Source organism: Cheilinus undulatus, linkage group 17 (genome assembly GCF_018320785.1).
Source record: "Cheilinus undulatus linkage group 17, ASM1832078v1, whole genome shotgun sequence".
Classification (NCBI taxonomy): Eukaryota; Metazoa; Chordata; class Actinopteri; order Labriformes; family Labridae; genus Cheilinus; species Cheilinus undulatus.
Genome location: NC_054881.1, coordinates 27,645,739 through 27,789,917, shown reverse-complemented (window position 1 = coordinate 27,789,917; position 144,179 = coordinate 27,645,739). Strand labels below are relative to the sequence as shown.

Sequence of the window (144,179 nt, the reverse complement as noted above, 5' to 3'; positions counted from 1 at the left end):
GCGGAGGTCTGCGCTGTTACCAATTTACACTAGGAGATGGCGGACATGAGTAACTTCAATCCCAGCAGCGTGTTTTTAGTGTCTTTCTATTCAAAGTTTTGGAGTTTATAGGGTCTGAAAGATGCACACCCAGACTAGGAGACAAGTCAGAGCGTTACAGAGAGAAAGACAGTGAATTGTAATGAGAATACTTACAATGCTGGGAGGAATAGAGGAATATTCACCCTCTGCCATGACTTTCAGTCATCTGGTGAGACCATGGGTGCCTCCGCCATGACAGTCCACACGTAGCGAAGCCAATGCTTTGCCTCACCATGTCTCCACCCCACCGGGGAGGGAGTAATTAACGAATTAGATTTTGGAAGTGATCTGGATCACCAACTGGAGCCAGGAATGTTTTTAAAGGATTCTTCACTAATGGGAGATAGAGCTGATGGTGGAGGTCTGCGCTCTCTGAGTGCTTTTCTAGTTGAATCTGTGTTGGAACTCAGCAACCCTCTTACAAAAGAACAGGTATCTATTGTCACAAAGAATGAAACTGATTTATTAAACTTTGAACACTCACATGAAAAAAGGTTAATAAAAATCCTTGTCCAATTCAAAGCTAAGGATTCCTTGGGGCTAGACCCGGCTTTCCTTCAAAAATGCAAAGAAGCAGCCCTGTAACTTGTATTATCGACAAATCCTTCGATGACTGCACTTTCCCCTCTTCCCTAAAGAAAGCAATTGTAACACCTATTTTTAAATCTTGAGACCAACAGGTAACCAGCAGCTCACCAGGCACCCACTAGCATTCTTCCTGCCATCTCTGCTGAACAGCTAGTTGCGCACCTGAACAAGTAAAATTTACTACACCCGAGGCAATTTGGTTTTAGAGCACAATATTCAGCAGAAACTGCCTGCTGCTACTTCCTGGAGGTCATCAAAGCAAGTCTTGATAAAGGAGGGGTGGTCGGTGCAGTTTTCTTAGATCTCCATTAGGCCTTTGATACTGTAAACCACTCTATCCTTTTCATCAAAACTGTCTAATTTTAAACTTTCGTACGGCGCTCTTAATTGGTTCCAGTCATACCTCGGCAATCACTCTCAGTGTGTTAGAATAAAGGATAAAATGTCATCAATGAGAACTAGGTCCCTGGGAGTGCCACAAGGGTCTATCTTAGGTCTGCTGCTCTTTAGTATCTACATTAATGACCTCCCTTGTGTATGTGATGGTGTAGAAACTTAAAAATATTAACCGATAAAATCCACTGATAATAAAGGTGTTTGTTTTCTTTCTCACGATACTACACATTCCGAAACAGTAGGTGGCGTCGCAGTACACGACCCACTGTTAACCACCAGAGAAGAAGAGAAGCGGCCTCTGTGCTAAGAGCTAACAACACGGCGAAGTTATTCAGTATTTATTGGGAGAATAACATGACAGTGTGTGTAGAATTTGCCCTGCAAAGGTCCTAAAGAGTGGAAAGAAGTCTTCGACTGGTCTTTAAAGTCACTGAAAGTCATCATCCTAACGTCGTTAAAACTAAGCAGCAGTAGCCGCTAGTGTTAGCTGCGGGCATTAGGACCTAGACAAAGGTTAAGACGAGGCAGAGTGCTGCTTGAGCAGACCCTGGAAACTGCAGAAAGTTCGTCAGAGCCAAAAGGCAATGCTAATAATGACAAATCATTCTGACAGTCTCCTGATCCACCACTGCTTTCATAGACGTATACCTGCCTGCTCTATTTGATGTGCTTTCATTCAGTCTCATCAACGTTAGGAACAGAAGTTACAGACCACGGTGGACTTTACATTCTTAACCTATCTCTGATATGACATATGTCAGTGCATATTTTTAATCTTTATGTAAAACAACAGCTCTACTTCTGACTTATGCAGCAAAAACACAAAAAGAGACACCCAAACATCTCCATTTGTTAAGCATGACAGCCTGTTATCATTTGTTTTCATGTCTGATTTGACATGAGTCAGCTGAAACCTTGTTTAGTTAATTGAAATGTCAAATTTGACCACTTGTCAAGAATTTATTCCAAGGGAAAAAGGGATAATGTCGGTTAGAATAAGTTTTAAACATCTTTGCTCCCAACATATTAACCCCTTCTTACCCCCATGTGCATAAATACATGGAATAAACTAATTTTTTTAAATCACAGAATTAAAAAAAATTATTGGTTATTATCTGTTATCGGCCATCAGGAGTTGGAAATTATCGGTTATTGGTATTGGTTAAAAAAATACTTATTGTGCATCACTAATTAGATTAGTACATAAAATAATCCATAACGCTGCTGCTCCACCCTTAAAAACTTTTGAGCAGCCTCGCTCTGAGTCACTGGGCAGAGCCTTACGCTCTGCCTCTAGAGGTGACTGTAATATCCCAAAATGTAGTTCTGCCCTCTATCAGTCAGCCTTTTCTCATAAGGCGGTTAAAGAATGGAATAAATTCCACACGACGTGGACAAGCATTCAAAGTTTCACCCACAGCGTTAAAAACTGGATTCTGAGTAATCAGTTTTGTCAGCACTGATCCAGCAAGTTTCTCTTAGCTTAGAGTTGGGAATCTGCATTAGTATCTTAGTCACTTTATAATGTAGTTGTCATCTCCTGTTTACTAGGTCATGCAGTTATTATAGCTTAATGACGTCATAATGCTGCTACTGTATCTTGGTCATTTTGTAATGTAGCTCATAAATCTTAGTAGCTCATAATGCAACGGATGAATTTGGGTAACTCTTTCATTTAACTGTCATATTTTAGGCACTATTTAATGCTGCCATCGTGTATTGATCATGGCATATCTGTTGCCTTTTTGTATTTTTATATTGCTGGTTTTGCATCTTGGTTATTTTATAATATAGCTTCTAAAGCTTGGTAGCTCATAATGCTACTGATGAATTTTGGTTACTCTTTTACTTCAATGTGGCATTTTAGGCACTACTTAATGTTGCTAATGTGTAATGGCCATGACATATCAATTACCTTCCTGTATTTCTATATTGATAATATTGTACCATGGGCATTTTATGATAATGCTCTGCACTTCATCTCAAGAACAGGGTCTTTTTATAGTTTTACTTATCTAGTGTGTTAGGACTTGGCCTATAAAATAATATGTGAAAATTTGAGACTACTTTCTTACCTTTATACAATTTGCACATAGTAGGACTTATTTATCATCCTCTATAATAATCACTAGTGTATTTTTTGTACTTTGTCTTGTCAGCTGTGGTCTTGTCAGGTGTCTGCCCTTGTTATTGGTACTTTTATGTTTGTTTTGTGTCAGTTTTATGTGGGACAACAGATGGAAATTAACAACTCACTAAATCTGGTGCAACTATGTTTTCATTTACTTTGTATGAATGATCAGTGTCATTGCACACTGTCCCTTGATACACAGATAAACTAAACTAAATGTACTATAATCTTTTATATGTCATTTTATGTTTCATCAGCTCTTTTGCCATTTACATAGTAAGTTTTTTGTGGAGGGAGGCTGTGGGTGAAAAGTTGATTCTCATGTCCAGCTTTAAAGCAGCACTATGTAGTTTTTCCACCTTATTTTGAGAATCATTGTGATGGTACATCACCTTACAACAGGTTGAATGAAACCTCTGTCATGGTCTGAGGGGGTCTGTATCACCTTCACTGGCACAATGTAACTTCAAGGTGGATGGTAGGAACCCTTCCACACTAAAAAACTACTACACACTAAAAAAAATTTCTACTGCTTTAACTGCTTTACAGCATACATCACTTCCCCGTTCGTTTAAATTTTAAAATTCGAATTTTAAAATTCTTTTAAAATTCGAATTTTAAAATTCTTTTAAAATTCATTTAAAAGATGGAAGTCGAGGCGAAAGCTAAATGTAGAGTTGTTATCATGGCAGAAGCAGCGAAAAACCCAAAGAAAAGAAAAGTTTTATCAGAGGAGACCAAAAAAAAAACGGGAGAGTAACAAGCTGAATGCCCGGACAAGAATAAACATTGGCCCGGCGTTCACTCACTGGCGTGAGCTGAAAGACGAGCAGGGATGTCAGACCGATGCTGATTTGGCCCTGTTATTGTTGGACTTGTGAGTATATGTTGATTGCTTACCATCTATATACAGTATTCTTGAGTTTGTAATGTGTCTTTTCGTATCACTAAGGGCCATCTCGTCATCAGTTTATTCACTATCTCACTGAAACAGGACGGGGGGTCAGGGGGTGACTTCACCGTAATAAAACCAAGTTGAACTTAGTGATTTTCAACATCGTCATTTAGCCAAAAATAAATACATTACCTCTTCACTATCCGTCCTGCAAACAGCCGCTGAAGACAGAAGAGTAGTTTTGAAAGTAAGTCCCGTCTTCTTTCATTTGCTTTCAAAACAAATGCACGCGACTGCGAGATCAGGATCTTTACGGCAGTATGCGCTGGTGCTCATGGGTAATTGAATGTTCCTTCTGGTGAAGCACTACCACTTTTTCCACCGGCGCCGCAAAACTAAAAAAAAAGTGAAAGTTCCGTTGTGCTGCTTTAAGGACTGCAGGACTGTGTTGTGGGAGGGCGTGATGTGACAGGCCAGTGTTTTTATCCTATTATGGAAGCCTTCATTCTTAAAAATACTAAGACGGCACAGGTCCTTACAAATTCAACAATGTATTGACTGTGTATTTATGGTTGCACAAGTAGAGACCAGCATTAGCTTCAACAGGCTTGTTTCACGTCAGCCGCGTTAGCTGCAATGTTAACGCTATGATAGCTCTCAGATTTATTGTGTTGTCTGATTATTTCACTCTGGCGTGGTATATCTTGCAATCAGCTTGACTCCTGTCTAAGTTTATACTGTCTTTTATGTTTCGGAAGCCAAAATTAGTCAGCATTCTCCTGAATGCAGCAGGAGCCATTCTGCTGGGTAGGCACGAGCGACCGTCTCGCTCACACCTGAAGGCTCACAGAGGAGAAGAGGGAAGATTCCAATACCTGCCACCAACTAGCGGTCAGGGGGTGAAATTACACCACAAACTACCACACCAAAAAGTAAAATTTTAATTAATAAAATATCAATACAGCATTTTAAAATACTGATACAGTATTGTGCCGCAAAATATCGCAATATTTTAGTGTATCTGTATTTTCTAACACCCCTGCTAGCTGCGTTGTGGTCATTTGTAAATACTAATGGGTAAAAACATGAATTATGATTGGAATTTAAATAAAGCGCAGTGCATGAAGCCAAGATGTGGTGCAAGTGCTAATTGGATAAACCTGCTTAATCCTTGGCATTAAATAAAGACAGTTCTAAAACAAATTAATCCAAATTTTCCTTGGATTCTTAATAAATCCTGTAAAGTGAAGTGCCTCAAACCAGTGCATGTGTCCAAGAAAAGTAAGTGAATGAAAGAAGAAATTGTAATTAGTGAAAGGATTCTATGTTGTTAAAACTACATTAAAAATAACAGAACAAATACGGGAGGTGCAGGTCAAAGTTTACTTTTCTACATTTCTAGACGACTAAAGCAGCCTCTGTAATGGGACAAAAGCTACACTACTCAACTTCCTCTCCATCTATCTATCACTAAGTCTTCTGGCGCTATCCCATCTTATCCAAGCAGAAATCAATACCTGGCCCCCAAGACAGATCCTCAATAAACAGTTGAGGGAGAAACATGGACCAGCCTCTAAAGCTAAAGCTCCCACTCAACTCCTGTCCCCTGCACAACGCAAAGTAAATGAACTTGCTTCTTTTCCTCGAACTTCATCCAACCAACAGCAGAGGCCTTCATCCGATGTTTCGGTCCTCAAGGTTGCAGTGACATTCCAATCTCAGCAGTGATTTACTGAAATGCACTTTTATACCTGCCTACTTGTGGCAAAGGCTTACTGCCAAGACAAATTCATTGTTGTCTGTATGCTGCAACACTGCCCACAGTTAAAGATGCTCAATGAACATTTTGTGTTCTGATCAGTCAGTTTTCTTGTAAGTCTATTTTGGTCATGCCCCTGAAATTTTTTTGTTTTTCAGTGTGCCCCAGTGTTAGTCATGTTTTGAGCCCTCAAAGTTGCAGTGATGTCCCAATCAGTTATTTATTCAAAAGCCTCATTGTACTTGTATGATACATTTCTAGGCCAACAGGATCATCTATTGATGTGTGCAACATGATGACCATGAGATCAATGTAAAGGTCAAACAATGTAATCACAAGAATGATATTTCTTATTTCTTTCTTCCCCAGTCCATCAAACATGAAACAGTAAGGAGTAATTTGTAACATTAAGAGGTTTGATAATGAATTAAAGTAGTCATGGTTAAAAAAAAAATTAGTTTCTGTATATTGAAAATTTATTTAGCAGTTACAGTAAAGGTAGATTCCAAGAGTTACCTTGTGACGATTACTATTTGCTGTTATTTAGGAAAAAAAATCCCTAAATTATAGATGCCATGTGGCTTCCATACAACGCCTTTCTCTACTTTGTTCCCAAAAGTATATTTTTTTCATTGCCTAAAGAGTCCAAGTGATAGCACAAAGCCAACACAGCTCAAACAGACAATGCAGAAAAACCAGTCCAAACATTTGCACTTCAATGATACATGGTGGAGCAGTTGAGAAAAGATGTAGAGAAGGGATTAGGGAGGACTGATAAATCAGGGCTCTCAGGAAGGTTGAAGTTATGGTGTTTGCAGTTTGGGCTATTTCCTAGACTGATGTGGCCCATGTCAGTTGATGAGATCCCAGTATCGAAGGTAGAGAAGCTGTTATCAGGAAGCAAAGATAGAATAATTAGCAATTTAGTTCCAAATCCAACTAGAGGAAGGAAATGGAACCCAAGACAGGCAGTAGAGGCAGCTCTTAGGCATGCTAAAATTGTAGGCAATGTCCAGATAGGCCGGGGAGGCCTCAGGCTTGGCTCAGGCCGACCGGTGTGGAACAAAGCAGGTCCTAAAGATAGGAGACTGGTACTGGATCAGCTATGTAGACAGGAGGAAGTTGTAAGGTGTACTAAGGCTGTTGCTAGGGCTAAGCAGGGAGAGTGGATGGACTGGGAGAGTGTAGAGAAGAGTATGGAAGATAGTCCTGTTAGGGTACACCTATGACATCCTATGATGGGGATTATCCAGAATCTATTGAAAATTCCAGTTATTAGTCAGCCTCTAAAGAACTTTCATCTGAACTGAAATGCAGCTGCCCATGCCATGACTGTCAGTAGGAATTAAAGCATATTTATTGCATATCAGTTTCTCTGTTAAATTCATGAAAAAATTTTAAAACATCTCATGTTTCAATTGTTATGCTCCATCATATCTAAAAGTGACCATAGTGGCCAGTGGTCTAGAACATTACATTTTCAGCAGGCCCATACAGAGACCTTTAAAGGGACAGGTGCTCAAGGTTAGAAACAGGGCCAGATGGATGGATAAAAAGTAAATAATAACATACATAGCACAAAGCATGGTATACCACACACAACAATGACCATAAAGTTTGCTCTCTACCGAGATGAGATTCTGGCTGACTTGCAGCAAATGCTGGTGAACAGGTTGGTGACCAGCATGAGGAGGAGGTGCCAGGCTGTTGTGGCTGTGTATGGTTCTTCCACACGGTAGTGAAGCTTCTGTTTGTTAAAAGCTTAAAATGTTAAATTGCCAATAAGTTTCTTCAGACTTCAGCCATCCAATCCACCAAACGACAACAACAACAGCCAACGGCAGAATAAGCTGTTTAGCATTTGCAGAGAAGATTTGGCAAATTTTTCATGGGAGCACCCCACATACTCAGCTCTGCTGCTCTTCCCACAAATGCATGCTCCTTACAAATGTGGCACAATTTACAACAGGCTTACTAAATGGTATAAGATTTATTGTCACAAAGCACTATTAAAACACAGGAATAATGTACCAAAAACAAATTTCTAATATTAGTTCCACAATTGCTGAAATTCACTGATGAGAGAATGAAGGTGCAGAGTGCAGCAGAGTGGCAGAGACTTCAGCTGTGCTATCTACCACTCACTCCCTTTTCCCCTTCTCTCTCTCTTTGCATTTTGCTTTCTCTTTCCCTTCTTAGCTTCCTTTGTCTCCAAATGGAAGAAAAGCAGGAAAGCAGAAAAGCTCCTAAATTGAAACAAGGTCAGAGTTAATTTTCTAGGCAGTTTAATGTGCTTTTAGGTGCCTGTTTGGCCATTTAAAACAATAGTTTTTTAAACCTGTTCATCGAACTGTCTTAACACCCACATTCTGATTACACTTTGAGTTTGGAGCATCTGATGAGGAAACCTACTGCTTTTCTGAAGCCCTTTTGGTAAGTGCCAAAACCATTGAGTTAGGTTCATGTTGTGTTGGACACAATGCATGTTAAATAAAAGTTATTAATGGTGCTTCAAATCTTTAATCAAAACAATCAAAGTCTCCTTTCTGATTTTTTTTTCTCATATGAGCTTTGACAGTGTTGGACACACATCATTCATTTTGCAGATGATTGTGTTTGGTTTGTGTGGTTATGCTTTTGTTTTTGTTCTGTCAGTTACAGCATGTATGAGACAGCCAACAAACAGGGCACATTTGTTTGGAACAATATCCCCAGTTTGTGGGGCATACAAAGGACTCTATAATGGAGTTTGTTTGCTAATTTTACAGCTATAGTGTGCAATGGGCTGTTATGTTACTTGAGTTTCAAACAAATTTTACATGCAGCTGACAGGTGATACACGTGTGACAAACAGCACAGTAAGATGAAACAGACTTCATATGTTATCTCTATCTTAGAGTTTGTGGGCGGTCAGTCACAGATCAGCTGTGATATGTTTCTTTAATGCCACACAAACAATTAAAAAGTGTCAGGGCCATCTTTTTACCTGTAATTTCAAGTTCAGGTTTGGATTATGTCATGGCAGGTTCACCCATCATCTTCATCTTCAATCAGATGTGTATTTTTCTACTCATAACAATTCCAGTCTAAGGAAAACAAAATAAAAATTTGCTTTCTCTGGGTTTTAAACTAACATGATCCTTGTGTTACTTGTTAAGTTATCATCTTCTCACTTATGTGGCTCAGTGTTTTTCTTAAACGTAAATTTAAATTTATGGGTTTCCTCTTTTCTTCAGTGGATGTGACTGTGATTTCCTTGTTTTTCTTTTCCTATAGGTGAGAAAACATGAGAGTTGAAGAAAAAAAAAGTAGCAGCGGGATTTACTTGAGAGTCAGAGCTCATGTAAGCTGAGCTGCACTATGCAATTTCACTGCCGCATTGCCACTTTCAGGCCTATTCATCCCTCCCTGCTGAGCTCCATTAGAGAAGACAGGCAGGTGAACAAGTGCACATGGAAAACAAGTTCCTCCAGGCGTTGTGAAGCTCCAGCACAACCCCCCCAACACACACACACATACATCTCCTACCATTCACACTGAGCACAGTCCTCCTTAGCCGGATGTAAATTGGAATAGACATCAATAAATAATTTAGAGGTCTTTAGACTTTTAAGTAGGAATCTATGCAGTGTGAAATGCTGTTTAATCGAGCACCTTCTGATGTGGTATCAATCAAAGCGAGTTTAAAGCTGCAAACGTAAGCAAAAAAAGAGAAGCAGGATTCTTTTCTTTTTTATTGCTTCATTCCACCACCCTCTGCCACTGTCTGTCTTTATCACCTTTGTCTCGTTGGTAAAACGTAAGATGATATTTGTATTCGTAGTCATTTGATTGTAAACCACTGGGTCACCAGAGAAATAACAGAGAAGAAAAAAAAGGTGGACAAAAAATTCTGCAACAATGCAGCATATGCTTAAAACTGGTTAATCAACAGGATCTGATATTGGATATGAATTTCTGTAAGCCCGTCATTTTAACTTAACAGACACCTGGGTTCAGAAAATTACTTAATAAAGGGAAAAGTGTATGAACTTTGAGATGTTTCACAAAAAATTATTACAATGCAATGCATTTTAATAATGTGCATTTCAATTCTAAACATAAGAAAGCAGAACTGTGTGTCCGATAAGCAGTACTGTTGTACTAGGTACAGGTGGAGTTATATGATAATACTATTATATTATTATATATAATTATTATTATATATATCCATCCATCCATTTTCTTCCGCTTATCTGAGTTTGGGTCGCGGGGGCAGCAGCCTAAGCAGGGAGACCCAGACTTCCCTCTCCCCTGCCACTACATCCAGCACTTCCCGGGGGATCCCAAGGCGTTCCCAGGCCAGCCGAGCGACATAGTCTCTCCAGCGTGTCCTAGGTCTTCCCCGGGGTCTCCTCCCAGAGGGACTTGCCCGGAACACCTCACTCGGGAGGCGTCCAGGAGGCATCCGGACCAGATGCCCGAGCCACCTCATCTGGCTCCTCTCAACGCAGAGGAGCAGCGGCTCTACTCTGAGTCTCTCCCGAATGGCCGAGCTTCTCACCCTATCTCTAAGGGAGCGCCCAGACACCCTGCGGAGGAAACTCATTTCAGCTGCCTGTATCCGTGATCTCGTTCTTTCGGTCACAACCCACAGCTCATGACCATAGGTGAGGGTGGGAACGTAGATCGACCGGTAAATCGAGAGCTTTGCCTTTTGCTTCAGCTCTTTCTTCACCATGACGGACCGGTGCACAGAACGCATCACTGCAGACGCCACGCCGATCCGCCTGTCGATCACTCGCTCCATTCCTCCCTCACTCGTGAACAAGACCCCGAGATACTTGAACTCCTCCACTTGGGGTAGGGTCTCATTCCCAACCCGGAGAGGGCATTCCACCCTTTTCCGACTGAGGACCATGGCCTCAGATCTGGAGGTGCTGATTCTCATCCCAGCTGCTTCACACTCGGTTGCAAACCGTTCGAGAGAGAGCTGAAGGTCGCGGCCTGATGAAGCCAACAGAACCACATCATCTGCAAAAAGCAGAGACCCAATCCTGAGGCCACCAAACCGGACGCCCTCAACACCCTGGCTGCACCTAGAAATTCTGTCCATGAAAGTTATGAACAGAACCGGTGATAAAGGGCAGCCCTGGTGGAGTCCAACCTGCACCGGAAATGAGTCCGACTTACTTCCAGCGATGCGGACCAAGCTCTGACACTGGTCGTACAGGGACCGAACCGCCCTTGTCAGGGGGTCCGGTACCCCATATTCCCAGAGCATCCTTCACAGGATTCCCTGCGGGACAAGGTCGAATGCCTTCTCCAGGTCTACAAAACACATGTAGACTGGTTGGGCAAACTCCCATGCACCCTCTAGGACCCTGCCGAGAGTGTAGAGCTGGTCCACTGTTCCACGACCAGGACGAAATCCACATTGCTCCTCCTGGATCTGAGGATCGACTACCTGACGGACCCTCCTCTCCAGGACCCCTGAATAGACCTTACCGGTGAGGCTGAGAAGTGTGATCCCCCTATGATTGGAACACACCCTCCGGTCCCCCTTCTTAAAGAGGGGGACCACCACCCCAGTCTGCCAGTCCAGGGGCACTGTCCCTGATGTCCACGCGATGTTGCAAAGGCATGTCAACCAACCCTACAACATCCAGGGCCTTGAGGAACTCAGGGCGGATCTCATCCACCCCCGGGGCCCTGCCACCGAGGAGCTTTTTGACCACCTCGGCGACCTCAGTCCCAGAGATAGAAGAACCCACACCCGAGTCCCCAGGCTCTGCTTCCCCATGGGAAGGCATGTCAATGGGATTGAGGAGGTCTTCGAAGTATTCCTTCCACCGACCCACAACGTCCCAAGTTGAGGTCAACAGCGTGCCATCTCCACCATACAAGGTGTTGACAGCGGACTGCTTCCCCGGATGGTGGTCCAGAATCTTCTTGAAGTCGTACGGAAGTCGTTCTCCATGGCCTCCCAGAACTCCTCCCACGTCCAGGTTTTTGCCTTGGCAACTTCTGAAGCCACAAACCTCTTGGCCTGCTGGTACCTGTCAGCTGCCTCTGGAGTCCCACAGGCCAAAAAGGCCCGATAAGACTCCTTCTTCTGCTTGATGGCATCCCTCAATGCTGGTGTCCACCAGCGGGTTTGGGGGTTGCCGCCACGACAGGCACCGACCACCTTACGGCCGCAGCTCCTATCAGCCACCTCGACAATAGAGGTACAGAACACGGCCCACTCGGACTCAATGTCCCCCGCCTCCCCCGAAACATGGTTGAAGCTCTGTTGGAGGTGAGAGTTAAGGCGCCTTCTGACAGGGGACTCTGCCAGACTTTCCCAGCAGACCCTCACAATATGTTTGGGCCTGCCAGGTCTGACCAGCATCCTCCCCCACCAGCAGAGCCAACTCACCACCAGGTGGTGATCAGTTGACAGCTCCGCCCCTCATTTTACCCGAGTGTCCAGGACATGTGGCCGCAGGTCCGATGATACAACTACAAAATCGATCATCGAACTGCGACCTAGTGTGCCCTGGTGCCAAGTGCACATGTGGACACCCTTATGCCTGAACATGGTGTTTGTTATAGGCATTCCATGACGAGCACAAAAGTCTGGCAACAGAACACCACTCGGGTTCAGATCAGGGGGGCCGTTCCTCCCAATCACCCCCTTCCAAGTCTCACTGTCATTGCCCACGTGAGCATTGAAGTCCCCCAGCAGAACGAAGGAGTCCCCAGAGGGAACGCTCTCCAGCACGCTGTCCAGTGACTCCAAAAAGGGTGGGTACTCTGAACTGCTATTTGGTGCATACGCACAAACAACAGTCAGGACCTGTACCCCCACGCGAAGGCGGAGGGAGGCTACCCTCTCGTCCACCTGGGTAAACCCCAATGTACAGGCTGCCAGCCCGGGGGCAATCAATATGCCCACACCTGCTCAACGCCTCTCACCAAGGGCAACTCCAGAGTGTAAAAGAGTTCAACCCCTCTCAAGAGGACTGGTTCCAGTGCCCAAGCTGTGTGTCGAGGTGAGACCAACTATATCTAGCTGGTACCGCTCAGCCTCACGCACAAGCTCAGGCTCTTTTCCCACCAGAGAGGGGACGTTCCACGTCCCCAGAGCCAACTTCTGCAGCCGAGAGTCAGACCGCCAGGGTCCCCGCCTTCAGCCGCCGCCCGGCACACAACGCACCCGACCTCTATGGTCCCTCCTACGGGTGGTGAGTCCATTGGAGGGGGGGCCCATGTTACTTCTTCAGGCTGTGCCCAGCTGAGCCCCATGGGTGCAGGCCCAGCCACCAGGTGCTCGCCATCAAGCCCCACTCCCAGGCCTGGCTCCAGGAGGGGGCCCCGGTGACCCATGTCCGGGCAAGGGAGATCAATTTCTATCCTGCCGCTCTGCCATATGAGGTCTGTGAGCTGCACTTTGTCTGGTCCCTCACCTAGGACCTGTTTGCCTTGGGAGACCCTACCAGCGGCACGAAGCCCCCAACAACATAGCTCCTAGGGTCATTGAAACACGCAAACCCCTCCACCACGTTAAGGTGGCAGCTCAGGGATGGGTATCATATATATATATATATATATATATTATATATATATTACTATTATAATATATATATATATATATATATGTATATGTATATAACTATTATAATACTTCATTTTTCAACTCTTGATGCTGTATTTGACAAATGTGTTTGTAATTATGATTCAGATATATATATATATATATGTATATATAGTGCTTAACAAATTTATTTGACCACCACCCAAAGTAAGGTTTATGCCACAGCTGCCCTAAATTAACAGCATTAGTAATTACCAAAATCACTTTTTATGTTTCTACAATGGTTAATACACCATTCGCTCTGTAACCCAAATGATATTTTTAATGCTAAAATTTAAGTATTATTGTTATCCATGGATTTTCAAATTTACTAATTTACAAAAAACCTGAAAAAATAGTAAAGCACATTATTATTTCTTGTTTAATATGTCAAATTATAGTTATTTACTTGCATTCCTGAACAAAAAAAAATAGGTTTAGTGGTTGAATGTTATGCTTGATTAATTTCTAACTTCTCACAGAAGTCCAGTGAGCTGGCCCAAATTTGGATATAAAAAGGTGAATTCAGTTTGAAATTCCTTATTCCTGTTCAAAATGGTAAAATGTGAAGAGCTCATTGAAAATGAAAGAGTCTGCATTAAAGCACTTAATGACACTGGATGGTCTCTGAGACAACTATGACAGGTGGTCTAATAAATTTGTTAAGCACTGTATATATTTAGATGCGATGACAGAGTTAAGGTTTGACCCTCAACTGCTATATAATGTAAGAAATACAACTGAAATATTTTGTTTGGCAAGAGGGTTGCATGGTGGTGCAGGGGTTAGCGCTGTTTCCTTACAGCAGGAAGATTCCTGGTTCACTTCCCAGTCAGGGCCTTTCTGTGCATGTGTGGGTTTCCCCCAGAGATTCTGCTAAACATGTTCAATGGGTTAATTGGTGACCCTTAATTGGCTGTGCCATTACCAGGTGAGCCCAATTAAAGGAAAGCTACTTAAGGAGGACGTTCCACATTATTAAGCCGGTCACAGGATTCAAGCAATATAGAAAAGTAACAGAATCTCTCTGCTGCTGAAAAGCATCAAATAGTGCAATGTCTTGGACAAGGTATGAAAACATCCGGTATTTCATGAAAACTTAAGCTTGTTAATCGTACTGTTTTGTGGCTGATTCAGAGCACAGTTGGGTTTGTACAGACAAAGGCATAAAGTGGAAGGTTTCTGTCTGACAAATTCAACAGATTAAGAAAGCACCTGCGACATGCCATTTTAAACAGGTGGTAGAAACTGCTGGTGCCTCTGGAGTCCCACGAACCTCAAAGTCTAGGCCTTGTAAGCCTCCAGAGGCTTGCATTTGTGCATAAACCAACTATTCAGCCATCCCTAACCAATGCTCACAAGCAGAAACAGTTGCAGTTGGACCAGAAATACATGAAGACTAATTTTGAAACAGTCTTGTTCACTGATGATTACTGTGCAACCCCGGATGGTCCAGATGGATGGAGTAGTGGATGGTTGGTGGATGGCCACCATGTCCCAACAAGGCTGCAACGTCAGCAAGGAGGTAGCGGAGTCATGTTTTGGGCCAGGATCATGGGAAGAGGGCTGGTAGGTCCATTCAGGGTCCCGGAAGGTGTGAAAATGACCTCGGCAAAGTACATAGATTGTCTGACTGACCAGTAACTTCCATGGTACAAAAAGAAGAACTGTGCCTTCCATAGCAAAATTATCTTCATGCATGTCACCAGCTTATGCTGCAAAGAATACCTCTGTGTCATTGGCTGCTATGGGCATAAAAGGAGAGAAACTCATGGTGTGGGCCCCCATCCTCCCCTGACCTCAAACCTTTGGAGGATCCTCAAGCAAAAGATCTATGAGGGTGAGTAGCAGTTCACATCAAAACAGCAGCTCTGGGAGGCTACTCTGACATCTTGCAAAGAAATTCAAGCAGAAACTATCCAAAATCTCATAAGTTCAATGGATGCAAGAATTGTTAAGGTGAAATAAAAGAAGAGGTCCTATGTTAACATGTAAATTGGCCTGTTAAGCTGTTTTAAGATAAGATAAGATAATCCTTTATTAGTCCCACAAGGGGAAATTCCAATTTACAGCAGCAAAAAAGTATCTTAGACAAAGTTGGGCAAAACAGGCCATTGGCAACAGAAACACAAGAGCAATAGAGTACAAATAAAAGTAGTATTGCAAGAGCACTAATAAATTAAAAAAAGTATGGAATATAAAAATGTTATCTTACAAATTATAAATAGTATTTACAAACAGTTATGTACAGGTTGGGTATATTACAGATTGATTGTGGTGGAAATATTAATATGTACACCTATATTCACATATATATACATAAATACATATATATATATATATATATATATATGTGTGTGTGTGTGTGTGGGGGGGGGGTGGGTGTGTGTGTGTGTGTGTGTGTACAGATTATACATATAAATATCAGTTATCGCACAGATTATTTTGAGCAGTTTCTGTTGTGGAGCCTAACAGCAGCAGGAAGGAAAGACCTGCGATACCTCTCCTTCACACATTTCGGGTGTAGCATCCTGTCACTAATGGAGCTCCTTAGTGCAGGGCGTGTGTGTTGGAAGGGATTGGACTTGTTGTCCATCATGGAGGACAGCTTGGTTATCATCCTCCTCTCCCCCACCTCCTCCACAGGTTCTAGAGGGCATCCCAGGACAGAGCTGTTCTTCTTTATAAGTTTGTCCAGCCTCTTCCTGCCAGCTGCTGTGATGCTGCTTCCCCAGCAGACCACGCCGTAGAAGATGGCTGAGGCCACAACGGAGTCATAGAAGGTCTTCAGGAGTGCCCCCTGCACCCCAGAAGACCTCAGCCTCCTGAGCAGATAGAGTCTGCTCTGACCTTTTTTGTAAAGTGCAGTGGTGTTATCAGTCCAGTCCAGTTTATGGTTCAGATGAACACCCAGGTACTTATAAGATATCACTATCCCAATGTCCCTTCCCTGGATGTTCACTGGTGATGGGGGGGAGTGGGGGTGCCGACAAAAGTCCACAGCCAGCTCCTTGGTCTAACTAGCGTTAATCTGGAGGTGGTTCTACTGGCACCAGTCCACAAAGTCCTGGATGAGTCCTCAGTATGACTGGTCGTCCCCATCTGTGATAAGGCCGACAATGGCAGAGTCGTCAGAGAACTTCTGCAGGTGGCAGGTGGGTGACAGGTGGAAAAAGTCAGCAGTGTAGAGGGCGAAGAGGAACGGCGCCAGCACCGTTCCCTGGGGTGCCCCTACACTGCAGAGGACAGTCTTCGATACCCAGTCCCGGGTCCTCACATACTGTGGGCGGTTGGTGAGATAGTCTACAATCCAACATGTGAGGTCTAGGTCCACTCCAGACAGCTCCAGCTTGTCCCTCAGGATGCCCAGCCTGATGGTATTGAAAGCACTGCTGAGGTCCAGGAAGAGGACCTGAACAGAGCTCCCAGGCGACTCCAGGTGAGACAGAGCTCGATGGAGGAGGAAGATGATGCATCATCCACCCTGATGCCAGGCTGGTATGCGAACTGCAGCGGGTCCATGGATGAGCTCACCAGGGGGCGCAGGTGGTAAAGGACCAGCCGCTCCATGGCCTTCATGAGGTGGGATGTTAAGGCCACCGGCCTGTAGCAGCAAGGGTCCTTGGGATGCGGGGTCTTTGGCACAGGTACCACGCAGGACATCTTCCAGAGGCTTGGTACCGTTCCCAGTTTCAGGCTCAGGTTGATGTCCAATGATCCCACTCAGCTGGTCTGAGCAGGACCTGAGGAGCCTGGAACTGAACCAGTCCTGCAGCCTTCCTGGTCTTTATCCTCCTCAGCTTGTTCCTCATCTGGAGAGGTGTGAGGGACAGGTTGGAGTGCTGTGTGTCTTGGGGTGTAGATGGGGGCTGGAAGTAGCACTGGGGGGTGGAGGTGGCGGTGGTGAGCTGAATACTGTAGGGGGGGAGGTGAGGGGAGGACTTGGGCAGAGTGCTGGGAGATCAGAGGAGGGGGGCTGCTGCAGGGCTGACACAGCTGGGCTCCCCCAGCAGATATCTCCTCAAACCTACAGAAGTAGGTGTTCAGTTCATTTGCCCACTTTTGATCCCCAGCTGCTTGGGAGTTTGGCTCCTGGTGGCCTGAGATGGTTTTCAGGCCTCTCCAAATTTCCCTGGTGTTGTTCTCCTGCAGCTGTTCCTCCATCTTCTTCCTGTATCTATCCTTCCCCTTCCTAATTTTTCTCCTGAGCTCCTTCTGAACAGTTTTCAGCTCCTCTTTGTTTCCTGACTTAAAGGCCCTCTTCTTCTCCTTTAAAAGAGCCTTAATGTCAGGATTAATTCAGGGTTTTGTTTTGGAGAAACACCGTACAGTCCTGGTGGGTACAGTGATGGCCTGTTAAACTGTCAATATCCTCCTCATGAGAGTCGCTGAATATTTCCCACACTGTTGTTTCCAAGCAATCATTCAGAGCTTCTTCAGCCTCCTCAGACCACTTCTTAACGGTGCGGGACACAGCTGGTAGCATGTTAACAAGGGGCTTGTATACAAGCAGGAGATAAACCAGGTTGTGATCAGCTCTTGATGACGTCACAGGCTGCGTCGGTGTTGGTGGAGGGAGGAATGTACACAGCCACCACAATGGCGTGTGAAAACTCCCGTGGCAGACAGTAAGGCCTCAAACTAACCGCCAACAGCTCAATGTCCGGGCAGCAGTGCTGCTCTTTGATAGTGATTTGCCTGAAGTTACACCACCTATCATTCACAAACACCGCAAGCCCCCCTCCTTTCCTCTTACCGCTCCTCTCTGTCCAGTCCGACCGTAATAGGGAAAAATCCATCCAGCGCTACGGTTGGGTCTGTGTGCTGCGTGCTCAGCCATGTCTCTGTGAACAACAGCATGCTGCACGGCCGGAACTCTTGATCATGCCGGGTCAGCGCTGCCAGCTCCTCCATTTTATTGGGGAGAGATCCTACATTCCCCATGATGACAGACGGGAGAGTCAGTCGATAAGCTCTCCCCCTGTCACAGCGTTTAATCCCGGCACGGCACCCCTGCATCCTCCTTAACTCGCGGGGATATCAGGTCGCTCCTCCGGCTGCACAGCTGTGCTACGCAGGGCCAACAGCTGGTCCCTGCTTTTTGACTGAAATAGCTTTTGATTTAAGTAAATATGACCTCCTTATTCTGCAAATTTAACAAATGACCATCTATACAACTTATAAAATGTTTTGAAACTTTGTGGTGCATAATAATCTGGAACAGTGCATTTTGAGTTTATATTTTCAGAAAAAAATAGTCATCATTGGAAGGTTTGTTCAATAAAATTTAATTTAAGCTCTAACAGTTGATGACTTGAAAATGATACTGTCATTTGCATTGACTCTTTAGGAAAATCAGAGAAAAATATCATTTGCATGATAATTTGGAATGTGTTGTACAAACATTTGCTACTTCTGTTTTGTAATCTACAAAATGACCCCACCCCTCTTGATTGGATACTACATACCTCTTTGGCTCTCTCATTCCTCAAGCTTCTGTTCATTGCTGTTACTGCTTACCTCGTGGACAAGGAACACAATGATTGCAGGTGAAGCGTTAATAAACTTGTCCAATTTATTGGTCAAACAGCTTGCTGTCAGTTGTGGTCATGTAGTTGCAACTGAGCCTGTTCCCCAGGGGCATTTTGTTAACCATCCAAAGGATTATTTGCATAAAACACACACAAACACACCAATGCACACACATATCTCAGGACAATCATGAATAAATGAGTCTATGTAAGGGACTACAACATAACTAAATGAGCTATCACTACAAGTAATCAATTCTGTCATTTCATTCTAAAGGAAAGTATAGGTGCTTTTTATTGAAGAAAGGTAAGAGGTTGGAAGACAAGCACGTTTCATCTATGTGCATTATTCAAAGGCTTAAAATGAGTTTAACATTTTCAGCCTACCTCTTCCTCAATTTTTTACTCAGCAAGAATGCCATAATAAATGAGTCCCACTGTATTCCTTCTTGATCCACTCACCAGCATCCTCATCTATAAGCCAGATATACACACATAGATAAGATTTGTCTTATGTGACGATAAGAGCTTCTTCTTCATCTTTCTTTCATTGTATTGTATTATATCAAACTCCCAGAGGACAGTTGGGTACTATTCCTCAATCTTACATTCTTCACCAGCAATATGAGGTTCGTGTTGACAAAGGGGTAAACGGGCAGTTTAAGAGATACACCCAAGTATACAATTTAAAAAATTCCCCAGAGGGTCCAGGAGGGGGTTGCTGAAAATCAACAATATCAATTCAGAAGCAGACTAAATAGAGACAGCATCCCCCCTGTGATATATTCTGGTACTCTGACAACGGTAAATTACAGGCAATTTCCCACTTTCCACTTTCAGTTCTTTGCCTACCTTTTTATTTTCGTTTTACACTTTATTTTTTAACCCCTCTGTCTTACATCTGATTGTTGTATTTAACAATCATTTTTACAAGATATGTAGGGAACACTTTGTGTTTCCGTTTGTGTTTGTGCTGTGAACTTGTTCCATTATCTTTAATAAGTTCACCCCTCACACACAACGATGTACACACACTAAGAAAAAAATTTAAATAGACAATATGCAAACAAAAAAAAATATATTCTGAGCATGGAAAAGGTTCCTATGAGACAGGGACACTCACATTCATGCAAACCTAAGCCTGCTCCTTGAGGTGTAATGCTCTACTTGATTATCTCATTGTTGTCTGTAAGTACAAGCCCAGATTGAATCAGCCTGTGCTCCATTGTCTCTTTGCAGCTGGTGTGTATTTGTGTATCTCTGTGCAGGGCTGGTAATAAATGGCCAATCTAGTCTATCTAGAGAAAACCTTCTCATCACAGGGCTCCCATAATTACTAGCTCTCTGTGAAAACTGCACACTGCTTTATTACTTTACATCGCTTTGCAGTCAAGGATTGGGACTTGTGGGACAAGATAAACACACAAAGTGCTCATTTTATATTTCAGTCATTTATTGCAACTGATTTTCCCAACCAGTGAAAGCTCAGTGATTTACAAAGATTGTAAAGACAGATTGCTTGGAGCATCAACAGAAACAACAAATATACAGGGGTACACAATGTTCTACTGCCAAAAATGATACACTGGCAATGAGTGCATACTTGCAATTGCTGCCTTCATCACTTTCAAGAAAACGATTCAAATAATCTGGATGTAAATATTTTTGGAATATTTTGTTAACAGTTGTAGGATCTGTTTAGTTTTTCAATGTTTTTGAACATACACACACACACACACACATATATATACACACACACATATATATATATATATATATATATATTTGAACACATATATATGTGAGTTTTCTGTTTTACTCCGTGCTTTCTCATATTTCAGGCCTTTGAGTTATGTCCACTTTTTGTTGTTATTATTATTATTATTATTGTCATTATTATTGTTGTTGTTATTATTGCTGTTATTATAACTTTTTTTGTTATTATTATTATTATTATTATTATTTTGTTATTTTTATTATAATAGTAAATAATGTCTTTGTAATAAAAACATAAATGTAGATTTTGGTGCAGTCCTAGCCTATTATTTAGTACAAAGTGTGTTTCAAATCTAATGCCTCCAGGGCCCTATCTCATGCTAGGAGCCATTAGAACAAGGGACCAGCCAGAGGGCCTTTGGCAGTCATGAGTGAATAGAAAGAAAAAAAAGGGGGGGGGGCTAATTGGCCTGAGATGTACCTTTTCTTCTGCTATTTGTTTTCTGATAGCAGAGTCTTTATAAAGATATACTGTTTATTGAGGGACAATTCAAAATGTTCACACTGATATCAACCTAAAACCCTGGTCCTGATTTATCAGATATTCACACACCCACTCCCATGCCCACACACACACACGGTCATCATACATTATAATCCAAGTGAAACTCTCCTCTGATATGGAATGCTTTATTAAGAAACATAAAATGTTACACACCCACCCACACACACCCACACACACACATAAAAGACTAAAACAATTATCCTTTTTTAAAAATTCTGCAATTAGGTGGAAATTTGAGGGAAAAAAATAACTAATGAGCCTTAAATTCCAGAATGATTCCTTAAGGGGCTGCCTAAGTGTTCTGATATGGCTGTTGTAGTGATTAGAGCAAACTCAGTCAGCCATGCAGGATGACAAATGGCACATGAGACGAAGCATGATTACAAGCGCTTATTTGGACAGAGACAGGATCTGCAGTGAGTATGATGGATGACCCCCGGAGCGCAGTAAGGGCTGGTATATTTTTAGACATTGATGACATTTGTTGCATTTCCTAGTGAATATGTCATTGTAAATGTTTAAGAGTTGTTAAAAAGGGACAAATTGACATTTTTGACATTCATTAATTTTTGGTAGTTTTTTTTTTTTGTGCATAGGCCACTTTCAAAGCATGGGATAAAGCTTTTAGCTTTAAATAAATTGATTTAGGAGGTTGGTAAGAGTTCTGAAGAATTCGAACAAAAACTAAACCGTGACTTCTAGCACTAAGAAACTGTTACTGATGCCCCACACTTGACCCTGAGTTCCTTTTCCACTGCCAACAAAATACTTTAATTAAAATCTGACTATGACCTATGACCAGGAATGTATCTGGGCTACTGCAGATTTAGTCTTCATCTGAGGCCTTAATGTGAGCATGTAATGCTGAGGTAATTACTGAGAAAGGTTACACTGTCTGAAGGTAAGGTAACAGTATGGAAGGTAATAGTGAAAGGCAATAGTGTGTACTTGAGGTGGCTCAGGTAATGTTTTTTGGTGTGCATTTCACCTTACCGTACAAAGCCAATTGATTAGCCAGATTTTGTGTCTGTCATCAGGCAGGTCCTTCTTGCAATGTTTCAGTCTGAAATGTTTGTGCCTGGTTTGAAAATGAATGGACCAATCAGTATCATTTTAGGAGAACAAGGCGGTAGCAACATATACACAGATACAATCACACATACCTGTCTTCTCCTGTGACAGAGTTGCTAATTAGTCACTCAGAGGGCTCAGTTCTGGTTCAGTTAGGATCATCTTGCCAGCAAAAGTGTGCACACCAGTAGCAGAGTCAGGTCAGACAGGTCAAATGTATGTTCAAATAACACGCTTCCACTAGTTATTTTAATTGAACCCACTGACTAAAGTTTAACTCACCCCTTCCACCTGCTGGATCTGAATATCCTCTTCTGTCCCTTATCCTGATGATGTTAAATACTACACTGACAGTTGTATTTATAAGCAGCCTAGCTACATGCTTGTAGCGTTAAGAGTGCTTGTTCTCATCATTAGGGTGACCAAACGTCCTGTGGTCCCAGGATATGTCCTGTTTTCACATCCTGTCCTGGCCGTCCTGGTTGTTTTTTATAAAGTGATGAAAATGTCCTGGTTTTCATTGTTTTTCATTGGGCCACTAAATTGACAGCACTAGGGCACTCTTCACCTACTGTGCTGCATGTGACTCGCTAAACTAAAGATATAGGTATTTTTTGTTAGTTAGTTTTTGTAAGTTTGTGAGAGCTATTTTTGTTAAAGTTGGATTGCTAATATAGCAGAGGTATTTTTTAGTTATTATTTATTTATTTATTTAATTCTAATTCAGAAGAGACGTTATTTCGATCATTATTTCGTTCGTTATTTTTGAAACTCCCACCTGACAATAATTAGTTAAAGCAGTGAAAAAATTATTGAAGAAATGCATCACAACATTATGTTTCTTTCTGCCTAATGTATAGAGCAGAGATACTCAACCCATGGCTCTCTAGTCACCTGGGGCTCTTTAGTGCCAAGTCTTAATGAAAACTTTTATTTACTTTTAATCTGTGTATTATGATCGTTGGGTGCGCACAACGAAGGAATGCGCACAAAAGAGAGCAGAGGAAGTCCACTGGTGGTGCGTCTCTTCAGTTAGATCATTCATTGAGTAGTGCTGTCTGGTGTTCAAACTGAAGCTTCTTCTTCCTTCATTTTTAAAAGTTTCTTCAGTCACTTCCTGCCCATGCTCTCCCACACTGGTATTTTATGATGATCATTGCGATACGCGTCGTCTGACATCAGCAATGTTGAGATAATGTAATATCTAGTATAACTTGTCCAAACGTGGGTGTTTTATTTGATCTTTAATGTACTGTTGATAATAAAAACTTTTCAAAAGAGCAGAAACAGGAAACCAGAGCTACAGAATGAGGCAGGGTGGAACGATATGTCTAGGAGAGCTGCAGGTGTGAGGCAGGGCCGGTTTTACTCATTTTGAGGCCCAGGGCAAAGACCAATATGAGGTCCCTCCCCCTTTAGCTAAAAGCATCAATAATGAGTGGATAACAAAATAGAAAACATCTCTTTTATGTTAATAAAGCCACAAAACTACAGTAAATGTCCCAGTGTGAAAGACAAATACTGAAATAACCAACCTTAATTCATCAGCTCTTTGAAAAGCATCTCAGAGCTCAAACTAACATTTTAACATGTCATTAGACCAGGTGGAACTTGCATAAATAAAAAAGAATATATGTTCATTATTAGTAACATATCCTTTCCTCTAACACTATAGACATTTTTATGTGGCCTATTGCATCCTGTTTAACTACACAGTAATCCAACAATTCACCATTTCATTTTATTTCCACCATGGATCAGCTGATCTGTGGATCTTCTTACACCCCTGGTTTTTGAATGTGGCTCTCTCTAAAGTATTTTAAGACAATATCGCTAAAAGGGTATAGACTGTCTTCAGACAGAGAAATATCAGCGGCAGGCAGAAATAAACTAATTTAGTTTAATTTGGAAAGCATGAACAGCCTGAAAGAAGAAAGGGAGGAGTTATAAACTATATATTTCTAGATATTATACACCACATTTATATTTTACTAAATGCATTAATGGATCTGTTTTCCAACATCTTTTCCGTGATCTCACTACAGGATATACTTTAAATAACAACTCATAAACTCACTCAGGCTGTTATTAGAAAAAAGGACGATTTCCTAAGGGCTCAGGAAAGGACAGTCTTCTAAGGAGAAGAGAGTGAGCCAGATCATATGTCCTGATAAATGCTCTACAACTAATAATTAATTAATGAAGTATTTTAAGGTGTGGAGAAAAGAATTTGGTGCAAGCTATATGCCAAGCATTACCTGCAACCCTTGGGGCTGAGCACCCCCCCGTCTTTCAATCCTAGTGACGGCCCTGATGTTGAATAACCACTGAGAAGCCTATCTGAATTTGTGTCTTTGGTTATAGATAGTATTTGGTAATATAACAATTTTCTATCCATACAGAGGAGGCATACTTTAAATGTATTGAAATTGTTAGGCATCTTTGAGTAAACTTTGAGTATCATTTGAGTATCTCATTACTTATCATTGAATACTAAAATTAACCTGTTTTTAGAATTACTCTATTAAAGTTGAATTGACATCCCAGCAGCCAGAATTTGTAGTGCTCTACCACAAATAAAAAAAAAACCCTATTCTGGTCTTTGGCTATGTTATAAATAGCACCTGGTAAGGTTCTTACAACTAAGTCATAAAGATTTAAAGATCTGTTTTAATACTCTTTATAGTTTAATGTCACTCCAAAGAAATCCAATCACAAAATAAACATTTTCACTTGATTCACCAACCACAGCTGAAATCCAGCCTGCAAGGCCCTGGTCATATGCCAGGAGGACTTTGAACAAGATGCTGAACCCCAAATTGCTCCTTCTTCTCCTATGACAGTGTTGTAAGAATGTGTGTAGGTGAAAAAGTATGGATGAAGAGTTGGGCCTTTAAAAAAATTTCCTCTGCCATCAATGTGTAAATGTTCAAGTTGTCAAAAGACTGAAAAATTGCTACATTTGGGCTTTCTTTTTTTACATTCTCATGTATTGAATGATTGATTGATATATTTATTTTTGTTTGTTTTAATAAACAAACCAACAAAAACAAGACTCGGTTAAAACCTAGCATGTGGCTAACCACAACTATCTGGGATGCCTGTTGAAATGCCTGATTGTAATGTGGGTTCTAGCAGAGTGAATTTGTCATGATTGTTAGTAGTTTATTATTTTTAGCCAAGGGTATAGTAAGTGGTTACTGAAATGTAAAAAGCTACATGTTGCCCTCTCTCTCTGCCTGGCTCCTTCTGTGTGTGTGGAGATGAACCCTGAGCAGCAGCATCCCCCCTCCCCTAAACACAGACACACATCGACTCAGGTGACCCTCTCTGTATTCTTTGCTATTACTGCATGAAGGGAAGAAAACACTACAAGAAAAGAGCAAAAATCTCTCCTCTGCAAAAAACAAGCTGTTGGTGTGGCTCTGTGCTCTGGATTTAAAAAGAACAGCGGTTCAGGTTGGAGTAAACAGTAGCAGTCCTACTGCGACGTCCAAGCTAACAGCCATTGGTGGACTAACCGGGACAAGCCCACCGCCATGCTGAAACAGACCGGGAATGGAGAGAGACCTTTTTTTTTGGACACAGAAAGCTTTCAGTGTTGCTCTCTGCGCTTGTGTGGATTTAGACACGTAGTCTGGTTCAGACTGAAGCGCTGCTGTGGCTCAGTCCCAGCTAACGACTCCACTAGCAGGCCTGCTGAAGTCCTTATCTGGGACACAACAACTCATTACCCATATACAACAACTAACCCTTTCCCCTTAACTATCACGTTACCTTGCCAAAGCGGAGCAGCAGAAGAGCACAGTTTGGCTAGCAGCCATAAATACAAGCACAACAAGTAACCCTTTCCCCCTTTGTCTACCACACACTCACGCTGAAGTGGTTTGGCAGAAGAGCAAAAACACCTTTTCTGTTAAAGAAAGCTTTAAGTGTTTCTGTCTTCGGTTGTTTTAATAAGAAATGTCCAGTTTTGAATAAAGTGCTGCTGTGATTAATTCAGAGCTAATTGCTCCTCGAGCAGCCAGCGTACACAAGCATTTAAACAAAAAGTTACCTTTTCCCCCTCAACTATCACAGTCATGCCAAAGCAGGTCAGCAGAGGATTGAAAACATCCTTCCCAACATGAAAAGCTTATAGGGTTGTCTTTATTCTTTGTCATACACAAATGTGGCCCAGTTCTGGTTAAATAGGGGCCATGCTAAAGCTATATCTCAGTATTTACAACAGTGGGGGCACAAGTAAACCTCCGCCCATAATGCAACTCTGTATGTATGGCTGCAGTTAACACAGTGGAGGCAGGCATCACTGACAGCATTTAGTACAAGCAAACGCAACTCTGTATTCTATGGCTCGTACAAATGGATCACTTACTCAGTCAGTTACTTACCGACGGACTTACTTAGTCAAACACAGACATTGCCATGTGTAGGGCTTATCTCAGCGGTCAGCCAAAAGCTCAATTAAGGGGGGGGGGGGGGTATTATGCCAGACTGGTGTTTGTGTTTTTAACTGAGGTTGGAGATTATTTACCTGTAATACAACTGATATTTAGATTATAGTTCTTCATTTTTGTCTTGGATCAGACCGTGCTGCTGTTTTAAATAAGCTTTGAGTAGGTATGAATATGACTTAGACTTTATGAGGTAGTCCAGAATAGTTCCTTTTCTTACATTTTGAATTAAGAGAAGGGAATGGCCATGCTGTACTCTTCAGACAATAATTAGACAGTATTCCAGATGACCTTTTTATACCAGATTTGAGTCCCAGAGCTTTTTTTTTTTAAGAAATGGATGCTAGACTTTACTTCTGTACAGAAGGATTGGCTCAGTGATAAGTTTTTTTCTCATGCTGCGAAAGTTCTTACTGGGTTTGTCAGCCCTTGCATTCACATCCTTTACAAAAAGTTCTGATGCACTGATAGTTAGGCCCAGGTGTTATCCATTTTTGTGATTTGATGTGTCTCCCATATCAAAATGTTTTTTTTTTTTATATGTTAGTATGAGGTTGATAGATAGATAGATAGATAGACAGACAGACAGACAGACAGACAGACATATAGATAGATAGATAGATAGATAGATAGATAGATAGATAAAATGAGTCAGATTGAAAAAAGGATGAAAGGCATAGCCAAAACACCAATGCCCAGCTTTACTCCCTCTCTACTCACTCTCAAACAGATGCAGTGTGAGTGACAGAGGCTTATTGCAGGTGTAAATTGAGGCTGTGAGGTGTGTGTGTGTTGTTCATTAAAGGAGAGTGAATCTCTATTGGTTTTCATTAAGGGGCCTGACCACACCGACTAGATGGATAATCTAGACAGCTATACTCCTCTGCTTGCCCCATCTCCATTTCTCTCTTTAACAACTACACAAAAATGAACACACAAGTTAAATCTCTTCTCCAATACACAAATACACAGAGACAAAACCAGATTCTTATTTATTAAGCAGAGGTGACAGGCACTGAATAAGATGTTCTTTGGAACTTTGTGTGGGTGTGTTCGTGGGTGAGATGGTGTGTGTGTATATGTATGTGTATGTGTATGTGCAAGTTGGTCTAAGAATGTTTATGAGAGGTTTTGTTTGCCTCTGTATTTCAAAATTATAAAGTCTAAGCGTGTACCCATGTTTGAAAATAACAAATTTAAAACATATGTAAACATCCTTGTGGTGATTGTTTTCTGTCTGTTTTTGTATTACTGCAAGTTTGTGCGTGTCTCTAAAAGGACAATTGGCAGCTATAGTTATGAGTTAAGTCTAATTTTCAGAAGGCCTGTCCTGGCTAACCAGAGCTGACACAGTGCTGTTCTAACCAGTTATCTGTCAGTAGGGATTAGATACTAACAAATACCTTGGGAGATGAGTTGGAGGACATACTCTGATACAAAAATTAACAGCAAACGCACACACAGAAACACGCCACATCTGCACACACGTATGAATGCATGAAGAATCTTCTTTGATGCTTGACCTCCCATATAGACATATATATTCATGCAAGCCAAAAATCGGGATGGTGGTGCTGGTGGGGTGGTGCGGGGTCTTACGGGAAAAAATGGGAGGAATTCTGCAATTTTCAGTAATGTTACATATATTCTAAGGTATTATTGCTTTGTTAGTCTGAAAGTCTGAGGAAAACCTCAGTTTAATCTATAAAATATTTCACATTCTACTACCTTAATTTTATATATATAAGTAAGCTCCTCCCAACTTGTCAGATAGAGTTTGACTTGTTTGAGTTTTGGTTGTCAGATTCAATCCTAAATCCTAAAATTGAGGGCATTTTTGTAAATTGTCAGGCAGTATCTTAAATCACCATGACAACATTTGTTTAATGTGCCTTCCCCAAACAAGCATAAATTTGAGTGTAGAAATAACCTTATGGCATGGTCCACTTGGGAATTATAAAGCTTGCCAATTACAGCATACAAATGAGCTGATGTTGGTAAATGGGGTGGCTGAAAACAATCATCATTTAAATCAAATAAACAAGTCAGAGAAGTAACAGAAGTTAAATATTTGTTTCTGACAACCTGTAAAGTATTAAAGGAAACCAGAAAGACGTGTGTGGAAGGAAATCCCTGTTGAGGTTAATGAGGTTCAGATGTTGATTTTCAATGCCATATCAAATATGACACTGCCAGATCTACACTGCATAGAATGCACAATGACTGGAAAATGTGAGAATACAGACCTGGCATGGGATTTGACCGTATCCCCCTCTTTCATCTAGGTTGATAAATGGTGAAGCAATTTTTGTCATACACAGGTTTGATAAATGACTGAGCACATAAATTTTGTGTGATGGTCACGCATTGTAAACACTTCAGTTGCACAGTGTTGGCTGACATTCCTCTTTGACTGATATAAATCTAGAGCAGTACTCCAACAAATTATACTTTAACAACCACTATTATTTTTCATAATCATTATCATCATCAATGTCATTATCACATTGTCATTATTATCAAGTTTGAATGTTAGACTGCTTTGCAGAGATCAGTACCTTACCTTCCTAATGACATCACATCCTTCCTGATGTAAAATGAAATGGTCAAATAACGTCAGTAAACAATAAGCAGATGTTATTTTTATCTAGTAGAAATCCACAAGGTTTATTTATTAGATAGTATAGAAAAGCTGTCTGAGGCACTGCTAGCCTCTTAGCTTGAGGCAAATTCGCCTCAGTTCATTTGTATTGCAAGTGGCCTCACTGAACATAGCAGGGATACCTAGCCATGGGAAATGATGCATGGGCTGTCAGTGAATGCAGGTTGTCAATGGGGATTTGTTGTTAATGTAAAGCACCAACACATGTACTAAAGAGCAATCAACTTGCTATCCAAATGCCCAAATATTAATCTGTGTTAACGCAAGGTATAAATGAGGTGTCAGTTAACAAACAGCTTAAAAGACTGTGATGTATCCTTGAATTAACTCTGTGAATTGAACAGATGAGGTCTTTATTATCAACAGAATATATAAGAATATAAGGACCTTGTTTAAGAAGGATGTTAAGTAACCCCCCCCCACACACACACACACACACACAAACACACCCCCCACACGCACCCACACCCACCCATACACATACACACACACAACCAAACCCCACGTGTGGCTTGTCTACTTAAGGGGACAGTATTCGGTTGAAAAGCAGCTGCTAATGCCAGAACAGGATTTGGTGATTTTTCATTGAATAAAGGAAAATATTAAGCTCATAGGGCTATTTAATACAAATCACACGAATAGTTTTGTAGGAAGCTGAGGTGAACTTTCAAAACCTATCAACACTAACCAGCGGGGAGAAGAACTCTGAAACTGAAACTGTGGGTGCTGCTATGCCAAAAATGGTCTGTGACACAGGCCCTTAAACTGCTGTTTACATCACTTAATGCTGTTAAGTAAATTCATAATCACCTCATTATCTTCTAGAGTATACTGGCTTTGGAGGGTGACAGAGATATCGTGATTTAAAATTTGACACAAAGGAACTTCTATATCTTACATCACAACAGGCACAAAAGCAATAAAGGTGAGTATTAAAGGTAAAATTCTCCTTTTCAGGCAAATAAAGATTTTTTTAATGTATTATGAATTATAAAAGCTTCACACTTGAGGCAAAGTTGCTGCAGTGTAGAAAGAAATCTAAAACTCTGCAACTCTGCAATGCTTTGTGTAAATTTTTTAGTTTTATGTGTAATACTTTAACACTCAATACCTTCAACAAACAGTTTTTCAATCTGTATTAAATATGGATACATTAAGTAAAGAAAGCTCACACATTCTGAGTGAACTGAAAATCACAAATGCAAGTTTACATTTTTATGAAAAGTATTACCAAACATGACACAGAAGATGTAATGTATTAGGGCAAATTTAAGTAAAACTGTGTTAATATATGTTTAGTTAACAACTTGCAAGACAGGAAATATGGTTTATTTCTTCATTTCATGAAACCATCTTCCTTTCTTCTTTTTGTCTCTCATTCACATAGGGGACCTTTTAAAAAAGCAAGGAAGATGGTTTATAGAGTAATCAGAAGTATCTGGCAGTGCAGATGGGATACAGTGTCTGATCTCACAGTCTCATTATACTGGGTTCAGCCTCTCCTCTTCAAGTGGTCTTGGTGCACTTTTAGCCAAGCCTCAATCCAATCATCTCAATCTATTGTGCTCTCAGAGGGGCCATTCTGTCACTCTCTCCAAGCCTTTGAACATGGGCAATGCACATACAGCCTGACAATGGTGGAGAATATAGAATTTTTTAAACAGAAGTCTGTGTCATGTGCTTGAACCCATCTGACTATCTATTTAAAAAATGGTTTTAAAAGGCAAACAGGGATGCTTGCTGAGTGTTGTGAAAAATAGAGATTAAAGTAACAGTTTAAGGTTTGGCATTTAGAGCACAAAAGGACTTGAGTTGCATACTGGCTTTTTTTTTTTTTTTTTTTTTTTTTTTTTAAAGCAACCTTCAGTCACTGGAACAGTAAACCTTAAACATTGTGGATAACTCCTGACAAGCTATATTAAAAATTCCACACTTGTATATTTTTCAAATAATATTGTAGCAAATAGAATATATAATTGTAGACACATTTAGTTATTAAATGTCATGTGCTTTCAATGAAATATTAAATATCAAATATGAACAAGGTATATCCATTATACATTTTCACTGAAGAAGTATGTATGCTAATTTCCAAAATAAAAAGAATATTAAAAGAATACCTTGGCAACTTTAGAAAGCCCTTTAACATCATAGCCTTATCCGAAACATGGATTGATCCAGATCGAGGTGACAGTTTCTTTATGTCAGGCTATGATTTTTACTTTGTAAACAGGGGGAGGGGAAAGGGTGGAGGAGTTGCTTTATATGTGGACGAGTCTCTTTCTCATAAGGTTCTTCATAACTTGTCCTTGGCTATTGACGAAGTTATGGAATGCATAACCATAGAAGTAAGTATACAAGGAGCAAAAATTTAATTGCGAACTGTGTATAAAGGAAACCAGGAAGGAACATTTATACATTTATTGCCACCATGGAGGAAATATTAAGTACAACAAAAATAAGATAAATTATGTATGTGGAGATTTTAATATAGATTTACTGAAAATTAAAAATCATAAGAAAACAGATGAATTTATTAATCTAATGTACAGTATGAGCATGGTACCAGCAATCATGAAACCAAGCAGAATAATGGTAGACAATGCCTCCCTCATTGATAATATATTTACTAATAATACAGGAACTAATATAGATGGCGTATTATTAATAACAGACATCACAGATCATTTATTAGTCTTTGCTATACATAAGTGCTATGTTAAGAAACTAAGGAAAACCGTATGGATTGTGTATAAAAGAAAGAGAAAGGAAGATGATTTGAATGCCTTTAAAGATGAGTTGAATAAAGTTAACTGGAGTAATATATATATAAAGAAAATGATATTGATAGAGCATATAATTCATTTCTAGATATTTATAAAATATTATATGATAAACATTGCCCTATAATAAAACATAGACATAGAAATAAATATTCAGAAAAGCCATGGATGACAGAGGGAATTCAAAATGCTTGCAAAAAAAGAATACATTATATAGGCATTTTATTTATTAAACATATAAAAACAAATTGATAGATATTATAAGAACTAGTAGAAAGAATTATTATAGTAAAATCATAGATGATAATAAAAAAAATATTGAAGGGGTATGGAATGTGTTAAATACAATGATTACAACAAGGAATACTGCACTAGGCCATCCAGACTACTTTATTATAAACAATAAAGAAGTTTATGATAAAAATAAGATAGTGGAAGAATTTCATAAATTTTTTGCTGATGTGGGACCAAAGTTGGCTAGAGAAATAAAAACCACTAAACAGCCTGTGGCTGATGTTAATATAGTAAACTTGAAAGATTCTGTCTTTTTAGGAGGAGTAACTCAAAATGATATTATAAATATCTTAAAATCATGTAAAAACAAATTCTCAACTGATGCAGATGGCAAAGATATGTATTTATTTAAAAGCATTATAGAAGATATTGTTGAGCTTCTCACTTATATATTTAATTTTACATTTAGGACAGGAACGTTTCCAGAAAAATGAAAGTTGCTTAAGTCACTCCGCTTTACAAATCTGGTGACAAACATCTTTTCACAAACTATAGACTGGTTTCCTTATTGTCACAGTTTTCAAAAATTCTGGAAAAGATCTTCAACAAAACACTGGATACATTCATTGAAAAAAACAATATTTTGATGGAAAGTCAGTATGGTTTTAGGACAGCTAGATCCACCTCTCTGGCATTAATGGAACTGATAGAGGACATATCTACAAATCTGGACAAGAAAAGAGTTTGAATGAAACACAAGATACTTATGCCCTGTAAAGAGGATCAACGCTCAGTGAGGAAATCCCGAATTCATTACTATTTGCCTCCACAAGTCAACCGTGCAGACCCATGGGTAGTAAGAAACCACTTCACAGGGGTTGTCAAGTGGGAACCCTCCTTCGTCAGTGTTTTGTCCATTTAGTCCCACGACACCTCCAGAGGGCTGAACAGTGACCTCCAGTGTCCCAGAGCCACCCCCCACCATGCCAACATGCAGACATCATCTTACCTATCTTACCACATGGCCCACACAGCCTCAACAGCATGCCACCTTCAACAGACCCAGGCTCTGTACATCCAAGCTCCAGGTTGTGACGATGCTGATACTACCTTCCTTAACACCACTCAGGATTGCAGTGCAACAACCCATAACTAAGATGTGTAAATAAAAAAGAGGGGAAAATGAGACAGATTAGGAAGAGAAAAAAAGGGAGAGAGAGTGAATGAGTCTATTGAAAGGGTATATGAAAGTAAGTTTTTAGGTATTTTGATTGACCATAAGCTGTGTTGGAAACCGTACATAAAATATCTGTGCTCAAAAATATCTAGGAGTATTGGAATAATCAGTAAAGTAAAGTACTTAATACCACAGAAAATACTACACACCCTCTACTGAACCATGATACTACCATACCTGTCTTACTATGCTGAAGTCTAGGGAAACACTTACAAATCCAACCTACAAAAGATCTGCAGTGTACAAAATTTGATTTGATTTGATTTGAAAACGGGGGGGGGTCAGCTGCCTGATCGTCCGCACAACTCTTGAAAGAATGTGCATTTCTGTTTGTGGTGTAAAGCTCTGGAACAGCCTGGATCTCACATTAAAAATGTGCAAAAACAGGAAACATTTAAGTCACATTACAAACAAGTGTTAATGGAGTTATACAAGTGATACAACAAATTATATTATTCTACTAATAAATGTAGATAATAATGGTCGAAGACATAAGAGTACTGTGGAAACAGTTACAGTATGGACAGGACATTTGTATATATAGTTGTAAGATAGATTGTATGAATATATATTGTAGGTATGTAGGTTTATGTGAATATTACGTTCACACAGAAGGTTTATATGAAAAGAGTGATCGTTTATCCAGGTGTTTGTAGACATTTATTTTGCTAATGGATGTTGACTAATGATTATGAGATGGGGCTATGATAGAGGTTACAGCTTGGTATAGTTTCTATGAAAATGAAAGTTGGATAATGAATTATAGTTTGTTTGTGAATTATATTTTTTGGACAGTGTAAAGAAGGGGCAGAACTAGATAAGCTTTTGCTTCATTCTGTCCCTTCTTAAACTAGATGTGTATTGACATATGTGTGTATGTGCTTTTGTTTGCTTATTTTGAACTACTGGTAATAGTATATGAAACGTTTAATGTGCATGTGCATACGATCTGTCTTGACCTTGATGTTTTTGTTTTTTTTTTTGTTTTGTTTCTATTATTTTCTTTTAAAGATTGAGATAAATAAAGATCAAATCAAATCAAATTAAAATACAGTAAAACTGTTTTTTGTCCTGTGAACTTTTTTTACCTTGGTTGAGGTTAAAGAAATGGAGACATTTATGTATTGACTTTAAAAATCTTTTTCATGTGGCTTTGACCCTTTGTGCTTTTGCCAATGTTTCATTCTTTACACTGATTCTATTCTTTGAATGACTGTGTTTGGAAACACAGGAACAAGGGTGATAAAATATATGTACCTGGATATAATTTCAAAGCTACTGTAAACATCTGAAACATATGAAAGAATTTAATAAGATATTAAATAATAAATACAGGGTTAACACATACATTCAAATGTAGGGATAAAATAAAAGCTTACTTGTTAATCATACAATATAAAAAAAAAACATTGGGACCCTGTTGATTTTTCATACATTGTTTTATTTTTGTATCCAAAAATACTAAATCAGCTATCTTTTTTGTAAATGACAGGCACAGAATGAAATATTAATATTATTTAACATTTATATAAAAAAATCTGCAGGCACAGAAATACATCAGCATTTGCAGCATTACTGTCTTCTTTTTGTCATTTTTTTTACATTCAGTAATGCTTGTCAATGAAAATCTTCCCTCCTATATTTTGTAACAAAAATGTTTCTGAGGCAGGAGTAAATGTAATTTATCCTTACCATTATTTTATAGTTTATTGATCAAGGTAATGGGAGAACAATTTGATACAAAGTTAATACAGTCCTCAAAAGGACAATATTTCTTTGGTGGCTGCTATTTTTTTCATGGTAGTGTGGTGTGTGTGTTCAAAATGGCTTGAAACTTAATTAACAATCTTGCAATACTAGGTCAAGTTTACTACCTAATTTTTGGCTAAGCCCCAGGTATTTTCTTCATCTGGCTCTGCACCTGTTACAAAGTTTCATTCCTGCAAGGGCCTTAAAAGAGGGTCCTTAAGTCTACTGACAAGGGTTTCTAACAGTTATCTGTTAACATTTTAAAGATGCTAATTACCTTTCTGGAACAAAAGTGAAGGGCGAATCAGGATATGTGTTGGGTTAAGGCATCTTGGTATTAAAGGTTTAAGAGTGTGTGTGTGTGTGTGTGTGTTGGGGGGGGGGGTATGCTTCTTTCCTGCTCTATCCTATTGCTTGTTTAGATGCTTCATACCACTTTTCCTCAGGGATTTATAAATATTGATCTTTACAAAGGATGGATAGTTTGATAGCCTGCCAAGGCCCTGGGAGTACACACACCACACACATGCACATGAACACGCACAAAACATGCAATACAGCTAAAAAGAATAAATAAATAAAATAATGGAAAGTGAAAGAAAGAGAAAGGATGAAAATTTGTTTGGAAGGTTGAGAATATTTATCAGAAAATTCTATAACAGAAAGAAGAGGATTGTAATAAGGTTTTAAGAAAAACTCTTTTTTTAATTGCCAGTTAATTGTCTTAATTTTTTCTTTTAGAAATTTTCAATTTTTTGGTCACAGTTTGCTTCCAATACTTCATATATGTTACAGTTTTAAAGAATTAACCATTTTCATGACATTAAATAATACCATGAAATTTTCTGGATGCCTTTAAATTAAGTACTTACATGAAAACACATATTTATAAAATCATAAAATGCAAAAGAAAACTGAAGGCACAAAAATGTAGTGACTCTGAAAGGTCTAAACTCTTCTGTTTAATTGCCCTGTTTTTGTGATATAAAAAAATGAGTTCAAGATATATATAATCTCAGAATGTTTTCCTTCTTTAATATAACCTATACTGTATACAGTTCCATTGAAAACAACAAATATCTTTTAGAAGAAAGTAATAAGTTAAATGAAAAATAACCAAAAAATGGTTGCAGAAATATTAACACCTCTGGACTAAAACTTAATTAAAGCACCTTTTGATTTTATTACAGTATTCAGTCTTCCTGCTTAGGAGTCTATCGCTGTAACCTATAACCTATAACCTATCCCGACATGGAAAAACTGCCCACTCTTACGTGTAAAAGGGCTCAAAATCTGTCAGATTGCAAAGGCACCTCCTGTTCACAGCCCTCTTCTGGTCACCCCACAGATTTTCAGCAGATTTCAGGTCTGGTCTGGTTTGATCAATCTAAAACTTTTATCTTCCTCTGGTGAAGTAATTGTTTTGTAGATTTTAATGTATGATCCATTGTCACATGGTGACAAGGTGGAATAAATCTTTATCTTCAGCTTTCTAGCAGATTCTTGAAAGTTTTTAACCTAACATGCCAGATTTTTTCCACATATGCATTGTATGGGATACGTCCCACATCTGGCTGGGCATATGCCCCTGAGGGTGTCTAGGAAGGGCATAATCTTTGAAAAAAAAAAAACCTGCCTGTCTCAGTAATTACAGGTTAAGAGCTGCAAAGCATATGACATATATGTATATGACATACCGACAAACTCATGCCAGAGGAAGAGTAAAAACAACTTGCTGCCAAGGAAAGCTTTCAGTGTGATTCTTTTCTCTTTTTCAATAAATAAATTTTGTCAAGTTCTGAAAAAACCGCCACTGTAGCTACGTCAGTGCTAAATGTTCCACCAGCAGAGATTGTACACAGGCTTACAGTATACAATTACAACTTAACCCTGTCCGTAACCTCCAAAAACTTGTATCAAGGCCAGTCGGGAGAAGAGCATGAACATCTTTTCCACCAATAAGAGCTTTTGGTGTGGTTCTTTGCTCTTCCAGTAATAAAAGAAATCTGGTCCAGTTCTGATAAAATTGCTACACCGTTTGCCATTGTTTACCCGCTTGCAGTACAATCCCAGCCTGCAGCTACCACCTCCTTCTCCTCAAATGATGCTGATTGGTCCAGTCTGTACCCAGACGGATACAATCATTCTGACTGGAGCTTTACAAGATGGATCTAACTGATGACACACATGGAATCTGGCCAATTCACTGGCTTTGTAAGGTTAGATTACTTTCTTCCTTTTATTTGGCCAAACCTTACTGTTATTTGGAACTGATCATAATTCTTTTCCTTTCACCTTAACTAGAACTCCTATTTCAGCTGAAGAAAGCCCTAAATAATGATGTTGCTCCCACCATGCTTCACCATGAGTATGATGCTCTTTTGGTGATGTGCAGCTATGTTTTTGTGACAAGCATATCTGGTCAAAAATTTGCCTTTTTTCCCTCACCAGACCATAACAAATGGGAAATAATAGTACCATATTTTTTTGTTCTATATTAAACATTACACATTTTTTTCATTTGGAAACAAGATTTTGGGGCAGGGCAGCTCTGCAGCCCAATGTTATACCGATAAACCTCTGCTTTCTCACTCTTCATACCTATAAAATGCCCACAAATACCTTCAAAAAATGTAGTTGCCATTGCACTTGTGCCAAAGGTTTCAGTTGCCTGCAAGTGCACAGTTGTATGAGCCCTCAACCATCAAATTACTGAGGTATAGGAGATGTCTCAGTCACTGTTAGTTGTCTACTGCTGTGTCTAATAGTAGCAAGATTTTATACAAACACATATTACACACCATGACACATGCAGTTTTCTATCACATGCCCAGTGGTCTTATGCGCCTGTACACACAAAACCTCACACAGTACACATTTTCATTCGTGTGATGTATCATGAAAGCAGGTGGAAACATGGTGTGTGATTAACATGTAGTAATCATTGTTTGGGAGTTTGACACCTTTTAATCACTTTGTGAAGATGATCAAATTTAGCCTCAGGACACACACTAACACACATATGTACAAACCATCAGACCACAGAAAGATACAGGAGCATGAAATTGTGCACAAACATTTGGTCATGTACTTGCACCTGGCTGCCCAATCCTCCATACACACGGAAACACACAGCACACACACACAGGGCCTGTTTAATATCATTTACATAATGAGAGAACAGCGACAGTAATAGCTTTTCCTTTCTCTTATTATCATAATTTCACCCTGGGCACAAAATGACAGAGAAAGAGAGAAAAAGAGGAAAGATGGAGACATTCAGCAGCAGTGTCCTGTCCTTGTTACCCTCAAATAACTCTGCCTCAAAGTCGAGGCCAACTCCTTCTACCTTTCTCTGTCCGAGTCTGGTCTTCTCTGTGTTTGTCAAATAAACATTTTTTTTAATACAGCAGATTTTTTCTTGTCACTCACTTCCAAAAATGTTTAGCAAATATTAAACCTTGTCCAAAATACATTTCAAATGAAATAGCCTACGTAATTTAATGGGTTTTAGCTGGGACTGGGTGCTAAAAAGATTTTAAGATTTAAAGGATTCTACTGGACTGAAAACAATTTTAAAGTATGATTTATCACAAGCATTTGTTATAATGAAACAAAGTCACAATAACTTTCAAACAGCATTTACAATATCACTATAAAAAATAAATAAATAAAAAACACAATTACACATTCTGAATTTGATAACCAGTTAGAAGAAGGTAATTGCCAATAAAATTTCAGATGATGGCCACTTCAAGTGATCAAATATTGCACCCCTGCTAAACTGAAGCCACAATGAAATTGGACTCGCTTTGGATAGATGTTATTACTTGTTTTTGACTCATTTATGATGAAAAAAATGTGATAACAGAAATGTGCTCTCTGTTACATATGATACTTGGATATGACTGCAATGACCACATATGCCACATCTCAATACCACTCTTACTACAATCTCAAAAACACAGGTACACGCTTAAAATCAATGAGTAAATGTCCGTGAACTCCAGTGAAGTCCCAGGAGGAATGTGGGATCGTATTCTACTGAAATCTACAGAGTAAAAGACACGCCAGAATCCTGTGTCTTTGTGTGTCTGCAGACTGTCATTGATTTCTGACAATAATTAGATTAAAAAGGGCTGTGTTCATCCATTGAAGAGAGATCAAGTGTCGAAGGATGAAGAGAAAAGGCAGGAGAGGCGGCAGCAGGAAGAGGGGAGAGAATGTTGCCTCAGTATTTAGTGCTGATTTCTTCAGGCCTTTTTGGCCCTTACCCTTTACTTTTAATAGTTTGAAATCAGTCTTTTCTCTACCATGTTTTTCCCCCTATTTTCCTTTCTCAAATTATTTTCTCCCACCTCTCATTTAAAGTCTCATTGCTTTTTACTTTTTCATCTTTATAACCCTCTATTCTCATATTTTGGTCTTCTTTATTCCTTCCCAACACTTCTCACCTCCCTTGGTTCTCATGTTTTCTCATCTAGCACTGTCCGTTTGCTTTAATCTCCCCTAAAAGCTCCTAATTACTAAACATTTTACTTCAAACTTTATCCAGCTAACTTCTAACATATTTATCAAACTCAGTTATCATGCCTTCCAGTATTATCTACATCCCTCTCCCATCTCTTTTTTCTTCTTCTGTCTCTCTTCTTGTCTGCATACCTTCTTTCCTTACTACTGTCATTTCTCTCCTCCTATTTCTTTCTTCTCTTCCTCTGTATCGACAGAGCATGCATTTTGCTAAAACATTGGCTCATGAATCATTGATGTTACTGTTGAGGTTTCAGAGGCGCAGGGGCAGCCGGATGTAAATAAGTGAGGACTGGGTATGGGGTATAGCTTGCTGAAACCCAGCCCTCCTTCTGAAACATTGATGAGAATGGGTGTGTGCGTGCGTTTGGCATACGTGGGTGTGCGTGTGTGAGTTTGGGTATGTGTGTGTTATTGAGAGCATGTGTTTGTATTCAGGCTTAACTGTGAAGGCTATTTAAGAAGGCCAGAGATGGCAGTTGTCTCTGGCCAGACACTGAAGAACTAAGAGATGGCAAAAGATTGATGTACGTTAGAATATTTCGAATGAGCATAGTAAGGCGGGGGTGGGTTGTTGAAAAAGGTGGAGAATGAGAACTACAGATAATGTTACCTGTCTAGGGGACAAACACAATGACATGAAGCAGACAGATATGTCAGGATGAGAGAGGCATACAAAACACATGTCCATACATACCCCATCCCTCTCCCCATGAATGATGCATTGAAATTATTACGAATAAACAAGCTGACCAGCTTTGAAGAGAACGTATGCAAGTTTTTAAATAATTTAAACTTGTTAAAGTTTGGCTCTTAGAGAGCTTTACAAATGTCAACAAAGACATATTGATGCAAAACAGACAATGTTTACCAATGGTGGCATTATAACCACTGAAAACATGTGGTAAAAATAAAATATTGAATGATGTACAGTGCATTTGACTAAATCAGTAACATACATACATACATATATATATATATATATATACACATATATATATACTTGTTACTGATTTGATTTTGTCAAATGCAATGTACATTAGCGCTGGGCTATATTTTGAGACTTTAATTTATATCGATATATTTCTATACGAGATATGACATGGGACAATAACGTTTTTTTCGATATAATTAGTTTTACGTTAAAATACTTAAACGAAAGTCGCCATTTCACCTACTTCTTTTGACTCTGTGTTGCTCTTTGCCCTTCAGCGCCTCCCTCCCCCAACAAAACTTCATGAAACTCAATGACCCACCCCTCTCACCACAACAACAACATGGAGACTAACAACAGCGGTTTGCTGGTGCGGTTTGTTTGAGGTGTGAAAGCAAAGCGGACCAACTTGTGAACCAAAGGCAGGAAGAGGCATAAAGCGTAATGATATACGGACTTATATGTGATTTAATACACTCAAATACGTGTTGGTACCTTGCTTGGTGTCTAGCAACATGTCATACTCTGTGCTGATTTATTCCTATCGTGTAAAGAACAACATGCTGGACAGCTCACCATCTCACTGGCTGCTCACAATGCCCCAGTGCAAAAGCAGAAACCCCAAGACAGCGTAAATTATGTGATTTTTCATTGTTTATGTGGAAAAAAAGACAGGCGGAAGGAACTGAATTTCCTATTTCGTCTTCTTCTGCATCGTCTTTTCTTCCTGGTTGCCATTCATTTGTGACAACAGCGCCCCTAATGGGCACATATTTCCTTTTTTTGTGAGCTTAACACAGAGAGGCATATTTGTTACATTGCCCATGTCAGTTTACATTGTTTATTAAAACAAAATATCTGAATGTTCAGGACTCAGGGGCTGTTCACAAGAGAAAGCACTTTTAATGGAAAGAACTTCCAATCTCAGAGAAAAGCTACTTTGCCAGATGAAGTAAATGTTATTTGTGTTTTGTATTATCTCTTTTTACATTTTGCTTTTTTGCACAGCTGTATGTATTTTGTTTTGCAGAGAAGAAATTTACTTTATATAACTACTTATTACTTTACTTGACTTATTACTTTAATTATTTACTTTATTTCTTGATTTAATTTATTTAATTCTTTATTAATTTATATACAGGTAGTTTCTTTTTATGTAATTAATGTACATGTCAACCTATGCAACTGGTTCAAGTTCAGTATAAAGTTCATGTGGATTTAACTTAAAACTTAATCTGTTTTTATTCCTTCTTCACGGACAAATATATCGAGATATATATCGAATATCGAGATATAGCTAAAATATATCGAGATATACATCTTGGTCCATATTGCCCAGCCCTACTGTACATCATTCAATATTTTTGTATTTAATGAATAGTTATGTAAAATCAGGCATCTTACCTCTGAAAGACAGTCAGTGTGATATGGCCTTGTGAAACTTTGCCTTGATTGGCAGTCCCTGTAAGTGTTCTTACTTTGAAATATTCCTTAATCTTCAAAGGCTTTAGAGAAACAAATGTACACATCAGCCCTATAGCAAATGTTACCATAGTGCCTCCCTCCTGTCCTTCTCTGAGCACCATTAATATAGTCATTTAGTTCACTAATACACCACTGTGGTCAGTACTGTTACATTATTCATCAGTTGAGGTCAGTACACAGTGAACTGTGTTGGTATAACTCCAACCACACATTGTAAAGACATTATCTGTTTCCCACATAAAAATACATCAATGCAATGTTGAGTGACTCAAAGAGACACACATATACGCACCAATTTATACACCCCCCCACATATACAACCACTCTCACACACTTATATACAAACTTACACATTCACTTGGCCCGGCAGTAAGCTGAGTGACAGGCAACATTGGTTCCTGGTGTGTTGAACCCTAGCTGGTGTGGTTTTGAGCATTTAAAATCAGATATTGATTTGCACTGCATTGGATGTGGAACCTATCTCCTGGGGGGGAGCTAGACTTCCTCTGTTTTTTTAGTATTAGAAATTTCAGTTTGAAGATCTAGGGCAGATATACAGTATATATAGATATAAAATTTGGGGGGAATTTAAAGATGTCCAATCACCAAAATGTACATTCAGCAAAGATCCAAACCTGATTTAACCTTAATTGCACCAAATAGCTCACCCTATGTCTGTCAAATAAAACCAATTAAACATTTCCTAAGAAGTTCAAGAATATATATATTTTCAATTTTTCCAGTTACTGGGTATTAATGGCTTACACAAATTACTCTACATTGCAAGTCAAACAAAGTTAGAAAAAAAAAAAAAAAAAGGTCCGAGCTTTGTGGATTCTCTTTGTCCCATTTTTTTTCTATTCCCATTCTTTGCTGACAAAATGAACACAACAGACTGTCCACATTTAAAGCAGAATGGAGAGCAAATTGCCTGCAGTAAAACAAAACAGGCAATGTGGGCCTACATTTCAGATTAAAAAAGGCACTGCAGGCTCAAAATGGCACTTCATATTTATATAAAAAAATGGAACTTAAGGGCTATATTACAGGTACAAAAGTAAAATAAAACAGGGCGGAATCTACTCAGTATTATTATTATTATTATTATTATTATTATTATTATTATTAATCTCTCTTGATACATTTGCTTGGGAATCAGTGAGCTCCAGATCAAGCATGCATAGTAAATTTACCTGAGTAAATTTTTCTCAAATTGAATAAAATTTTACTCTGAAAAAATAACAAGTAGTCCCAGTTATGTGGAGTTTAAAATCATTCTGGTTACAGGATAATGTTTTCAGAGTTGGTTTTTACTCTAAAAAAAAATGTTTTGGGGCCATTCTACTGAATTGGTGCAAATTCAGAGTTGGAATTTGTTGAATATGTGTATGCTATTTCATAAACATTTTACCATATATCTGTTTCACTATATCTAAGGGATGAATATTAAGTAAAGGTACACTCAACATTAATTTTGTTTTTTCAAACTATCTCTTAGTAACTTCACTTTCCCCAAATTTGCCACAACTGCAACATTGACTTCTATTCAGAATAAAAATCAATGTTTTACCTTTGCGAATTTTGCTTCACCCTCCCCTTTACGGACTATTTTTCTAAAATGAATTTATAAGGTTTTCACAGCAAAATAGATTTGAATCCATTTTTTAACAATTTTTTAATGTGGACTTTTAAGATTCATTCAAATCTACATATCATCTACATATCGAATTTCTAAATTTGATTATGCTGGGTTCAGAATTTTTGATAGTTGAAATCAGACATACACCTTAACAGTCATTATCATTAAAATATTGGTTGAGAATGAGAGATGTTTCATTTCTGACAAAATAACCTGTCTTTTGGTAGTGGCTGCACTGTTTTGGTAGTGGCTATTTTGTCGCGGTAGTGACCATAAATTTCTAAATTGAGAGGTTATATTATTGTACCATAATTATTTCAGCTAAATTTGACCTCCCTCATAACATACTTTATGTTTGAAATTCAATTTTTAAAAAGGGGGCCCAATGCCTCCCTGCTTGGCGCTCACCATAAAAGGTTGTAATGGTTGGGTAAGATCACCCTGAGTGCATGACAGGTGCAGCCCACTGCTCCCCAGAGGATGGGTCAAATGCAGACAATCAATTTCACATACATATGTTTAAGACAAGGAATAGGACTTAAACCTTATTATCAATTAAATATATTACATTAACATCAACTTCCGTATCCATTTATTTGGATTGACAAAAAGGTACAAACCTAGAAACATTTAATACAAAAATTTGAGTAGATTCACAAATGACAGTTAAAACTGATAAAGAAGGCGTCAAAGTGTGTGATCTTTCCACAATTAAAGTCACTGGGTCAATCAATCAATCATAAATCAATCAATCAATCAATCAGTCGATTGATTAATCAATCAATAATTCAATCTATTTTTATTTGAATAGCGCCAATTCATAACTTAAATAATTTCAACACACTTTACAAGGAGGGCAGGTCTAGACTGTACCCTCTGATGTGGCCTATTATGATAGACCAGTGTTAATCATTAATATTACTATAGACTGTACATTGTACATTATTATAAGAAGACCAGCATTAAATTATCATAGCAGTGAAGTCATATTTCTCTGGGATTCAATAAAACTGTTTAAGTAAACATTCTAGATCAAAGAATGATGTTAAAAGATGAAGCAATGATCACTGTAATACTAGCATTAGCAAAAATAATGGTGGTGAAGAGAAAGCCATATAAAATATAGAAAGGTGATAACAAAAATGCAGTTTCAGCTGTTTTTAAGTTCACTTTAAGATATGAGTCGCTCTGCTCCACTTTTTTTCTTCAAGCATTTTATGTTTTATCTCTCTCTGGGAAAATACATTCTAAAATAGATATAAGAGCTATCTATATGTATATATCTATATGAAAAAATTCTTTGGTCTAAAATTAATTGAATCAATTAATTTTTTCATTACCAAAACAATCAGGTCAGAGCCATAACTTTACCATATATCAGGGTAGGGACTATTTCGGGAGTGACATTTTTAGCTAATTAGTAACAAAACTCAGCAATACAAGGCTAAAAATGGCCAACAATCACAGATTTGAAAAGTTATTAATGAATTAAAACATTGCATTTATCAATAAAAGCAAAAAAAAAAAAACGTCTTAAAAAAACATTTGATTTTTTAGAGTTTGCAACGCAGTAACTTAAAAACAGTATCATGTCTGTATCACCATTTGGTCTTTATAGAGACGAAGTCTGTCTTTATTGTTGGTAAAGTTTTGGTGTTTGTAGCTGAAAACAGGCACCCCCTACAGACCCTAATTCATCTTGTTTCAGTAGTGACATGAAAACACGGGATAGTTTTTTTTAACGTGTATTTCTTGAATTTACAACAAAACCACAAAATCTATGTGAATATTTTAACTTCCCTTTAAAAGAATTCAAAAAGCTTTATAAATAACCCCATTTAAAAAAAATGAAAGAATCATTTAAATGATATTTTCATTCATTAAAATTTAGGTGTTAGAGTTTGGGACAGCCACTTCCCAATACAAAGTCACATAAAAAGGAGGACATAACATAATATAATTTAATGCTATCTGAAATATTGCATTTTAATTCAACAGATCATAACATGACATTAATAGATATCAAGGCTGTGAATATCTAATTGTCTTTTAAAACGTGTTTTTTAGAATGACGACTGCAATTTGCACGAATTCGGTGGACTGGGCCTCCTATTTCACTCTAAATGATGATTTTGTACTCCATGATGAACAAAATAAAAAACAACTCTACAGAAATTGCACTCAATACTGAGTGATACAGAACAAAGTTTACTTATTAAAGAGATGTTTTTACTCAATATGGCGTTGCATTTAATCCTTAAAGACCAGCAAGTTCATTTTGTCTTCTTATTCTGAATAATCTACTTGGGTTTCTTTTTTTCAATTTATTGTAGGAGATGTTTTTTACCTTGACATGTTTTGACTGTCATCTGCAGTCTTCCTCAGAAGCGTCAGCTGCCGTTGTGACGTGTCCTTATATGCTGTTCTTCCGAGGCGTGGTCAGCCCGACGGACCTGACAGGTCTATCAGGCTGACCACGCCCCCCTCCGCCCGATGGTCTCTGGAGAAGAGAGTCCCAGGTGTGGGAGAGCATGAACGCTCCCTCATCCCGGTTTATGGTGTTGTTTTCCTGTTTCCTGATTTCAATTGTCTCCTTAATCCAGCGTTTGTGTTTGTTGTTCTCTGACCCGATTATTGTTGCGCTGTCCCAGTCCATGACAGGATTTTGCAGACAGCAGGACGACTCACAAGGACAGAAAAGAAAAGGCAGAACAGGAAAATCTCAAATTAGCAATATCAGACCACTGTAAAAGACAAAATTAGGTAAGATGCGCACCCCTACAGAAGGGTACCGAAAAGTGGGCCGGTACGGGTTGTTTTTTGGGACCCTTCTCTATAGAAACGCCAAAAAAAGTGTGCCATACTGCACTGAACTGAGCCGGACCGCTCAGTGGAAACTACCTATTTTTCTATGGAAATGCAAAAAAAAAGTGTGCCGTACCGCACTGAACTGAGCCGGACCGCTCGGTGGAAATGACCTATTTGTTGCCAAGGATTAGCTGCAGCCAGGACACCTGATGAGCTGCAGCCGTGAGTGATGGCAGCTGAATTAAAACTTAAGCTGGTGTGGTTAAAATTTCACTCCAGCAGAATTTCATCTGCGTTATCACTCCAACTATGGTGGTGGCTGATAATAAATACACTCAAGAAAAGAGTAAATTGTACTATTTTTGAGTAGATTATTTGTAACGCTGGAAAAATTACTCCATGAATTTTCAAGTGGGCGTGCCCTGAAGTTATGTGTCGCCTCCAGCTTTTTTTTGGTTCTACCTGACTGTTACCTGGTATAAAGCTTATGGTGAGGAAGCTCCTGTCTGTCTAAGGCTGTGATTTACAGCTAGAAAACATTGGATTTCCTTAAGAGAAGCGTTAAGTATGTCAGGATCGAGATAAAAAGTGAGAGTAGCATTGGTCTTGAGATTGAAAGACAAGTCAGTTGCTGCAGCCAGCAGTAATGTAGTGATGTGCCTAACAATCCCAGTCAGGTCTGATGTGACCCAGGTGCTGATAGGCAGTGCACTGGTCTAATGCACAGGCATAGTAGAAGATCTTTTTTCATTGTAACGTCAAAATTAACAAATATACCCATGTCACACCATCATGTAGCTAATCAACACCAATATTTCCACAGTATCACCATTGCTTATATCATTGTACAAATATCATCATCATGAATATCATGAGGTGCAGAGAAGTCAAATGTCATATTAGTCTCATATATATTTTGCCTCATTCAAGAGCACCTCTCCAGCCACCACTGAATTTCCATACTTTGGTCCTTACAGAACTTAAAGTTCTCAAACCAAGTCTCTTTAAACTGAGCTACTTTGGCCTCCTTAAGAATAATTATTAATTCATTCCTTTCAAGACATGTCACAAGTTTGCAGAAATAAGCTGAGGAACCAGCTTCCTTCTTTAAAAATTGCAATCAGAGATACACTGGATATTGCTGCAGATGCAGGGTGGTTTTCTTTGTTTTCTGACATCAGAAGTTTCAGAATAATTTATCATCCCACAATATTGCAGTTGATATAATGCCTTGAAAAAATCATAAAATAAATCTACTTTCCACTATGAGCATGAATGCAGGCATGCCAGCACCCCCCCCCCCACCCCCACCCCCCCCCCCCACACACACACACACACACACACACACACACACACCTAAACCCCATTATCTTTTAACCACAGAAAACAACAATGCCTTAAGGTTAAAAAATCAAACTCTCTAAAGCCCATTAACTATTCACCACAGACAGAGCACTTTAGACTATTGCTTTAGAGTTAACCACTCTTTCTAAAACCCATTACCTACTTACCTCAGTGTGTTTGCACTTCTTTGTGCTGTCTCTAGAGTTTTACCATATACATTTTCACAGCTGTGTAAATTACTAAGAGTGTAATTGTGATTGTGTTTCTGTTTCATGGTGCTATATCTGTGTGTGTAATGTGACCCTTTAATAAAGGGAAAAGAAAAACTGGTAAAATAGACTGAAGCCAGAGAAAAGAAGGACAACAGTGGAAAAAAATTAAACAATTTAAGAGGGGCAAAACATGCTAAGTATACAAATATACCACTGATACCCACAGCCGAATCACAGTTTCATCAGACATTTAGAAAATATACAGAAATTAAATGAGTGAAAAAATGACTTAAAAATGACTTGATGCTTTTTCGTAAAGTTCTTCATTTTATGAAATAATAAAATGATATTGACAATGGACATTGCAAAAAGAACAAAAAGAGAAAGTGGGATTGAAATTCAAAGGCAGTTCAGATGGGTATAGAGAGAAGGGACAAAAGCAGAGGAAGAGAAAGACAGAAGTAGAAGACAGCGAGTTAGATGTGAAAATGGGAGGGAGAAACTGCAATAAGGCGGAAGCAGTACATCTTGATCAACAGATGACTGATCATATCAGTGCTGGCCATCTTTCACCAGACGCTGTTTGACGACACCACATGACCCCTTGCACGCACACACACTCACACCAAGACACACAAACACACACAAACCTGCTCAACCACACACACATACACATCCATTTCCCTCGATGTACCCTGAGGGGAGAGCATCAATAACGTACGGCCTGGCCAGGGGCCCCCGTTAACACACACACACATCCACACATCCCCCCACATGCACATTCACTCACATAAATACAAGCAAACGTGCACAAACAACCCCACACTTGTGACTTTCATACATTCATGCATTCATTCAAACACACACATAAGACTGAATGCAAACCAGAGAAGAACAAAAAGACCTCACAATACACCTCTGTGCCCTCAGGCCTCAGGTCTTCACCCCCAACCCAGGACCACATGTCTGTCTGCTGCCCAGCCTCAGTGCTTCTATGTTTACTGACAGCAAGAATAAGACAATAAGAAGTGGATCCATGAAAATAATTGTTTCCACAACAAGAGATGACAAATGAAGAGATTTACCAGTAATGGCTGAACAGATTTAAATAAATACAAAAATGGTGTCACAGAATAAGAGGAAATAAAAAGGATTACTGAAAAAGAATGAAAGTCATATCTATGAAAGATTTCTGTTTTAGTGCCTGCTATCTAGCATTAACTTAACCACCATGTACATTAGGTAGGGCCTAAATAAAAAAGGGTAGCTTGAATAGTGTCATTTTATTGTCATAGTGTCAATTTTAGTATGTACTCCACTGCTTAGCAACCTTCATCAAAGCTACCAGTAGTTGGCAAGTGTATTGAATTCATATTATGGTTAACTTCAGCTACCAATCTTCCTGTATAATAAAGTCACTTTCAATGTGCAACATTTCTCCAGTACAATAAATATAATTCTTATTGAGAGTTCCAAATGTACTGTTTGCATAAACGCTAAATAAAGTATGTATGTATGTACATGCAGTTAATTAGAATAAAAGCATTTAAACGTTCTGCCCAGCTTATCTGTCAGAGACAGCAGAAGAGCTGCTCTTTCATATTAAAATGAATGGAAAGTGCTCTCTCTGCTCTGTTTAGTATTACATCAACAAAGCTAACTATACACTCCATTATCATTTTCAGTCTTGTTTTTGGGAATCACATTAGAGTCACTGACTCTGCCTGTGTTTTACACAAACACTACTATCATCACACATCTCTTCCATTCATCTTCTTGGTGTGTGACAGAGATTTACTCCTTCTCTCTTATATCTGTCACATTGGATGTCAGTGTTTTTCTGTTCTTTGTTTCAAAATTAATCTACATCATGTACTGCAAGCAATCCTTTTGCTGCAGATTTTCTAAATTAAACTGAAAGCTCAGAGGAACAAACTTCTCCTGCAGCTGATAAACTGGGGGACTGTGCAGGTCTGCAGGAGGGCCTTGATACACACACAGCTGAAGAGAGGGGCAGGCATGCACAGTAAGATCAGTTAAACTGTGACCAGGAAGCATGCTGGTATGTCTGTTTTTAAAAGACCCTCACTTGTTACTAAATAAAAGAGGCAAAAATATAAAAGACCTCTTAGTTCATGCTACTTTTGACCAGAGACTGGCATCCATGCCAGATCCACAGATATGCCCACAGCCACTCCATAATGGAAACTATCACTGTGCCAGCTGTGCTCAGTGCAACAGCATCTATAAGATTGATCATTTTTCTCTTCCCCACACAGGAAAAAGGCTTACCATCAAAAGTGTTTTCACTTGCGCTTCAACACATGTAATATATTGAATACGCTGTCCCTGTGGCCTTGTCTATGTGGGGAAAACATCAAAAAAATCAAAACAAACGATCAATGAGCACAATAAGATGTAATGACAGGGACTATCCTATGGTTGTGCATGACAATGATATGCACCATGATATTACATCACTGCGTTTCTGTGGGACTGAACAAGACAACCACCTAGGGAAATCACCTTGATAAACTTCTACTGCAGCAGCAGGACGCTTACTGGATCCACACCCTTCAAACACCGGCTCCGAAAGGGCTAAATGATGAACTCAATCCTAACATTTTGTTGTTAACTGAATGTGGAACAATAGGAGCTAGGGACGGCTTACAAGGCTTAAGCCATGGTTGTTTTCTCAAAAGCCCTGAATCTTTCAGGTAATAAACTGAACTAAAACTTTGTGCCATCCACCATTAGTCTCTCTCTCTGGCTGAACACCAACAAAACAATGTAAATTATGAGGAGTTTTATTCAATTGTCTCACTCTAATGAAAAAATAAGATGGCTGGCTTGCTAATTACCTTATCTAGTCTACTGTAATGAGCACTCAGTTTTGCCAAATGAAGGCGTCAAAATATCAGCTGCCATCCACAGAAAGTCAATCAGTGACATCTACTGCCCAATAAAATGGGGGCATATATTTCAGGTCAGGGAATGTGTTTGCAATGGTGTCCATGCATCACTAGTGTTAGCCAGAGTTAGCTCGCTAGCACTAGCTGCGATTAGCTCACGTGCTATGTAAGTTCCAATATTCGAAAACAGCTAATTTGATACCATTTTGGCTTCATCAGAACAGCCAAATTCAGCACTGTTTTGACATGAATTTGTGCTGATATTTTTTCCCAATTGTGCTAAGTTTTTTTATTTAATAAAAAAAAATCTCATGTAATTGTTTTCTAAAATGTCCCCAAAAAGCCTTGTAAGCCAATCCTGCTTGCTGGCAAGGGCTGTGGGACACCGCTGGTACAAAACATTAACATGTCCTTAGCAGTGTTAATTTTGACAGCTATTTTTAATTTTAGTCTTAGTCTTTTGATCACGTCTTTTAATTTTAGTCACCTTTTAGTCATTTTTACCCTTTTTGGTTTCAGTCTAGTTTTAGTCTATAAAAACTCCAAAACTTTTAGTGTAGTTTTAGTCTGTAAAAGTCCTCACATTTTAGTCTTTACTTTAAGTCCAAGCATTTATTCTCTAGCTCTATAATTCTCCATGCACACTAGTGTGCTTTTGAATTTTGTTTTTTCTATTTAATTTCTTTAATTTTCATGCATATTGTTGATAACTAATGTCAAGGTTGTTTTTTGGGGTTTTTTTGAAAAAAAAAAAAAAGTTGTCACATTGTAAACAATAGTTATGCAACATCCACCCTATTGTTCTCCTTAGCACAAAAGTGTGCACATTGAAACCCATTCAAATGTCTTTTTTAAAAAATCCTGCTCGAATACAACGTGAAGATCATGCATGGTCTTCTCTTTCTGCTTCATTTGAAGGCTGTGACTGCAGAGTTTGTTTCCGGTGGGATTCCCTTCCTGATGACGTAATTTCTCAAATTTTACAACAGGAGCACTTTTCTGCTTCTACCACTATATGTAGGCATTGCAGACTTTTCCCACCCCTCTCCCTGAGCTAAGTCTTAGACAGTAGGTTTGCATTGACATGAAAGTTAGTGTGTCTGAATGAAAGCAATATGTATCTGAGTGGATGTGTGTGCACCTGTCTAACAGCGTGCACATTGCTGTGTTATCACATATGTGGCACAGATGAATAAAGGCGCAGGTAGCTTTGAAGAAGCAACTACTCTACATCTTCAGTTTCGTGTGTTATTTTTTTCCGCCAACGTTGAAAGCACGTTGACACTTTATATTATGAAATATGTAAAATAAAGAATGAAACAGGGGCCCCAGCACAGCTTTGAAACTTACCTAAACTTACCATCCCAAGCACATAAAAGTTAGCCGAAAAAAAGGCTTCGACTTTGATCACACACCTGCAGGTGCAGCACAGTGCACACATCAATGCATCAGGATTTCTCCTCATTTAATTATGAGATAGAGATGGAGAGATATAGCACGGAGAGAGCCCTCACCGTGATTATGGAATCTGATCCGGAGCCCATGGAATTGGACTCGGTGTCCACAGACTCAGACACGGGGTGGGATGAGCCCTTCAGGATGCCCAGGGCCTTCCTGTGGCAGCGGGATCTCAACAGTTCCTCTAAGGAGAGGAGAGCACAGCCTGTGATTTTCTGTGCTGTGTTGAGGCCCTCTGGAGAGCTGTCTTCTCCTGAGCAGTGCAGCTGGAAAACCACACTGGGATGCAGTATGCCAGTACACTTTCAATGGAGTATATGTAAAAGGACACCAGCAGCTCCTTGGCCAGGGCGTTGCTCTTCAGAACCCTCAGGAAGTGGAGTCTCTGCTGTGCCGTTTTGATCATCACTGTGGTGTTGATTTTCCAGGTCAGGTCTTCTTTCAGGTGCATGCCCAGGAACTTGAAGTCCAAGACCCTCTCCACACAGTCCCCGTTGATGTGTATGGGCTGAGGGTCAGATCTGTTTCTCCTGAAGTCTGCTACTATTTCTTTAGTTTTTGTTGTGTTGAGGACCAGGTTTTTGATGCTGCACCATGATGACAGTTTTTTGACCTCATCTCTGTGCGCAGATTCATCTCAACCCACGATGAGCCCGACCACTGTTGTGTCGTCTGCATACTTCACAATAGAGTTGCCTGGGTGGGTGGGGGTGCAGTCATGTGTGTAGAGAGTGTAAAGCAGGGGACTCAGTACACATCCTTGTGGGGAGCCGGTGTTGAGGCTGAGTGCTGTGGAGATATAATATTTTTCATAGCTTATTTTTACTTAATGTGAGTATTTTATGAATTATGACACAGCAAAAAAATAAAAAATGTTTCATAGAAATATTGATGCTAATCTTTCACATATACGAGTCCTCAATAATTGAAGCAGAAAAAATCAAGTTTACATCAGGTTTAAGAAAAAATATATCATTTATTGTGTAATTTAGGCCATGAAATGGGGCTGCATCATGAGAGAAACTTGGCAATTAAAGGGTTAAAAATGTAAATAAATCATGAATATTTGGTATCAATAATTAGGGCAGAAGCTAGTCAACAGGACTGTCAAAAAAATCTTCTATAATAATTTTCATAGCTTCTTTTTTAATCAACACACACTAGTGTGCAAATATAGGCTTAACATGAGTATTTTATGAATTATGACACAGCAAAAAAAATAAAAAAAATAAAAAAAATAAAAATAAAATAAAATCTTTCATAGAAATATTGATGCTAATCTTTCACATATACTAGTTCCCAATAGTTGAATCAGAAAAAAATCAAGTTTAAATCAGGTTTACTGAAAATATATCATTTATTGTGTTATTTGAGCCATGAAATGGGGCTGCATCTGAAACTTGGCAATTAAAGAGTTAAAAATGTAAATAAATCATGAATATTTGGTATCAATATTTAGGGCAGAAGCTGGTTAACAGGACTGTCAAATTTTCTTTTTTTAAAATCTTCTATAATATTTTTCATAGCTTGTTTTACTCAACACACACTAGTGTGCAAAAGGACGCTCAACGTGAGTATTTTATGAATTATGACACAGCAAAAAAAAAAAAAAAAAAAAGGATAAAAATAAAATAAAATCTTTCAAAGAAAAATTGATGCTAATCTTTCACATATACTAGTTCCCAATAATTGAATCAGAAAAAAATCAAGTTAACATCAGGGTTTATTCAAAATATGTCATTTATTGTGTTATTTAAGCCATGAAATAGGGATGCATCATGAGAGAAACTTGGATATTAAAGAGTTAAAAATGTAAATAAATCATGAATATTTGGTATCAATAATTAGGGCAGAAGCTGGTTTACAGGACTGTCAAAAAAAAAAAATCTTCTATAATATTTTTCATAGCCTGCTTTATTTTCAACACACACTAGTGTGCAAATGTACACTTAGCATGAGTATTTTATGAATTATGACACAGCAAAAAAAAAATAAAAAAAAATTCTCTCAAAGAAAAATTGATGCTAATCTTTCACATATACTAGTTCCCAAAAATTGAATCAGAAAAAATCAAGTTTACATCAGGTTTATTGAAAATATATCATTTACTGAGTTATTTAGCCATGAAATGGGGCTGCATCTGAAACTTAGCAATTAAAGGGTTAAAAATGTAAATAAATCATGAATATTTGGTATCAATAATTAGGGCAGAAGCTGGTTTACAGGACTGTCAAAATTTTTTTTTTAAATCTTCTATAATATTTTTCATAGCTTGTTTTACTCAACAAACACTGGTGTGCAAAAAGACGCTTAACCTGAGTATTTTATGAATTATGACACAGCAAAAAAATAAAATAAATGCTTCATTGAAATATTGATGCTAATCTTTCACATATACAAGTCTTCAATAATTGACTCAGAAAAAATCAAGTTTACATCAGGTTTACTGAAAATATATCATTTATTGTGTTATTTAAGCCATGAAATGGGGATGCATCATGAGAGAAACTTGGCAATTAAAGGGTTAAAAATGTAAATAAATCATGAATATTTGGTATCAATAATTAGGGCAGAAGCTGGTTTACAGGACTGCCAAAAAAATTTAAACAGATCTTCTATAATATTTTTCATAGCTTGTTTTACTCAACACACACTAGTGTGCAAAAGGACGCTTAACGTGAGTATTCTATGAATTATGACACAACAAAAAGAAAAAGAAAAAAAAAAAAGGATAAAAATAAAATAAAATCTTTCAAATAAAAATTGATGCTAATCTTTCACATATACAAGTCCTCAATAATTGAATCAGAAAAAATCAAGTTTACATCAGGTTTATTGAAAATATATCATTTATTGTGTTATTTGAGCCATGAAATGGGGCTGCATCTAAAACTTGGCAATTAAAGAGTTAAAAATGTAAATAAATCATGAATATTTGGTATCAATAATTAGGGCAGAAGCTGATTTACAGGACTGCCAAAAAAAAAAGTTTTTAAATCTTCTATAATATTTTTCATAGCTTGTTTTACTCAACACACACTAGTGTGCAAAAGGACGCTTAACCTGAGTATTTTATGAATTATGACACATCAAAAAAAAATAAAATGCTTCATAGAAATATTGATGCTAATCTTTCACATATACAAGTCCTCAATAATTGAATCAGAAAAAATCAAGTTTACATCAGGTTAATTGAAAATATATCATTTATTGTGTTATTTAAGCCATGAAATGGGGATGCATCATGAGAGAAACTTGGCAATTAAAGGGTTAAAAATGTAAATAAATCATGAATATTTGGTATCAATAATTAGGGAAGAAGCTGGTTTACAGGACTGTCAAAAAATAAAAAAAAATCTTCTATAGTATTTTTCATTGCTTGTTTTTTATCAACACACACTAGTGTGCAAATTTATGCCTAACACCCCTTTTTAATTGGAGAACCAGAGGGCTAGCCTAAACCTGCTACCAAGCCATGGTAGTGTATTCTATGCACTCTGCCAAACCTGGGGTCTCTCCTTTTGCAGCTGAGAGGCAGAACAGCTTCAGATGCATTGTTTTAAGACAGATTTACCCACAGTGGAGAAATATGGATTTTTAATGTCTGACAAAACTAAATTACCTTTTAGTCGAGTTTTAGTCATCTTGATAAAAACTAAACGTACTGTTTGTCAGCTTTAGTCATCAAAGATATATTTTGGCTAGTCTAAGTCTAGTTTTCATTACGGATAAAAAGGCTGTCGATGAACATTGTTAGTCATAGTTTTAGTCAATGAAATTACTGGTCCTTAGTGAATGGTGTGCCTGTGGTACAGTGCCGTGTAACACTTCCAGAGTTCCCCACGCCCATTATTCATCTGGTATTTCTTAGGGCTATGAAATATACAAGAGACATGGAAAAACTGAAGTGCCCGCTGCTGTTAGGGGTAATGCCAGTAAATTATAGCAAAAGTTACAGCGGACAGCAGTCAGGCTAGTTTATGATAGTCCATTGCATGATGCAAAGTCCTGGAAAAAAAACCACACTCGTAACCACAGATTATGTTGCAAATTTAACTGCGCAACAGTGGGGACTGGTTGAAAAAAGGAGTTATAATTTCTGCTTCTCACATCCTGGATAAGAAAAAAAAAGGCTACTCGACAACAAAATGCTAGTCTTTGTAAAGAAAAAGGATCTTTACTAGAAGAAATCTTTGAAGGACAATTGATTTATTTGTCCACCATAATATGGTAAACTTCACCCTTGTGGAATGGTGCTAATTTTTGTTGGTGAAGAAGCCCGTGTTCATCTCACTGTAGCCCACCTCAATTTCTTTTGTTATGTTTTATATAGAAAACAGAACTGAAGACAATTTATTATTTGTAATTAGTAAAAGATTACTAAAAATAGCTGCTGGGTTTTAGCGCTGCAAAATTTGGAAATGAAATGCCATTGCAAATTATGACTGACAATATTGCAATTTGAGATTGTGATTATAATTGTGGTACTGTGAGTCTACTTGCTTGGTTATAAAGGAACATGCAGAGAGTAATGACAGTTTTGAAATGTGTTTCTCAACTCTAAACAAAATATAAAAGTAGCATAAAAAGTTTTTTTCCAGTTCAGCTTTCAAAATAATGTAATAACCCCCCACCCACCCATAATTTTTTTTTTCCTTTTTTAAAAATAATCATATACGAAGTGCAAATGTGGGCAGTTTTTAAACCTTCAAGTACTTTAAAAATAACTGCAGCCTTTTATGCAAGTATGTAATTGCACAGTCTGTGATTGTGATCGCTTTTAGATAGGGTGACCATATTTTGATTACTGAAAACCAGGACCATTACTGAAAGCCCGGCAATGAGATACTCAAATGATACTCAAAGTTTACTCAAAGATGCCTAACAATTTCAATACATTTAAAGTATGCCTCCTCTGTATGGATAGAAAATTGTTATATTACCAAATACTATCTATAACCAAAGACACAAATTCAGATAGGCTTCTCAGAGGTTATTCAACATCAGGGCCATCACTAGGATTGAAAGACAGGGGGGCTTAGCCCCAGTGGTTGCAGGTAATGCTTGGCATATAGCGTGCACCAAATTCTTTTCTCCATACCTTAAAATACTTCATTAATTAATTATTAGTTGTAGAGCATTTATCAGGACATATGGTCTGGCTCACTCTCTTTTCCTTAGATGACTGTCCTTTCCTGAGCCTTGAGCAGGTCTTCTTTTTTTCTAATAACAGCCTGAGTGAGTTTATGAGTTGGTATTTAAAGGTCTATATGCTGGAGCGAGTTCATGGAAAAGATGTTGGAAAACAGATCCATTAATGCATTTAGTAAAATATAAATGTGGTACATAATACCTAAAAATATATATTTATAACTCCTCTCTTTCTTCTTTCAGCTTGTCCAAGGTTTCCAAATAAAACTAGTTTACTTCTGCCTGCCACTGATATTTCTGTCTGAAGAGCCACATTCCAAAACAGGGGATGTAAGGAAGATCCATAGATCAGCTGATCCATAAATGAAATAAAATGAAACGGTTAATTGTTGGATTATTTTGTAATTACATAGGATACAATAGGCCACATAAAACATCTATAATATTAGAGGAAAGGATATGTTACTTATAATGAACATATAATTTTTTTAATTTAGTTCCACCTGGTCTAATGACATGTTAAAATATTAGTTTGAGCTCTGAGATGTTTTTCAAAGAGCTGATGAATTATGGTTGGTTATTTGGGTATTTATCTCTCACACTGGGACATTAACTATAGTTCTGTGTATTTATTAACATATAAATATATGTTTTCTATTTTTTCCACTCATTATTGATGCTTTTAGCTAAAGGAGGAGGGAGCTCATAGCGGTCTTTGCCCTGGGCCTCAAAATAACCACAACCAGCCCTGCCTCACACCTGCAGGTCTCCTAGACATATCGTTCCACCCTGCCTCATTCTGTAGCTTTGGTTTCCTGTTTCTTCCTGTTTGACAGATTTTAATATCAGCAGTACATTAAAGATCAAATAAAACACCCACGTTTGGACAAGTTTCACTAGATATTGGCCCACCTTATCTCAACATGTGATCCGTGTGTGTGTGGGTGACTGATGACCGACGACGCGTGATGATCATCATTAAATATAAGTGTGGGAGAGCATGGGCAAGAAGCAACTAAAGAAACTTGTTAAAACGAGGGCAGAAGAAGCTTCAGTTTGAACACAAAACAGCACACCTCAATGAATGAGCTTAATGAGCTGAAGAGACACAACACCAGCTGACTTCCTCTGCTCTCTCTTGCGCGCGTCCTCTGCACTGTACAATAATAATACACGGATTTAAAGGAAATAAACGTTTCATTTAGACTTGACACTAAAGAGCCACAGGTGACTGGAGAGCCATGGGTTGAGTATCGCTGCTCTATACATTAAGCAGAAAGTAACACAATGGTGTGGTGCATTCCTTACTTAATTTTGTCATGAAAACCAGGACATTTTCATCCCTTTACAAAAAACAACCAGGACGGCCAGGACAGGACGTGAAAACAGGACATGTCCTGGGAAAACAGGACGTTTGGTCACCCTTCTTTTAGATCAATTGTGCAGCCCTAACAGACTCTAATAACTCAGAATCCAGATATAAATGGCGTGATCCAAAACCTTACACACCACACTGGGGTGGGAGGCAGTCAGGGATCTGGTAAAGTCAATCTGACTCAAATCAAGAGTTACCACACACAGATGTGTTCAGGAAGTTGGCTAGAGTGTCATGTTCCTAGTGTCAAGCCACTGCTGAACCACAGACAATGCCATAAGCGTTCCATTCAGGATAAGGAGAAAAAGAATTGGACTGTTGCTGAGTGGTCCAGTTATTTTTTTCAGATGAAAATGAATACTTTATTTGAAAATCAAGGTTGAAGAGTCCGTAGGATATACATATCCAGGAAATGGGTTGGAGTGTCATTTGATGTGATTTTCTGATAGACATCTGGCTCCTTGGTTAACTGGGTGACAAGTCCAGCTATCTAGTATTTGATTGGTTACCTGGCTGATGGCTGCCTACAGCGGTAATACCAGCAATTCTTCACACGGTAAGGGCTGAGATGCCTTAAGAGTAATGCCAGAGTGGCTTATCTCACACCACTCTGAGATGCTGTGGTTATACTTCCGATGCCAAATGCTGCTAACTTTACTCTCTGTTTACTGAGAACATTGAGACTTGTGTAGCATGCATGCTAACCACTGCTAACGCTACCAAGCTAATTGCTGCTAATCCAAGCCAAAGCTAGCAAGCTAACAACTCTGTTGCAAACATGTTCACTACCCTGAAACTAATTCCTCCATTTCCCTGGTTGATGATGCCGCCAATTCACACTCTGTGAATGTCCGTCAATGCTTTTAGGTCTTCATTTGGAGAAATATAGTGTTCCTTACAGTAAGCTAGATAGGCAAATTATCTGCATGCTTTGTCATTTATTATGCATTTATCACTGTGTGCCAGCTAGCAACACAACATGTGTTAAGACAAAAATTCATCATATTCACAAATGTCCCAAGAAATGTAAGGGCTGAAAGGCCAATTGAACAAACTTGCAGCAAAAAGCCACCAATATGTGCAGGAGACACAAAAAGGGTAGAAAGTATTTTAAAAAAAAAAAAAAAAAAAAAACACCTCCAAACAACTGTTTAAGAGGAACGCAGCAAATCCAGAAGTACAAGAGTGGGGGCAGGGATGAGGCAGGAGTCGTGTAGCCTTTATGAATGGTGCTAATTAGCATCTGTATAGCTGTGAGGCATACAGGCCAGCTGGCCTTTGAGGATCCCTTCTGACTAAAACACATTCAGGGATTGGCTGAAACCATAGTTCAAAAAAAAAAAACACGAAATGTCTGTTATTTTTGGTCCATGCAGGGCATACACGTGGGTAAACCACTCCATCACTGTACTGATATAACCATCCAGTATTATTATTATTATTATTATTATTATTATTATTATTATTATTATCATCATCATCATTATTGCCAAATAATGTCATAATTCATTTATTTATTGACTGGTCACTTTAAATATAGTGCATCTACAGCTCAGTGTCAAAAGTCTCAAAATATTGGATGCTAATTTCCAATTTCTTGTCAGTTATTTCAGTCCTGAAAAGGTCAGAAAGCTTATTCTATCAGCTTATTTACACAAAACTCCTGCAAAGGTTGCCTGACCTGTTATTCTTTCACCCAGGTTCTGAACACACAAACAGCCATGGGGAAGACTACCGACTTTACAGATGCCCAGAAGACAATCACTAACACCCTGCACCTGGAATGCTGTATCAAAGCATGTTCATGGAAAGTTGACTGGAATGGAAAAGTGTGGTAAGTAAGGTGCACAGGCAACATAGATAGCTGCAGACCTCAGAGGATTGTCAAAAAAATGTAAGAGGCACAGAATCCAAAGTGCTTGACGTCTATGGTTTGGGGCGCCATATCATCTACTGGTCTTGGTCCACTGTGCTTTATCAAGTCCAGAGTCAACACAGTTTTCTACCAGGAGATTTTAGAGCACTTCATGCTTTCCATCTGCCAAAAGCTTTACAGAGATTGTGATTTCCTTGTCCAGCAGGACTTAGAATCTATGCACATCGCCAAAGCTACGAGAAACTGCTTTGTAGACCATGGTATTACTGTGCTTGACTGGCCAGCCAACTGGCCTGACCTGAACCCCACAGAGAATCCTTGGGGTATTGTCAAGAGGACAATGAGAGACACCAGACTCAACAATACAGATGAGCTGAAAGCTGCCATCAAAGCAACCTGGGCTTCATAACATGCCAGCAGTACCACAGACTGACTTCCTTCATGTCACACTGTACTGATATTGTTATTTATGCTAATGGAGCCCTGACCAAGTACTGCGTTAATAAATGACCATTATTTACCGTTTGTTGTTGTTGTTGTTGAGCTGTAATCACCAAAATTTAAACAAAAAAGTCTCAAAATATTTCACTTTGTGTGTGATGAATTTTGAATAAATGGAAGTCTCACTTTTTGAACTGAATTACAGCAGAAACAAACTTTTTCATGATATTCTGATATGCATCATTAAGTTCAGCTGTGTGAACTACTTACAGATGCAGGTCTGTGCATATGTGTGGTTCTTTTTTAAATAATTCCAAGTGTTTGTGTGAACACACTGTCCCCTTTGACTCTTCATATACACACCCACACTCACCCCGTCACACTTACACCCCCCCCCCCCCACCACCACCACACACACACATACACACCCCCACACACCCACACACACAAGGGGACATACTGGATAATTATTGTCTTTATATGCAACTGCCTGCAGAGCCCAGCTGGCAGCTTTACATTTTTTAAGTGTATACTTCTCTTATTAATTAATTAAAAGAATGGCCAATGAACTTTAAATTAGTCCAGCATAAAATAATTATTTAACTATGTGTGTGGGTGTGTGCGTTGGGTTGTGTGCTGTATGTGAGTGTTAAAAATTAGCAGGCTGTAAAGCGGCTGTGTTAATTGCATTTAGGATCCTGCCTGGGGAGAGTGAGTGAAGGAATATAGCAAGAGAGCAAGGAAAGAACTAGGGAGAGATAGGAAGAGAAAGAGTAAGAGGAAAGAGAGAGGGGGACTTTCTCTCCTCTCTTGTCCTGAAATAGCGAATTCCCATGTATTCTGAGATATAAAATGGAGCCCTCAGGAGCCAGAAAATACACACAAACTGTCTGTCACACATTCTTTAACACACACTCACACTAATGAATGTGCACATCCACACACACACATAGACAACCCCTGGGAGATAGGAGGTAACCTTAATTAGCCTAACACTGTGGTGAAATTGATTGAAATGCAGAACATCAATTATTAAGCCTAACTGTTTTCATAACCCTACACTAAACCTGCCATGTAGCACATGCAGGAGGGAGTAGGAAAAGGATAATAAGGGGGTGAAGGTGCTTGTGATGATAAGAAAGGGAAGATGTGAATAGACCAGTATACATGTTGGTGTAAGAATGAGTCTGTGTTTGTACAAGCTTGTGCACATGCATGTGTAAAAAAAATGAAATGGTATCTCATTGTTAGGGATAACAATACAAGATGAGAGAGTGTACTTTTTACACATCAGAATACACAGAAAGATAAGGAGCACACATACACTTACAGTTGTGTTGATGGCAATTAGCAATTCCAAAAAAAGAAACAAACACACTTGCACACAAACAAAATATGTATTCATGTTCAACCAAGAAGTAGACTGATCAGGTACAGTGAATAAATCACAATGTGGCTGCTACTGGATGCCATGCAGAGGGCAAGGCCTCAATATCCAAGAATTATGGGAGCTTTTCTCCTAAAATAGATAGATAAATAGATAAATACTGGGAGAGTACTGGCTGATGTTTTATTTGCATAAAATCTTAATTTGCACAGCACCGGTGCACCTAAAGTACATGAAAAGAGCTTTATAAATTTAATATTTATTATTATTGTTGGTAGTAGTTTTTATTAAGAGTACAAATACAGCTTTAATACATTCTAGAAAAACTGGGTGCCTTGTTTGAGTAGGTCCGACTCAATGACTTCTTGACCTCTAGTCTATCTTTGTCCCAACACTGCATTGCCACAACCCACTGAGTCAGTGGAAAACTCATTTAGGCCTAATTACATGGGCTAGGCTTCTCTCTCTCTCTTACTTCTTTCATTGAAGAGGCACTTTCTTTCTTTCAAGGCTCCTCTCTTCTCCCTTACTCTGTCGCTGTACCTTTCTCTTTGCTCTCCCATTTCTGCTGTCCCCGTGCTCCTATTACCACATCGAGGTAGCCTTGCATGACTAGCCAGCCAGAACACACACACCCACAGACACACCGGACATCTAACACTCTAGTGTGGTCAAGAGGCCACAGGTACATCGGTACAAAGGCTTTAAGATCGTGTATTCTTTCCCTGGGGTCAGCTATAGGTTAGGGCCCAGTCTTAATTAGTCAACATAACTTATACATGATTACTTCTCTTCAGATCCTTGGTCCCAAAACACACACACACACACAAACGAGGTGCCTTTCTATGACCAAAGGCCAAGAAGCAACAGTGCAGCACACATGCAAACTCTCTCTCTTATCATGTCTTAGGTTTTCATCAGAGGGGTCAAGTAGGTGAAATGAGAGGAACCCTGGAAGGAACCTAACCCCAGGACTACAGACAGCACAAAAACAACGTCAGAAACAAAAGTCATGTTAATGATAGATGACAGTCTGGGGTCAGACCTCAGGTCCTATGTCAGGAGCTGAATTTCTGTCACATCATAGACAGTGCATAAGCATGGTTAAATGTGAAAAAGATGATTTTTTCAAGAGCAAAAAAACAAAACAAAATATATACAACACTGTAGATGCAAATGGAGACAATTAAAATAAAATCATAAATGGACTTAACATTGATCTGCATTTAATTAAATTCATTTATTAACAATTAAATTCAGAAAATGTTCAAAAAAGTAGGGAAAATGCAACGTTGTCTTACCAATAATCAGAATCAAAAGATTCCTTTCCATGTCAAGAAAGACAACTCATTGCATTTAGGAATCAGGGAGGGGAAAATGTTCTTTCAGTAGTCTGATCACTGTTCTTTTGTTACAAAAAACAGAAAGTTAACTTTGATACATGTCTGTACAGAAATGTTTGATTCACTTTGGGTAGCATAACCAGTTAAGAGTGGAGGAAACAGAGAAAAAAAATAGCTAAAAATTAATCTTTAACTAAATTCTTTAAAAAAAAAAAAACTTAAAAATTAATTAACACAAAACTTTGTTTTTCTAAGATCATTGGCTGCTTCAGTTGGTTGTTTGTTTTTGAGTTTTAAAATACTGAGACAAATTTTGTGCAAACCTACCTAGCCAATAACTAATACTAATTTTGATTCTTAAATTACATATATTATAAGTCACTGGCTAACAGACTAGTTAAATCTTACTGTTTCAGTTCAGACACAGATGATTGTAATTCACCATCATGAATCACAGTTATGTTTAATCTGCAGTAGGAAATAACATGCTTACAACATGCTCATGCCATTTTCATGCTTGATGTTCTTGCGTCTCTCGACCATTCAATAACATGAACACGAGCGGAAATCCATTTTGTAACCACAAGAAATAAAACTTACTGCCAATATTACCAGTCTATATTACACTTCTGGAAAGTTTGGGAACACCCAGGTTGTGGTATTAATTTGTTTGGGAAATGCTTACTGCTCTGTGCTGTAATAGGGCTCAGGGGAGCGGGTGAAATCCAAGGCCATACAATAAGGAAGGAGAGCAAACATCAACAACAACTTAATGATGCTCTGATAATGGAGTGGGTCACTTAGAAAGAGTACTCACTCTGGTTTAAAAAAAAAAAAAAAAAAAAAAAAACCTCTTAGACATGGCAACATGCTCACAATCGCAAATCCATAAGGATTAATCCAGCATGTTCTAAGAATTTTTACATGGACATGTAATTTAAGTGGCTATCATAGTTAAACATACTATTATTAACATACCATATGAAAACAAGAACACAACAGCTAATTTATCGAACTAGTTTAAAATTCTTAATGCAATTAATTTTCTCTGGTTACACTATAATGCAGAAAGCTTATATGCTTGTTTTGCACCGACAGCCATTGTCTGGTAACTCAGAGACTGTTTACTTCAACTCCTCTCAACCTTTTAACTGCAAAAGGTTTTTTATGTATTTTAATGTATCTGACATGTTAAACTGTGAGGCAATCATTCCACTAAGTAGCCTGCTCTACTGTGTTTGTGTTGAGAGGGAGGGGTTCGAGGTATTCCAAACTGACAGTAACAAATCTAAATAATTCAGGGGGAGGAAACAACGTTTAATGTGTCCGTTATTTTCCAATTACTGATACGATAATAACCAGTTTAAGTATATGGAAAATGAAAACCACTTGTGAGTCTACACTGAGGTGGAATAAATGGTATATCGTATTTTTTGACACCTTAACCCCTTTTTTGACAATATATATTAAAAGGGAAAAACTGCTCCCACAAGTTATCCAGACTTTTCACTTGTCCAATGCACAGCACCACCTTCAGTAGTCTGTTATCCATGTGCTTCTGACACCCTCTACAGGCTATTAGAGTCTATTACATTGAAGAAATCACCTTAAATCAAAAGCAAAAGTCCACTGCTTGGCTACGACAACTTTTACTGAGCAATAATTTACATGGTGGATTTAGCCGTACATCTTGAATCTCCCATTGAATTGTAAACTGCAGTATAGTATACCTGTCATTGAAACAACAAGACTTATGAATACATATGAATTACATGTCACCTATTATTTTATTGACCAAACAAAGCTTTGCCAAGATGTCTTGGTTATCGATTGGTACATTTAACCACAAAACAATACATTTCCGATATTACTTTGACAATTTTTCCAAACAGTACAAATAGTTAACATAGCCTACATATAAAGTTCGGAAAGTTTTATTGAGATGTTCCTTGTAGTAGATAATCAACACTGTAATAAACCGCCTGCCACTCTCTTTACCATGCTTGTAGGTTGTAAAAACCTTAAAAGACAAATTATGCTGGAGAAATAAACCTTCAGTAGTCTTAAAAATTAATATCTGAAATCACTGATAACCCTTGTGCTGACCTAAATCAGTGGTTTGTACAATGAGCTTTAAAATAGGGCCAGTCAACACTTGGACTGTCATGGCAACATAAAAATACAACAAGCTATTTTACTAGGAATAAATACTTTAAAGTCTGGCTGCAGTAATAGCTGCAGAAGTTCGACACTCAAAAATTCACATTATGTTGCCTCATTTGATTTGAACCACACAAAAGTCACTTTGTTGTTTTTGGGGTTAGGTATAGACAATGATTACAGGTCAAGTGATGTCAGATTAGTCATGCAATAAAGACACAGTTTTCAGTTGAGTATAGACAGCTTTATTAATGTGAACTGTAAGAACTTGTTTGTTTATGGGGGAAATGAAAAGCCAACGACCATCATCAGTGTTTGAAGAAAACAGAAATTCAAAAACCTTGTTGACTTATGGAATAAGCTTTGATGTCAGGAAAAAAACAGCAGCATGTATGGTAAAATATAAGTACAACTACACAATCACATTTCTTGTGACAGGTAGAAGCTTTTCTTTCTCTAAAAGCCACCCTCTTCATTAGAAAAAGGCTTATTTGATACACAATTGCTATCACAATAAAAAAGCACATTATACTATCTGTACATAGGAATGTGAACCCTCAAAATCTAAAGATGCAACCTGCATGGAAATCCAGTCTTATTGTGAGACAAGCTGATTAGTTGTTTTTTTTCCCTTCTTAATTTTTGAGGAGTGAGGGTGTAGGTGGGTGTGTGTGTGTGTGTGTGTGTGTGTGTGTGTGTGTGGGGGTGGGGGTGGGGGGTGGGGTTTGGTGACACTCATAACAAAGTAAAAATAGGCTTTTGGATTTGCATAAAACAGTTTGTTAAGCCATCAGAAAATTTATTGAAAATCTCTGTTTATTTTAAAGTGAGAAGTCCAAATGATTTAATGCCACTGCATAGGACATTTGTGATCAGTGAGACAACAACCTGAAGGGAAATGCCATGATTTAATTGTAGCATATAAACTAATTTTACAGAGTCCAGTAAAGTTTAAAGTAAAACGATGGAAAAAAATACACAGACCAGGAATAAGACAGTAGGGTGGACAGATAGATACAAACATATAGAAACAGAATTCTTAACAGTTTGCTGGTCAGATAAAAGATTACTTCAATATTTTGTCCCTGCAATTTTTGGTAACTTTAGAGGTGAAAATGGCCTTTTAAAAAAACAGGTCGGCCATCCAGTTCATCATTTAGTACCAGAGTTGGGGTTGGGGTTTTTGAATTAGTGGGCTATGTGTCAGAACTATTTTCTGTTTGGTCTATGTGCTGAATTAAGATTAAACCAAAATATATATATTTTTTGCCCTATCATAAGAGTATCAAATAAGACCTTGTTTTTTTATTTAACAAATTTTGCACAATGAATTTCACCATGCATGTTGCTGCACTGAGAAATCAAATAGAAAATGTACATTAACTTTGTAAGGAATATGGTTAAAAATATGTGTGGGTGTAAAATTGTAATAAAATGTGCTTACATAAACATACAAACTGTAAATTTTTTAGTATACAATCATACATCTTGTCTTGACAATTAATCAGTAGGGTTGACATGGGTAAGGGTAGCAGGTGCAAACTGGAATGTATCAGTTCTGTATCAGGGCTTTGTAATTACTAACTGTTCACATTCTGAATGTTTTTTCTCTTTTGTCCAGCTGCTAGATTTTATTGTTTAGTTAAAATGTTATTAATTTAGTTAAATGACAACCTTTTTTATGACTAAAGTGAAAATAGCAATGTTTTTGGACAGGCAGCATAATGTGTATCTTTCAATTCATGACCAACAAAACGTCCAAAAGGCAAAACCCAAAATTTTTTAAAATCATAATGTAACCACTGAAATGAAATACAGAAAAACTTGATCTTTATATTTGTCTTTGTAATTGGTTTTGTAACACTGTGATATGATTATTAAACATGAACTTATTTTCTGGGAAAGTTATTTTAATTTTGGCCTCACCTAAAAAAAAACACATATAATATAAAGACAAGCAATTTTAATTTTAGGCCCTGAAACACCTGAAAGATTCCAAATACACTGGACACTCTGAGACCAAGTTAGAGTTTGAAAATAAAAAGGATATATTTATGGTGACTTGGCTTCTCATTAATTAAAGATACAAATAGAATTGCTTGAGCTGGTTGCAACAGTGAATTCAGAGAAAATGTAATCTCCTATGCTACATACTTGAAAAATCATCAAGCAGTGACAATTTCAGCAAAGGGCATATTCTAAAAAAATATTTAATTCTGATAAAAATCAAGAAAGCATTAGATTTGAAATATATCATTATATAAAGTATACATAAAAATACAAAATGTAGCTAAAAGAACTGGTCAAGAAAATAACTTTGTAGTAAACTAATCAAATACTTAAAGCTTACACACTTTGAACAGAAAAGATTATAACTTCCATTGACGACACTTTCCAGCTTTAAAAAAACGGGGCAAAAAATCATATTTTTATCAAACGGATACAATTTATAGGCTAATTCAAGAAAAAAAAATTGCAACAGATATTTAATATTGATATTTCTGTAATTGTCTAAACTTCAATTGGCCTTCAATACATTCCTCTCACAGCTCATTTCAAGCACATCTAGCTTTACTGTACATCAAAGGCAACATTCTTCTATAATTATTAAGGGTGCATAATTTGGGGGAGTGCAAGTTAAGTGTAGACGCTATTTTTTAAAAGTTTCACACTGCTGGAGTTTTACCTCCATCTTCTCAATAATTAAATGTCAGCAAAGGGGCAACTGTGCACACACACACACCCACACACACACAGAATGAGAGCGACATAAAGACAGAAAATAATACTAATAATTTACTGCTTGGCCTTAACACAAGCTAAATTCTTGTGTCCTTAAAATTGTCTCGTTTTAAGATTATGTGAAGTTACAACTGAGTATTATGTAAACTTTTGGGTTTAAAATTCCTAAGCTTACTCATTTTAATTTTCAATGCTGGATAACCACTGACCACACCTTGAAAATAAAACTGCAACCAAGGGGGAGTGGGGGGTGGGGGTGCTGTACGTGATCAACTGATATTAAACACAGATAATATTTTTCAAAGCAAAGTTGTTCCATATTAAATCAATTGATGTAGGATTGTCTATTTTAAAACATGTATGCATTCAATTATGTAAAGACAGGGTATGTCATATAAATAAGAGACATCACTTTGAACATCCAGCGGTCAACCATCTAAAAGCTGAAGACTACCAGTCCAATTAAGTTAGGTCAGGGATCATGATAACACTGGGCTTAGTTGGAAAAACAGGAGAAGTGGAAACTTTAAAAAAACTGGAATGGAAATTCAGTCACCAATACTGAGAAAAATATCATGTTTAGGTATAAAGCTGATTTTGGTGGAACAAGAACCTGGAGTGGCAGTATTACTATTGAACAATCTTGGGTAGAATGGAAGTTGTGCTGTGTCGAGTACATAGTGAAGCAACAGGGTTGGGAAGTGGTTGGAGAGACTACTATGTAACTAGAAAGTCACACTTGCTATTTCCAAAACAGCCATTCACTTGTCATCAACAGGACAAGATAGTGTGATCCTGCTCTTTTTTTCTTGACCAGACCCTGAGTCAAATTCCTAATCTGACCAATAATGACATTACTAATGTCATTTTGATATTGCAGGATGATTTCATTTATTAGGTCCTTCATGGCTGGAATGTCAATATTAGTCCAATACAGTATAAAGTCATCAGGTCATCTGTGACATCCAATTAACCATTTAACTTTTGTTCATCCATGATGCCATTTTCCAATCCTTCAAGTCCACTGTGTCCTTCCTTTATTTGTTTTGGTATGTTGTTAATACATGAGTTTAAGACTGCATGGTGATCTCCCGTAGGACATACTGGTCATATGTGAAATGTCAGTTTGACTTAGCATGGGCATCATCAACAAAACCCTGTTTAAGACATACTGGAGCAGCGCACTGATGGTGAACCCATCTGGGTCAGCACTTTATCCAACCACTGGAGGGGGCCATTGAGGTGTAGTTCAATCCAACAGGGAGTGCTGGTTACTGTCTGACGTCTGTAGAGATACAATACAGCAGTTAGCCCTGTTTTGTCCAGGTAATACTCTGTGTTAGTCACAACTCTGAAAGGCTTTTCTAAATAAAAGACAGAGAGTTACCAATTTCATGTAACAAAAAAATCAATTGTGATAAATTGCATAAATAAATAATGAGTTGAACTGCATTACAGGTAGATTTATGGTCTAATCCTGTTTGTTACCCTTGTGAATCAGTTTTTTTCACCAAAAGCATGCGTTGAAAGCTTTGTGTTAATGCTGCACAAAGGAGTGTAACCCAACGATGTGCTTTTGAGCAGTAGCCTAACTTTTTACAAGGTTTTGATAAGCAACAGGAGTACATCTGAACAGGGAGGTTTGCATATCAATATTTATTTTCAACATTTGGACCTACTGTTTCTTCATGTCTCTGCATATGAGTAAGTATGCCAATTTGTGTATAAGCACACAAGAAACAGGCAGGAGAGGAGGAGAGATGCAGGCAGGTTGTCTTGTTAATCATTCCTGGATGGTGCCTATCTTTCACACATATAACTTAAGAAAAATAAAGAGATCCCAAAATGTCTAGCTTGTTTTTTTTATCATCAAGCTTACAAAGCTTAACAGCAAGCAATTGTAGGAACAATAGCATATGTCATTAGTGTGATTAATTTGATTACATTTCTCAATAAGTCATTATACAGAAAATCAAGTGGTGCTGTAATATTGTTAAAAGGTGTGTGAAGTAAGGTCAACTTAAAATGCCATAAAAATAACAAATAAATAGGGACTGGGTTCTTGACAAAATTATCAGTTACAACAGACGATACTGCCATGTAGAAGTGTAATGGTTTAGTATTCATCCCTAACTGTCACAGTTCGGTGCACGTTGACACAATGAATACGTCTGAATCATTAGGGAAAAAAAAGAAATGTGACAGTATTGGCCTGTCAAACTTGGTGACAGCAATGCTGCCAAGTGTTTGCTAGCTGCTATTAAACCATCAACGAAGAAGAAGTAGTAGCTGGCAAAACACACGAAGAAGAAAAGTGGGCTCCCTGCTCCAGCTGCAAGAGAAGCAGAGCAGTGAGACCAGCTGCACTTTTCTCCCGTTCCTCAACTTAGCGCTGTTTTTAAGAAGCCTCAGGATGTGAAAGCAGAGCGTGTTGAAGATATTACTGCTGCTACATTTTCAAGACTTCACATTGACCGGTGCAAGTAAAAGAAACACTAACAACAAATGTGCTTTCAAGCACTCTGACTCTGACTGATGTAAAGTCCCACCCTGTGTTTACATGTCTGTCTGTAGTCTGGGGTCCTTTACAGACGTAGATTAGTCAGGATTTTGCATGAGTATTCCATGCACCAGCTTTTGATTGAAAGCGGTGTTACAGCATTCAATTAAACCCATAAATATGATACATTGCTCTAAAAACCATGTTTTTTCATTTGCATTTTATATTTATTCATAAGTCATGATATTTGGCTGTTTTCTGTTTTGTTTTTCATTTTGCTTATGTTTTTGTTTTCCTATTTTTTGTCTTATGTTTAATATATCACAGTCTGTACCAACTATTACTGATAGTTCTTAATAACACTAGATGGATCAAAGTATTGATTGATTGATTGATTGAAATGCATATTTCAAACATGTTATCTTTAGAAAGTATAAGCTGCACTAACTTACTTAAAAGAAAAAAATAATAAGTGAGGGACATCTAGAATTATAAATCGGGGACTTTTTCTTTTTCATCAATGAATCGAACATGTACCGAACCGTGACCCCAAAACCAGGGTACGAACTGAACCTTTAGCTCTGTGAACCGTTACATCCCAACTGCCTGGTCTTGACTACACTGCTTTCCTGCTGCTGTGAGGATACAGCTCAGAGCAAAACTGTAAGAATGGTTGTTTGTTAGATGGTGAAAGAACTTTTGAGACAGAGAGATATAAATATCCTGGTATTTCTGACTATGGAACAAAAGCCTTGTATTGCCTTAAAGATTAAAGTGTAAATATTATGTACATATTATCTTACCTCTCACAAGTGTAAGAGATTAGACAAAGGGAAATACCATTTTGGCTTAGGGTCCATCACCTGCCTTAGGGCGCTTTCACATAAGGCCCAGCTGTTTTGAACCGCGCCGCGGATGCTTTCACACTAGCAACATTGATCCGTGCCTGGGCCCACTTGCGTATTTACTCAGTCTGAAACAGCAGGTGGCGGTATGCACGTAGCTGGTTTAAAACCCCGCAAAGGAGGAGAAAGAAGAAGAAGCTACCATGGCAACCACTGGGGTCATGACCTGAGCAAAGATTGTTTTTGTTTTGACACGGAAAAAGTCCATTCTGCAGCCATGGATGATTAAAATCACTTTTAAGAGGCCAGCAACTTCGCTCTTCGTATCTGCACATCTACGTGCAGCTCAGAGGATTAAATGGGCTCGCACAACAGTGGTTTCAGAGGTGACAGGAGACTTTTACTGCCTTTGCATCTCCTCTCACTGACTCCAACTTGTGTTCATCTGTAAGGTGAGTCACAGTAGACCATTTATTGACTGGATTCTGATGATTTCTGCCCTTTATTGAGGAAAATGTGAACAAACTGCTGCGCTGTTGAAAGAAGTTTAGCTTTTACGATGATGTCATAAAGCTGATACGGCGCTCTGTCCTGTATCCGAGCGCGGTTACATTCACATCTCATCATCTCATGCCAGAGTCCACTTGAATCGCACCTAAGACTATCTCCCCAAGTGGGCCCGGGCCTGGTTTGTTGGCATTTACACTACCCAAACGAACCGAACTTTGGGCTCAAGTGCACTCGGATCCGGGACCGGGCCCCTAGTGTGAAAGCCACCTTATTTGCTGAATGAAACAGGTTTAAGTTTGAATGTCAAATTAACACCAAGTATTAGCAGGATGGAATTAATAGAGGGGTGAGTGATGCCACTGAATTATTACTGTGCTTACTTTAGCTAGCTTAGTGAAGTATGACTTTAACTCTGAAATCGGGATGCATTATTCAGTCTCTCGCACACTGATGCAGTAATGGAGAGTTGAATCTTAAGTTTTGTTTATTCAGGCTAAATATCAGCAATGAAAAATGTTGAGATGGATAAGACACACTGAAATGCACAATGTATTAAACATAGACAAAGGGTGTGAAGAACTAAAAAGCCTTGACACCATAAACACATTACAGTTGTGACCTTTACAAATATTACATATATTTTACATTACACATACATCTTATACTAAGAAAATGATCCCTGAGGAAACTTAACTCAGCTCTTTTAATAAAAAGATAACTATGCATTAATTTATAAAGGTAACTATACTGATATTCAGATCGTTTAAAACTGCCCCACAGCTTTTGTGAATTAACACTTTAGATGATGATTGCATAGATTGTCCCACATTAGCCAGGGCCGTACCATGTGCATGCCATTTCAGCACATACCTGTACTCTGCTCCCCAGCCCTTGACAAAGCTCATTCTGATGGTGCACATCCTGGTTAGTTGGTAGACAGCCTCAAACCCCTGATTGACTGACTGGGCCAGCAGTGCAGCAAACTCCTGGTTATTAAAAATCTTCAGATTGCATCCTTAGGGGGGCAAAAAAACAACATGGGTAAGGCGTACCAAAAAAAGAAGGGAAAACTATCGTAATATGGCAATATGTGCCTATGCTTCCGCTGTAGGTGCCAAGTAATTTGAGTTTTATGCTGTTAATGCCAACACTACCTTTTTCTAAAAAATTTCAATTTCTAAAACAAGGTTTTCTGTCTATTTTAAAGTGGACATATATCACTTTTTCAGGCTTTCTAACAAAAATATGTGCCCCTGGCCTGTCCACAATCCCAAATACCAGAAAAATCCATTCCCTTCCACCCTCTCTTTCTCCACATTTCAGAAAATGTGTGCTGAGCAAGCCGATCTCAGATTTTCCCCTCATGACTTCATGTGGAGAGTAAGCACCGCCCCCAGGTTTGGTTGGCCCTCCCCACCTGGAAGAATGTTCCACCCTCCTCTCCCGATCTTCCTCTCAGCTGCCAGCCGAGATGCCAGATAGCTCAGCAGGTTACCCTGTTGACTTTGGTTTAGGAGATTTATGGTTCAAATCCTAGTCAGGCCCTTAACTTTGGATAAAAGTGTCTGTAACATAACATCAGGAGTGCCATATCCATTTCCTAAAGAGGTGTGGTCAGGGGTGGAGTCAGACAGACATTAACCTCAGACACAGAAACGTCTCGTTCTGAAAAGGGCTGAAACAGAGGGCTTTTTAGACATCCAAAAATCCTATACTAGAGTGTTTTTTCAGCAACAGACTTAACAGGCATGTTTTGGGGACCTCTGAGAACAATAAATACATGACTGTAAAGGGTAAAATATTTCCCCTTTAAAGCATCCATCCCTCAACAGAAAGAAGTAATTATATCTTAAAAGAACCCTGCACAATCAGAAAGGTTCATCTTGTTGAATAGATATTTCTATCTCTCATATATGTATATTGAACTAAAAAAACTTACTAGATATCTGCATTTTGTGACATTTTGTGACATAAGTTTGAGCTTATAAGCTTACCAGGAAGCTGCCATGTTTTGGCCCGTGCTGGTACTGTGACTTCACTTAGCCTTGCCTTTCCTATGCAGTAAACATTTTTTCAGACTGGTGGTATGTTTTGCTGCTTGCAGCTGTTGCTGCTTTAACAGCTTTCATACCAGACACAGGTTTGTTGCGTTTGTCTCCCAGCTATCAAAGCCCTGCCATTCTTCCTAAGTTTTACCTCAATATAACTCCCTACAAGTGACCGGATTCAGTGTATAGTGGAGGCGTGCCATTAGCTTTTCAAAATAAAAGCATTATGTACATATCGAGGGAGTTTCTCCAAAGAAATGCTAAGGCTTTTACTCTGAAAGTGCAGACCATTAGTGTTTTCATCTTTATCTTTACCTGCAACATTTTGAAGCGTGTCGAAACAGAAAGCTTCATAAATAGAAGTTTGGGGAACAGCTTTTTTAAACAAACGCATTTTAGCTTGTGGCCTTCATCTGGTACAAGAAGCAGATTTCAAACATATTCTACCGAAGTGGACGTAAATATGTGCAACAACAAGTAAATATGGCTTTGTGTTTATCATTTTCCTGTCTAGTTTGATCGATAACTGCTCGTGGTGCAAGGAGAAAATAAAAGACACCCTATATCTTAAAATTCTCCATGGGTGAGGCATGCAGCATCTCTGAGATGCAGCCCTAACACTGGCTGCCAGGCTGAAACAGCAGTTACTGCAAAGGAACAGTGAGGAGCGCTGCGGCATTGTGACGTCAGTGCCAGTGCGGGCCAAAACATGACAGCCTCCTGGCGAGTTTTTAAACTCAAATTCCTCAAAATGCAGACATCTAGTGAGTTTTTTAGTTCAATAAACATACGAGAGATACAAATATCTATCCAACAAAGTAAACTGATCATGCAGGGTTCCTTTTAAGAGAACAAACCTGGTGGTATCTTGCAGACTGTTGCAGGGTGCCAGCCATATCGTTGGTTGCAGTTAGGACTCTGAACAAAGATGGCACTGTCACTGAGGCACTCTGCAAACACCTCCCCTCCGATGTAGTACAATCTCACACCACGACCTTAGTGCAAGAAAGGAGAAATAAGAGACTGGAATGCACAGAGGATTATGTTAATTATAAAGCTGATATCATATACTGCTTCTTCAGTTGAGATGCCATTCGGGATGCACCAAACTACTATTTTGAAAGTCCACTAGTCACTAACTACTGAAACAATTAGTCCACTATTCTGATTGTTTTTTGCACAGTTACTTAATGGATCTTACTAAGGCAACATGTCAAGAAAAATCTAAATTCAAGCAAATTTTTGTTAGTTAGCAATAGTCAGGACTCTGCAGCAGGAAGTTAACACTTTCCTTTGCAGCATTATAGACAAAATGCCCCCAGAGTTTAGAAGTCTAGGGACACAGTGTGTCAACAACAGGTGTGTTTCTGGCCATCATCATGCTACATTTTGGTTTTTTTTCATCGGGTCACCATCACTGACTTGCATACACAACTTTAAACAAAGATAGTAAAGGCCTTTGCATAATGAGTTTTTTATTTGTGGATGCGTTTTTGGGGGCTGTGATCGGACAAAAAAATCGTCACACACTCAGACCTTGCCCTCACTCTGATGCATTTAATCTGTATTCACTGTGAAAATTTGTGTAGCCTGGCATAAGGTTTCAAGACAAAAAGCAGAGAGGATGTTTCTGTGGCTCGTTCCCTCCATGAAAAAACACAATGGGTCCATCCATCCTGACAGACTTTAATATGGCAAAAGCTTGAGTATCATAGTGCTATGCAAAGTTGGAGAGCTGGAGTGCATTTTTTGTTATGTCTGTAGGGGAGAATAGGGTTGGTTGTCACACTTACTATATCTCGCCACCAGAGGGCCCTGTCTCCCAAAACCTGGTATGGAAATTTCCAGAATTGGGATCAAACCTCACCTACATAGTCTTCTCTGGAGTAAGACAGCTGAAATTGAGGTGAGAGGACTTTTGTGTTTTTCATGTCAAACTGTAAAATATTCAGCAGCTTGGTATTTTTCTGCAAGGCTTTTACATAATGGGTTTATAATAACACAACAACTGTTACCCTAAAATATGAAGAGAAAGCTATAGTTTTGGATTGTTAGCTAGCTAACTTGTTGTTAGACAGTTGCTAGCCTTGATTCCAGCAAGAAATGCCACTTGGGGTTGGTAGTCACATTCTCTTGGAATAAAAGGGTGTGAATGGGTGGGTGTAAAAGCACTCTGAGTAGTCACTAGAAAAGCATTTCGCATCTACCATTTACACACAGCATGAAAAACATGCACAAATTATTGACAGTTAAATCCAGCTGCAACTTATTTTTTCATCAGCATTTGTCGACAAAATCAACAAATCCCTTGCCCGTAATGAAATAAATCTAATATCTCCTTAATGCATGAACATACAGTAAATCATCTGGCCATAAAATCTCTATACCACAACCTTTAAAGATACTGAGAATCTTCCTTTATTACATATTCAAATATCGATTAAAAATAACTATATTTACAGATGAGGAAACTTTGAAAGATTAACTGACAATTGTATCCTCATGTACCTATATGTCTCCTTGTCATTTCAACAGTTGCATTCCTGTTAACGTTGCTGAGAAGCCCTAGACAGAAACGTTCAGAGTTGGAGGGATCAGTGAATCCATCGACTGTGAGGGATGGCTGTGAGGCATGGAATGTTTCTCCAACCCGCTGGTTTAGCTCATAGTAAGCTATCGAGCACCAGAAAGCAGGCTCACTGTAGGTGACTGGCTGAAGGTCTGAAAAGAAATGAGTAATGGAGATTTTACATATTCATAGTCCATTTATTCAGTTTATTCAGTTAATAACTTTTCCTGACCAGTTCTTATTTCTATTGAAGTAATTTAGTCTCAAAAATTTGTTTCCCAGGGATTTTTGTTTTTACGAGGTATATATTGTTTGAATGTAGCTCTGAAGAATCCCTGAACTACAACAAAAGCAGTCTTACCCAGGCCATGGCTGACAGGTGACAAGGTGCTTGGTGACATTTCCGCTGGTGAGCCTTGGAGGGAAAAAGTTTGGCAGTGAGGATGGTTTAAAGGTGTAAGAAATTGTCTTTCTCTGCCAGTGAATGTCTTTTTCACTAACACAAACACAGGACGTAACTAGTCTACCTGTTTCCATACTTTGATTCATCTGCTGGTCACTGGTCTCTCCATCTTCACTTATGTAGCCAGGTGGAGGAGTCTCTGTAAGAGTGCAAAGCCATACAAACATGCAATAAGACTACATTAAAAAGGCACATTTTTATAACTGCATTTAGGGTTAAAACATCAACCCTGATGAAATCACTGATCTAATCAACTAAAAAAAAAAATACAGTTGGCCTGCATGACAGATGATGAGGTGAATAGCAGATAAATACAAAGCCAAGCCCTGTGTGCTAACCTGGTATATAGTTATTAGGAGGGTCTATGCCAGCAGGGAAGTTGGTGTTCTCAGGAATGGAGTTTGTAAAGTCATCTAATGGTGGAAGCTCTGTCAGAATCTCTGTGTGCCTTGGAACCAAAACTGGAGGGAGCACTGCAAAAAGGAATTGGAGAGTCTATCAACAAATCAAATATTTCAGTTCTTGAACAAATAACAGAAAAAAAATCAATTTTAAAATATTTACAATCCACTGGTAAAAATACATATAATAACAAAATTATGAAAAATGTCAACTCTATGGCTACGTTATCCTCTAACAGACATGTCAGAGAGAAACTGAATGATATCATCCCTTGGTACTCAAATTAAAAAGTTTTCCAAGTATTTCTACACACACACACACACACGCACGCACGCACGTACGCACGCACAAGCAGACACACTCAATCTTAATGATCATTACCAGGTGTCTCCACTCTCTGGTAGTGGTAGGGATTGACACACACTTCATCCTTTTTGAGGTTAAAGGCATATTGGCAGGCATCAATGGCCCTCAGCTCATGATGGCTATGAAGGTCAGGCCATCTCCACAGGCGACAATAGATGACATGAGGCAGGCCCTTACGATGGGAAACCTGAAGACGTCCATCCAGTGACCTGAGGAGAATGAATAAGGGCAGCTTAATATTATGCTGAATTCTTGAATAAAGACTATGAACTGGAAGGGATCCTTAAGCAATAGTAACACCCACCAATATCAAATGCAACAGTAAAAAAGCATCATCACTTTGTACTCAAATGTAACTTCAAGAAAAGTAAACTTTATTTTTTTTAGGGAGTGTCAAAAGGTTTGAATCAGCTCATTGGAAAATACCATGGGCTTTGAGGATTTTTAAATAATTTATTATTTCTAAAGATTGAAGAATAATTGTAAGTAAAACAGTAAAACACCTTTATCTAGCATACAAAGATGATATGATGGAGTTCAACTAGATCAGCAATTTATCAGTTGAAACAGACAAGATTCTTTACAAGAATAGGTAATGTGAAAAATAGAGATGTGTCAGCACAACTCAGGTTTTTTTTCATAATCTCACTGATCAAACCAATCTAAATGTGAACAGAAAGTTGTTATGAAGATGAAACCAAAGGTTTTGACCTGTCAGGGTCTCTGCCATCAACCTGCCCATGTGTAGTTTGTGATGATGAATGGGGTAGCTACTTGGACAAGAGCAGTCTGTCAATCTGTGTCGAGCAGGACAGTAAGAAAGTCTCAGTGACTTCAGAGCACTAAATTCTTGTGTTAATGCAGAGCTCACACACTAGACCCAGTTGCCCCACACTGTGCTAAAGCACTACTGTGACCCACGCAGGACTGCACTGACACTGCTCCAGCCCCAACCCAACCTGAGCAGGGATATGTCATCATATTTTAACACAGCACATACAGCTTGCATTAAGGCATTTCTATTACAACTGGTTAAGTATAGAAGCATAAAGACTCTGAGTGGAACTTTGATACCCTGTGAGTGGTTTCAGGGACCAGCTCAGGGCTGTGCCGTTTGCAGCTGGAGAACACTGTGGGCCTTAATCCTCAGTAAATCATCCTTGAGTGGATAGTTAAACAGAATCCATTTCATTTAAGCAAGACCAGTAGATGAATCTGTGACCATCAGAAAAGTTAGACTTAAGTCAAGGACTTCTTTGTAAGGCACAAAGAGCTAGAAAATTTGTTTGAGGTATATTTTTATATATTTTATTTTTAAGTTTTTTGCTTAATAACTTCTGCAAAATTTCTTGCTAGCTCTTATTCTTATACATTTAACTCCATGTCTTTTGCTATGTCTTTTAATGCTTTAAATATTAGAAATGCCCTGCTTTTTAAAACTCTGCTAAGTGCTTTGTGTATAGATGATGTTCTGTAAATAAACTTGCCTTGAAAGTCAGGTAAAACAGAACTGACAAGGAATGATAATGTTACATATGTGTTTGAGAGACACAATTACAGAGAGTCAGAGAAAGTGAAGGAAACAGTAGTTGGATTTGTGAAATTTATAACTCAGATCACTGCTTTGACACATTATAACCCATTCACCTTTATCTATTTTATTTTCTAATGAGCTGACTTGAACCCATTGCAGGCATTTATATGAATAAAACAAACAGGAATGACCACAAAGACTTTCCACTTTCATATTACACTAATGTGAAATTATTTAGGATTAAAAAATGAATATTTCTTTCCCAAAAACATAACAAGTCTGCAAATTTAATTGCAGAAAACGTTGTCTTATGTTTATAGCAGGCAACTGCCATTACATTTGTGGACATTTTTAAAGTTTATGGGAAAATTACATTAAAAACCACATACATGTTTGTGGGTTATTAGGTTAGTGGATACTTATTACATTGGCAGCTGTTTCACACCAGTTTAGTTTTGTAATATTTACCTAGTTAGTAATTCAATAAAAACTATTCTTACAAAAATTTTACACACCAGTGCTGCTTTGTTCTAAAGCATGTTCTATTTCTAGGAAACTCAGCAGCTAAGTTAAAATAAGTATCTGTTTTAGTGACAACAGGACTAAAGCTTTGAGTCTAGTTTGAAAAACAATGCATTATATGAATTTTTCATCTTCTTTTTAAATCAATTCTTTAAACTATTGCTCAAATTCTAGCAAAAAATTCCATTTGTTTCATATTTTGGCTGTATTGCATTTGTCATAATTACACTTACACATTGTATATGATGGTATTACACCACAGCAACTCTCCAGGACTTTCAATGACTTAACAGAAATAGCCACACAGACCATTGTGCAATGCATTATTACTGAAAGACAGGTGAACATTGATGCAACACCTTGGCATTACCATTTATACTGCATTTGTTTAAAGAAAAAAGAGATGGACAGCAACTCACTGTGTTTGAGTGTATTCACCTGCTGTGGTCGGGGTATCCATACATGCCTGCAGAGTCCCACTGCTCTATCGTGTGGCCTGAGCCAAGACCCCATAGATCTGAGCAATTGCTACAGAAACACACATGCATACACATAGGACAAGTGCAAAAAGGTCAAATGAAAACAAAAAGATGGTAAACATGAGGTGTTTCATTCCAATTAGTAGGATGAAATCACTAACATATATTTTTGTCTCTTAATGGCATGAAGGGAATACAAAGATACACCTTCTGGCTGTTCAGTAAGAGTCACTACCTAGATGACACGATTATGAGACATATGACAGATGCACAGGTGATACATGGAAAAGATGGTTAGAAATTGTCGATGCTTGGTAAACTGAAAAAACAAGAACTATAAAATAAAGAAAAATTAATAACTACAAAAATATCTTAAAATTCACATTCACTTCTCAGAAATGGGATTGTGCTTATACATTGAAAAATTTGAAATAGAAAACATGTCTGATCATTTAACACCATCTGTTAAATGATCAGACATGTTAAACAAGTTAATACATTGTTTGAATGCAAATAGTTTCTGAACAACTATAGCTGTACAAGATGCCCATTTCTGAATTTTAATGTCAAAGGTAAAGTGTTAACCAACAGGTAAAACTGAAAAATAAACAAATTTACAAAAAGATAAATGAGTGGGTATCCAAAAGACTGAACAAAATGTGTCAGGAAATGACTAAAGAACAAAACAGGAACAACACATATATTTATCAACATAAAGTGTGTGTATAACTAAGGAAAGACATCATGCATCCCCACTAAGTTTCTATCTAAAACCCTTGCAATTTTTCGGTCTTCCCTTTCTCACACGCAGTGAGGTAAAGAGGAGATTCTTTTGTCTTATCAGAGCAAAAAAAATGGATAGACCTGTTTATACAAGATTTGTTATCTCAACACACATAGAGAGAGAAAGCGAGAGAGAGAGAGAGGGAGAGAGAAAGACCCTACCATCACCCAAATATAAAGTAAAACAACAATGTCTTTGAACACACAAATGTTAAGAAAACTCAAGTGATCTAAGTATCAAAGGAATAGACTATGCTGAAATCTACAATCCACTGTCAAGTACTACGTCTTGACTTTTGATTGAGACTGCTGCTGCTCACAGATACTGAAATAAATCCATCTACAATCATTTTAAAAAATCTAGTTACAAGAGCACATTCTGCAGACTATTTCTGTATAAAGTAGGGATGCACGATATTGGATTTTTGCTGATATCCTATATGCTGATATTTTGAAACAAATTTTGGCCGATACCGATATTTAATTACATTTTTTCCACTGTTATAAACATCAATTCTATCATGGACTACAATTTTTTTTTAAATATTTGTAGTCAATTTTTGTACAAACTGACAAAAAATTTGATTTTTTTAGAACTGAAGGATATATTGTTTTTTGATTTTTTTTTAATACAGCCATACACTAATGACAAACTTCCAGTAATGTCTTTGGGTTGCATGTGTATTACATGCTTACATGTATCTTTAACAGTACAGCCTAAGTCATCTGCATTTTTGAGGGCAATAAGCAGCAGCAAAATAACCTGCTTACTCTGAGCCCCACAGTGCAAAAAAGAAATAGCTTATACATTTAGACTGATTCTCCTTATTACTCAGCCAGTTTGCAGGATTGCTCCCTGAGATACTCCTGACAAAGGGCTTTAAAAAACAACAACACAGATTCTTAAATGCAAAAAACTAGCTATAGTTCAGAGCTTAATTATAATTCTAAATTTCTGAGACTCAAGATGAACAGAAATAAAACTTCAACTAAAGTAGTTCTCCTGATTCTGCATTAAACAGCACAAACTAACTAAGCAACCAAGTTTAATGGGCATTTCACTGTAAACAGTGCTGTAACAACACAGTGACACCCACATCTCCAATGCTGGACACACCTTCGTGCACCTTCGAGTGTGCACAGGAAACGGCACTCAGAAGCCCGTCATTGCTTTTGCCATGTTTCACGCATGTCACGTAGGACGACATGCATGTTCTTTTGATCTCTATCTAAACATGTTATCAAAAGCGGCTGCAACTGCAGCTGCTGAGTGAGCACTCCTGTGGGTGTAGGACAGACTTTTTAAGAGTAAAATCCTCATCTATCCATGGAGGCAGTGAGGCTAAACGTGATGATGTCTAGAAATCCTTGGTGAAGCTCATATGTTTAGCTTTAATGAGGAGCTTCTCTACGTGACTGGAAACGAAGTTTTGCAGTTCAGGTAAGGCTATAAGCACCTGCTAGGTATAACGTAGAGGGGCTTTAAATGCACCATAAGCCAGTTTTCCCTGGCACAAAGTTTTGCCATTCTTTGTAGTCCTAGTAGTCATCAGGTTGGCGTTTTTTTAGATGCAAAATTAAACTGGTGGTGTTAAAAGCATGTTGTCGAGCTCCTCCACGCATCCGATGTACTTTACAAGCGATGCAAACAGCTACTTTGCTGTCTTGTTCCCAACTCTCAGACTTCTCCCACACAGCTGACATGTTTATTGTTGTTGTTTGCGCAGGTCCGGCGTCAACGCGTGCGCTTAATTATGACGTCATATTATTGGCCGTACACATCGGCATAAATTTTACTATCGGCCGATACCGATAATTAACTTTTTAAGCTATTATCAGCCGATACCGATATACTACCGATAATATCATGCATCCCTAGTATAAAGAAACTGAAAACGAGTGTTTGCTATCTAGTGATCAAATGAAGACTGTTGTCATGAAAAACTAGTCAATAAAATGAGCTGGGGCAAATTAAAAATGCATCATATATTTATGATATAAAAGCTTGTTGTTACACATCACATAGCTGTAATAGCCAGTACAACAGTTACTCATCCAAAATCCTGACTTGTGTACATACCTAGGGGACCACAGACTAGCTTATGAAACCACAGGATGGGACGTTGTAACAGAGCCTGAGCACAGCACTTGTAGCTGGCGTTTGCTACTTCTGTATATTTGCGGATGGCATATAAGGTATGAGAGGGATAAGAAGCAGGTGGGTTTTGTAGCTCAAATAGCTGCACTGCTCTCGCTAAGGAATACAACTTTTCTTCTTTGTGTGTTTTGCTGTGCCCGCTTCTTCCTCTCCTTCTTGTGTTGTTTATAGCAGTTAACAATTACGAGTATTTCCCTGGCGTGCAATTTCTGTCATGTGTATAAAGATGAAACAGTTACTGGTTTTAATGATAACCATAACCATGACAGTCAATATGATCAGGGGTCAAGGTATTATCATCATTATTTTTATTACTAGGGCCCAAGCACCGACTTTGGTGCTAGGACCCATTCTATCTGTAGTCATTTTTATTTTCATTATTTTACGGACAAAAGAATTGCTATTTTGGAGGCCATATCATGCTCCAAAACTCACCAAATTCGGCGGCTTGTTAGATCCTGGTGGAAAAATGTTGTATTCTGGTGGTTCCATTCATCTCGCTCATGGCCACAGACCACTTCCCTCTTCTCATTCTTTTTGGCTGAATTTTAGATTCTTTTGCATTTTTCCAGTGTCCTCACCACTTATGGTAGCATGAGGCAGTATCTGCAACCTACAGAAGTTGCTCCGGTTGTGCAGCTCCTCCAGCATACTGTCAAAAATGTGGAGCAGATACCAGGAGACAGGCCAGTACATCAGGAGACGTGGAGGGGCCGTAGGAGGGCAACAACCCAGCAGCAGGACCCCTATCTGCTCCTTTGTGCAAGGAGGAACAGGAGGAGCACTGCCAGAGCCCTATAAAATGATGTCCAGCAGGCTACTAATGTGCATGTTTTGGCTCAAACTGTCAGAAAAAGACTTAATGAGGGGGTGTATGCAGGCCCTACGTTCACAAGTGGGGCCTGTGCTCACAGCACAGCACCGTGCAGCCTGAGTGGCATTTGCCAGAGAACACCAGAACTGGGAGATTCGCCATTGGCGCCCTTCACAGATAAGACCAGTTTCACAGTGAGCACGTGACAGACGTGAGTCTGGAGGGGCCGTGGAAATCTGTTCTGCTGCCTGCAACATCGTCCAGCATGGCAATTGGCAATGGTCAGTGATGGTCTGGGGAGGCATATCCTTGGATAGCCAGAGGTACCCTGACTGCCATTAGGTACCGGGATGAGGTCCTCAGACCCACTGTCACACCATATGCTGGTGCAGTGGGCCCTGGGTTCCTTCTAATGCATGACAATGCTCAGCCTCATGTGGCTGAAGTATCTCAGCAGTTCCCACATTATGAAGGCACTGATGCTATGGACTAACCTGCCCGTTTCCCAGACCTGTATCCAATTGAGTACCTCTGGGACATCATGTCTAGTTCCATTCACCACTGCTGTGTCGCACCACAGGCTTTCCAGGAGCTGACTGATGCCCTGATTCAGGTCTTGGAGAAGATCTCTCAGGAGACAATCTATTGTCTCATCAGGAGCAAGCTCAGACGTTGTAGGGAGAGCATACAGGTATGTGGAGGCTATACAGACTACTGAGCCTCATTTTGAGTTGTCTTGAGGAATTTCACAGAAGTTGGATCAGCCTGGGATCTAATTTTTCCAATTTTATTCTGGGTATGATTCTGAATCCAATCATCCATGGGTTAATGATTTCTAATGATCTTTCTTATGTTACTTGGTTCTCAATACATTCCACTATGTAATGAATAAAGATTTTTTAACTGAGCAGTTTCATTCATTGAGATCTAGGATGTGTTATCTAAGTTAGAGGTTCTCAAACATTTGGGGGCTAAGGATCCTTTACAGGGCAGAAAATTTTCTAATTTGACAAGACTTAACTCCGGAGATGAGATTTAGGCTCAAAAGAAGAAGGGGATTTTATACTACTTTTTCACTTTGGTAACAGAATATATTACTGAAAAAAAAAAAAAAAAACATAAGATGCCCCATTTATCCTCTTGAACTGAAAATCACTACAAAGACAAAGGCTACTGTAGTTTATGTCTTGTCTAGTCAAGACAAGACATTTAATAGTGCATTACATCCTTATTACTTCCCTACCAACTGCTATAATTCCAGTGAAAATGACAATAAAAGAAGCAGTTTCATAAGTCTGAACTATCTTTGTATTAATTAATTAATTTTTTTTATAATGTGAGTAAAACAGACTGAAGTTTAACAAGCTACATCAACTCTATTTCCCATCCACTTTCTATCACCTTTACAAAGACTTAAAGAAATCTGCTTGTCAATTACATGTTTGCTTTAAACTGCAGGATATTTTTGTCTGAAATTTTTTTTTCATGCAAGTTGTCAAAAGTCATAACACATAACTCACACATCTCGTTTATTTAGCAGTGAATGCGTGTCAGACACCAAACTGCGCATTTATTAGTGACTGTAGCTGCTTTCACACTGCCTCTTTTCCATGTCTGTTACACCTTTGTTCCGCAACGCTGTTCTGTATGAAAGTGACCGTTTCATAATGGAGGGTCGATCTTGCCCCTCTGTACAGGAGAGGAGAGAGCAGACACATTTCTCCTCACAGCAGTGTCTGAAAAGTTCCATGATGTGTTCGAGTGAGCTCGGTACTCTGAAGTTTCCGACCTCCGACTGTGCACTGTGACACTGGTTAAAGTCAGACCTCCAACTCAGAAACATAGAGGAAAAAAGTCTGTTGGATCTAATTGATCAAAATGAATGTTCATGTTATTTTCCCTGTATTTCATTTAGAAAACACAAAGGTTTGAACCGAGAAATCAAGAGTTTTGAGTTTCATTGAAAGCAGCAGCTGCCATCTGATTACGGAACGCCAGGGCTTGTGTGTAAGCACGGCTCTGTTACACCTTAATGTGAATTGCTTGTTGCGGAACAAAGACAGGCATTCCTTTTTGCCTTTATTGCGGAATCTCTCTCTATATAGTACCAAGTTTACTGCTGCAGTGATTAACAGGCTGTTACAATACTCATGTCAGGTTTTGGACTAATGAGACATGCAGGCAACAGATACAGTGAGATGAACAGGGAAAGTTGAGAGAGGGAGGAGAGGCAGGAATTGAAAATGAGGAAGTAACGTACATCATCACTTGCAAGCTGTCTCTGTGCGAAATCTGCGTGTATTTATGCACTTATATAAAACTATATATTTCCACTATGACTGTGCACAGGTATTTAGCAGCAGCAGATTTAATTCACAGATGATTCAGTTTCCAAGTCTGCAGGTAATGCGCGGCTCAAACGAGCATGCACAGGTGGAGAGTTCAGCGAGGAAGGATCAGCTGTGCTCCATTTCTTTACTAGCTGCCACACAAATGATTTTCATGTGTCAGGAGGAAAAGCAGTGCGCTTTCCACTTAAATATGACCACCTTGTGGAAGCTGCTCGTTATATGCCTTGTTCTGCTTTGATTGTTGGATATTTTCATCTACTTAAATTGGAAAGTGGACTGGTGAGACATAAAGTCCTCACTTTATCCTTAGCAAAATAATGATATTTGATGTATTTACGTTCACTGGCAATGTCAACGGTACAAGCCCAACATGTCTGAGAGTGACAGCAGCTGTTTGAACTCCAAAAAAAGGGAATTACTTAAATAATGAAAAGGGGGTTTAGCTACAGGTCAGACCTCTATCAAAACTCAATACTGCTGCCATCTTATGGCAAAAAAGGTCGCATACCATCAAAGACAGTAGTAGGGCTGACCGATATGGATTTTTGGGGCCAGTGTGGATGTTAGGGAATAAAAAATTCCGATAACCGATGTATTGGCCCATTAAATTTGTGCATAATTCTTTCATTAACTTCATGAATTAAAAAAAAGTTGCCTCTTGTGCCTTAAATATATTTCACACATGTGTAACACAAATGTAAATAGTAGACAGAGAACAATTTAGTATTTTTAAATACTTTCATTGTTAAAAAAAAGAACTATCATTAAGAAAATCCTGTGCAACAATGTAGGAAGCTTTACAAACATAACAGAATACTTCACCAGCCATGTCTTTGGTGAAGTAGTTCCCACACCTTACTACATCCACCTATTTTGCCATCTTTTAATTAAAAAAACAGTAAGACATAAATAAGAATTGGTTAAAAATAAAATATATAAAAAAATAAAAAACATTACAAATATTTCCGACATTAGGTATTTTTCTTATGTTTCTAAGAATCTAGTTTGTACACTCCCTGGCCACTTCATTATATTATTTTTCATTACAAAACGATAAGATAATTTATTTCTTTAAATTACAGCAAACGTGTTATTGACAGAAATATTTCTTTTAAGTGTTTTAAATATGGATGTCCTCAAAGAGGATGAGAAATAGTTTGATTTTACTGATGCAGCTCTTTACATTTCAGTCTGTTGTAAACAGTGCTTAAAGTACTTTTAAAATAATATAATTGTTTTTACTATATGTAATTAATTATAATAATATTACTCTGTTTCATTATTATTAAAAATAATTATTGTAATTGTAGGGATTAGTGCATAGTGTAGTAAATTAAAGATTTTGTAGACTGTTAAAATGAAAGGTTTGATTTTGAAGAGCATTAAAATGTACAGTTTGAGTCAAAGTTAGACAAAACGTACTCTTTGGAAGCACTGATAGCCTATTCAGTACTTAGTTCAAACATTTTTGAGTAGACCTGAATGCGTTGTATTTATGACTTTCAATTGTATAAAGGACATATTATCCACCTATGTATTTTTTTTCCAAAATTGAAAAAAAAAAAGTGTAAAATCTCGTCTTGTCTCGTGTCTCGTGGGCCCAAATCTTGTCTCGTCTCGTCTCGTGAGATAAGTGTCTTGTCACACCCCTACTGCCCAACTAACCTGACATGCCAGAAGGATTTGTTTCACACATCCATCTGGTAAAACTCCCATTGACAGTTAAGGGAAAGGGCAAAGCCTTTGAAAAAAAAAAACTCTGAGAAGCCTTGTCTGCTCTGAGCTTGTCAAAATAAGATTAGCATATATCAACTGAACACAGACACAAATTCAGGAGGAAACACTAGGGCTAACAGCTTCAATTCGATTGGTTGATTAATTGATCGGAAAGCTTTAGGTCGACCAAGAACACCCTGGTCGGTGCCCCCATGCTGCCTGCTTTATGCTCGTAAATGACACAGCACAGGCTTGATCATGTAATACTGTTATTAGTTACCATTACAAATGAATGAAAAACGATGATCTGAGGGTATTTTGTAGGCTTTATGAGTTTAAAGAGTTACCGCGCCGGGATCACGGAGATCAAAGGCAGGTGCTGATCGTCTCTCAATTAATTATATTGTATAGTAAGACATGATGAGCCGAAAAGATATATGAATGCTTCTAAAGGCTTGTTATGCTCATTTTAGGATCATTTAGAGTACCAAGCAGGTGCAGTGAGGGGCCTGGATGGATTGAACTAGTCCACAACGAGGTAACTTTTTCTAATGAATGAAATATTTTTACCTGAACGACCAATCGATTAATTGGTGCCCGGGTGCGATTTTGGTTGACCAAGTTTTTCTTTGGTTGACTACAGCCCTAGTAAACACAAAAGTTTTTAGTCATATCGGCGTTTCATCAAACAAGGAAACAGTGTTTTAGGATGCAATAAATGCTACTTTTTGAAACCAGGTCCAGAGTGAACAAATCTGTAAACGCTTACCGCTCTGTCTCCATGTGGACAGCCAACCGCATCTTTCCTGAAACAATTACGTCATACATAGCGCAGCCCACTTATGCTGCATGCGTGAATAAAACAAAAACAACAATGGTGGATTACAAGGTTGTTTTCATGCTGCAGAAGCTACTGAGCTCATTATGGCTTTTACAGCAAAATTAGATGGTCCTTCACCACCACTGAGAAAAGCATACACCAGATGTTCTTTATTCCACTGCGGAGAACAACCAGAAGGGCAACTAGGAGAAAGTTTGTGGCAGTTTTCTGTAATCTTCTTCTCTCTTTTGATACATTTCCGTGGCAGCATTACAACACCATTCACAGGCTTGGCATATCTGCTACAGTGTTTTCAGTCGTTTTCAGTGGTTCCCAAGTTACGCAGAAATTTTTTGAAATGATCCCGTATTTACGGAAAACTTTTTCAAAACAAAATGGAAATATATCGTTTTCATCTCTGTGTGGCCTTGGATCATGGCAAAACTCTACTTAAATACAAAGGTCAATTGGTATGGTAAACGTGTTGGCCCATTTTTTTAAGGTTTTGACAGTGAAACAATTAAGATTAATGATGTTTTTTGACAGAAATCTATAGCTTTTTCATTCATGTAGGTCTTGGGGGGGCTTGGCTTTCCTCAGGTATAAGTAGGAGGGAGCTTTAGGAACAAAAAGGTTGGAAACAATTGATTTATGAGACTAATAAAAAGTATGTCAAGCTCTTGCAACAACATCTCTGCTTTTATGGTGTGCTGATAGAGAGTACTGAAAAAGAGAGATGTTGGAGAGAGAAATATCGGACGCACTTCAGCAACCCAGTAAGTAACTACCATTAGAGTTAGCATCAAGTCAGCACATCATTTGTCATAATGTTTGGATATATAGATACACTATAGTACAGTAAATGCCATGTGTTTGTTTTCAGTAGCTTTCCCAGTTGTAGTCTAGCCCTTCTCCCCTTCCTTGCACATCATCACATTGGTTGCAGTGATTGATCATATACCTCCATGAAGTTTTATATGTCTGACGGTCAAGTCACACCATGACTTTATGGCTCTGTGATTGCTTAATCTGACATAGTGACCAACGTAACAGACAAAAATATCATGTAGTCTGACCCCAGCTTTACAACAACACATCTCTCATGTTAATGCACTTGTTTTGTTCCTTAAAGTCTACTAGACACAGAGAAGGTAAATTTTGCTGTAAGATATAAACAGTAAACCAAACATACAATATGCCTGATTTGGAGGTAAGCAGAAACTAAACAGAATATTTTATTGATTATTACATGAATAAGCTTGCTTACGTGATATGGTAACAGTTTGGTTTGCTGGGCCCTTAACTTCAGCTGGATATCAGAATTACCAGGATTTATACTGATTTCAGTTTTTAAATGGTGGAGATGACACACAGGACCTTACGCGTGTTGGCTTTTTTTCTGTACTCCCCCTTACACTAAAGAGACAGGCTTTTGCTGTGTGTCCGTAAGCCTATACTGTTGGGCTCTGTAAGAATTTTTGTGAGTATTCTTTCTAATACTGTGTGAGCAGCCACCAGCAAACCAGCAACAAATCAGCCTGGCACAAACAAAGAAAAACTTATTTTCTGAAAAATTAGTGCTTTTGTTTTTTTCTTTTTTTTTGCAAAATATGCTTATTGAAATCATGCCACTACATGCAAATAACAATATATATATTTTCAAACAGTAAACTTTGTGTTTGAATATGGGTTCTTTTAGAGGAAAATCCCAGCAGGAGTCGCGTCCTAGTTTCAGGTGGAGTATACCATAGCCATAACCATTGTTATTGTTTGTTATTATTATTATTATTATTATCATAACCATTTTGGGGTTTGGGTTTATGCTAAGTAATGCAAATGGCCAGCTTTTGGTTCTGCCCCACACCTGGCACTCCAGTAGTGTGACAATCCTTGAGAAAATTTGAGGCTTCTTTCTCACAAAAATAGTTTGATGAGTACCAACATTCAAATGGTCACATCTTCTCCAAATCTTTTTGGATATCCATGTGTTGGACATTGTTGGAAAGCTTAGAAACCACATTTTTAAGATCTGTAATTAACTCAAATTGCCCCTGGGGAATCTTGTTGCTGTTTTTTTTTAATAACTGACACATTAACATTGTCAGGTTTACTTAATATTTTATCTTTTAAATTAGTAAAGAAGTAGAATTACACTAAAGTAGTCTGAATGCAGGCTGATATGGTTTGAGAGGGTTAATTTGTATTAAGAATTTTGTAGCTGTAAAACACTTCAGCACAGGTGTGTCAGGGCAGGGCCCCTTCCAGGAGTCCATGATAGGAGTGCAAAACTTAAAGACAACTGTATGCAATAAGCAAAGTTTTAGAGAAAAAGAAAAATATCAGAAGCTCATTGTAAGGGTGACAGACATACGCTGAACATCTGTTTCCTCCAATCAGGTTTCGCTTCTGCAGTCTTAATCTATGTAACAACACACTGAGGAAGTGGACCTGCTGTTGCATTACAGTGACCGTTCTTTGTTCAAACCAGAGGGATTTTTTTTTAAATTTACCCTCCTTTTTTCATCTGTGTTGACACATCTCGCTCCAATACAGAATTGGGAGAATTGTGGTGTACTAGTGCAAAGGGACAGTGAATAACCGTAACTTGTCTTTGAGTGCTGGAATAATTTGTAAATTAACCAAAGAAGTGACTGAAAAAATATCAGGGTCTAAAATTTGAGAATTTACATCCATTAACCAGGTCAGACAAACTTGTTCTATTTGCTACCACTTTTTTCATGAAAATAAAGGGAAAGTTTGTTTGTCATCATCTCACCTTGGTATGGTGACACACTTTGTGTTGCTGTTCTGCGTGCTGATGGCTTTCTCTAGCTCATCCAGCTGCCCAGTCTTCTTCAGCTTCTTTACCAAGCTCTTCACAGCTTTCTCGCACCACTTCTCCTCCTGTCCTCCTCCATTCTGCTCCCCTATTCCTCCAATTCCTCCTCCTGCTCCTCCATTCCCTGCTGGAGTCTTTTTCCAGCCCAGGAGACGTTTCACCACTGGAGGAGTGAAGGGAAGGATGGAGGACATGGTGGCCTGTGCTTGTACGTGGGTCCTAACTGTGTTTTGATGATCCTCTTAGAGCAACATAGAGACAAAGGGGCAGGGGAAGGAGGATAAACGGGTGATAATTTTCTGATGGAATTTATTATTGGAGATTTCTGCAAAGGTGATGAAAAAAGGGAAAGAGAAAGAGAACAAAAATGTCAATTTTTAACAAAAAAGAGTATGACAACAAGTGCATAAGGAACTCAGAGCATAATAATGTCTTGATTTTATATAAATATACATTAGGGGTGTAAGACTACGTGTAAGCTTATTCGTAACGTACTGATTCGGTATGGGCCTCTCGGTATGGTACAGACGTGTACCGAACAGCTATACTAGTGCATCTCAAAAAATTAGAATATCATGAAAAGTTCAATATTTTTTGTCACTTGTTTCTGAAAGTCAAACCCATATATTACATAGACTCACTACACACAGAGTGAAGTATTTCAAGTAGTGATGCACGATAACTATTTTTTTGAACCGATACGGATAACCGATAATTTCCTACTCTTGATGGCCGATAACCGATTATAACCAAATAATTTTTTTCAATTGTTGATTTAACAAAAGAAGTTTATTTGATGTTTTTATGCACGTCTGGGGGTAAGAAGGGGTTAATATGTAGTGAGCAAAGATATTTATAACTCATTTTAACTAATATCACTCGTGTTTTTCAAAAAACAAAGAACTATTCTGATTTTATAGCTGTTGTTATAGTTAACTTTTTTTAGTTATACATTTGTGTACCAAGTACAGCATACACAAACAACTGACATAGGTTTTCCCCCATCAACCAAATGATAACAGGCTGTTATGCTTGCAGGCTGGGTTTTTTTTTTTTCTTTTTTTTTGCTTATCCAGAATTAAAGCAAGCCGATGTTTTACATGAAGATTAAAAATATGCACTGACATAAGTCATATCACAGATAGGTTAAGAATGTAAAGTCCACCGTGGTCTAACTGAATGAAACCACGTCAAACAGAGCAGGCAGGTATACGTCTATGAAAGTAGCGATGGATCAGGAGACTGTCAGACTGATTTTGTTATTATAAGGTTGCGCCTTTAGGCTCTGGCAAGCTTTCTGCAGTTTTCAATGCCTGCTTAGGATCAGAGCTCCGCTGACTCGGTTCTGATGCCTGCGGCTGAGGCTAGTGGCTGCTGCTGCTTCGTTTTAACGTCGTTAGGATGATGACTATAAGTGACTTATAAGATCCATCGAGGACTTCTGTGCACTCTTTGCGACCTTTGCAGGGCCAATTCTACACACACGGTCGTGTTATCCTCCCCGGAAGTACTTAATAACACCACCCTGTTGTAAGCATTTTAGCACAGGGGCTGCTGCTTCCTCTTCTTTGCTGGTGCTTTAACAGTGGGTGTGTACTGCGGCGCCACCTGCTGTTTCGGAATGTGTAGTCTCCTGAGAAAGAAAACAAATGCCAGCACTGCCGTGCTGACAAAAATATATATGTTATTGTGACTCGTCGTCATGTTATCGGACCGATAAGTATGACGTAATAATTCCCTGTTATCGGCTCGATAGTTATCGTGCACCCCTAATTTCAAGCCTTTATTTCTTGAAATGTTGATGATTATGGCTTACAGATAAGAAAAAACCAAAATTCAGTGTCTCAAAAAATTTGAATATTACACAAGATAAATAAAAAGGAATGTTTTAAACAGAAATGTCAGGCTTCCGAAAAGTATGTTCATTTCTTTGCACTCTGTACTTGGTTGGGCCTCCTTTTGCATGAATTACTGCATCAATGCGGTGTGGCATGGAGGCGCTCAGCCTGTGGCACTGCTCAGGTGTAATGGAAGCCCATGCTGCTTTAAAAGCTGCCTTCAGGTCATCTGCATTGTTGGGTCTGGTGTCTCTCATCTTCCTCTTGACAATATCCCATAGATTCTCTATGGGGTTCAGGTCAGGTGAGTTTGCTGGCCAATCAAGCACAGTTACACCATGGTCATTAAACCAGCTTTTGGTACTTTTGGCGGTGTGGACAGGCACCAAGTCCTGCTGGAAAATGAAATCAGCATCTCCATAAAGCTTGTCAGCAGAAGGAAGCATGAAGTGCTCTAAAATGTCCTGATAGATGGCTGCGTTGACTGTAGACTTCAGAAAACACAGTGGACCAACACCAGCAGATGCCATGGCAGCCCAAATCATCACTGACTGTGGAAACTTCACACTGGACTTCACATAACGTGGATCCTGTGCCTCTCCACTCTTCCTCCAGACTATGGGACCTTGATTTCCAAATGACATGCAAAATTTACTTTCATCTGAAAAGAGGACTTTGTACCACTGAGCAACACTCCAGTTCTTTTTCTCCACAGCCCAGGTAAGGTGCTCCTGACGTTGTCTCTGGTTCAGGAGTGGATTGACACGAGGAATGCAACATTTGTAGCCCATGTCTAGTATTAGTCTGTGCGTACTGGCTCTTGATACGCTGACTCCAGCCTCAGTCCACTCCTTGTGAAGCTTCCCCAAATTCTTGAATGGATTTTGCTTGACAATCCTCTCAAGGCTGCAGTTCTCCCTTATGCTGGTGCACCTTTTCCTACCACACTTTTTCCTTCCACTCAACTTTCTATGAATATGCTTGGATACAGCACTCTGTGAACAACCAGCTTCTTTAGCAATGAGCTCTTGTGGCTTACCCTCCTTGTGGAGGGTGTCAATGACTGTCTTCTGGACATCTGTCAAGTCTGCAGTCCTCCCCATGATTGTGTAGCCTTCTGACCCAGACTGAGAGACCATTTTAAGGGTCATGAAACCTTTGCAGGTGTTTGGGGTTCATTAGCTGATTATGGTATGACACCATGACTTTCCAATATTGAACTTTTTCCACAATATTCTAATTTTTTGAGACACTGAATTTTGGGTCTTCTTATCTGTAAGCCATAATCATCAACATTTCAAGAAATAAACGCTTGAAATACTTCACTCTGTGTGTAATGAGTCTATATAATATATGGTTTTCACTTTCAGAAAAGAATGACAAAAAATATTGAACTTTTTCATGATATTCTCATTTGTTGAGATGCAATAGTACATGTGGAACGAAGCTCACATACAGACAGAAAACCAGATTGCAACTCACTGTCACACTGTCCTGGCAACCACACAACCACAGCAAGCAACAGCAACAGCCTGAATATTCCCAGATAAAAGTGTCCTGTTTAGGAGCACTTTGTTGCCCAGTAAAATACAACAGCGGACAAAGACAACAGTAGCGCTGACCTTATTCAGCAGCTGTGTCACTGACAGCACATCGTCCAGTGCACAAATCAAAGCATTTTAAAAAAGCACTACTCAAAGAAGAACATCACTGTAACTAGGAGGAAGAACAAAAAGTCTCACCAGCCAGTTATGAATTTCCTATTATTTCAGATACTTTTAATATAACTGTGATGTCCATGATGTCATGTGATGTTTGGTGTTGTCAGCCTGAGTGTCTGTGTCTGTGGGTGCAGCTCATTGATTGGAGTAATGTTACACACCTGTGCTTAGAGTGAGGAGGTTATTTATGCTCCCCACAGATTCACTCTCTCTCTGACCTGGCCTCCACACAGGTATACCACAGTTTGGTTTAGTTATGTTAGATTAGGTTGAGGTTTAGTTCAGTTTGCATTTTACAACATTTACACACATTATCTTCCCTCATGCAGATCTTACACTACTGACTCTACTGATTTACACACTTCATGCTGTAAAATATTTAATTTAGTCTTATTTTAAGTAATTTTGAGTAATTTGGTCTAATTTGGCATTTCTGAATCTTTAGTTTGGTTCAATTCAGTTTAATAAAGCGAACCTTTGCAGTCACCATAGTTAGCCACTCCTCCTCTACCTCTACCCTTACCTGTGGTGTACCACAAGGTTCAGTTTTAGGCCCAACTTTATTTTCTAATTATATGCTGCCCCTTGGTCAAATCATTAAGAATCATAAAGTCTCCTTTCACTGCTACGCAGACGACACACAGATATACCTGCCCCTGAGACCTGAGGACCCAAGAAGCCTAGCTGCTGTCATAGACTGTCTAAATGATATTAACTGCTGGATGGCACAAAACTTTCTACCACTCAATAATTTCAAATCTGAAATCATTCTTTTCAATATTCCAAACTCTCCCAATACAATCACAAACAGCCTTGGTCCATTGTCTACAAATATTAAATCAACAGCTCGAAATCTAGGAGTAGAATTTGACTCCAACCTCACCCTCAGAACACACATCAATAAAGTTATACAGTCATGCTTTTTTCATTTACACACAACTGCCAAAATAAAACCAATTCTCCACCAGTCAGATATGGAAAAGGTAATCCACGCTTTCATTTTTTCCCGTCTGGACTACTGAAACTCTCTCCTGTCAGGTCTCTGCCAAAAATCCCTCTCTCGCCTTCAACTGGTTCAAAATGCAGCAGCTAGGCTTCTAACCAGTTTTAACAGACAACATCACATCACCCCGATTTTAGCATCTTTACACTGGCTACCCATTACTTTTAGAATTGATTTTAAGATTTTACTTATTACTTTTAAAGCACTGAAGGTTCTGGCTCCAGAATATATTACAGAACTTTTATTCTCCTATGTCCCAGCCCGCAGCCTCAGATCCTCGGGTGGGAACCTCCTGGTCGTTCCAAAGTCAAGACTCAAATCTAAGGGTGAAAGGGCCTTCTCCATCAGAGCCCCTCAACTTTGGAACGACCTGCCCGAGGAGATAAGGCATGCAGAATCATTGACATCTTTTAAATCACTTCCTAAAACTCATTTTTAAAGACTGGCTTTTATGTGACGTCGTCTTCGTCTTCTTCTTATTTAATTTTTATCTTCTCACAGATTCTTACATATTTTAGTTTAATTTCCTTTTAATCTCTCCTTTACTCCCTGTCAACCTAATTTTATTTCCTTGCTCCCTGGCTGTTTTTAATTGTTACTATCTTCCTCACTTTATTGATTTTACGTCTTCACTGCTTCCCCTTTTGTTTACCTCTGTTATAATATTTATCAATTTTACTACTTTTACAGTTTTAGAGCTTGTTTAACCCTGTTTTAATATCTGTTTTTGCCCTCTTATTTACATTTTACTGTTTCTCTTTTAATTTCTTATGTCTTTAATTTTGGTCCTCTCAGTCTCAGCCTGTGTAGCTGGGTTCCTGCATTGCCTGGGTTCCAATCATTTTATGGTACTGATGTCTGTGTCTTGCCTGTATCCTGATGATGTTCACGATGTCTTAGCTGTGCAGCATGGTTTCATGTCTGCACTCTGATTGATGTTTGTGATGTCTTAGTTTGCATGGTCATCTAGGTTTGGTTCTATATTGTTGCTCTTTATCGATGTAGATGAATTATTATCTGTCTACATGTCACGTTCTGTTTCTTTTCTTTTGTCTGGGTTGTTGCTTTGTTTTTGTACTTGCTTCTGCACTTGTCAAAGCACTTTGTAAACCCATGTTTTTAAAAGTGCTACACAAATACAGTTATTATTATTATTATTAATAGTAAACTGCCTAATTTGATTATTTGACTCGGTTTAATTTGGTTTAATACAGCCTTATTTGGTTTAGAGAATTGTTTGATTTAAATGCTTGATTTGGTTTAATTTGGCTTGATTTGAAAATAAAGACTTCTTTAAAAACTTTGCCGTGATGTTGTCTCCCTCCTTTGTTGTGACCACCTGAGCCAGGTCATAACAAGTGGGGGCTCGTCCATTTAGCTTTGTTTGGTAAAACTGTTTTGCATCAGTAATAGCAGTTCTTTGGTCTGGTAGTTTGGCATTGGAGATTTGAATGGTGCTCTGGCTCTGTGAATCAAATTAATTCTACCTTCAACCCTCAGCCTCGGAGGAGGGGGAGAGGGGACTTCATCATATCTGCAGCTGCGCCACGGGTAAATTTATCCTCAGATTTCACATGGCTCTAACCTCCTTATCCTCCAAGATGGGCTGTGAAAAGTTCTCCCAAACTTTGTAGTAGGTCCTATTGGTTAAAAAAGTAATCTAGTGCTGAAGTTTGTCGTAATTGAATAACTAACTCATGGTTGTATGATGATGCGTTCAAGTTGGCTGGGAAATTTTAGTGTTTAAAGGACTGGTATAAATATGTCAATATATCAATTAAAATAACCTAGTAATTCAAATATGTATTTATTGGCATGCCGGTAGTCGAGTGGTTAAGGCGTGCGCCATATATGCAGGCGACCTGGGTTCGAATCTGGCCCGTGGCACTATTTCCTGCATGTCTGTCCCTGCTCTCTTCCCTGTTTCCGACTCTATCCACTGTCCTATCAAATAAAGGCAAAAAAGCCAAAAATAAATCTTTATTTATTATTTTTAACCATTGAAGAACTTTTGGAGGGAGGTTGCAGCATTATTAAGAATTGAAATGTAATTTATTAAGCCTATTTATTTTAATACAATTTAAAAAAAAAAAAAAAAATTGTATTTATTAGCTTCAATTACCATACCGAACCATGGTTTCAAAACTGAGTTACGTACTGAACCAAAATTTTTCTGTGGTGTTACACCCCTAGTGTACATATATATGTAATATCCAAATATAAATGAGTGTGTTTGATTGTAAAATTAAAAAACATCAATGCTCTTATACTGATAGTTTGTCTTCCACAGTTCTGAAACTTCTGTTTTATTTTGCTTTAGAGAGCAGATTTATTCTCAACAAAAAAGTATTTTAAACAAATAATGATCACAAAAATAGAAAGGGTTGTGAATGTCTCCTTTAAAAACAATCTGAATCCACTCTTGATTGATGGGCTACAATGCAAGGATTCATCAAACTAAGGAAATGTTAGTCCAATTGAATTCAGTTAAATCAGAATTGGCAAGTCATTAATCTACTTTTCACATAATTTCCATGTCCTGATATCCTGATCCTGGTTACAAAGGTTTGGATACTTTTGGCCCCATGTAGCACTCACCCTCCTTTTTTCCCCATTCAATCATATTTGGTTTGATCCAATGCAAAGTCATAATGAAATTCCAATTACTTTTGTTTGCTTTATAAAACTAATAAAATGAGGGTAACATAAGATCATTTCAGAAAAGGCAAAGTGTTTTCAAGTTTTGTTATTTATAAAAGAGACAAAATGAAAATGCCAGGCCTCTTCTATAAACATTTTAACATGAACCTTTGCTATTCTATACTTCTCACTTAAGTGGCATTCTGAAATGCTGCTAACACTAACGTAAAATATACAGTATAATTCCCTCAAGAAGCACAAATTGTTTGTTTTTGCTCTCATTTTGATATCATGTACAGTGAAATGCTCTGTGTGTTTATTATCATGTTATTGGGCTCCATTGCACTGAATGCCACAAAGTCGATCGCTATCAACAACACGTTACCATTGTGACCCCAAGAGTAAAACAGGCTGTAGGTGCCAGGACAATCTAAAACTGTGCTGATTTGTGACTGACAAAAGTGGCAGTATTTAATATTCAGGTCTGTTTGTCCTGCTTGCTAGTGTTGCCATCCTAGCAACACTTTATCCCTGTCATCTTAACAAGTGGCATTTGTGTGCTGCAGACTACTTAATCACTTTGTAAGTGTACAGATGGGCAAATATTTGGAAAGACAATCAGCAACAAGACTAACAACTGCCAAAAATACAAATTAAAGTCCTCCCCATTTCATTATCATTTTATCTGCTAATGCTAAAATTAGAGTGTTCGGTTTTCTATCAAACATGGTTATTATTAGTGATGCACGATAACTATATTTCTGAACCGATACCGATAACCGATATTTTTCTACTCCTGATGGCCGATAACCGATGTATTTTTTTCAATTGTTGATTTAACAAAAGAAGTTTATTTGATGAGTTTATGCACATCTGGGGGTAAAAAGGGGTTAATATGTAGTGAGCAAAGATATTTATAACTCATTTTAACTAATATCACTCGTGTTTTTCAAAAAACAAAGAACTATTCTGACTTTATAGCTGTTATTATAGTTAACTTTTTTAGTTAAACATTTGTGTACCAAGTACAGCATACACAAACAACTGACATAGGTTTTCCCCATAAAACCAAATGATAACAGGCTGTTATGCTTAACAAATGGAGATATTTGGGGGTCTGGGTTTTTTGTTTTTTTTTTTGCTTAAGCCAGAATTAAAGTGAGCTGATGTTTGACATAAAGATTAAAAATATGCACTGTCATAAGTCATATAAGAGATAGGTTAAGAATGTAGTCCACCGTGGTCTGTGGCTAACTTCTGTTCATAACGTCGATCAGACTGAATGAAACCACATCAAACTGAGCAGGTAGGTATGTGTCTATGAAAGTAGCGATTGATCAGGAGACTGTCAGACTGATTTTGTTATTATAAAGGTTGCGCCTTTTGGCTCTGGCAAACTTTCTGCAGTTTTCAATGCCTGCTAACGCCTGCGGCTGAGGCTCGTGGCTGCTGCCACTACGTTTTAACGTCGTTAGGATGATGACTCTTAAGTGACTTATAAGATCCGTCGAGGACTTCTTTCTACTCTTTGCCACCTTTGCAGGGCCAATTCTACACACACGGTCATGTTATCCTCCCCGTAAATACTGACACTACACCACGTTCCACATTATTACGCAAATGACATTTTTCTCTTATTTTCCTAAATATTAATGCAAATGAATAAATGAATATTTTTCAAGCCATCAGCCATTAAATTCAAAAGTTTCTGAACAAACTTTATAATGATAACCATTATTTAAAAAAAAATAAAAATCTAAAAATGCACTGTTTCACACTATTAAGCAGGCCACAGGTTTCAAGCAATATGGGAAAGAAAAAGGATCTCTCTGCTGCTGAAAAATGTCAAATAGTGTAATGCCTTGGACAAGGAATGAAAACGTTAGATATTTTAAAAAAAATTAAGTGCCATCATCCTACTGTGAAGAAATTTGTGGCTGATTCAGAGCACAGACGTGTTTGTGCAGATAAAGGCATAATGAGGAATGCCATTACAAACAGCAGCAAACAGGTATTTGAAGCTGCTGGTTCCTCTGGATTCCCACCAACCTCAAGGTATAGGATCCTCAAGAGGCTTGCGGTCGTGCATAAACCTACTATTTAAGCCATCCCTAACCAATGCTCACAAGCAGAAATGGTTGCAGTGGGCCCAGAAATACATGAAGACTCATTTTCAAACAGTCTTGTTGACTGATGAGTGCCATGCAACCCTGGATGGTCTAGATGGAGGAGTAGTGGATGGTTGGTGGATTGCCACCATGTCCCAACAAGGCTTTAATGTCAACAAGGATGTAGCGGAGTCATGTTCTGGGGCAGATTCATGAGGAGAGAGCTGGTAGGCCCCTCAGGGTCTCTGAAGGTGTGAAATGACCTTGGCAAAGTATATAGATTTTCTGACTGACCACTTTCTTCCATGGTACAAAAAGAACAGTAGTGCCTTCTGTAGCAAAATTATCTTCATGCATGACAAAGCACCATCTCATGCTGGAAAGAATACCGCTGTGTCATTAGCTGCTATGTGCATAAAAGGAGAGAAACTCATGGTATGGCCCCCATCCTCCCCTGACCTCAACCCTACTGAGAACCTTTGGAGCATCCTCAAGCTAAAGAGCTATGAGGGTGGGAGGCAGTTCACATCAAAACTGCAGTTCTGGGAGGATATTCTAACACCTTGCAAAGAAATTCAAACAGAAACTCTTCAAAAACTCACAAGTTTAATAGATGCATGAATTGTGAAAGTGATATCAAAGAAGGGCCCCTATGTTAACATGTGACTTGGCCTGTTAAGATGCTTTTGATAGAAATAGCTTTGAATTCAGTAAATATGACCTCCAAAAAATGCAAATTCAACACATGACCATTTTCACTTCTTTACAGCCTATAAAGTCTTTTAAAACTCTGAAAAGAGGGGGTGGGTGAGTGCTACGTGGGGTCAAAGTATCCAACACTGTGTCGCAGGATCAGTTGCTCTTCAGGAAATGGACGAAGGTATCGTATCCAAAGAAGGGGGGAGCAGTGACTTGCCTCTTGTTTGTTAATAGAAATAAATATGCCATACAACACAAATATGCCATAAGGGTACAGAACCCCAATTACCCTATGGCACAACACTACAAAACAATAGGGCACACCAACCCAGATTCTCTCAAAGTCATGGTTATTGAGGTCATCCCCAAAAACTTGTGGGGGGGGGGGGACTCAAACACCTCTTGCAGCGAGAGACTTTTTGGATTTACACACTAGGAGCTACCTCCTTTCCTGGTCTAAATGAGGAGATTGACTTCTCTCCTTTTCTGTGATTTTCTGTACCCAGTACTGTATGTGTCTCATCCATTTTTTAGAGTCACTGGTTTTCTTGTGCTTTTTATGTGATGTAGTATTGCAAACTGTTATGTTGCGATATCTTTTGTCAGCCAGCCATGTTTGACCTTTTGTTGTTTTTCCTGATGACACAGTGCTATCCTGATGGTAAATCCTACAGTAATTTGAACTGTTTTTAGTACTATTCCAGTTCTTTTCGGTCTTAGGCTTATCATCAACATAGCTCTTCTACTGAAGTGTTTTTTGACCTTTTGTAACAAGTGATACTATGTTAAGCTCCAGTTAACTTCAGTTGCTATCATTTTACTGAGTCCATGGCTGTGTCCGAAACCACACACTCATTCCCTGCTCCCTATCCACTCTATAGTGAGCAGCATATAGTGGACTATATAGTAGACTCAACTGCAAAACACTAAAATGATTTCGGACACTACTCCGGCCCCGGGCGATGACGTCGCCTTCTCACAATTAAAACGTTTAGCAGCAACAGCTCATAAATTCCCTTGACAACGGCTGAGGATCGAAATTAATGGTAGAATTTAAATGAAAACTGCTACAAAATGTAACATATTTTCACAAAAAATAAATATTCTAATAGATAAAAAAAGTTGTCTCTATAGTGACAAAATAATATATATATGTTTTGTGTGTATTATCCCTTATTTTTGCAAAAAGATGATGGTCACTTGTCTTGTAATCATCATAGGGGGAAAAAGTTGCTCCGTTTTGAATCCTTAATATTTTCTTACAGATTTGGTAAAACCAACAAACAAAAAAGCGTTTAAAAATGTTTTTATATATGTTCCTGTGCTCATCTCGTTCGTCCGTCATGTTTGAGAGCAGCAACCGCAATGCATGATGGTAAATATTGCTGGGCTAGTGACCATCGGTTGTTCACTACTTTTCACAATGCATTGTGGGATAGAATGAACGCACTATATAGTGAATAACAATGCTCACTCAGAATTCGGACACCACTACAAAATGGCGTATTCACTATATAGTGAATAGGGAGTGATTTCGGACTCAGCCCATGTTTGATGTGATTTTGACATATTTTGCAGTGAATCCATTTTGTGGCAACTTTTCCTCATTTAAACTTGCGAAGCCCATAATGTGATATGTCATCTTGAACTATTTATACCACTATTCCAATAAGAGCTTTATGCAGTATCTTTGCATGTTTTCATATGTTGTGGTGACCCTTTTGTCCTGTGATTTTGTCATATGATGACCTGTTTTTACTTAAGCATGTGTGTCTCATCTGCTCATTATGTCCTGATGAAGACTATCTGAAGTCAAAACGCGTTGGACATCCCTGTTTGAATAAAGGATTTTTATTATATCAGAGTGCCTTGGACTTCAGTTTTGACTGCCACCTACACTATGGACTTTTATTAACAAACAAAAGGCAAGTCACTGCTCCCCTCTTCTTTGGATACGATATCTTCGTCCATTTCCTGAAGAGCAACTTATCCTGCGACTCAGTGTTGCATACTTTGACCCCACGTAGCACTCACCCACCCCCTCTTTTCAGAGTTTTAAAAGACTTCATAGGCTGTAAAGAAGTGAAAATGGTCATGTGTTGAATTTGCATTTTTAGGAGGTGGAACAGTGCATTTTAAGGTCTTTATTTTTTAAACAAAGGCTATCATTGTAAAGTTTGTTCAACAACTTTTGAATTATGCTCTAACACAGTGGTACTCAACCTTATTTTACCAAAGAGCCACATTGTCTAAAAAATACTTAGTAAGAGCCACAATACAGACTGGGAATGTAAGGTAGATAATAGATCAGATAATCTATAGTTGAAATGAAATAAAACTGTGAATTGGTGGATAATTATGAGGTTAATGGGATACAAATGTCTGTATAATGTCAAATTAACTAATATGTCACTGATTTTTATTTTATTTTTTAAATTTTATTCATCACTGACATCAGGCTAAAACCTTGTATCTTAATTTTCATTTTTTTAATTTGTTTTTTTAATCAGTGCTATTGGTCATCCTTTACATCTGCCAGTGGTTTTAACCAATTCTAAAGCAATAAAACATGTCAAAAGATTACATTTTTTTTTCATTCCCTGAAAAGTGGTCATTTTGGAGATACCAGTCTTTGGCCCAACACCAGAGTTATTAAAGTTCCACCTGGCCTAAAGTTTTTCTAAGATATTAGAATGAGCTGAGTTTGAGCTCTGAGATGTTTTTCAAAGAAAATTATGAATTATGGACAGCTATTTGGGTATTTATATCTCACATTGGGACATTTGCTGTTGTTCTGGGGCTTTAATAACATAAAAGAGATACATTCTGATTTTTTTCCACTCATTAATTCTTTAGTAAAAGGGGGAGGGGCCTCATATTGGTCTTTGCCCTGGGCCTCCAAATGACTAAAATCAGCCCTGCCTCACACCTGCAGCTCTCCAGACACATCATTTCACCCTGCCTCATTTTGGAGCTTTGGTTTTATATTTCTGCTCTTTTGACAGTATTTATGATCATTAGTGCATTAATGATCAAATAAAACACCCACGTTTGGACAAATTTCACTAGATATGACGTTATCTCCACGTGTGATCCTTGAGAGTTATGCTCATTGATGACGCGCATTGGCATAATTGTCAAAAGATATGGGTGTGAGAGAGCATCGGCAGGATGTAGCTGGAGAAACAGTTAAAACGAGGAAATGGGAAGCTTCAGATTAAACACGACAGCACACCTCAATGAATGTGCAAACTGAAGAGACGCACCACCGGTGGACTTCCTCTGCTCTCTTCTCTTACACATGCTCCTCCGTCGAGGGCATCCGACGGCAATAAAATACAGATTTAAAATAATAAACTTTTAAATTTGGAAGTTAAAGCCTGTCTTCTTTATGTGGGTAACAGATTTATTGATGTGACCTACCATGAATCTTTACTGATGACAGTGTTTACCTTCATGAAGGTTTTTAGAGGGGCTGTCAAAATTGACGCATAAATGTAGATTAATCCGTCATCATGATTAATCGGATTAAAAATTTTGACACAATTAACCCATCTACAGCACAGAATGGTTCAAAATCCCTGAAACGTCTCTGGCAATGCATTTCGGGCAGTTTGTCCAAGTACAGTTACTGTCAAGCATGCCGCCGTGCGTGCGCAAATGGGCCGTTGATCCGGTAGTGACCAACCAACTCGATATGGAAGACGCTAAACAGCACACATCGGCCCTCTCAATGGGAAATTTGGGTACCAAAAAAAAACAAAGACGGAACAGTCAACATAAAGCATTATGCACATTCTGCAGGAAGGAGTTTTCTTTTCACTGAAGCACTTCCAGCTTAAAGTACCACATTAACGCGAAGCATGTGTTCATCAGAGATTCTGCTAGCATTTTGGCCAACATGTCGCCAAATTTAAAAGGGAGACTGTGAATAAAAGCGAATATTTTTCATCAAATTGATCTGTATTGTTTTGAAATTTGATATTATGAGCTGCTTACTGGGTGCCAAACGTGTCTGGCCCGGCTACATTTCTTGATTTAAAAATTTGGCCCAGTTGAATTTGTAATTGAATAGCCCTGGCATATATATTCCCTTCTTTCTTGAGTCTGCTTGCTTATGCAAAATGAAATGCGATTAATATAGATTAAAAATTAATGATATTTAATCATGATTAATCTAAATTAATCTACAGCAACCCTGTGATTAATCTGATTAAAACTTTTAATTGTTTGACAGCACTAGTTTTTAGTTAATGTTTGTGCAGCTGTCTGCACGTCAGCAGACACGTTCAGCCAATGGAGGCAGCGACACACTGCATCTGGCTACTCGGGGGCTTCGTAGTGAAAGAAATGAGAGAGGAAAATAATAAAATTAATAAATAGAAAAGCTCAGAGTCATGCTTGCCCGATCAGGCATGTCCTTACAAGTTTTGCTTGCCCATCAGCTTTTTGAAGTTGCCCTGGGCATTCAGGCAACCGTTATAGTCGGACCCTGGTAAGAAGAAAAATAGTGGCTTTTTTCTTCTTACCATGGAGATGGTGTGGTGTTAAGACTTTAGATGAGCAGCAAATTAATTTTTTTTGTAGAGAGTGCTGAAAACGAGTCAAAACTAAAGGCTCGAGCACGACGAATCTCTATCATCATTTGCAGCAGTGGCACAGGTGCAGTACGAAGAGTGTGTAAAACTTCATGCCACGACACAAAGTGTGAGGTCCTCGCAGCCCCCTGCACCAAAACAGTGCACACTTCAAGCTTCGTTATCCCATGCAGAGCCCTATGAACGAAAAGGTAAAAAGTGGGGAGATATCACAAAAGCTGTGGCGTACCTTATTGCTAAAGACATGTCCCCGTCGCAGTTGTTGAACAAGATGGCTTTATTCGGCTACTGAAAACCATTGACCCAAGATATCAGTTGCCAGGTTGCACGTATTTTGCAAGAGAAGTGCTGCTTAAAATGTACACCGAAGTCCGGGAGGGCCTCACTGCACAGCTCGCTAAAGTCACTTCGCGCTAACCACAGACGTGTGGTCCACCAGGATCTGAGTCATATCTGAGTGTGACAGTACATTACATGGAAGACAGAGCGTTAAAAAAGTGCCTGTCTCCTTTTAGCTCCTTAATTTTAAACTGAGAAATGTATCCTTATTTTTATTACCGGTTTTTAATCGGGGAACATGCCTGATTGTGACATTTGTCAGCTAAATTCTTGTTAAGTTGATTAAAATGTCAAATTTGACAGCTTGTCAAGACATTCTTCATGGCATAAGTGGAAAAAACTCATTGTTTCAGGAAAGTTATAGTAAAAGTGAAATCAGAATAAATAACAGTTGTAAAGTCACACGTAAACAAGAGTGATGTCAGTTAGTGATGGATTATAAATATCTCCCCTTACTATATATTTTAGGGGTGGGTAAAAATATCGATTGATCGAAGCATCGCAATATTTCCTCCCCCATTTCAGTATCGATTCAGCAAATCCTCTGAATCGATTCACCTCTTGGCCAGCGGGTGAATTCACGTTGTATGGACGGAGGCCGCACTCGGCCAAACAACAACCAACCATAACCATGTTATGTGAGGTTTATCACAATTTCCAAGAGGACAGAAATATTATTTAAGTTTACATGTACTTTACTTTTTCAGTGTTAATACAGAACTGCCGTGTTTTTTACTTTTGTACTCCATATGCACAAATAATTATTATTGTGCAAATTTTTATTTTCAGATGTTTTATTGCTCAAAAATGTGAGGTGACTTACCACATATGTTCACATGGGCATGAAAATGATTATAAAAAAATGTCAACAGGTTATTTGTGTATTTCTACTTCTTACTGAATCGACATTGAAGCATTTAAATCAATATTGAATCCAATCGATATCGAATAGAACCGCAACCTAAAGAATCGAAATTGAATTGAATCATGAGGTTCTTAACAATATCCAGCCCTAATATATTTACTCTCAGATGGGTATTAATACATAAAACCGTTTTTTTAAAATCAATTGAAAAAAAAGAGAATTCGGTTCTTATCAGTTATTGGCCATCAACTGTATCAGTTAAAAAATATACCTATTGTGAATCACAAGTATATGTATACTAAACCTGGATTTTAATCTCAGTATCTGCAGCTGATGGAATGACAGTGTTAATAACATTTTAAGCATGCAGTTCACTGGAGACACAATATACACAGAGCTACTCATTCAGTGTGCATGGTTAAATACCAGATGAAGAGATTACAGCCATTGATTGCGAATTATTCTGCAAAAGACAGATAAATTCTGAGTTGAGACTTTGCTTATGCTAAAGATTGATAACCAATAAATTATGGATAATGTTTTAGCTAAACAACAGTACTGAGGGGAGTCATGGAGTTAAAACACTACTGTAAAGCCTAGAATTAGCCATTTGAACCGAGCAGAAAATCTGAAATTGAGAAACAAAAAGCCCGACAAGAACTGTGGCGGCCACAATGAACGCGTCTCATAGCAAAGCTAACCATTGCTGTTAGGGCCTTGGGGGCAACATTAGCAACGGGTTTTCCTCAACCTTTCTTCCTTTGTGTCTGTGTGTGGGTTACTTCTTCGAAACCAAGATAATACGCACAACACCGGAATAGGCTAACGCTACAAACATCAATTGAGGTAAACTCTGACAAGCCAATAAAGGCAAATAGATGTATTTTGCTATCAGTTGCGATTAGGCTGTTCTATAAAACTACTGTGGAAAGTATTCCAGTCTCTTTTGTCTCGAAATGACTACTGCCGCCCCCCTCGCCTCCCTCTCTACAAGCATCTAAAAAAAAGGAATATGAAAAAAACCGCTAGCAAGCTGGCTACTTGGTGTCAAAGACAAATAAACAGGTCGGCTGCATGTTTTGTCGCTTACAACTTAAACGTGTAACACTTTAAAACAGACTTACCCCATAAAAGACGACAGGGCGCTTAAAGTTACTTAGGTTTCGCTTAGAAGATGCTGATTATTCATTTTAAAGCAGTCCGAGACACTTGAACTGTATTTTCCACCTTCGAGCAGCCGGGATGATGATGGCCCCTCATTCAAATCTCAACCAAACTTGAATCGCTACATGCAAAACAGAAACGCAAACACGACACACCCATGTCCCGCCTCCTCTATCACTCTGTTGGCTAAATTCCGGTATTCAGAGGAGAACCTGTTGTCAAACGAATTTTCTAAAGGCTTGAAAACATGTCCGTCAACAAGGACGAAGGTATGTCGAGGATGTTTGTCAATGGATACCTTGATTGTCCTTTCAGAAATGTATTGAAATATGGTTCGCAAAAAGAGTAGGATAGACTCAAATCAGACAAATGTTTAAAAGAGTTGCTAGAGAATAAAATAGATCACGTTAGTCTATATTTTGTGATGCTTCCCTTCTCGTTACCTGCATGGAAACATGATATCCTACCGGAATTTGTATCAAAATCCAATTTTAGAAAAGCCTAATTTAAAGAATTAACAAATAAGAGCCCTGCGGACATGAAGGGTACTTCAGCTCAAGAATGCCTTTAACATCGCTGATATTCAATGGACAAGACTCACATGCCAAATCTGTTCCTTAGATTTATATCTTGATATCTTCATTGAAGTAAAACTTACCTTAACTTATGCCCTAAATGTGGACAGTGGACTCTTGAGAACTTACATTCCCCTGCCATTTCTTTTCATATGCATTTTTGTTATTTTCATATATGATTAAACCTACAAGATGACCAAATCTGTTCAAATATATTGCTTTGTAGATAACTTTAGAAGACCAAACCATGCTGTTGCATCTTGGGGGAATTTCAAGTAAACAGCCTACTGTGAATGCTTTCAATGACTGGATGATTGTTGATATAAATGTAGGAATTAAAAAATATCAGATTGATTCACAATCAAATTGTTATCAACAGGTCCAACAGCCTATTGTAATGTGCATCATGAGGTACCTTTGTAGAGATGTCATGTTGGTTTACCAAAGCATTTTTTGATGATTCACTCATCAATTTAACTTATATTTGCAGACAACAAGAATCACCTACAATGCAGATATAAAATAAACTTACATGAAATCTAAACCAAATTGTTATTAGCAAAGTACAACATGGAATTGAAGAGCACATGTCAGGCACCAGAAACAGATAATGTATCTGGGACAAAAAAAAAAAAAAAACGTTATGCAGATTATGGAAACAACATGAAAACAGAAGTTAGATGTTAGATTTTAAACTGATCTCCAAGTACAGTTGTGTTTATTTGAAACAATACTGCACTCTTCAAGTTTAAAACTCTTGATTTACACCATTACTGATGTCCTGTCTTTTTTTTTTCTTGGTTTATGTACTGATAATTTGCTCCCCTTGCATCAGCCTTTATCACCTGTTTTTCTTTTCTTAAACTTCCTTTTCGGTTCCGCCTTCTAACATGCTCCATGTCATTCCCACCTACTCTGCACCTCTTATAAGTGTCAATTTTTGTATTTTTACAAGGAAAAAGTTATTTGAGTAAGAATGTTCTGTTTGTCTTGTTTTTTATATTATTTTTAGTTAGTATTTTACTGTTTCTTGACACTAACAATTCCAACTCTACTTCTTTTAAAGATTCAAAATTTTAAATGGACAACTGTTGTGAAAACATTAATTCAAGTAAGTTTATGGTGGGTCAAAATTACATCTTTTTCTTTTAGAATATTAACAGGTGTCAGACCTCATTGCTTAGTTTTTAATGATATGCAATGTCAGCTATGAGACCTAAGTGTGAGTCTTTCCAAATCATGTTCAATCAATTTATTATTAACCACAGGTGCACTCCAATTAAGGTTTAGAAACATCTCAGCAAAGATCAAGAGAAATTGGGGGGAACCTGAGCTATGTTGTTGCAAAGGGTCTGAATACTTATGCCACTGTGTTGTTTCAGTTTTTGTATCTAAAATTCTATTATTACTTTGTCATGATGGGGTACTGAGTGTAAATTAATGAGAATAAAAATGTTCTTTCAACTGTAGCATCAGGCTGCAACAAAACAAAATTGAATAAAGTGAAGGAGGTCTGAATACTTTCTGAATCTACATATGTATGCGTGTGTGTGTGTGGGGGGGGTACACAGTTTAGTCAAAAACAAGGTAAAAATGTACTTACCTGTTGCTCTTTGTATATTTTATTTTTAAGGAGAGCAAAGCTGAGTAGGCTCCAGTTAATTGTGTCACATCCTGTGTGTGACTGAGAGCAGTGCAAGATGGACAGAAGAGAAGCACCACAAGCTTTCAAATTTGGAAAAGCCAAAGAGAAACCATTGGTAAATTAGTCTGATATACTTACCTTTGTTAATTTGTATGACTGAATATTGTTCAAAATGTAAAGCATCAAGCAGTACACAGCATGCTTAGGAAGTAATGTGTTTCAGACAAAGCTGTAATTTGTAGTTAAAGCAATTTTAAATTTTGTGAACATCTTTAACTTTCCAGAATATGTGCTAGAGTTTGACTTGACTCTGGTTAAAATAATTATATTTAGCTTAAGTACATTTGAGAAAACTTTAATTTAGAAAATTGATTTTCTAGTTATCTCTTAGATGTGTTTCTGATTTAAATAGCAACTATAATTAGCCATACAACTTGGTTTAAATATTAGTATTGATGCATCTTTAATAATAAATGATGTGATGCATTTTTTGAGGTTTAAATGTGGGTCAATAATTTGCTTTGTACTTTTAATCTTTAGAGTAAATCTCCAAAGACTTAAAGAAAAATCTAAATGTCATCATTTAAAGTTGTGCTTTGCTGATATTATAAAAGTAAAAGTAATCTATTTTTTATTTGTTAAATGACTATCAAAATTAAACAGTAGATGCTGATACAGATTGTAATTGTTTGAAGAATGGACAAGTTGCATGTTACTTGTAAAGATTTGAACTAACATGCTGCGCTCTCATGTTTTCAAAGGTTAATTCACTGGTAACTCCTGAACAGTCTCTGACTTTTCAAAAATGACACTGAAAGCAAACTACACCAAAAGACTTGCCAACAGTGCATTCAGAGAGTATTCAGACGTCCTTCGCTTTTTTTTTTTTTTTTAATTTTTTCAATTTCTAATGTTTCAGTCTGATGTTACAGTTAAAAACCCATGACACATGAAGATGCTTGGAGTTTGGCTGCAGTGATGGTTGTCCTTCTGGAACTCTTTCCCATCTCCACACAGGATCTCTGAAGCTCAGAGTGACTATCAGGTTCTTGGTCACCTTTCTTACTAAGGCCCTTCTCCCCCCTATTGCTTAATTTGGCTAGTTGACCAGTTGTGGGACAAGTCCTGTTGTGCCAAACTTTTGAGAATTATGGAGGCCACTGTACTCTTGGGAGCTTTCAGTGTGGCAGAACTTTTTTTTGCAGCTTTTTTTGGCTCTGATTTGCATTGTCAGCTGTGACACCTTCTATAGAGGTGTGCCTTTCCAAATCATGCCCAGTCATTTTAAGTCAACACAAGTGGACTCCAATCAAGGTGTAGAAACATTTCAACAATGATCAAGGGAACGTTTCAAGTGTTGGTGCAAAGGGTTTGAATACTTACTGTATGTACTTATGGGTACTGAGTGCAGATTAATGAGAAAAATAAATTTAGAAATTGATACAGATATTGAACGGAGACAAGTTTAACATGAGCTGATTATGCTGGAAAATTTATTTTTATGAATTCCAGTTTTTCTATTTATATGTGCGAGTATGTGTGTGTGTGTCTGTGTGTGTGTGTATATATATTTTTATATATATATATATATATATACAGTGCTTAACAAATTTATTAGACCACCTGTCATAAAAATGAGAAAACATAATTATTTTAGAAATCTTGTGAAAACTTGTTTAAAACTAAAAATTTTACTGTGTATTTGGCAAATAACAAACTGAAACAACTGAATAGTCCTTTTTCACACATAATAACCAAAAAACTTCATATTTTGTATGGCCTCCTTTGGCCTTGATAACATCTTGCATTCTTGCTGGCATTGTTTTAATGTAATTTTCCACAGTATTTTTTGTTATTGAGTTCCAAATAGTTTCTAGCTGTTCCCACAGGCTTGCTTTAGATTAAACTTTTGTGCGATCAATATTTGAATCTACTAAATCCTAAATTTTTTCAATAGGATTCAAATCCGGACTTTGACTTGGCCAGTCCATCAGTTCCAGTACTCCAGATTCCTTTTTCTTGGTCAAATAGTCTCTGCACAGCTTTGAAGTATGCTTGGGGTCATTGTCTTGTTGGTATATCAACCCATGACCAATCAGATTCAGTCCAGAAGGGATTCCATGATGCACTAAGATGTTGTGGTAGACGTTCTTGTTCATGATACCGTCGATTTTCACTAATTTGTCCACACCGTATCCAAAAATGGAACCGCATACCATAATGGAATCTCCACCGTGTTTCACTGTGGGTGCAATGCATCTGGCATCAAAACGTTCTTCTGCTTTTCTGCGGACATAAACACGACCATGCTGACCAAAGAGTTCAAACTCTTTGGTCTGTCCAGAGTATCTTTTTCCAGTCATCAACAGTCCAGTGTTTGTGCTCCCTGGCAAATCTGAGGCATTTCTGGATGTTTGCAGGCCTCAATAATGGCTTCTTAGCAGCTATTCTTCCCTTTAAGCCTTGTTCCGTCAGTTGTCTGCTTATGGTCATTCTGGAGACTTTCTCAGACTCTGATCTAGAAGCATTCATCTCTGCCTGAAAATCAGCAGGGGTCTTCCTTCTGTCTCTAGTACTTCAAATCTTGAGGTGTCTGACATCTGCCTCAGTTAACTTTGGTTTCCTGCCTCTTCCTTGGCGCATTTTGTAAGCACCAGTCTGGGCAATTGATTCCAAAGCATACTGGGCCACACTGTGAGAACACTTTATGTCTTTCCCTGTTTGTCTCAGAGACCATCCAGCATCATGAAGTGCTTTAATGCGACCTCTTTCATTTTCAGTTAGCTTGCCACGTTCTACCATTTTGAACAGGAATGAGGAATTTCAAACTGAATTCAACTTTTTATACCCAAATTTGGGCTGGCTCACTGGGCTTCTCTGAGAAGTCAGAAATTAATCAAGTCCCGTATTAGCGGGAAGTTTACCTCTGTTGTCAAAAGGCATCCCCACATGCAAATGAGTCTGACATTTGAAAGATTTAACTAATAAATAACCAAAACAAATTATTTAGGAAACCATTTATTGTAACATATAACACAATTAGAATATGTTATATGTTACAGTAACATATTTATAATAGCTAGGTTAGATTATGTATTTCTTAATGATGATTGATTGTCCTCCAATGACTTTATCAACTCATTTTCTCTCTTCCATATTATTATTCACACACATTTCATGTCTCCTCTCCTCCTGTTGTCTCTTTCCTGTGTGATCTCTGTCAATACTCCTACGTTTATAAAGGTTTAAGAGATTCTGTCGTAATCTACGCGTTGACGAGGTAATTCCTGAGCGTCATAACGCTCATAAATATCGCCAATAGCGCCAGGCGCTATGAGAAACATGTACGCGAGGAATAAAAGGACAAAAGGGATCGTCCACCAGTTTATCCCAGATCCCAGATGAATGTTGAATTTTAAAATGATAAAATGATCGTCAGGTGACCCACAGAGGGGCCGCTCAGTCAGTCTGTAGAGAGGCCGTGCGTATTTCTGCCTGCTGTGATGAGAAGACCAGAGGGAGCTGCTGCGGACATGAACCCACTGTCGCTGATTCTGACCACGTTTCCCACCGGTTTGTTTTATATTGGTGATTGCAGGATTTTACCTGCATTACAAGTGTCAGACTTGTTGCGAGAAATGAAATAAATTGTGCGCAATTGCTGCAATCTCGCGCCGAAATTCAGCGCTCGTTTAACTATCTCAAGCGTAAAAAAAGCGGGGCATCAGTTCATACGCATCTTCAGAGGATAAATCAGTTGCACTGGAGAACTCTCTCATGATACTGAGTAAAAGCATCCCTTCACACACGTGACCGCAGCTCTGGCACAGAAAGGAGGGGGCGGGGCTCTGCTCATGTAGTCAGAGGGAACGAGCAGAAAACCAGGACTTAGAAATTAGATACATTAATATAAACAAGATAAATAACTTTTGGCTATTTAGTTTGTTTAATAAAATGACCAAGTAAAACCTGTTCTATAGGAAAGTTATCCTTAAATGGCCTCTATTGTGATCTGGCGCTATATAGAAAAAAAAAATACAATTGACTCGCGGTTCAGTAGTAGGGGGGCGTTGGCAGAGTGGGACGCCCTCCCAATAGAAAAGTAGCGGAAACACTGGGTATGGACTGTCATGGTTGGCTTACTTCACGTTTTCATCAATCAGGAGAAAAAGTTAACTTTTAAATAATAGACCATTGCTGCTGAAGGGTCAACAATTCATCGACTATTTACCCTCTTCATGCAAAAATGGAGGCATGGCCTATCCAGCCGTAGCTCATGCATGCAAATCGAGGTCTTTACATCTGTCAAACCGCTTCATGAAGCTGCTTCCAGAGTTTAAGTCGGTCTGGCACGACTTTGAAATTTGCAGGTATTTTCTTGTATACACGTAAGCGTTAGAGGCGCATGCTCTCTACAGTCACCTGGGACCCGTTGCTTGGATGCTACTGCTGCGTTATGAGGTTTACTTTATGTGAACAGGATTCTACCATCACCATTATTTGCGTAAAATGATGCTCTACAGACCGGCCACGTTATAAACAGCTGACACGCCGGATGAAAACACTAAAACATATAGCCTATTGGATACACCAAATCACCGTGGTTTACTCGTAGAAGGCGTATCCAACGTCAGCTTACAATACGTGTAAGTAACTCTTTACTTTGTCTCTCATTCACCGTCTGAATCGGCAGGATTAGGTTTCTGTCAGTAGCCTACATCACATAGCGATTTTTTCCCCTTCCCTTTATATAGACTATATAGGTTATATACATATAAGGTCAACATGAACAGGTCTTTTACTTTTTGGCTATCATGGTTTGAACAAACAGTAGATCTGTCTTTCATTCAACGGCACTACATAATTAAAAACACAGTTCCATGGCAAAGAAAAGGGATTATCAAATCTCTTCATCTTTTAAGGTTTAAACATAGGGTGGGTACTCAATGCAATTTGTTCCTTATTACTTGTTCCACAATATGTCTACAGGGGCTCTAAGCCCACTTGTTGGTGGTTGCTGGATGATACTCTGATTGCGTAGATAAGAACAGATAGTAGCCCTCGTGGGACCATCACCATAGAGACAGAAACTCTAGAGGGTAACCAGCAGTGTTAGCTTTGAAGATCTTTGCAGTAGGCTATACCCTTGCTACTGAGTCAGTGAGTAATGTAAATATTTTCTGTATCATAATTCTAAAACAAATGCAACTTAATGTGTTATTTTTCTGTGTTTCCAGGTGTGATACATTGTAAACAAAGGATATGGGCAAATGCTGCAAATGCAACAGCCGACTGCTGTGCATGTGTCTACTACCTTGCATGATGACTGGCCACCTTCTGGTTTACATTATGGTGTCTATATTTGTCACCATCTCCTACAGTCCTCCAAAAATAATCATTCACTATATTGCCCCTGGAATTTCTGCAAACTCCTCTGCAATAGCCCGTCACCCACTTGGCCCTTTCTGGAACCTTCGATTGGAGGACAGTGCCCTGTGGAACCAGTTGCAGCATGCTTGGGACCGTCAGCATAATCCAATATTGCGAGGAAACACAACTGGGGTAGTGAGAAAACCAAATGCAAAAATCCTATCAGAAATCGAAGATGAATGTCTTTCTGACTGTATATCACATTGTTCAGTCCCTCGTATGCTTGGTATAGACAGCTTTCCAGAACAATTGAGGGCATTTATCAGGTCAATGCATTGCAGGGAGTATCCCCTCCTTATTAATCAGCCTGGTGTGTGTAGGAGGAACAGTAGTAGCTTTAATCTGGATTCTCCCATGCTCATAATGGCCATCAAATCCCAAGTTGGAAACTTTGAAAACAGGCAGGCCATCCGTGAAACGTGGGGGCACAGTGGTCTAGTGAAGGGGGAATCTAATAAAAAAAGGGGATTAGTGCGCACCGTGTTTCTGCTTGGAAGGCAGGATTCTAGTACAGGTCCTCACCCAGATCTCAAAAACCTCCTGGAGCTTGAGAACCAAAAGTATGGGGATATCCTACAGTGGGACTTCAGAGACACTTTCTTCAACTTGACCCTAAAGGACCTCTTGTTCTGGCACTGGTTCCAGCAATACTGCCCTACAGCTATCTTTGTGTTTAAAGGGGATGATGATGTCTTTGTTCGAACAGGTGCCCTCCTGGATTACCTGCACAAGCAGTGGGAGGAGCATATCCTGTGGAGAGCCTATACAAATGAAACCGACATGAATTTGTTTGTGGGTGATGTTATAAATAATGCAATGCCAAATCGCGAGCCATCCACTAAATACTTTATACCAGGAAATTTCTTCAAAGGAGTTTACCCACCCTATGCTGGTGGAGGAGGGGTGGTGTATTCTGGCTCCCTTGCATTACGATTGAAGAAAGTATCTGAAAGGGTGCGTCTCTTTCCGATAGATGATGTTTATCTGGGCATGTGCCTGCACAGGATGGGGCTCTCCCCAAGCCATCACCCTGGTTTTTTAACATTTGATCTCCCAAAGACAGAGAAGAGCAATCCCTGTGCTTACAAATCTGTGCTGCTTGTTCACAGACGAAGTCCTAATGAGATGCTGACACTATGGAAGCGGCTTCAGGATCTGTCCGGTCATTGTTAGGGCTCATTTGCCTGCCAAATAGAATCTACTGAGTACAGGATGTAGTACCCAACACACTTATGGGGAAAGTGTGCAAATGTGACTACATGTTCATATCAGGCAGCCAGCACACAGTGTAAGCTACATGCAATTAAACTTGTAACCTAGAGTTTTGCAACAGTGAGAGAAAGACAGATCGACCCTTGAAGGGCATTTTGCAGGCATTACACCTCAAAGGTTCTTTTTCTTAGTATCAATACAGGTATGTTTTTGTACCCTTTTACGTCAAGTTTACTACACTTAAAAAATGCAGTGTGTTGGAAAACCTTTAAAGAGAATGATTTTGATATATTTGGAATATGTACACTGGTGGACAAGTGTGTTTGTTTTATTCATGACTTAAAATGGCGTTAATGATTAAAGTCTTATAGTCTTGCATCAACTAAGTCATAGTCATTACCAATGGTTTTTGACAGCAGCAACCATTAAAATAAGAAGCGTGAAATGCTTTTGTTCATTGATTGTTTGATTTTGAAAGATTGAAAGTTGATTCCACATTTCGTACATTTGCAATCAATTAAAATTGTTCCTCTGTCCCACTAGTAATGACACAACTATGTAATGACCATTTTTCTATGTCTTTTATCTATCACTAATTTTAGCCCATTACGCTTTAATGGGACTGACTGGTAATGTTTTCCAAAGAATGCATGTTTATTAAAAATGTCACAGAGATGGGATTTTTAATGGTGATAAAATAAAGCAATAGTCATCAAGACAAATAATTTGATTTGATCAAACTTAATTTTATGACAAAGCATACATTTTTCTTGCATCACAATAGCTCCACTGGTTAAGCCAGTGGTTCCCAAAGTGGACCTAGGGCACCCCCAGGGGGTGTCACGGTGTCATGATGGGGAGGAGGGGGCTAGGCAAGGCAAAGCAAGATCAGCTAATGACTTTAGCACAGGAGAAGAGGCGCAGCATTTTTGACTGGAGTGGAAAATAAGTGCCCACTTCTAGGCAGGAAAGCCCTGGCCAAACACTTACCTTTTGCAACATCCTACCAGTCTGAGATGGGCTTTACTGCTTTTATGTCAACCCAGACAAAATACAGGTAAAAGCTGGACATTGCAAATGAACCGAGAGTGGTAGTCTCACAATTGCATCCGGGTCCTGAGAAGATCTGTAGCGCATAACAAAAGCTCACAGTGGTCGCTGAAATTATTGTAGGACTGAAAGTATGACTTAGTAATAAAAAATGTTGACTAATTTTTTATTTTCAGGGAATTTTATATTCAGAGAGTCAGGTTTTAAAAACAAAATTTGAGGAGTTGTGGTAAATAGAAAAAATAGGGCTGACAGTGTGTTTTTCGTACATTTAAATATTTTACATGTTGATTTGTATGGTGAGGAGGGGTGGGGGCCTGAAATTATTTTCTTCTGCCAAAGGGGGGCCTGCCAGAAAATGTTTGGGAACCTCTGGGTTAAGCATTGGTCAGCTTACAAGCCAACCAATCTTGCATGCAAGGTAATATTGTTTGTGTAATATTGTTTATAAAACAAGACCAGCTTGGTCTCTAAGGGTATGTCTGCATATCTCTGTCCAGTTAGCTTAGTTTTGACACATTGTTTGAGAGTACATCTACTTTGTGGTCATTAAGACAAAGAATTTACCAGAATCATCTCTATTTGCTCTGCTGGAAAGTGAAGAGGTTAAGTTTGGAAATAAGACCCCTAAAGATCAATGTCTTTCATGGAGAATCCAAGCTGTTTCAGAAAAACACCAACAAAAAAGACAATGGATAAGAAACTATCCCTGTGTCTACAGGGATGGTAAAAATGGGAACACAAAATCTCTTCATCTATCTTTTGTCTCTCCCTGTCTCTCTTTAGTGTATTATCGTCTGTACGTTTGATCTTGTATAGTCTCCATTTTTGATTTTTGTATATAAGGCAGTCAAAAGCTTCAGAGTGGTTACAGAGGAAAAGTCCGGGAGTTGGAAGAAGGACTGCTGAACATAGATGAGGACATGGAAATATCTTTGGGAGCCAATCTGAACGTTGCCTTTAGAGTGAAATTTAAATTAGAGCAACCCACATACTTTTTATGTTGAGTAATGTATAGTTCTAATTAGGGTTGCATGATGAAAGGATCTGGTATTGATGCCTATCCTGAGCCTAAGAACTCAAACTCATGTTTGTACTCATCAAACACTGCAGATGCTGTTGAGCAGATGAAGATGCTCCTCTTCATTTTAAAGCATGATGTTAGCATGTCATTATGTGAGTATGTAGTCGAAGTTGGAGCCATGTATGCAGTTTGGTGATATTAAAAATAAATGAGGATGACAAAAGTAGCACTAACAAATTGTCAAGAGGAGGGATGAAAACAGAAACAAGAAAGAAGAGTATTATTATGTACTCATATTTGTGCTCAGTATCCCTGAGTACCCAAATGTAAGTACTTGTACTTGGCCTGGAAAAATGTGGTATCATTTCATCCCTAGTACTGATCAATAACATTTAAAGCCTAGCATATTCCTCTACATGTGCCATGTCTCATACTGGTGAAAAAAAAACCCTCTTCTCCCAAACCCAAAGGTTATGACTGGTGAGATCATACAATGAGTGAGATGCTATTTAGTCCTTTATCATTTTACACAAATTTCATTTAAGTGGTGGTAAAGACTCAGATAATTTGCTTGAGAAAAACAGTAACCTAATGGTACACACTATACAGATGCATTGTTCCATGTTGTGCATTCAAAACTTTGTTGGCTTACTAGTGTTAAGTTACTGACGTTAGATTCTCAACAGTTCATTACAAATTAATGTACAACTATTTATTTATTGCAAGACTTTTGTGCCAAACTCACCAAACGTTACTATTATTGTTGTGTAAAAAAATCTGATATCTAGAAAAATAGTTCTTGTTCAACAGGAATACTGAACTCATGCAAGGAGCTCTACATGTTCCAATTTCTGAATGAGCTTACCAAATGGTCTGATCCATTGGTAAGTATATCGGCCATTATCACTACTGGTTGGTAATGACGAACACTTTACATGGTGAGGTTTAGTTATAAGCCCTTCTCAGGTTTCCTTACCTCACCTGCACAATTTCACATATGTACTTTCCTTGGAAAAGCTGTATACACAAATTGTAATTCTTTTCTTGTGCAAACATAAATAAATAAAAATAAATTAAAAAATAATCCTAAAATCACCCTGGGCTGGCAAATCCGTTTGGTTTTTCTACAGTACAACCAGCTGGTTTCTGAAAGTATGACAAACTGAAATGAAAACTATGGACTGTATTGAGAGGATATTCCCCAATTTTCTGTGAGTTGATTATACAGTATATCCTCTGAAAGTTTCTGACAATGGTTGCTATTCACACCTTTGTCAGAAAAAGCACTTTATCATTTGAAGAAAAGACTTAAAGTGGGAATAAAAAAAAAAGGGAAAAGTTGAAAATGTTTTTCATTGGTGCATGCCAATTTTTTCCTGAGAAGAAGGGGTTGTGTTGCGTTTTACAGATCCAGCTTAATGCCTTTTGACATCTAAGCTCCAGCCTGTCATGTTTCCCTTTCTGTCTCTTTTAAGACTTCCCTGTCCTTTACATATTACCCCACTAGAGGGAACCCTTTCCTTTTGAAAAAGTTATCCTCAAAATCTTAACACCTTTCCTGCTTTCTCTTCTTTTTACCACTAGGAGTCATTCAAGTTGCAAAAAAGACTAAACAGATATCAACTGCTCTGTTTGTCAGGTCAACTGATCTTGGCCTTGTACACACACTATTCTCATATTTGTGACTATGGTTGATTTAGTTTTTATCATAAGTGAACAGTCTAAATTATATTGCAAATGTCAAATGTCCATGTTGCATCTCTCTTGTGGATAGGCATCATTAAGTTACAGATCCTCTTGATGGAGCAAGCACAATTGATGTTTTAAAAGACATATCAATGCTAAAAGGAAAGAATAAACTTAAAAATTAAGCTAGATTTTCATTGAATTATTTTCCTGCCTTGTAACAATGTCTAAAAAACATAAGCTGTGGTTGTGAGTTACGATTGTAAAGTATTATATGATGTACATGCCTTAAGTATTTCATAACTTGAGGTATTTTTATTATTAGTATTCAATTCTAGAATACAAAAAAATGTCATGAAGGTTTTGCAGAGAAATAGGCCAATGAAAAAAAGAAGTGCAATATAAACCCAGTCTTGTCTGTCATTCATCTGTCATGGAAAGACAGCAAAAAAAAAGGAAAAAAAAGGACAGATGATGAAACCTGGTTTAAGAAACAATTCTGGGGGATGTGCAGTCAAAGTTGATGTCAATATTTTGACACACTAAAAAAAAGTAAGAGATTTGGAGGGGCTGAGTGTTTTTGTCAGCAGTCACCTTTGGATGAACTCCCCAAAGTGAAGGAAGAACTGAAGTAAAGAGGACGTGGAAACAAAAGGTGAGGAAAAGAGGAGAACATGGATGAGGAGGAGATAGCAAGAGTCAGATCCATATAAATCATCTGCATTGTTTCCCTAATGCTCAAAATCTCAAAACCCCAAATATTTTAGAGCTTTCCAGATAGCATCACCCCCTCCCACACATACACAAACACACACGCACACCCACACACACACACACACACACAAAGAATTACTTGCACATACTTCCTTGGTCTTGTCTTAGTCCCTCATAGAAATAGTTTTTAATGCGCCATAATCCTCCTCTTCCCCTGAACACATGAAAAAGATATCCGTCCATCCGTCTAAGTGGTTCTGACGGCCACCATCTAATCACAAACACGCACACACAAACACGCAGAATCGCCAGCTCATCAGCATGCAGTTATTCCTTTGGCGCAAGATTGCAGGCTGTTAATTGGCTGCCAAGCAGAATGTGTGTGTTTGCGGATCTCTGTGGCTGTTTGTGTCTGTACTGCAGAGACATGGTTGCTTAGAAATTCCTGTCACGTCTCTGAGCCTCGATTAAGACGTTGCTCTAGTTTTAAACAGACAGACATGTGGGAAGGAGGGATAGAGAGGTAGAGAAGGGGAGAGGATGCAGCATTGGGAGGGGGGATGGGAGATGAGAGAGTGCCAGAGGAGGGGTGAAAGAGGGAGAGAGGTGATGAGGCAGGACCCAGCCACAGAGGAGAAAAGCTGAACAGTTAAAGTAAAGCGGAATGCTGCAGTGTCTCTGTGTCAGTAAGCTATAACTCATAACTCACCTGCTCTGCCTTTCTTATCTCTAGTATGGTGCTGCAAAGGAAGGAGTCATTTACGCTTTCTACTGAGTTACAATGGTAAGACTTGTTTTCTGCATACACAATGTTTGATGACTGCCACTGGTGAAAGAATGAAGTTTGGCAAAAAGAACAAAATGCATGAATAAATAAAACTGCATAAGATGTTTGACAAGACGTAAAGTTTCAGTTTGTTGTCAGTTTTGTTTGATAACCTCATTGGTGTTTTTGTACATTACAATAAAACTTTGTTCACTATACTTATTGAAATTATGCTTTGCTTTATGTTTGACTTCTAAAATCTGCTTCCCTTTCAAATGCCTGTGTCTTTGTGTTTCCTGCGGACACTCGATAAATGTTTACTCCAAAGTACAATATTAATGCATATACCTTAGGCTAGGGCTGGGCAGTATGGCCTAAGATTGCCTTCGCGATATCTTACAGGCTATCTTGCAATACATGATTTGGGGGAGACCAGGAATGGTTGCAACAGTTTTTGCTTCAGGACTTCAAACTCCCTGAATATTTGAGGTAGAACTAAATCTTTTATACGATGCACCCACATTTGTTAGTTTCAAATAGAGCAAATTCAAACCTCTGCAAGAATATCACAGGCCTTGTAAATCAATGTCAAATACAAGGGGTCCCTCCGTTACAACCTACCCCACTACCGGTTGTAACATGCTGGGAGACGTTGGAACTTCTGATGTCTGTATTGTAAATCAGTGTGAATGCGATTAGTAACATTTACATAGCCTTGGAGCGTTGTCCTATTGAGTGAATGGGACACATTTTACCCTCTTCTTTTGGCTTCATGTTGCCAAATGATAGATAAAACTAACAATTTTCATTGTCCAAGGTAATGTTACACGGTGTACTGAAATTTTGGTACTTTTTTCCAAACGGTCTCTCATTAGAATTCTCTGCTGTTCGGTACCTCTTTGCAGGCTGTATGTGGCTCTGATGACCCTGATAAAGCACATTCAGGATGGAGGATTACATTTTTATATGCATATCCACTAGGCAGCAGTGTGAGCAAGGCAAGCAGGCCAGAAAGACGTGCCTGTCAGTCATTCATCTTTGCTCAACTTGAGCATCAGCCTCCTCAGACAGTGAAGAAGAGCCTCAGCCTCAATAAGTCTGCTACTCATGATGAAAGCCGATCACCCTCGGAGATAATACCTCCTCGTCCTCACCTGGTGAATACGTAGAACCAGCTACCGAAGTCTCTTTCTACTTGGCCCACATAGCTGATGTTGATGGCAAACCAACCAACCTAACAAAGCCTGTGTGAAAAAGATACAAAACAGTGTTTTGCAAGGGAGGAAACACTTACACTGATTACCACTTGGTGAGTTTCTGACAAGTTCCATGACTTGAGAGCATCTTCAGACCTTGAGCAAGAAGCTCCCCTGTGTGATCATCAGGAAAAAAGCTTGTTTAGAGGCACACACGTTTGAACTCCCAGTAGTTGATGTTACGAACTGTTGAGCTAAGGCTTCATGGTGGTGGAAAGGGAAAGGGGGGTCCTCTTTATTAGCTGCTGGGCCATCTTTTGGGCTACAGGAACGTATAGCTCTGGCAGGGAGTTTTCAGCAACAAGACTAGGTAAAACCCTAGCGTACAGCTGAATCTGGGATGCCTGTTGAAATGCCTGACTGGCAGAGTGATTTTTTTCATAATTTTTATTTTTTGAGCCAAATTTATTGTGGCTTCTTAAATGTACAAAGCTAAATGCTGTCCTTTCTCTCTCTGTCTCTCCTCTCAATACAGCTCTTCTCTGTGTGACTTTACTGATAGAGACAGACAGTGCCACTGGAGATTAATTATTTTTTTGTCAGATATAAGTCTAATGGTAATAAGTTTATATTAAAATGAAATCACTAACTGTTATTGAAGTATTTATTCTAAAAAAAATGAAAACTGCAGCAGGTTTCGTGAACATTCCTAATTCTCCTCAGACAGGTGTGTAAGAGTCTTAATATGTGTAAAATTAAGCTGAATTTCTACTTTAGTGTTCCTATCCTTTTTTAAATCTGTTAATATCTATAAACAGCACATTTATCATATTCCCTGCAAATAAAGACATGCCAAACGCTTAAGTAACGCTCTCTTAACAGCGCAAATGCAGAGATTTTAACATTTATTTGTTCCCCATAAACATTCAGTATTAAAGGAATATTTACCATGTATATTTTTTTGCATAGCACACCCCCCTGGCTTACGCAGGCGACAGAGACACACAGCTGAAGCCACACACACAGCGCTGACGTGCTGATCCTCCGTGGTCAGAGAGGAGCTTTGAGCGGAGAAAGTTCTGCAGTTTATCCTCCAGTACTCTGAAACTTTTTCTCTCAACAGATAGAAGCCTTGAGTCTACACTACTGACATGTTAGCACGCATTTCAGTGTAGGTGTGTGCGTGAGCGTCACGTTTGTGTCACTTGAAAGCAGACAAGGGGAGAGGAGAGCTGCTGTGCTCTGGATTCAACAACAGTGGTCCAGGTCGGAGTAAACAGCAGGGGTCTTACAGCGACATCTAAGCTAACAGCTACAGCTAAAGGCGAACAACATGGACAAGCCCATCGCCATGATAGGAAAGCCATGCCAAAACACCGGGAGTAGAGGGAGAACATTTTTTTCTGTCACAGAAAGCTTTCAGTGTTGCTCTCTGCGTTTGTTTGGATGAGACACAACGCCTGGTTGAGACAGAAACAGACAGACAGTTAGCTGGGAAACAACAACTCATTAGTTGTTTGGGGGGGTTGTTCTGTGGCTTTCCGTGTTGCTCTCAGCACTAACTGTGATGAAGAAATGTGTTTGGTTTGGCTAAGGCCATGCTAACTTTCAGCTAGCAGCTGTAAATACAAGTACCCCTTTCTCCCTGTAACTATCACACACTCTCAAAGCTTTTAGTGTTGCTGTCTTCACTTGTTTTAATAAAGAAATGTCCAGTTTTGACTAAGTGCTGCTGTGACTTAGAGCTAATCGCTACACAAGAAGCTGTTGTACACAAGCATTGACACAAGAAGTTACCTTTCCCCCTCAACTATCATATAATCATGCCAAAGCAGGTCAGCAGAGGAGTAACAAGACTAGGTAAAAATCTAGTATATGGCTGGGGGCAACTATCTGGTATGCCTGTTGAAATGCCTAACTGAAATGTGTGTTCTGGCAAAGTGATGTCATGATTGTTAGTAGTTTATTATTTTAGCCAAAGGTATAGTTAGTGGTTACTGAAATGGAAAAAGCTACATGTTGCCCTCTCTCTTTGTCTGGCTCCTTCTGTGTGTGAGGATATGAAACCTGAGCAGCGTCTGATTGGTTAAACACAGACACACATCGGCTCAGCTGCAGGTAGAGAACAGAGGTGAAAATATGCTCTCTGAATTCTTTGCTATTACTGCGCAACTGGAAGACAACACTACAGGAAAAGAGCAAAAAGGTCTCTTTTGCACAAGACAAGCTCTCGGTGGGGCTTTGTGCCCTGATTTCAACAAGAACAGCGCCTAGGTTGGATTACACAGCAGTGGTCCTACTGTGACATCCAAGCTAACAGCTAACACAGCTAATGGAGTAAACGGGACAAGCTCACCTCCATGATCGGAAAAACATGCTGAAACAGACCGGGAGTACAGCGAGAACATTTTTCTCTGTCACAGAAAGCTTTCAGTGTTGCTCTCTGCACTTGTTTGGATTTAGATGCGTTGTCTGGTTCAGACAAAAGCCGCTCGGCCCAGTCCCAGCTAGGGATGGGGATCGAAACCCGGGTCCATAAGGACCCGGTTCTGTGTTTTTGAAATACCCAAAAATCAATAGCGTTTCAGCTTATCAATTCCGCTATCAAGTCTCACAGGCTCTGTGATGTAACATCATTTTAAGATATAACTGTTGTAAAAACATACATCATTTTTTTCCCAAGGGAACATAAACTAAAAGACATCAATACTGTGCATCATCAAAATGAAGTACCTTCAATTATCGAGAAAAAAGACGCTGATGAGACGAGATGCATGCAATAATATCCACCTGCGCTGGGATTAACAGGCTCTTATATCCTTCTTTTTAGCTGCTTCAGGACAGTTTCCTTCTTCAGCTGCTCAGATAAATGCTAAAAAGTGCTCCAAAACTTTGTAGAAATTCTTGTTTGTTAAAAGTTGTAATCCAGTGTGGAAACATGGTGGAATCAGCAGAATTGAAATTAATTAGCAAACTTCACAAGCTGAAAGACAGAAAATATGATGTGTTCAGGTAACCTCGGTAAATTAGACGACTGTATACTAAATGTAATGATGTGTTCAAATGCCACATAACAATGGAAAAATTTAGTTTTTGACGAGAAACCATGAAAAAATACATTTGTGAATATGAAGAATGTGTTTATATTTGAGGGTTATACAATAGATGTTATAGACTGAATCACAGCTTTTTAAATCAAGCTCAGTTCAGCTAGGACCACTTCTAGTGTAAATATTTGTCTCTATTTTGTTTTTCCACCAAACTATAGAAAAGTATCAATAGTGGTATCGATAAGGACTCGGACCAATAAGGAGTATCGATAAGGGTATTAATATCAATAAGAATCAAAGATTCCCATTCCTAGTCCCAGCCTGGGGACACAACACTACAAGAACAGGGCATAAAAGCTCTCCTCTGCACAAGACAAGCTGTTGCTGTGGTTCTGAGCTCTAGATAGAAGAATAGCGGTCCAGGTTAGAGTAAATAGCAGCGGTCCTACTACCACATCCAAGCTGACAGTTAATGGCAGAGTAAATGGGACAAGCTCACCACCATGATTGGAAAAACATGTCAGAACAGACCGGGAGTGGAGAAAGAACATTATTTCTATCACAGAAAGTTTTCAGCGTTGCTCTCTGCAATGATAGTGCCGTTAGCAGGTTAGCAGGTCCGTCCCTAATAATGGCCCCACTTCTGTTGTGACCTTACTTTTTATTTGCATCTGCTGCGCCAAGCTGTTGTATTTTTGTGCTGTTGTGGAATCTGTTTGCCTCTGCGCTGTGCCGAGTTTATGTATCCATGCGTGGCGCTGAGTGTTTGTATTCATGCGCTGCAGCAAGTTTTTGTATTTGTGTTGTGAACTTTTGTTTTTGTGTTTTTCTCAAATGTTGTTGTGTTTTTTCTTTTTGCAAAGCGTTTTGAATTTGCATTCGGGTGAGACCTCTCGGCCACTGTATGACAGCATCCAGTACAAGCAAACGCAACTCTGTATCATATGGCTCATACAAAAGCATCAGTCAATGAGTCAGCCAGTCAGTATACAGACAGAGCCATATGGGCATATGGGACCTCAGTGGTCAGCCAAAAAATGTGCTCCCAGGCAAATCATACTTTCAGTTGAGTGTCTTTGAGTTTTTTTTTTTTTAATCCTGTCTTTTCAACACTTTTCGGGGTCTTGTGTCTGGCGAGTTGTTGTGTTACTGCCACCGTGATCTTGCATCATATTTTTTACAGACTGCCGTGTTTGTTTAAAGTCCTTCCTTTTTAGATTTGAACCACTGACCTGTGGACAGATTTAGTGTCAAATGCTCTGTCCTCTGCAGATACTATAATATGCAGGAATGTTTTGTGGATGGGCAGGGGAGTGAACTCTCTGCTGTAAGAGAGACGAAAACCCCAGAGAGAACTGCATGCTTAAAACGTCCACATTATCTATACTCAATGGTCGGGATATAGTCATATTATACATTTCACGTGACAAAAGCCTTGATACATCAAGTATAGATATATCACCCAGACCTACCATAGGCCTGTGCTCAAAAAATTGATACAGCAAAATATCATCAAGCACTCCTTGCTGATACATGCACTGATACAGATTTTACAGCATCAATATTGCTGTAGATGCTGTGACAGCATTTTTAAAATACATACCCCCCTGGGTGCAATTAACAAAAAAGCCATCAGATGGTGGCAGTTGTAAAACTTCATTCAACCAAAACTAGTTAAGAGTACCTGGATGCATCTGAGGATCTCAACTTCACACCAGGAGTCTGAAAATTGCCGCCATATCGCATCTTCTAATACCGAAAGTCACTTGAACTGAACGTCTTCGTTATTTTCCTGTGTGTCGCCGCCATGGTAATAGAGGCAAGTCTGCCAGGTAAGGGATTACAACAAAAATTTGTGAGTTTTCAGGTTAACAAGCACAGCAATATACATTAATTTTGATGAATCAATGTATGATACAAATTCACGTATCACTGAGCACAGACATAATATGCGGCGGGAGATTGGCTGACTGTAGCAGCCAGGGAAGGCTGTAAGGTGCCTGGATTCTTCACTCATAAACCCTTGGTGGTATGCGCTGCCTTGATCCAGTATGGAGAACCAGGTGTTGCCCCGCAAACTGTCAAGCAGGTCTTGGATTCGTGGCAATGGATGACGATCTGGGATAGTCTTTTGGTTCAGCCCTCTGAAGTCAACACACAGCCCGAGGCTCTGATCCTTTTTGTGGACACAGACTACTGGGGAGGAGTATGAAGACACAGATTTGCGGATCCAACCTCTGTCCAGGAGATTTTTCACATACTCTTTAACCTCCTTATATAAGGGCTTGGGTATGGAGTTATAGCACTTCTGAACAGGGTTGTTGTCTGCAACATTAATCTTAAGCTGAAGATTAAGTATACAACCTACGTCTCCTTCTTCCCTGGCAAAAACATCAGACTCCTCAAACAGCATCTGGCGCACCAGGTTCTGCTGTTCTTGATCAAGATGTTCCAGATTGACAGGAGGATGCCACATTTTCTTGTTGCTTTCCTGCTGAGCTGCTTGTTGTGTTACTGGTGATGTTGTTTGTGCCAGTCTGTGCAGTGCAAAGGTATGTTTCATGTCTTGAGTCTGTGGGCGGTTGAGCAGGCGGACTGAGATGCACTGGTTTGCTGTCTAAAATTTCTTCAACACAGCCTAAAACTATTCTTGGTGGCAGGAAGATGTCATGCTTGGTCAGGTTAGAGAATGGGATCTTCACAGTTTTGGATCCACCAGGGGGTAAATCCACTAAGGCTGGAAATAAATCTAACCTTTCGGGTAAGATGTTCTCGGTGGGTTCAAATAACATTGTTCCTCCCTGTGGTAATGACCTAACACGACACTTCACCTCACATATTTGGCCACTGGACACTGTAAGGGTCATTTCTTAGTTTCTCTTTGGCTGGAGCTTTACTGACTACAGACACAATAGTCCTGGCTGTCTCGCTGTGTTGTTTTATTGCCTGTGCTAGTAAATCACTGAGACTTACACTTCTTGGCTTCTTGAGACTCTCTAGTATCAGTTCCTCGATCACATTAAACCCTAGCAATGGACCACTAACACAGCTCTGGCTCACTAACATCGGTACGGTAATGGCTACTTTACCATGTTTGCTGCTTTTGAGTTCAACTAAGACTTCAGCCCACCCCTCAAAGGATACCTCAGTCCCATTAGCTGCAGGGATTCTAAGAGGATCATCTGGTAATAAGTCTAGAAGTGAATGTATTTTAACATCAGGTAAGTAGTTTTCTACCCAAAAGTTTCCTAGGATAGAAACCTGAGCTCCACTATCCAGCAACATGTCTGTCTGCAGATCATTAAGGTAACAGGTAAGCATACATCTCTTGCCTATTAGCTTTGCTACACGATTTCCTTGTCTTACTCTGGTTTTAACTGGTGCCTGGACCTTAGCATGGGCTGGGGATTGGTGGCTGGAGACTGTGCGAGGGGACACTGGATGTTGTTTGGTCACTGGTGGTCCCTCCCCAGTGACCTCCTCCCGTTTCCCACCATCTTTGGCATTGACAGGCAACCAACAGCTCGGTGTCCTTCCTTGCCACGCTTGAAACAGTGGTTGAAGTTTCCATTTCCTTGGGCTATACATGGCTTGCATCTCCCCCTTGTGGCAGACTTAGGTACCTCCACTGTTGTTGCTGGGCTGACCTGGGACACTGCTGGTGCCCTGACTATTGGTGTGAGAGCCTTTTTGATGGTTTTTGCTAAAGCAGAGACATGTGCTGTCAGTTCTTGTATAGCAGTGCGGTTTGTCTGGACTTCAACTTGTGTTTGACGGACGCTGGCTTGAGCTTCATCTTGAGGCTGCTCCACATGTTGTTTCTCTTGCTTTTTAGTGGCATCGACTGAGACTGTCTTAGTTTTGTGTGTCTGGCATAAGCGTGTCTGTCTCTTAACTTCTTCACTAACTGACTTTGTCATTATCTCTGGGATAAAATCATCAGTGAGGCTTGTGTTAGAAATGAGAGGTTTAAGGTCTCGTCTAAGGTATGCATATTTCTCACTTATCCCCTGATACAGCGAGTGAAGGAACACTCCATGGACAAGTTTACTGTCATACTTAAACTCTGAGCTACCTTGCTTGGAAGCAAACAGTACTCTCTGCTTCACGCCCATCAATCTATACATAAACTGCTGTGGGCTTTCTCTGTCCTGTTGTTTAGCATTGCTAAGCTCTTGGAATAACTCTGCTCTACTTTTGTCTCTTAAATGTGCTCTAAGGAAACGTTTAAGCTCAGCTACAGTTAAGCCGTCTTTGGTCATCAACATCTCTTTGAAGTTACCTGGCTTTATGATCTTGAGGACAGTGCAGATTACTTCTGCCTCTGTAAAATTCTCTGCTAGTCCTTCATCAATCTGCCGTCACAGTAAGCTATAGCTGATGTCAGAATCTGAGTCAGAAATATGTCCACTGTGTATCTTAAACTCTCTTCTTGGTAGTAGTGAAGAAATGTCAGTAACTTTTATCACATCTGTCACTTTACTGGCTACATCTGGTGATCTGTCTGAAGTCAAGTTAACCACTGAAGGTGCCACTGGTGATTCAGTCTCTTCCACTTGTACATTTTGCTCTTCTGTCAGTACTGGAGGCTGTTGCAGTTCTGTGATGAGATCACTGAAGACTAACAGGCGACTCATGCCTTGGTCCTCTTGACTTGCAAGCTCCTTACTTTTTAAAAGTCAACGATGAAGTCATAGAGTTCCACTTCTGTTGCATCTTCTCCCGGTAAGTCTTCCTCTATCTCATCCTTGATGGAGTCTGCCAGCTTGGAGCACAAAGGTATTGGCTGAGCTGATCAACTGATGAAGCTGTTTCTGAATGTCCCTTCGTAGTTCTTGTAGCGCAGACATCTTGAATCAATCCTCCAGAATCAATGTTGCAGTTAGGTCAGGATCTTGTAGTCTAGTTCATATTGTTGTTAGCTGCAGTGTAGACATAGGGAATCATCCCGGACGAGCCCCCAATTGTTACCGGCCAGACCTAGGGAAAATCTGGTACGGCAGCAACACTACACAGGTGGAGTAACTCTGTGTAGTTAAATTATAGTCTGTGGAATGATAGAGGACGAGAGTTAACGTCTTTCCCACGGCAGCTTGTTTACTGACTGAGCTTTAAGTGAATTTAATATCAGCATGACAGTTATTAATTCACTGAAAATCAAAAGAGCAATAACTAAACAATGGCATGCCCGTGTAAAGTGAAACAGATGCAAAACTTCAAAATATATTTCAATATATTGCATGTATCTAAAATGTTCACTAACATAAAATACATCAAACACATTCAGTCTATGCTTGGATCTCTGCTTTTCCTACTGCTGCTCAAACAGTCACAGAAATTACACAGCGCCTTCTAAGCTACTGAACTCAACTTTAAACTACGCCGCATGCGCACAGTCACTTGCATAGTTTCACAAAATGGCACTGTTACTAAGTGGTAAACATGCTAACTTCCAAAACTTCTAAACCAACTTCTAAAACTTCCAAAAACTAAATCGGTTTAGACTTCTGCTGTAAATCTACCACTGCCAGGGCTAAAATTAACACAAACCTTTCAAAATAAAACCAGATTACACTTCTGGATTAAGTGTTTTAGCTATACAGGTACATCTCAAAAAATTAGAATATCATGAAAAAGTGAAATATGTTTTGTCACTCATTTCAGAGAGTGAAACCCATATAATATATAGACTCATTACACATAGAGTGAAATATTTCAAGCCTTTATTTCTTGAAATGTTGATGATTATGGCTTACAGATAATGAAAACCAAAAAATTCAGTGTCACAGAAAATTAGAATATTACATAAGATCAATAAAAAAGTATGTTTTAAACAAAAATGTCAGGCTTCCAAAAAGTATGTTCATTTCTTTGCACTCTGTACTTGGTTGGGCCTCCTTTTGCATGAATTACTGCATCAATGCGGTGTGGCATGGAGGCGCTCAGCCTGTGGCACTGCTCAGGTGTAATGGAAATCCAGGTTGCTTTGATCGCGGCCTTCAGGTCATTGTTAGGGTCTGGTGTCTCTCATCTTCCTATTGACAATACCCCATAGATTCTCTATGGGGTTCATGTCAGGCGAGTTTGCTGGCCAATCAAGCACAGTGACACCATGGTCATTAAACCAGCTTTTGGTACAGTTGGCAGTGTGGGCAGGTGCCAAGTCTTGCTGGAAATCAAAATCAGCATCTCCATAAAGCTTGTCAGCAGAAGGAAGCATGAAGTGGTCTTAAACTTCCTGGTAGATGGCTGCGTTGACTGTGGATTTCAGAAAACACAGTGGACCAACACCAGCAGATGCCATGCAGGGCTGTACGATAACTTTTTTGCCTATTGCACTGGTGCTACAGAGGTTGACAATCTTGTAGCACAGAACGAAAACCTGTAGCACAATGTATAAATGTTTGTTACAGCTCTAAAACCAACATGTAACCAAAATATATGCTTAGTACATGAATGTGCTAAAACCAAAATAGCCTATATTTCAGCCCTGTAGCGCCACATTATGTTGTAACGCCCCATTATGTAATAAATTTTCAATTCATTATGTAATAACGCCACATTTTGTAAGCCACTAAGCGGTTAGGGTTAGAGCAAGGTAGCAGGGTATACCCTGGAGCCCACCTTAAGTCCTAGGGTTAAGGTTAGGTGTTTAGTCTAGAGCCCTGAAGGGGGTTAGGTTTAGGCATAAGTCACTAAGCGGTTAAAGTTAGGGCAAGGTAGTTGGGTAGGGCATACCTTGGAGCCCACACTAAGTCCTATGGTTAGGGTTATTACATAATGGGGCGTTATTACATAATGCGGCGCTACAAGCCCTCAATTAATGTCTACCAAAACTAACAGCCAATCATTGTTAAGAATTTTACAGTGCAGCAGAGAAGAGAGACGCTGACGGTTCATCTCCCATTCATACACAAAACAAGAGCAAACTTCAGGAAGTTCTTTATTGAAGTGTTGGTGCTTGAGGATGATTAGCGCAGTATGATTTTGAAATCAGACCTTGAGATAGATCAAACAGAGGAGCAAATCAGCTCTATTCATGCTGCTGAAAACCTTTTTGTTTGTATTCATCCATTTTTTAAACTTTAGGCAGGACAAACAGACAGCTCAAGTCTTTTTCTTTGTTCATCCTAATTACTTAAACTTTAATGTGTTCTAGAGACTGAAGTATGTTTCTTTGTTCATCCTTGAACTGTGTTTCAAGAACTGAAGTGTTAGGTCTATACATTCATATATCGGTATTGATATTGGCTAAATTGAAATTATAAATATCACCATATTGTATAAACCCAAATATTGTACATTTCTAGTCAAACTAAGAAACAGAGTCTAGTACAAGTTTTATGTTCTTATGTGGGCCTTTCTAATGGATTTCTTGCAGGCTGATTCAAAAGGACCAAGGACCATGTTGGCCCACAGCCCATAGTTTGGACACCTCTTGTATATTTACTGATACTCAGAATAATATGAAAATATTTCTAACATTATTAAAATTTCATTAAACACTGTTAGAGTTTGGTCCATATTGTACTATCACACTGGGTTCTGATGTTTATAGAGCAAATATAAATGGACAGATCCCTCCTTTCTCTCTAAATCAGTGTAATCATAACATCAGAACTACTGAAGTTAAATGGCCATTAAAACAAAAAATCTATCACAAAATTGTGTATTTATCCTAACAATAAACAGAAAGTTTATGCAGTGAGGCTGTATTGATCTACTCCTCCCTGCTGCTGTTTCACTCTCCCTCGTCTCTCCCTCATACACCCCTGTCTGTGTGTCCGTGTCATATCAGACCTGCATGCTAAATTTAGACACGTGTTGGCTTGTTAACCAAACAAAAGCAGGCTCCGATATTAGTGAAGGGAAAATGCATAGTTTTTTTTTTTTTTTTTTTTGGAAAATATTTTTATTGACAATTACGCACCACATCTTAATCAAACAGTGCGTAGATTTTACATTAACACCCTATCCCCTCCAAAACTAAACAAAAATAGCACAATTTCCAACTAAAACACAGAGCACAGCACAGTCCTGCATTGCAAAGTAGGATATCAAATTGTTGAAACATTGTTACAACATATAAACATACAGTGAATGAAGTCATACAGACAACAGAGCCTCCCCCTTGTCCACTAGCCATCTTTTCTTGGTTTGGGAAGAGCCCTCCAGAATATAGTGCATATTCTCGGGCCTACATAATCAAGGAATGGAGTCCATATATGATAGAATTGTCCTATTGTCCCTCTGGACCAATATGTCAAATATTCCATAGGTAGCAAATCAAATATGACCTTGTGCCAATCAGAAACAGTTGGTGGTTTATGTGAAATCCATTTCAATAATACACTTTTACGTGCAGCATAGGTTAGCACTCTAAGCAGTTTTTGATTGTGGACATCATTAATTTGAGGATGAGGCATTCCTAAGTGAAAGCATACTGGATCCACCTTTAAATTCTTACCGAATACCAGATTTAGCTTTGTGATAATTCTCACCCAAATCCTTAATATGCATACATGACCATATTGTAAGTATAAAACTGCCAACCTCCTGTATACATTTGATACATAAAGCAGACTTTTCAGGGTCCATCCTATGTCTAAGTTGTGAAGAGATCTGAAGACGATGTAGCAGCCTAAATTGTAATTCTTTTGCTCTGTTACACACAGATATTTTATTGGCATGTTCCCATATACCTATCCCTGCAGTCTCATCGATGTCAACCCCAAGATCTTGGGCCCACACTTGCAAAGTAGCTTCACTTACTTTACTGGATCTGTAGAGGGCCTTGTAGCATTGTCCTATTATGAGCCTTTTGCTACGTATTGTTGAGAGTAATTCTTCAATTGGTGACATTTCTAAGCTAAAGTTGTATTTAGTTTGGTTGTGTATAAAGCCTCTTACTTGCAGAAATCTAAAAAAATGTGTTTGAGGTAATTTATATTTTTGTCTTAGTTGATCAAATGACATCATTTTATCTCCTTCATATAAATCTTTCAAAACTTTAATACCTGCATCTTCCCACAGAGAAAACCCAACATCACCCATGCTCAGAGGAAAGTCTGTATTTTTTTGTATTGGAGTGATTGCTGATATAAAGTCTGTTCTTTTCTCCCATTTCCTAATCAGATCCCAAACCTTAAGTGTGCATCTAACAATGATGTTATCATCTGTAATCTTCAATGCTTTCCGATCCCGGATAAATGGAAGACTAGTCAGTGTTAGTGGTTTGCCCAAATTGAAAGATTCAATATCTAACCAGACAGAATCTGGATCATTTTGTATCCAGTCAACCAAATATCGAAATTGAGAAGCAAGCTGATACAATCTGATATTAGCGACTGCCAAACCTCCCTTGTCCGCTGGTAATTGCAGTTTTAGCAATTTCAGTCGTGGTTTTTTGTGACTCCAAATAAAATTCCTGAGCCAGCTATTTATTGTTTTGATAGTACTGTTATTTAAGAGTATTGGGATCATTTGAAATTGGTATAGTAACCTGGGCAAAATATTCATCTTGACCAGTGCGACCCTTCCAAGCATTGAAAGTGGAAGAGGTGCCCACCTTTCTAGATCATCATGAATATGTTTAAGAAGGGGTTGAAAATTTGCTTTATACATCGAAAATACATAGTTTTATTCATTAACCTTTCACCAGAAGTTAGCGCAGACTGAGCAACTGTCCTCTTACTGACAGTTCACTCACTGTGACCGTCCATGCGTAATTGGAGAGGATGAGGAGAATGGAGAAGTAAGCTAGAAGATACTCGTTTTTAAGCATTGTCTAGCCTATGTGCCTAAATAAAAAACTTGGGGTTAAAGCAGCATATGTCCTGAGCCTGCCCCGTCTGTATGAGTTGCTGCAGGTCATGCGTGCATCTCTCTCACTTTGTCATAGCACCTGTGCAATGAGGAGTGACAACCTCAGACCAATTCTCTTGTTTCATTTGCGACATATATGTCGAACTGTACAGCCCTGCCATGGCAGCCCAAATCATCACTGACTGTGGAAACTTCACACTGGACTTTAAGCAATGTGCATTCTGTTCCTCTCCACTCTTCCTCCAGACTCTGGGACCTTGATTTTCAAATGACATGCAAAATTTACTTTAATTGGAGAAGAGGACTTTAGACTACTGAGCAACAGTCCAGTTCTTTTTCTCCACAGCCCAGGTAAGACGCTTGATGTTGTCTCTGGTTTAGGAGTGGCTTCACACGAGGTATGCAACATTTGTAGCCCATGTCTAGGATTTGTCTGTGTGTACTGGCTCTTGATGCGCTGACTCCAGCCTCAGTCCACTCCTTGTGAGGCTCCCCCAAATTCTTGAATGGATTTTGCTTGACAATCCTCTCAAGGCTGTGGTTATCCCTTATGCTGGTGCACCTTTTCCTACCACTCAACTTTCTATGAATATGCTTGGATACAGCACTCTGTGAACAACCAGCATCTTTAGCAATGACCTTTTGTGGCTAAATCTTCCTTGTGGAGGGTGTCAATGACTGTCTTTTGGACATCCGTCAAGTCTGCAGTCTTCCCCATGATTGTGTAGCCAACTTACCCAGACTGAGAGACCATTTAAAGGCTCAGGAAAACTTTGCAGGTGTTTTGAGTTAATTAGTTGATTAGGGTGTGACACCATGACTTTCCAATATTGAACTTTTTCCACAATATTCTAATTTTCTGAGACACTGAATTTTGGGTTTTCGTTATCTGTAAGCCATAATCATCAAAATTTCAAGAAATAAAGGCTTGAAATATTTCACTCTATGTGTAATAAGTCCATATAATCTATGGGGTTCACTTTCTAAAATGAGAGTTAAAACATTTAACTTTATCATAATATTCTAAATTTTTGGAGGTGTGCCTGTACATCTATTTATAATGAGTTAGACAGTCGAAGCCTTTGTTTTGCATCTGAGGTGTGCTTTTTGTTAGAACTGTTACATGTGAAATAGTCTACAACTAATGACATCACTTCCTCTTTTTCTTTGTTGGTGTTGGCATTCGCTTCCTTCTTCTTCTTCTATTACCAGTACTTAGCTTTCGTCTTAGATATGCAGTGTCTTACATAAGCGGTCTGCTGGAGGGCCATTTGAGTTTGACGGTCTGCAGCCAGACCCCTATTGAAAAGGCTGTAGTTGGTAGTTTATATGCCAGGCATGTAGGTGGTGCTATAACTCTCTGACAGAATTATACCTTTCTCTTGCCTGTTCTTCTAGTTGCACCCCTCAGTGTATCTATGAACATGTGGTGTATGCTGTTCTCCATGACCATGTGTAGCTTAAGGTGGTAGTAGAGGAGCAGAAGATTTTTTTGTTGGAGCCATAATAAGCTCAGTTCCTTATGCAGGGGCGCTGAAAAGGGGAGAATAAGGAGAAGGATTCTAGGGGTCCATAATTGACAGGGGCCCAGAGAGGTCCCTAATACAGTTATAATACTGACAAAATAATATGACACTCAGTAATAAACGTACAATCACACATATATTTTATTTACAATGTATTGGTAACACTAAGTTTATTTGTTTTGGAAAAATTTCTCAACGCCTGCCCCCCCTCTCTATTTACATAAAATGGTTGAGGCCACCTACTCAGTGAGGCAGCTTGCAGAGCGTTAACTTTACACAGACAGCAAGTGGAGGTGGAGACAACAGGATGCCTCAAAAGTCAGGGAGTTAAAAAAGACAAGAAAAAAGCTCAGACAGGAAGAAGAAGCGGAGGGTCAACAGTATGCCATGCTTTCATAGGCAAGGTGGGTCCATTAGGGGTTCATATGATGGAAAGTTCTGGAACATTAGCCTGTTGTCTATTCCTAACTTTGTACATACTTTATAAGCTAGCTCACTTTTCTCCCCATATAAGCTAATATTTCTGAAGAAAACTCTGGATTTATACATTTCACTGTTGTTTTAGTTAAATAATCAATGCAGGCAAATGTTTAACAAGCTGCTCTGCTCATATCCAATCAGTCAAAAAATGACTCATGTTCTGAACAGACATGTCAAGAGCAGCAGCAGCTATCTGTCAGTCCCCCCCCCCCCGCCCCACCTGAACAAACCCAAGTACCCCCAGAGGAGGGAGGTGAGCAGCTGTGTGTTAAATTAATCGATTATTATGGGGAAAAACATTAAAGAATAAAAAATCGTTCTGAAATAATAAAAAAAGTCTATAGTCTGTATATATTTCAGAATGATTTTAATGGTTTAAAAAACATCAGCTATCTCTGAAATATAATGTTTGGTCAGTAGTTTGGGACTCTCAGCTGCCTGCTTTGCAGTAGGAACAGAAAACATTTCTAGTGCGTGCAGACTGGGTGACTGTTCTCAATCCAATCAGACAAATTCATTTTCTGGAAATACAGAAGATTAAATAGCAACAACCATATAGCCTCATATATGTATTTTTTCACCACAAATCTAATGCCAACACCCGTGAGTCTACAGTTTTGGAGATAAATTAAACATGCATGTGGGGCTACAAGAGGGAGACAGTGAGCAGTGGAGTATTAAAAACACATTTTCCTTTCTTATTTTATTTTTCTTATTATTGGTCAAATCACTGAAAACGCCATTAAGTTACACAAAATGGTGAGGCCACCTGAAATGGTGATTATGATGCCATTACAAATGGTATTACATTATAGGAAATACTCTATAATGTGAGCCTACTTTACTTAGTTTAACATCTGCTGCTGATTTTATTTATTATCATTATTATTATTATTATTTATTTAATGTATTTTTATTGTTTGCTTGTTGCATCTTGTTCTATAGATGATGATGTTCAAATTATGATAAATCATAAAAGGCAACTGGCCGTTTTGTTTTTGATGGTGTTTTTAGCTGAGATTTTATTTGTTTCTCCACAGATTATAATTGCATTTCATTTTAATGGAAGAGGTTATTTTGTATTTAAGTTCTGTATTTTCAGGTAATTAATCTTAAGAGAATTTTATGTTCAAGTTTTTGAAGAAAGAGATGGGTTTTGGAATATAGAGTATCAGTCTTGCAGCAAATAATTGAATCTAAATGAATTTCATTGTATTTTCAGTGCTTCCCCTACCAAGTAACTGTCATGTTGTTCTTATCACAAATATGGGAACGATAGTCAAAAATATCAGTAAAATGCATAGTTTTATGGAAAACTGTATCAAAATTTGATGTCGGCCTAATGGCCAGCTGTGGGGGGCCCAGTAGGATTTCTTTTAATGGGGCCCAAAATCCCTGGTGGCACCCCTGAGCTTATGCTGCAGCAACACAGTCATGCTATCTGCCATTGCTGTTGTTGTTGGCTGGGTGAGTGCATGAGAGTGAAGGGGGCTATGACGTGGTCGTTTTAGAAAAGGCTGGGCAATTAATCAATATGGCCTGCTGCAATTTTCAAATTGCAGAAGGTGCAATATTTCTTTGACCTGAAGTTTTTTGTCAAAATACCAAGTTTTGCAGCTGAGATGTAATGCATTACATTTCATGCAATCATCCACAGGCAATTTTATAGAATAGTCTACAAAAATCCTTGTTTCTTTGTGCGTCTTTTTTTTTACCAAATATGAGAATGACAAAAATCCTAACTCCCTTCATTACATTCATTCTTATCCAATTTGCAATTTCAGTTGAAATCATCACAATTTGATTTTTTTTTTAATTGTTCAGCTCTACTTTTATCTAATGTTGTATTGGTTATAATATAGAATGATTTATTGCTTGTGTTTGAAGGTAAAAAAAACATAATAATCACATATCAAATTGCAGTTGCAATACAGTGGGGAAAAATTGCAATTAGATGATTTTCCCGCATCGTTCAGCCCTACTTGGTTGTATACACAGAGATGGGTGTATGCGTATTTCTTTACTCTGGGACATGCTTTCAAAAGTTGCATTTTGGGGCTCTCAAAACACCTGTTCTTTGTGGATGAAACCTCAATTCAATAAAAAAACTTTTGCAGACCTATACTTGTCTCCATGTGGACTTCCCCTTATTTAAGTGAAACCAGATTATTACTCAGAGAGGGCCAATTTAAGTTACAAAGTAATTTATTACTGTATTCATTAATAGCCAAGTAATTATAAATAGACTATTTGTCCCGACTGAAACAATTCTAAATGCTCTAAATGCTCAGCAGAAACAGATAATTGCATTTATATCTCCTATAGCTCGACGTACAATACTGTTAAATTGAAACTCTCCTAAGAAACCGTCCTTTTCCCAATGGCTTAGGGAGGTCATGTTTTTTCTCAAACTGGAGAAAATAAAGTATACTGTCAGGGGCTCAAGGGAGGGTTTTTCATACATGGCAACCCTTCATATCCCATTTCAATGCTATGCACTGCTTGCCTTATGATTAATCAGACATGAAGTCTTTCTTATTCATGCAGTCTGTGGGTGACAAAAAACTAAAAGAGCATAATTGCTCTGAACAGACCAGGACTTCATTCCTCTTCACCTTAGAAGCCACTCATGAGCTACTTAAAAGGTGGCATGAGGTCACTATTAGTCCAAAGTTGGAAGCTATTTAGCCAATAATGTCCTTGGTACCGTAAAGGATAGGAGATACTGAGTACAATTATCGTCCAACCTATAGTCTATGGGTTACCTTTTTTCTATTCTTTAAACATAAAGGCCAGAAAAGAGGGTTAATAAAATAAACTGCCATTTATGCTTTTTGTGGATTCAGTTTTTGTCTATCTCCTTTTGTGTGGGTGTGTAGAGGTTAGTGAATATGTGACAGACAGTGGTTTAAGTGATTTCAGGGTGCTATCATGTTTGTTTTATGGTGGTTAATTAAACAGGTAATAGAAACCTGTCAGCCCTCATCACTATTGATTTATATGCTGCATTACTGCATGCACAAGCACAAGAAGTAAGAAGTGACAGGAGGGACAAGAAAATGCATAATATTGCATGCACGTACGAACTTAGGACTACTTAAGAGATATACAAGTAAAGCAAAGGTGGCTGTTTGTCATGCATACAACTGGGCTGGCACATGTGTACACATAAATACTTTTTGGCTGTTATATATAAATACTGTATTTATACTACATTTACACCCTCACAGAACAATGCTTTGTGGCACAGTCCATTAGTGTGTTTGGATGCAGGAGACAGGGATTTAGGACCTATTTATTGTGAGCCTTTAAGAAAATGTTGGTTTTGTCACACGGCCTTTGTTGTAACAATCATCTTCAGGCTGTTGTGCTACTGCTCAAAGATAATCACACAAATTCATAGAATATTTATGGTTATAAATACATAATATATGAAATAATACCATTACCTCTTCTTTTTTGAGTTTTTATTATATTTGTAGTTTTTTTCCCCAATGCCTGCATAATGCTGGCATTTGGTGTGCTAATTTTAACAAGAAGTTGCTGTGCTCTGCTGTATATGACATTTTACCTTTACATTTTATGGTTGTCTGGCCAAGCATGCTTTGTTTTTGATATAATACTCAAAATTTAATCTATAGACTGATTACTGCAGTGATTTTCAATGTTGGGTTCTCCAGATAATTTCTGGGGTGGCTATATGGGTGTGAAGAAAACAACAAAATTACAAACAAAAAAACATTAAAAAAACATTACATTTTAATATTTTTGTGTGGAGTTTTTTTATGTTAAAGATCCAGTATCAGAGGCAGTTCTCTTTTAATAAAGCACTGATCACTCTTAATTTATCAGACAGTCTGTCAATGGCAAAATGACCTAAACTACTTAAGACATGGAGAAGTTGTAAAGTTTGATGACAAGAGAAGTTTCAGTAAAAGTGACTGTTTATTGAAAATCAAACAAGTAATGCCTCTCTATCACAAATATGTTGAAACCTGTCACAAATTTGTGCTCTCGATCCATGGGTTTGAATTAATCCAAACCACAGAATTTTCAAAAC

At 38.6% G+C, this 144,179-nt stretch overlaps 2 protein-coding genes across 4 annotated transcripts; one reads left to right on the top strand and one right to left on the bottom strand.

Annotated features, from left to right (window-relative positions):
* Positions 1-67,393: 67,393 nt before the first annotated feature.
* On the bottom strand, positions 67,394-110,036 carry smad2 (SMAD family member 2). Of its 3 annotated transcripts, none has more exons than XM_041810310.1 (11): positions 109,901-110,036; positions 92,903-93,290; positions 81,444-81,533; positions 78,965-79,158; positions 78,520-78,654; positions 78,246-78,320; positions 78,080-78,133; positions 77,658-77,870; positions 76,007-76,144; positions 73,972-74,116; positions 67,394-70,531 (listed from the first exon to the last, which is right to left on the bottom strand). In XM_041810310.1, the coding sequence occupies exons 2-11, from the start codon at positions 93,157-93,159 to the stop codon at positions 70,408-70,410; spliced, it is 1,425 nt and encodes a 474-aa protein (XP_041666244.1). In that variant the 5' UTR covers positions 93,160-93,290; positions 109,901-110,036; the 3' UTR covers positions 67,394-70,407. The 3 variants fall into 3 exon arrangements, with proteins under 3 accessions (XP_041666244.1, XP_041666245.1, XP_041666246.1); XM_041810311.1 differs by having other exon boundaries at positions 78,258-78,320; XM_041810312.1 differs by lacking the exon at positions 81,444-81,533.
* Positions 110,037-116,717: 6,681 nt separating this feature from the next.
* LOC121525520 (N-acetyllactosaminide beta-1,3-N-acetylglucosaminyltransferase 2) lies at positions 116,718-119,146 on the top strand. Its single transcript, XM_041811557.1, has 2 exons — positions 116,718-116,806; positions 117,398-119,146. Exon 2 carries the CDS (start codon positions 117,423-117,425, stop codon positions 118,761-118,763), a length of 1,341 nt encoding a protein of 446 aa, XP_041667491.1. The 5' UTR covers positions 116,718-116,806; positions 117,398-117,422; the 3' UTR covers positions 118,764-119,146.
* Positions 119,147-144,179: the final 25,033 nt, after the last annotated feature.

Bases quoted from the DNA above. Each gene is read 5' to 3' on its own strand.
- smad2 (XM_041810310.1), bottom strand. From the start codon at position 93,159: ATGTCCTCCATCCTTCCCTTCACTCCTCCAGTGGTGAAACGTCTCCTG. The intron at 78,321-78,519 runs GTTAGCACACAG...GCACTCTTACAG, and splicing joins TCCTAATAACTATATACCAG to AGACTCCTCCACCTGGCTAC. The intron at 78,134-78,245 runs GTAGACTAGTTA...TTTCCCTCCAAG, and splicing joins GAATCAAAGTATGGAAACAG to GCTCACCAGCGGAAATGTCA.
- LOC121525520 (XM_041811557.1), top strand. From the start codon at position 117,423: ATGGGCAAATGCTGCAAATGCAACAGCCGACTGCTGTGCATGTGTCTA.